General features: G+C 37.4%; 8 protein-coding genes and 1 pseudogene across 17 annotated transcripts in view; 6 read left to right on the top strand and 3 right to left on the bottom strand.

Moving 5' to 3' along the window:
• Positions 1-2,052: 2,052 nt before the first annotated feature.
• LOC122024551 (soluble inorganic pyrophosphatase 4-like) lies at positions 2,053-6,397 on the top strand. Of its 3 annotated transcripts, none has more exons than XM_042583207.1 (9): positions 2,053-2,211; positions 3,947-4,088; positions 4,176-4,204; positions 4,543-4,608; positions 4,682-4,789; positions 5,241-5,306; positions 5,425-5,545; positions 5,631-5,712; positions 6,108-6,397. In XM_042583207.1, exons 1-9 carry the CDS (start codon positions 2,188-2,190, stop codon positions 6,148-6,150), a joined length of 681 nt encoding a protein of 226 aa, XP_042439141.1. In that variant the 5' UTR covers positions 2,053-2,187; the 3' UTR covers positions 6,151-6,397. The 3 variants fall into 3 exon arrangements, with proteins under 3 accessions (XP_042439141.1, XP_042439142.1, XP_042439143.1); XM_042583208.1 differs by having other exon boundaries at positions 2,056-2,211; positions 3,930-4,088; XM_042583209.1 differs by having other exon boundaries at positions 2,064-2,211; positions 3,901-4,088.
• Positions 6,398-27,848: 21,451 nt separating this feature from the next.
• LOC122023210 (heat shock 70 kDa protein 5-like) lies at positions 27,849-28,213 on the bottom strand. The gene is made up of 2 exons (XM_042581288.1): positions 28,025-28,213; positions 27,849-27,980 (listed from the first exon to the last, which is right to left on the bottom strand). Exons 1-2 carry the CDS (start codon positions 28,211-28,213, stop codon positions 27,849-27,851), a joined length of 321 nt encoding a protein of 106 aa, XP_042437222.1.
• Positions 28,214-28,726: 513 nt separating this feature from the next.
• On the top strand, positions 28,727-29,910 carry LOC122023209 (annotated as a pseudogene).
• A 5,102-nt stretch (positions 29,911-35,012) lies between these two features.
• LOC122023421 (E3 ubiquitin-protein ligase PRT6-like) lies at positions 35,013-68,408 on the bottom strand. 2 transcript variants are annotated; one of them, XM_042581518.1, is made up of 18 exons: positions 67,971-68,408; positions 65,908-67,053; positions 64,339-65,516; positions 64,117-64,257; positions 60,407-60,650; positions 59,565-60,332; positions 58,372-58,554; positions 57,505-58,166; positions 51,607-51,658; positions 50,888-51,530; positions 50,577-50,782; positions 49,910-50,439; positions 49,721-49,828; positions 49,543-49,609; positions 49,388-49,465; positions 44,086-44,154; positions 43,788-43,891; positions 35,013-35,313 (listed from the first exon to the last, which is right to left on the bottom strand). In XM_042581518.1, the coding sequence occupies exons 1-17, from the start codon at positions 68,040-68,042 to the stop codon at positions 43,817-43,819; spliced, it is 6,222 nt and encodes a 2,073-aa protein (XP_042437452.1). In that variant the 5' UTR covers positions 68,043-68,408; the 3' UTR covers positions 35,013-35,313; positions 43,788-43,816. The 2 variants fall into 2 exon arrangements, with proteins under 2 accessions (XP_042437452.1, XP_042437453.1); XM_042581519.1 differs by having other exon boundaries at positions 35,013-35,310.
• A 3,179-nt stretch (positions 68,409-71,587) lies between these two features.
• LOC122023208 (protein ALP1-like) lies at positions 71,588-72,939 on the top strand. The gene is made up of 3 exons (XM_042581286.1): positions 71,588-72,088; positions 72,173-72,398; positions 72,485-72,939. The coding sequence occupies exons 1-3, from the start codon at positions 71,588-71,590 to the stop codon at positions 72,937-72,939; spliced, it is 1,182 nt and encodes a 393-aa protein (XP_042437220.1).
• Positions 72,940-73,104: 165 nt separating this feature from the next.
• Positions 73,105-74,126, top strand: LOC122023207 (uncharacterized protein At2g29880-like). The gene is made up of 2 exons (XM_042581285.1): positions 73,105-73,449; positions 73,551-74,126. The coding sequence occupies exons 1-2, from the start codon at positions 73,105-73,107 to the stop codon at positions 74,124-74,126; spliced, it is 921 nt and encodes a 306-aa protein (XP_042437219.1).
• A 3,122-nt stretch (positions 74,127-77,248) lies between these two features.
• Positions 77,249-82,400, bottom strand: LOC122025023 (RHOMBOID-like protein 2). The gene is made up of 6 exons (XM_042583779.1): positions 81,620-82,400; positions 80,011-80,174; positions 78,858-79,021; positions 78,508-78,764; positions 78,239-78,365; positions 77,249-77,637 (listed from the first exon to the last, which is right to left on the bottom strand). The coding sequence occupies exons 1-6, from the start codon at positions 81,952-81,954 to the stop codon at positions 77,524-77,526; spliced, it is 1,161 nt and encodes a 386-aa protein (XP_042439713.1). The 5' UTR covers positions 81,955-82,400; the 3' UTR covers positions 77,249-77,523.
• Positions 82,401-139,620: 57,220 nt separating this feature from the next.
• On the top strand, positions 139,621-140,092 carry LOC122024635 (small polypeptide DEVIL 11-like). The gene has a single exon (XM_042583290.1). It carries the CDS (start codon positions 139,711-139,713, stop codon positions 139,969-139,971), a length of 261 nt encoding a protein of 86 aa, XP_042439224.1. The 5' UTR covers positions 139,621-139,710; the 3' UTR covers positions 139,972-140,092.
• Positions 140,093-143,118: 3,026 nt separating this feature from the next.
• The window catches only part of LOC122024971, a 2,672-nt gene continuing 1,611 nt past the window's right edge, over positions 143,119-144,179 (top strand). For 2 of the 7 annotated variants that reach the window (XM_042583717.1, XM_042583718.1), the window contains exons 1-2: positions 143,119-143,572; positions 143,977-144,066. In XM_042583717.1, coding sequence (XP_042439651.1) covers positions 143,138-143,572; positions 143,977-144,066 — 525 coding nt within the window. In that variant the 5' untranslated portion in view covers positions 143,119-143,137. Of the gene's footprint in view, positions 143,594-143,976; positions 144,119-144,179 lie in introns of all 7 variants that reach the window. The other 5 variants (XM_042583714.1, XM_042583715.1, XM_042583713.1 and 2 more) reach the window with 3 other exon arrangements.

Here is a 144,179-nt window from a genome sequence, read left to right as displayed (position 1 = left end):
TCAGTGCAACCTACACCAACACAGACATTCTTTGACGCCTGATTATTGCAAAGATTATGAGAGTCAGAATAAAAAAGGAGGTACTCTTCATTGGTTAGGTATGCTCATGCATACACGCTCACTTACACTTTACTATACGCACACTCATGCACACGCATTTATTGTTCTACTGTTTATCTTCTTCCTCACTTTTTGTCATCGTTCTGACTTGAGCGTCGGAATATTTGCGCTAGGCACCCCCTCCTGCTCTAACATTTCCAACAGAGCCATCTATCCAGCGTGTCATCCCCCCCTCCCCGGTCCCTATTTCAAACATGATCATTAGACATCTAAAGATCGAGTCTAAATTTTAGCGAATTAACGAATGAATTTCCTGTAATGGATGGTTGACCTAAAAATGTGGACTAATGGACCACTCGTTGTTAGCGCTTCTCGATTTACTCTGCTAGCTGGTAGAAACCTCCATAAGACAGAGTCAATCACCCTCAAAATTAGTTAGTGTAAGATTACATTTGAAATTAATTGGTATAAGCTGAATAGGCGCCTCTCCGCGTGAGAGATGTCCATGTGCGTCGTCCACACGCGTTGTGCATTGTAAAAATCCCATGTGTGTGTGTGTGTGTATATATATATATATATACACCTGCACAACCGTAGGTAACATCCCATGTGGATCATTTGACACGGGCAAAATTGATTCTTTTATTCGCCTCTGTTGTCTGCATGTAATTCTCTTCTTTCTCCTATATGCAAGTCTCTCTCCTTGCATGTAAAATAGTGTTATTTTTTTCAAAACAACACCAACGTGAAAAACAGTATCACAAGGTGTTGTTTTGAAAAAATAGCACCGCGGGATACTGTTTAAAAAAAACATCGCACGAGGTAAACCAAAATCGTACCATGCTTTTTTTAAAAAAAAAAAACCACACAATACTGTTTTTTTAAACCAGCACTATGCGGTACTATTTTTTTTTCAAAACAAGACCACATTTTTTTCAAAATAGCATCACATTTTTTTCAAACCAGTACCGCACGGTGCTATTTTCACCACGTTTGTGTTGTTTTTTTTAAAATAACATCAACATGATGCTGATTTGAAAAATATAATACCACATTAAAAAAAAAAAGAAGCACCAACATATATTATCTTTAAAAGAACAACATCAATACTATTTTTTTTCAAAATATTACCATAGCAAAATAGCATCGAGTTATTTTTTTTCAAAATAGTACTAGAAAATAACATCGTGTGATGCTCTTTTGAAATTTGCATCAACGTTGTACTATTTTTGTGCTGTTTAAAAAAAACAATATCAACATAGTACTTTTTAAAAAAATAATAATAATAATTTAATGTTTTTTTAAAAAAATGTGGTGTTTTTTTTTTCAAAATAGCATCAAGCAGTACTAGGTTTTAAAAAAAAAATAGCACCATATTAGTACTGTTGTTTGAAAAAATAGCACCAAACAATATGATGTTAGTGCTATTTTTTTTAAAATAGTATCGTGTGGTGCTTATATTTTTAAAACAGTACCATTTTATATATAGGAGAGAGATTTATATCCAAGGAAAAAAAATTACATGCAACTGAGGGAAGAAAATAAAAAAAAAACTAATTTTAATCGCGTCACCAAGAGGAACAAAGCTCACGTGCCGGACTTGCGGCATCAACCCCCGCAGAGCACTTTGCTGCATGAGCAAGCAGAGTACCATAGCGTCTGACCAGCTTTTTATTATTGGCACACTTGCATCGACCACTCACTGCTTACTTTTGGGGGCGGCGAGCCTGGCGTCCCCGCAAGCGAAGGGAACGATCTCAAGCATCAACTGGGACCCTCGCACGGATATAGAAGCCGTCGGACGAGATCGAACGGCCTTCCGCTACTCTGCTCGGCGTTTATGGGTCCTCACTCTTCACCTTAACACAATCGGTGGGCCCCACACGGATGCCACCTAGTGAAAACGATCCACGTGGTCTGTTAAAGGTGGGTATTAACGGGATCAATTGTTTAGACGATTGCAATTATGCCTCACACTATAAGTAGGAGATGGAGGAAGGCAAACTCAAGCTCCCTTTCTTCTCGTAAGCGGTTTCTCTTACCCTGGTGCAGATTACATTTCTAATGTAGGGTTTTCTTGGTTTTGCCTACGGGTTGCGGAGATCTGGGGGGCTGGGAGGGTAGCTGATGCTTCTCTGTTTGCGTCACCAGGTATCATTTCTTGTACTCCTTTCTGGGGAGATCATTTTTTTTTTTGTTGTCATTTTCATTGTTTGGGGTCGGATCTTTATTGGTCGTTTCATAATCTGTCTTGGCGGCAGAGTTCTTCGCTGCGTCAATTTTTTTCTTTTTAGTCTCATTTAAATCTATGTACATCCATTCATTTTCCCCAAAATTTTCTCAAGTTATCTGAGAGAGCATTATTTTGTTTTATAGATGGATTGTCGGCAGTAGACTAGGTTTTACTGTTAGCAAAACCCGATTTAGGTTTTTTTTTTTCCTTTCATTTTTCTTTCTTTCTTTCTTTCTTTTTTATTTTTGAAAAGATAGCTATGAAAAATTTAAGCGCATTCGTGGGTTAGGGGTGTTGATCTTTTCATGTTCGGATTCATTTTCTCTGGAAGAGGGTTTCCAATTCGTTTCTTTTATCTTCATCCGACTTGATCTGCGAGAAGTTGACAGTGATACCAGTACTATAAATTAAGATTTATGACTAGTTTTTATGTTTTTAAATACTATTATTATCAGCGTAGTTTGTTCCCTTTTTACAATGACACGGTATGTTATATATAATATCGAGTTGTTGGCTTATCATATTGTTTGTGTCGTCACCATGGTAAGGGAACTTAACGGGTCAAAATGGCTGCAAAGTTGATGTTTAAATTCTCTGATTTTGTTTCATATCTGTGCAAATAGGATAAGAATTGGAATCTAAGCAAATGCTCATCTACTAAATGTTTTCATGCAATATATCATGTACTAAATCTTATCGATGTGATAACACAAATTTCTCTACGAATCTTTGGGAATGATAAACACAGCTACCCATTTTCCTTATTTTCCTTCAAGCACTGTTCTCTTCTCCATTGACCCTTGGCATTAAGGTTTCATGATGATTGAAATGGGGCTCTTGTGAACCTGAACACCATTGCATTAACGCTGCCCATCCTAATTAAAAAAACACCTGTACTTATCTGGAAATATTTTGTTTATGGATAGTACTTATTTAAAGATGGTTTGGCATTGAACCGTTTTTTATGACCCTCATAATCTTATAACTGAATGTATGAAATCATAACTTATGATGAATTTGGTTCAACATGAAAAATTAGGTGCCAACTAATTAGCCCGTTTGTTACATTTGCTCAATTTCTATCTTCAAATTACTAAATTGTGAATCAAAATAGTTTTAATCATGAAGGTGGCCTCTGCTCTTGGTGTGGTGAAATCACTCTTCTCATGATCTTGCCTATGGGCTGTAATGGAACAGGGTCTCGAAAATAAATAATTGAAATAGCATGGTCACTCACTATAAGGAAATCGTGGGTTCTATATGAAGATCAAGTTGCTGGTGTATGTGGAGTGCCTAGGAAGTCATCCTCCACTGGCATGTGATTATCCCTGTTTAATTTTAACAGATAGCTCTACAATAATTACCTTTTATCTGATCTGAGAAATATAAATGAAAATAGAAATAATTGTTGTGCTGAACTAATACATATAAGCTCAAGCTGCATAAATTCTGCCTTTTTGACAATTATTGTGTTCCTTGTGTTATGCCCTTTTGACAATTATTGTGTTCCTTGTTTTTCTTTGATTTGCATATTTAATCCTTATTTTTATTGGATAAGTTTCTTACATGTTGCTCATATGGTTTTGATTGTTTTTGCTACATGTTAGGATGAGAATGTAACCATTATTGTTGCTAGTCCATTGCATATTTCAGTTTCTCATAATGACTCCAACTCTGGAAGTTAAGACTAAGCCTGCTGACTCGAAACTTTCTCATCCACCTCTCAATGAAAGAATACTTTCATCAATGACTAGAAGATTTATTGCTGCGCATCCTTGGCATGATCTTGAAATTGGTATTGCACATTTCCCTTAGTAGTTTCATAGACTAGCTTATTTCATGTCTATCGATTCTTTCTAATTCCCATGTTTACCGGATGCAGGTCCGGGTGCCCCTACAGTTTTCAACTGTGTAAGAATCTATTCTTCTCACAAAGAATTCTGGATTGTCATTGAAATGTTAAAAAAAAAAAAGGCATAGCAACTTCTATTTGTTGGGAATGAAAGATTGCATATGAAAGATTGCATATGACCTAGCTAACATGTCAACTTCTGTTCCTTTTTTTGACCAATTTGTAATTGCTAATTACTATTTCCATTTTTCTTAGACAATTTATAATACCTGAATACTACTTGACCATATAGAATATGTAATTTTCAAGATTATTATGATGTGGACAGAAACATACTTGTATATGTATTTAACTAGAGCCATAAAAAAAAACTTGAAGATGGAAAAACTCTTTGCAGGTGGTGGAAATAGGAAAGGGAAGCAAAGTGAAATATGAATTAGACAAGAAAACTGGGCTGATAAAGGTACCCTACGGCCACTTAATTCTCTCCTAATTTCTATGGTCGGCATAAGTTCATAAATGTTTCATTGCTATAGGTGGACCGTGTGCTTTATTCTTCGGTGGTGTATCCTCACAATTATGGGTTCATCCCACGCACTCTTTGTGAAGATAGTGATCCTATGGATGTCTTGGTCATCATGCAGGTTTACTACTAAAAAGATTCCTATAATGCATTTATATACATCTGCCTTTATGTATTCAAGGTGCATATTAATAAATGCCATATGAGTGATCCTTAAGATTTAATACTTAAAAGCGTGAAATCAATCCTTGATATAACTCAACTCAGTTTGCAGATTCTAGCACTTTTGTTCAATTACTTTGCTTTGCACTATTTCCTGATTTTTATTCTGTATAGTTATTTTAGTTGTAGCAAAAGGTGATTATGCTCACCCCAAGTGCCCCTCACTTATGTGAAGAGAGGTAAATCACAGGGTTAGCTTATAGCCGACTGCCAAGTTTGTTAGGGGGTAAGAGGGGTTTTTTTTCCGAGGGCATGCGTTCGTCAGGAACTGATCCCATGCCCCATTGTATCAAGTCTGTGTATGGTTATTTTAGTGAAACCATGTAAAGTTGCTTACACTGTTTAAGCAGGAACCAGTACTCCCAGGGTGTTTTCTTCGAGCTAAGGCAATAGGTCTGATGCCCATGATCGATCAGGTTTATGCCTAAAAAGTTGGATTCTTTTATTTTATAATTTCAAAGAGTTTCTTGTAGCTGGATAGCCTGCAATGTTTGTTTAACAATTGATGATTGTGTTTTATGTTGTCCGGAAAAGGGTGAGAAAGATGACAAGATTATTGCTGTCTGTGCTGATGATCCTGAGTATAAACATTACAATGATATCAAGGAGCTTCCACCTCATCGTTTAGCTGAGATTAGACGTTTCTTCGAAGATTGTATCCTCTTATGTTTGCCTAATCAATAGGAGTTGATGAAAACACACCTAATCAAGGTTGGGTCTCTTTAACAATAGGATATCAGATAAGAAAAACGAAAACAAGGAAGTAGCTGTGAATGACTTCCTAGATGCGTCTGCAGCGAGCAAGGCAATACAACGTTCCATGTAAGAATTATCCAGTTTGTCAAACTTTGTTTCCTTTGGTTTTTTCTAAACATTTGTCAAAAAAGAAGGTATTTTTATTTCAAAATGTAGAGAAAGTAGGATTTGTTTCTTAAATCAAACTACATACACCAGAAGACAACTTATATTAACCGGATTAGGCGCTGCATATGTCACTGTAAATCTGCTAAAAAAATCACTGCACTGTCAAAGTCACTACTGAAAATAAAACCTTTGAAACAAATTTCAGCTTTGAAATTCGTTGAATTTTGCAAGCCAGTTTTCAGAATAGTACTTCATTTTTCTTAAAAACTTATTTGAGCACGAATGGATTTGATGTATTTTGTCATCTGCAAAGACAGATTGATCTCCTCTACAATTGTCCTTTGTGCTTGCAGGGATCTCTATGCTACATACATTGTGGAAAGCCTGAGGAGGTAAGGCTCATCCTGATGAATACTGATACTGAGTAATTGTTCATTTTAGCCGAACTACACAACATATCTTGCTGCTGCTGCTTTTACATGGTGATCATATTTTATATGTATAAGCATACAGTTCGTTTAGGTGTTGAATGGTTTTCTTAAGAGTAAGCAGTCTTCCTTAAATGAATATTATATTTGTTGTCGTACGGTTGTATGAACGGTATTTACTAGATTTCAAGCATATTGAATTGCTCTTCGATTCAGTGTTGGATACTTGCACTTTTTAGTACACTTGTAATTGCACTTGTTATGATTATTCTGATCCAGCTAAATGGCTCGGTTCAAGTTTTTGGACTGAATATAATCTAGTTGTGAATTAAGATTCAGTACTTTCGAGTTGATAGGTTGTCCAATATAATCTAATACTGAATTAAAATTCTCCGAACGACACCCATTACTGGTTATTTCCTTCTTTGATCGGTGATGAGAATGGTGAACGGGTCTGGTTATCGGCATTAATTCCGGTGGCATGACCGGGTGGAGATCATCGCCAACGACCAGGGCAATTGTAAGTCTGCAACACCCTGTTTTGCTTTGCCTTCACTGACACTGAGGGCCTCATCGGAGACGTTGCAAAGAACCAAGTCGCCATGCGAGTGTTTTTTTTTTCTTTATTAGTTCTTCGAACGGATGTGGAAGTTGTCCTTTATCAACTAGGCTTTACGCATAGGCTATTAAGGCTTATGCTTAGGTCCTAATTTGGGGTTTATTATTTTTAATATATAAAATATATTTTTATGTATATTTTCTTAAGAAAATGGAAAAGAATAGGGCATACAATTTTTGCATGATTTCATTCTAGTCAAATTTTGGATTTTACAAAGAACTCGTAGTTTCAACGGACAGAGCTGTAAATGGGCTCGTTTTATAACATTTTAAATTTATTTTTAATTATATATGTTAATGTATAAGATCTAATTTATTATTCTTTAATATCTCTAACCATAGCTGTCTCGTGTTATGTTTCTCTTTCATTGGTATGTTTTCTTCTCTAAACAGTAAAAACATGAATAAAATTTTTTTTTTGCTTGATACAATATAAAATAAAAACGCTATTTTTCTTTTTAAAATTGTCTTTTGTTATTATTTTTTTTTTAACTCTCCCTTTTGTGTTTATTTTGCTAGTTGAGATTAGGAAAAAAAATTATACCTAAAGTTAGTTTAGTTTGTGTTACTATACTTCTTGCTTGATTAAGTTTAAATATTGATGCATTCGTTCGTATGATCAAAATAGAATATTTTATTATTTTTAGTAATAGTGAGTTAGATATCTTTACCATTTCACTTCATTAAATTTAGTTTTTATTTAAATATATTTACAATCATAAATTTTTTATTTTTTTTTTATCATTTACATTTGTTTTAATTTAGATGACGGAAAATATGATTTATTTATTTTTTATCTTGGGCTTACAAAGGAAATCATTTAGTTTTTAATAAATAATAATGATATAATTTTTTTTATTGAGTTTTGTCATTTTGTGTGTATATTTTTTATATTTTTCATGATGAATTGAGGACGAGAGTATAGTTCATTTTATTATTGTCCCATTTTATTATTTTTATTTTCTCATTTTTTTATTTTTTTAATAGTTCTTCCCACCTTTGATGTGAATAATTAAACATATTTTTATTATTTTATTCTAATAATTTTACAATTTTATCAATTGAAAAATATTTATTATTAAAATTTAAATATAAAAATTTAATTGATAATTTTATTTCTTAAAAATCATAAAATTAAATTTTATATAAAACTTTATTTTTTAAATTAATATTTTTTTAATCTAGCGTTGTTGTCCGTCAGATTTTCCGTCAAAAACCTGAATAAAAAAATAGTGAGGATTTTTTTTTAAATAATGTTAAAAGCCAGTAAATTATCTAACTATGTAAAAAAAAATTTGAAATACCTAAATCATGTACTCTAGTTTTAAAATTATCAAACCACGTACTCAATACCCATTTTGTCTCTCCGCTCATTCGTCGAATCAATCGCTATAGTATAGCGATCAATTTAGAAAAAAGTTTTAAAAACATTAAAAAAAATCCTATGATAAAAAATTTTTTACTTTCAATATACTGCATCGAATTGATGTTTGAGGATATGGATATAATCAGGAGAATTAGACGAACACATATTACTTGGTTCCATATTATTCTGAACTCTCTGGGTCCATTAGTTGGTTTCGATCAAAATTGATTAATGGACCTAGAGAATTCGGAATGACATAAAATCAAATTCTATGTGTTTATCTTGTTTTCCTAATTATATCTATGTTTTCAAATATTAATTTGACATATATTTTTAATGCTACATTGTAGCAATCAATTAAAATATTTTTTAATAATTAAAAATTTTGATTCATTTTTAAAAAATTACTACTTTCAATTTAGTGTATTAAATTGATATTTGAAGACATAAATATAATTAGAAGAACTAGATGAACACATATAATTTAGTTGCATATCATTCCGAGTTCTTTTGGTTCATCGATCGATTTTGACTAAAATCGACTGATGGACCTAGAGAGTGGAATAATATGGAACCAAATCCAATGTGTTTGTCAATTTTTCCTGATTATATCAATGTATTCAAACATCAATTTGACTCACAATATCGAGACAATGATTTTTAAATTATAAAATATTTTTTAACCATTTTAAAAAAATTATATTAAATCAATTGCTACACGATAGTAATCAATTTGACAAATAAGCTAGGAGGTAAAATATGTGAACAAAGTAAAAAATACAAATAGAGTGTAAAAGACAACACAAAATGAAGGAGAAAGAGGTAGCCGCAAAAGAGGCTAGCAAATTATATTACCAAGAAACTTAGGTTTACAAAAAAAAAAGAAAATATAAATAGATAATAAAATAATAATAAAAGACTAATCTACCTTTATATAATAATAATTTATCATATACTAATATCTCCCTCAAACTCACGATGTACTAATAGAAAGTATTGAGAGTTTGTTAACCAGAAATTGAAACTGTGCAGTAGAATGTCCCTTAGTGAGTAAGTCTGGAATTTCCATGGAAGATGAGACAAATGGCAAAGTGATGGTATCATTCTGATAGTGATGGCGAGTGAAATGAAAATCAATCTCGATATGTTTGGTGCGCTCATGAAAGACAGAATTACGAGTAATTTGAATGACACTGGAGTTGTCACAATGCATAGGGGTAGGGTTCAAGAGAAAAACACTCATATCAGTAAGTAGCCAATGTAACCAAACGATTTCAGCAGTAGTAGAGGTCACAACACGATATTCTACTTCGGTAGAAGAACGAGAGACAACATTGTTGGAGCAATCCCGATGGCCCGTGCGACCATGTGTTTTGGTATTTGGGCAAAGGGTTTAAGCTAGGTTCACCCTTGTATTTGATATGTATATGTGAGTGTGCAAGTTTGCAGGATACACATATGACTCAGCTAGATGGCTTCGGGTTCGGTGAAGGATCGAGCATTCGAGGGGTTGTGGACAAGGCAACAAGGACAAGGGTCGAGGGAAGCAATTTTGAGGCATGTGCGAAGGATGACATTGGAGACGAGTCGTGGGCTTGATTATTTTTGAGGGACGAGAGCCAAAGGAAGTAAGCTTGAAGGCAAGAGGTCAAGGCTGCAACGAAGAGTCAAGTGAGTCGTAAGGGTGAGGGTCCAAGTGTTGAGAGACTGTATTCGGGGTACCAGTCGACTGATGGAAATGGAAGTCGACTGGTACAGTCGACTGGGAGTGAACAGAATACTTTTGTTCATTCGGCCAGTGTGGAGCAATCGACTAGTACTTTCACCAATCAACTGATATCGAGCCGTTGGGATATAACGGTCAAATCTCCAAGAAGACAGTCGACTGCACTTTCACCAGTCAACTGTTAGGCGGGGTTTTCCAACTCGTGACCTATATAACCAAGGCTTAGGAGTTTGGTTAAGATTGACGAAATAGAGGTGATTAACCCCTATTAGTAGTCTACCTTGAAGTTGTGATTGGTGTGTAGCGTATTGATCAAGGTTGTGCGAGGTTTACTCCATCAAGAAGGAATTCGTGCTAGCCGAAGTTCCAAGGCTTGATCCACCAAAGGATCATAGGGATCACCCACCTTACGGACAACCGTGGAGTAAGAGCAAGTTATCTTCGAACCACGTAAATGGGCGTGTTAGCGGTTTGCTTGTTTTTACCTTTCTTATTTATATTTCTTTGTATTTCAGTTGCGCAAGCTAACCATTATAAAAAGCAATCAATTTGGGGGCACTGACTATTCAGCCCCCCCTTCTAGCTGGCTATACAAGATTACCTACAAGTGGTATCAGAGTAAGGACGCTCTCCTTCGAATTAATCACCAAGGAAGCAAGAAGATGGCTGACTTGATAGCACTTCCAAAGTTTGAAGGAGGAGACTTATGGGGCATCACGTATTGGATGATGAAGATAGAAGTCTTCTTCAATACAGATTGGGACACCATGATGGTGGTCAAGGAGCCATTGGAAGTCCAAGAGACAAGAAAGAAAAGAGACTCCGACCACGTTATTGGACGGAGGAGCAAACCTCATGATCAAAGGTAAATGATAAGATAATATCTATTTTGATTGATATTTTTCCTAATGTTGTGATGAGCCATGTAGGTGAATACGAGAATACCCCCGATTTATGGAGCAAGATAAAGAAGGTTCCTTGGGAAGAACCTATGCCTACATAAGAATAAGAGGAAGAAAAATTCAAAGAAAGGGATGAGGTGGCTCAAGTAGAGGAGGAACAACCGGAAGGTGACGAGCGTTGAACTTCCGAGGAGGAGAAGGAGGATGAGGAAGCATCATCAACATCCTCAAGGGTTGAAGAAGAATCCAAGACCGATGAAGAAGAGGTCTTGGAGGTCAAACTAGTGAGCACCTCCACTGAAGCAAAGCCAAAGGACCACATTGTGTGCTTCATGTGCAATGAGAAGGGACACTACAAGAGTAGATGTTCATTGGGTAAGAAGAAGGTAAATCCTAAACTCATTCAAGTTAATTTAAACACTAACAAGGGTTGTAGGAATAAAGAAACCCAAGGAAGGAGATTGTGCATCATATGCTTCACGTGTGGAGAGAAGGATCACTACCACACCAAATGCCCCAAGAAGCAAGAGATCAAGAAGCTTGTGCATCTAAATATATGGGAGAAGCAGAGGAGTTCAAGTCGAGAGTGAGCTTCAAAGGTAAGAGAGGTATATCCTAACTTGAATTATAATTTAAATGTTTATTCTCCCATGCATGCTAGAAATAATTTTCAGTATTTACTCATGTAAAATTTCGGATTTAAATATCATGATAGAAATAAGGTAAATGTAGATCATAACCCTAGGAGATCTATGCATGATAAACCTAGAAACGGTAGACCTAAGGAAAATCAATGCATTAATCTCAAGAAGGGGAGACACATGCCTAGAATGGGTAAATCTAGGAATGCCCAAAGTGGACATGTTGATTCTAGGGTTAGGAACCTAGAAAGGGAGAATCAAACTTTAAAGGAAAAGTTTGATCAATTGAAGAAAACCCTAGATAGATTCAATATTGGATCTAGAGGGTTAAGTATGGTGTTGGGTAGTCAAAGACCCAACAATGATAGATCGAGTTTGGGATATCGATCTAGTGTCTCCAAGACTAAGAGAAAGTCTTATGCCAGGTTTGCATATGATTATAACAAGGAGAAGTCAATAAATGGAAAGGGAAAGTCATTTAAAGGTAAGGAGAAGTCAACCAAGGACAAGGTGCCCAAGGTTAAGAATGTGAGGTTTGTAGGCCAAGTGTCACCGGAGGTGCACCGATGTGGCCTAGCAATTGTAGATGAGTCACCTAGGGAGGTGGCTAAGGTTAAAAGTTCTAGGGGGAGCTCTAAGAGTTAATTTGAGACCCATGGCAAATGGATCTAAAGTGGATTTTACTTGGGAGTCTAGAAGAGCCATGGAATGTGCTAAAGAGTTTTGGAGACGAACTTGAGTCTCAACCTTAAGGAATTGTCACAATTGGGTTGTGTTTTATGCAAGAAAATATGAGATTGGGATTATATTGCATGATAATTAGTTTTGAATGTATAGATGTCATATAAACCAATGCTAGGGATGCATTATAGTTTAGTATGAACAAATACATCAAGAGGAAGCCAAAATTAGAACTTTAGGTCAAGGTTCAATTGAACCATTTAGCTAGTTTTGGATTTTGTGTTAATCTTGGGATTGGTGATAGATATATTTTTAAATATATTTTTCCTAAGTAGACATGGCAGACCTCTCCATAAAATTTGGAGATTTTTGGATGTCTGTGAAATTTCTGATGTATTTTTGAAACTCGATTCAAAATGTTGAAATAGGGTTGACTGGTGCAGTTACCAGTTGATTGGTAACAGTGAATATTGAACACAGAATGCTTTTGTGTGTTGATTTCGATAAGGACAATCGACTGGTACTTCTGATAGTCGATTGATACCAGCCTGAAACTATTTTCAACGTTGAATTTGACCCAGTCAACTCATTTATGTGTATGAGATCCATGGAGAATGAATACATGAGTTTAGGGTCAATTTGGATGACAAGTTTCAACAATTGGGATATTGTTGGAGCTTTTTGAGATTAGACAAAGAGGGAGAAGTAAGGTTTAAGTGGGAATATCTTAAATGCCTTTACATTTGGTAAAAATTCCTAGCTCAATGGAGAGCATAGGTGTACGGGGAGCCTTATGATAGGTTTTTAAATAGCCCTGTGGTAAAATTCTTAGTTCAATGGGATCATAGGTGTAAGGGGAGCCTTGTGATAGGTTCTTAAATAGCCCTGTGGTAAAGTTCCTAGCTCAATGGGAAACATAGGTGTAGGGGGAGCGGATAGATTCCAATGCATGTTTGCATTTTTGATTTGGTGGTGTAAGTTCAAGTGTGTAACCTTGGCAATGTAAGTCCATTCGGTCATGTAAGTCCAAATGTGTAGCCTTGGCAACGTAAGTCTATTCGGCGGTGTAAGTCTAAGTGTGTATCCTTGATAACGTAAGTCCATTGTTTTTAGCATATTATTTTGCTATTATATTTTTCCTAACTTAAACGTATTGTCAAACATCAAAAAATGGGAGATTGTTGGAGCAATCCTAATGGTCCATGCGACATGTGTTTTGGTATTTGGGCAAAGGGTTTAAGTTAGGTTCACCCTTGTATTTGATATGTGTATGTAAGTGTGCAGATTTGCAGGATACACAAATGACTCAACTTGATGACTTCAGGTCCGGTGAAGGATGGAGCATCCGAGGAACCGTGGACAAGGCAGCAAGGATAAGAGCCGAGAGAAGCGACTTCGAGGCATACACAAAGGATGACATTGGAGAAGATCCGCGAGCTTGAATGCATTCGAGGGATGAGAGCCAAAGGAAGTAGGCTTGAAGGCAAGAGGTCAAGGCTGCAACGAAGAGTCAAGTGAGTCATAAGGGTGAGGGTCTGAGTGTTGAGAGACTGTATTCGGGGTACTAGTCGACTGGGAGAGAACATAATGCTTCTGTTCGCTCGACCAGTGTAGAGCAGTCGACTGATACTTTCACAAGTCGACTGATATCGAGCCGTTGGATTGTAATGATCGAATCTCCACAGAGGGCAGTCGATTGGCACTTTCACTAATCGACTGGTAGACGGGGTTTTTCAACCCGTGACCTATAGAGCCAAGGCTTGGAAGCTTGGTTAAGGTTGACGAAATAGAGGTGGTTAACCCCTATTAGTAGTCTACCTTGAAGCTATGATTGGTGTGCGGTGTATTAATCAAGGTTGTCCGAGGTTTACTCCACCAAGAAGGAGTTCGTGCTAGTCGGAGTTCCGGGGCTTGATCCACCAAAGGATCACAGTGTTTGTCCACCTTACGGACAGCCGTGGAGTAGGAGCAAGTTATCTCCGAACCACATAAATGAAAGCGTTAGCGGCTTGCTTGTCTTTACCTTTCTTGTTTATATTTCTTTGTATTTCCACTGCACAAGCTAACCATTGTAGGAAGCAATCGATTTGGGGGCACCAACTATTCAACCCCCCTTCTAGCCGATCATACAAGATCACCTACAAACATCTTTGTTTTTTACTCTTCCAAGAGATAAGGGAATCTCCTAAGAAAATACAATATCCTATGGTAGACTTACGATCTATAGAATCACCACCCCAATTTGCATTTGAATATGGACGCAACTCAAAGGTAGAAGTAGAATGATAAAAAAGACTATGAAACTAGGTACCTCGAAGATATGAAAGGATGCGAAGCACAGCTCCCCAATACACTGAAGTGGGAGAAGTAACAAACTGGCTGACAATATGTAAAGTATAAGCAATACCAGGTCTAATAATGGTGAGATATACTAGACTACCAACTAGAATGTGATATAAAGATGGATCTGGCAAGGGAACACCGTTAGTAGAAGAGTACCGAACATTAACCTCAAACGTAGTATCAACAGTGCAAGTGTCAGTTAGATGAGCTTGCTCTAGAATGTCATCAATATATTTGGATTGCGAGAGAAGATACTCATGAGGAGAATAAGCTACTTCAAGTCCCAAAAAATAACACAGAGGACCCAAATTTTTCATATCAAACTCACGAGTAAAATGTAATTTTAACTCTTTCATTCCACTTAAATAATCCTCTGTAATAATTCTATCATTAACATAAAGATAGAGTAATGTGCGACCTAACGAAGTACAACGAACAAAGAGAGTAAAGTCATGCTTGCTAGGAAGAAAGATAAGAGATTCAATCACAATGGAGAACTTGTCAAATCAAGCTCGTGGAGCTTGTTTAAGGCCATAAAGAGTCTTCTTTAATATGCAAACTTCACCAAGGTTGTGAGTGACACCTGGTGGAGGCACCATGTCGACTTCTTCTTAAAGATTTTCATTTAAAAAAATATTTTTAACATCCATCTAAAAAATAGACCATTGACAAACTGATGCAACTGCAATGAGAGTACAAATAGTAACAAGCTTGAAAATTGGAGCAAAGGTTTCCTCATAATCCATATCATATTGTTAAGAAAATATTTTAGCAACTAAATGAGTTTTATGCCGCTCAACTGACTCATTAGATTTAGTTTTAATCTTATACATCCATCGAGAATCAATCGCATGCTTTCCCAAAGGAAGAGGAACAAAATCCTAGGTACCTATTTGATACAAAGAAGAAAGTTCTTCCACCATAGCCTGCTACCAAAGAGGATCAAAAATAGCTTCTCTATAAGAGGAGAGCTCAGAAAATTGGTGAATAGAAGCCAAAAAAGAAGAAAAAGAACCTGAATAAGTAGAATATACAAAATCAGGTAATTAAGTAGACTTTTGAGATCATTAAGGGTAACGAGAAGGAGGATCCGCTATTATAGGAGCATCATGGGAAGTAGTAGGAGCAAAGGAATCGTCAGGGAGCTGATGATTAGAAGTGTCAATCCTGCAAGTAGCATCATTAGAAGAAGAAGTGCTAGGGTGGTCTAATTGTGGGGAAACATGAGATGACATATCTGTTGGTGCAGTTAGCACTAACGATTTAACCCAGGTTTTGATGAATGACAAATAGGTTAAGTTAGGTTTATTGTTGATCTAACACTCTGATCGAGTGTGCAGGATAAGTCCAGACAGGTCGACGGGCTGACCGGATGTCTGGCACGAAGCCCAGCTAAGTCGACGGGCTGACCGGATAGCTGGCACGAAGTCCAAGCGGGTCGACGGGCTGACCGAACGCTTAGGCATGAAGCCCAGCTAGGTCGACGGGCTGACCGGATAGCTGGTACGAAGTCCAGACGGGGTCGACGGGCTGACCAGACGTCTGGCAGGTAATTGAGGTAAGTCACTGGAGGGGAGTGACTGCGAGGACGTGTTCCCAGGAAGGGAACATTAGGCGTCGATCCGGCTTAGATCCATTTTGGATATCTAAGTCGAGATCGTGACTAGATTCCGGTCTCGGAAAGACGGAATCTAAGTCATACTCTTTTCTTGTTAAATCATATTATTTTAGTTGTGCTAACAATCTGTTTTGCAGAATATATATTTACCTCGGACTAACTCTGTTTTGCAGGAAAGGAAGTTTCTGGAAATAGGAGGTCCGGGCGCCCGGAAGGGATCCGGGCCCCCGGAGGTGAATTTTATCCAAGCCGAGTCGTCGCCACGTGGAGTTCGCTGATTAAACCTGCCACGTCGCACCAGGGCGCCCGGAAGGGATCCAGGCGCCCGGAGCAGCATATAAAAGAAGCCCCAGGGGTGGAGCTTCAACAACAACTGAGAACTCTTCGACTGCTTGCTCTGCTGCTCTACGCTCCTGCGACGCTAATAAAGCACCGACAAAGTGCTCCTTCTTCTTTGGTTAACTTTCTTGTCGGTATCTCTTTATTTCCATTAGCATTTCTATACCTTAATTTGTAATAGTATTTCGAATTGCTAGTGAATTGCCCAACGAAAGTACTCAAGGAGTACGGGCCTTCGAGTAGGAGTCGTCACAGGCTCCGAACGAAGTAAAAAACACCTTGTTTAGTTTGCCTAAGTTTTTTTTATTATTCCGCTGCGCTTAACTCTTATTAACACGATTTTTTCGAATCGATATTCACCCCCCCTCTATCGACGTTTCACGATCCAACAAGTGGTATTAGAGCAGGTACCGCTCTGATTTGGTGCAACCACCAATCAGACAGGGGGTGAAAAATTAATCCTTTTTTTCGGTTTTCAGTTTTACGTTTAATTTCAAACTGGTATTATTACCTGTTTTAAATTTTTTTTCCGTTGCAATTAAAGCTAAATTGGTGCAACACCAATTTAGATACTTCTATTATTTTTTTTCTTCTTCCGCACTACTAATCCAAGACCAAGTCTTGGGATTTTTTGTTTTCTTTCTTCTGTGCGCAAGACTAAAATGTCTCAGACAGAAGGATTCAGCACAGTACGACCTCCACTCTTCAACGGGGACGATTTTCCATACTGGAAGAAGCGCATGGAGGTTTACCTCAAAACAGACTTCGACCAGTGGATGAGCGTTACGAGACCCTAGAAAATTCCAGCGGACAACTCCGGGAATATACTGGATCCTGAAGACTGGACAGCAGATTTGAAGAAAAAGGCGTCAATAGAAAATAAAGCGATCAACACTCTACAGTGCGGATTAACAAGAGAAGAACTGAACAGAGTCAGTCCACACAAAAACGCTATAGAGCTGTGGGACAAATTGATCGAGCTGCACGAGGGAACGAGCGACGCCAAGGTAACAAAACAAGACCTGCTTTTAAATAAAATTCTTAATATAAAAATGCAGGAAGGTGAAACGGCGAATCAACTCCACGCGAGGATCAAGGACATCCTCAACGGGCTTCATGCGATAGGCCACCAGATGGAAAATAGAGACTTAATAAGGTACGCGTTAAATGATTTTCCACGTAATAGTTTGTGGGCATCAATCGTAGATGCCTACAAAATTTCAAAAAATCTTTCTAAGTTAAAATTAGACGAGCTTTTCTGTGAATTAGAATTACATGAACAAACTAATGCTGGAGCCGAGAAAGGTATAGCTTTATTTGCAGGTTCCTCTAAAGAAAAGAAGAGCAAGCCTGAATATGAAGAAGATTCCGACCAAGACTCAGCGAAGAACACCCGTGAACTTGGTAAGAAAAATGTTCACCATGAGAAAAAGGAGCTTCAGCAAAAGGACCTTCAAAAGATCGGTTCCCTCGGAACAAAAGAAGGTGACTTGCTTCAACAAAAAGGGACACTACAAGAACGAATGGCCAAAACTGAAGTTCGACAAACCAGCCAACCCAAAAGAAGGCCCTCAAAGCAATGTGGGACGACTCCTCGGACGAATCGGAGGAAGAAGAGCAGAACATCGAGCCACCTCGCACTGATGGCCCATGAAGATGAAGACGGGTTTGAACCCGAAACAAGCCACAAGTCTGTACTCGTTTCCGAAGGCCCGAATGAGGTATATTTTAATTTAAACAAAAATTTTTTTAGAATTATTTCCTGTTTAAATAGTAAATTAATTAAAATAGAAAATGAAAACAAATCACTTCTTGAGGAAAATCAAAACCTCAAGGAACAAATCAAAAATTCAAATCCAACTCAAGATCTAACACTTGAGGAGGAGAATTTATCATTAAAAAATGATATTAACAATTTAAAAGAAATGCTAGAAAAATTTACAACAAGATCAAAAAATCTTGACTTAATCCTGAACAATCAAAAAGCATGTTATAATAAAACCGGACTCGGATACAAGTCGAACTCAAATAAAACTTTTAAGTCATTAATAACTCAATACAAATCAACTAATCAAGCTTGGGTTCCAAAAGCGTGTCTGACCATGCAAGTAGGACTTAATCAATATTATATACCTAAAGAAAAAGTATATTATATAAACTCGATTAAACCAAATAAAAAACCAAAATACAAACCTAAATCAAAAAATTCAAAATTTAAAACTCAACAAAATATAAACTATCACCAAGTTAATTATAACTATAAAAGAAACAGACACAAACCTAAAATGAAAATTTAAATTAAAGGTCAATAATTCAGGGGGAGGCTCCAGAATAGCTGGCACCTCCAAAATTAACTAACCCGGCAGGGTAATTAGGATTAGTTAAAAAGAGACCAAGTTTAACTTGAATCATGGTACTGGTGAAGTTTTTGGATGATAGTACGTTAGGGAAGCTTGGGCATCGCATGTCTAGAAAGATATGGTTTCGATCTGGTGCATTTGGCCAAGTGGAACTGACCGAAGCTACCCTTAAATGAATCCTAACCAGTTAGACCAAGATTTAGTACTAAGCTCCGTGGATAGGACTATTCGGAAAACCTAGAAAGGTTGGTTACTACTAATGATGTCCATGTGACTCACCAAGCTTAGAAGTTTATCCGAAGATTGCCTATTTGTGGAGACCAAAGCTAAATCTGAATCTAACACAAGTTAAACCAAAACTCCATAATTAAAAATCCAATTTCATCTCACAAAATCACAGGATTCCCTGATTGATAATATAGATCGGATGAGATGAATAAGGCTCAAATTTGTTTAATTAAAATTTTAATTTTAAACTTAAAAATTAATTTCAAAATTTTAATTTCAAACTTAAAAATTTTAATTTTAAACTTAAAAATTAATTTCAAAATTTTAATTTTAAACTTAAAAATTAATTTCAAAATTTTAATTTTAAACTTAAAAATTAATTTCAAAATTTTAATTTTAAACTTAAAAATTAATCTCAAAATTTTAATTTTAAACTTAAAAATTAATTTCAAAATTTTAATTTCAAACTTAAAAATTTATTTTCAAAATTTTAATTTTAAACTTAAAAATTAATTTTTAAAATTTTAATTTTAAACTTAAAAATTAATTTCAAACTTAAAAATTAATTTCAAAATTTTAATTTTAAACTTAAAAATTAAGTTCAAAATTTTAATTTTAAACTTAAAAATTAATTTTCAAAATTTTAAACTTAAAAATTAATTTCAAAATTTTAATTTTAAACTTAAAAATTAAGTTCAAAATTTTAATTTTAAATTAAGTTCAAAATTTTAATTTTTAAAAAAAAACTTAAAAATTAATTTTAAACCTAATCTCTAAATCTTAATGTAAAAAAAAAAAAAGGCGGGCGCCCTTGGTATTCACTTCCGGGGCGCCCGGGAGGGAATCCGGGCGCCCCGCCTAAAATCAACTCCGGGCGCCCGGAATGGCTCCAGGCGCCCGGAGCTCCCTATAAATAAGGGGCAGCGGGCGCCCCCAACCCTTGCCCCACAAAATCTTCACTTTTGCCAAGGTTCACTCCGAACCTCAGTGCGAGAGTATTTTAAATCAAATTTTTCTTGCGGTGAAGTCGCTGCTGCGATTCAACCGAGGTCGTCAGATCTATATTTGTCGATGACTCCTCGGTAAATCTTCTTCCCCTATCTGAAAATTTATTAGAATTTGTCTTCTCATTTTTTTCTTAGAATATTTTTTATATACAGTAGGAAACGAACAAATACTGGTGTTGGACCCTCTACTGCTAGCACTGACCCTAGGTTTCCCACAGATGAACTAAGGACTAAGTTTGAGTCAACCATTTATAAGGCCATTAGGACTAAATGTATAGATAGATCGTTCTTTCTAGGTTCGTGTGCCTCAGTTATAGAGGTTATAAACCACTATAACTTAACGAACCTTGTCGAATGTACCAGTCCAGTAAACATAAGTCTGTGTGCTGAATTTTGCAATAACCTAGTGAAAGTAGACGATCTCACCTATACCACTAGGGCAGCGGGTACTGATATCACATTTTCCCCTACGACTATCCGAGAGTTTTTAGAGTTACGTCCATCTACTTATCCTTTCCTGTGCTATCCTCCCAGGGATCTACCATTCGGAGATCCCTACTCACATATTACTATCGATACGATTTATTCGTATTTTTTTGGGGGAGAGCGAGATCCCACTGTGACCCAGTTTAGGTCGGTAGAACTTCGAGTCCAGGACTACGCTCTTTATAGGGTCTTAGTCTGTTGCATTTTACCACTGACTACTCGGGACATCGCTGTGATGCGCCCATTCCATTCATTTTTACTCTATGCCCTGAGTCATAGGTTAGATATTGACATCAGCCTACATATCTTCTCCACCATTATCTACTCAGCTGGATACGTGACTGATAGACGAGTCCACATGCCGTTCTGTCACATTCTGGCAGCATATATGTCCTCGTTGCACATTGATGTCACTAGAGGAGACATTGCCTATATGACCGAGTTCGATGTTATAGCAGCTAGGAACTTCTCCCTAGCCGGTATCCACGTAGATAGGGATGACGGGACTATGTCTTGGCAGAGGGGGGTACAGCACCAGCCCGATCCAGACGCACAGGGGGACGAGTTCATGCTTGCACTGTTTCTAGAGGAAGCCGCACCGGCTCCACCACCGCCCCCAGCTCGAGCACCATGTCACGCTCCCCGCACTCTAGCCGACCGTATGACCGGACTAGAGAGAGCTATGGCGAGTCTCCAGCAGGAGAACTCTGATTTTCATCGGGACATACGGCGAGAGGTTGCCGAGTTACGATCTGCCGGGGAGACCCGACACACTGAGCTGATGGCGCTTCTCCGATCCTTGGGATCTGGACCACCCCCTTCATCATCTCAGTAGCTCTAGTTATGACTCACTTCTGTAGCTACACTACTTGTAAAATACTTTGGATCTATCTAGTGATATTTCAGACTTGCATTGATTATGTTCTATCTTGATAGCCTAGGAATTTTGAATTTCAGAAATATTTTCAAAGATGATTGTTTTTAACTCATAGGTTCAAACATGTGTCAGTTTTTAAACCTTCCTATTTTTAGATTTTTAAATAAACTTTTAGCCTTAGACTAGTTCAAAATCCTTAGAGAACATGCACCCATAGGACTAGTTTTGAGCATCTCACCAAAACCCTAGGCTTACCTTGCTTGTGTTTGTCGAACAATAGAAAGGGGTGAGATGCATAGGCCACTTGCCTAAGACTTAAGATGCTTATTTCAGTGCATCGACATAAGTCTGGGCGTTAAAAACAAAATATATATTAATCAAGTTAAGATTGACCTTAACTTGACTAACCAAGTGAAAGCTGCTATCTTTTGATAAGTCAGTCAGTAACTAACTGGTTAGACATTTGATTTGATGTCAGGTCCGGGAGAGGAATCAATTAAAATTTTTCGATTTTTCACAACATTTTTATTAAAAATTTCTTAAACCTATTTTTGAAAACTAAGTTATTGAATTTCAAAATTAGATTTAACGTAGTTTTGAAAATTGAATTTAAAAATCTAGTTCTGAGAATTTGACTTTACTTAATTCTACAAAAATTAATTTTTGTAAACTAAGCGTAAGTTTATAAACTAAGTTTTTTTTAAATTTTTTATCTTTTACAAACTTAGTGTTGAAAATTAAACTTCAATCAATCTTGAAATATATTTTAAAACTTAGTTTTGAAATTTTGCTTATGTTTGAAAAGAGTTGAAACCTGTTTTAAAAAAAATTTCTTAAAATTTAGAACTTATTCTTAAACCTTAACCTTAGAAGCTATACTTGAAAAATTAGCTATTTTTCACAAAACTTAGCCTTTAAATCTGAATTTTTTTTATATACATCTATTTTTGAAATCTAGCTTTAAAACAAATCAAGTCTTTTATGTACTTAAGTCTTTTTGAGAACTAGTTTTACCAACTCAGTTTTAAAAAATCAATTTTACCTAGTTTTGAAAAATAGATCTTTTAAACTTATCTCAAAACTTAGCTCTTTTACAAAAGATAAATTCCTAAGTTTAACTCTCCCAGATTAACTTGACATGATTCCTTACTTTGTCTGAAGTCTGTATTTTTAATTACCTTAAGCATGCTTATTTTTGATGAATGCCAAAGGGGGAGGGTTAGGTGGGTTAAGTTAGCCAAACCAATTGAAAATACAAACTAACTTAAAAACCTCCACATAATGATGTTATCTGTTTTTTTTTTTTTTTGCAAATGTCTTCACTAACTTAACCAGGTTGTCATTCCATCAAAAAGGGGGAGATTGTTGGTGCAGTTAGCACTAACGATTTAACCCAGGTTTTGATGAATGACAAATAGGTTAAGTTAGGTTTATTGTTGATCTAACACTCTGATCGAGTGTGCAGGATAAGTCCAGACAAGTCGACGGGCTGACCGGATGTCTGACACGAAGCCCAGCTAGGTCGACGGGCTGACCAGATAGCTGGCACGAAGTCCAAGCGGGTCGACGGGCTGACCGGACGCTTAGGCACGAAGCCCAGCTAGGTCGACGGGCTAACCGGATAGCTGGCACGAAGTCCAGACGGGCTGACCGGACGTCTGGCAGGTAAGTGAGGTAAGTCACTGGAGGGGAGTGACTGCGAGGACGCGTTCCCAGGAAGGGAACATTAGGCGTCGATCCGGCTTAGATCCATTTCGGATATCTAAGTCGAGATCGTGACTAGATTCCGGTCTCGGAAAGACGGAATCTAAGTCATACTCTTTTCTTGTTAAATCATATTACTTTAGTTGTGCTAACAATCTGTTTTGCAGAATATATATTTGCCTCGGACTAACTCTGTTTTGCAGGAAAGGAAGTTTCTGGAAATAGGAGGTCCGGGCGCCCGGAAGGGATCCGGGCGCCCGGAGGTGAATTTTATCCAGGCCGAGTCGTCGCCACGTGGAGTTCGCTGATTAGACCTGCCACGTCGCACCAGGGCGCCCGGAGCAGCATATAAAAGAAGCCACAGGGGTGGAGCTTCAACAACAACTGAGAACTCTTCGACTGCTTGCTCTGCTGCTCTACGCTCCTGCGACGCTAACAAAGCTCCGACAAAGTGCTCCTTCTTCTTTGGTTAACTTTCTTGTCGGTATCTCTTTATTTCCATTAGCATTTCTGTACCTTAATTTGTAATAGTATTTCGAATTGCTAGTGAATTGCCCAACGAAAGTACTCAAGGAGTACGGGCCTTCGAGTAGGAGTCGTCACAGGCTCCGAACGAAGTAAAAAACACCTTGTTCAGTTTACCTAAGTTTTTTTTATTATTCCGCTGCGCTTAACTCTTATTAACGCGATTTTTTCGAATCGATATTCACCCCCCCCCCCTCTATCGACGTTTCACGATCCAACAATATCATTAGGGTCAGTGTAAAAATGATCAATATGAGTGAGATCAAATTTTTGAAGATTAGGAGTCTCAGAGGGAATGAAATAGAATGGATGTGTTCAAGAAAAATAACATGATATGAGACATACAGTTTTTGACTAACTAGATCATAACATCTATCCCTTTTGACCCTCGCCGTAGCTAAGAAAAACATAAAGAGCGGACCGAGAACTAAGCTTACTACATTCAACATGAGGGCGGAAGATAAAATATGTGGATCCAAAAACTCTTAAGACAGAATAATCAAGAACAAAACTATATAGTTTTTCAAAAAGAGACTAGTCGGATGTAATAAAAGATGGAATTCTATTGATAGAATGGACTACAGTAAAAATAGCTTCGTCCCAACTCGCTAGGAACATAAGCAGATCACATGAGAAAGCGTGCAGTTTCAACAATATATCTATGTTTTCTTTTAGCAATATTATTTTGTTCAAGAGTATCAGTACAAGAACTTTGATGAAGTGTACCATCTAAGGCAAGTTGTTCAGAAAAAAGTTTGGATGTATATTCTCCACCCAAATCACATTGAAAACATTTAATAACAACATTATGTTGAGTTTTTACCATGACACAAAATATTTGATAGATATCAAGGAAATCAGAACGATGTTTCATAAGATAAATCCAAGTGTAACGAGTACAATCATCAATAAAAAAAACATAGTAACGGGATCCACCAACTGTATGAATAGGAGATGGACCCCATATATCAGAATGAACTAACTTAAATGGTGCAAGAGAAACAGGGAGACTTCTATAGAAAGGTAAAATAGAGAATTTTACCAATTTGCAGCCACAATAATATGAAATATCATGAGTTTGTAATTTTTCTAAATGTCCTTTAGAAGCTAAGTATTTCATACCAGAAGAAGAAACATGTCCAAGACGAGAATGCCACAAATAAAAAACAAAAGAAATAGAGCTTAACCGAAAGGATGACAAATCAATACTAGAAGCAGCAACATCTGGAACTTTCAACTCTTCTAATACATATAGTCCCCCCTGCCTACGACCTATCCCAATTAGCTTCTGGATCGTGAATCCTATACATAACAAGAAGATGAAGTAAAATAAACTAAGAAACCAGAATCATATAATTGATTAACTGAGACAAGATTAAAAGTAAGATTAGAAATATGATATACATTAGACAGAGATAAATTAGACATGCAAATAGAGCCAACATCAGCTAATGACATGAGAGAACTATCAGTGGTCATGACCAACACAAATGATGTGAAGCTCCAGAATTAAGGATCCAGATAGGGAAATGTATACTTGAGGTACCACTAGAGGGCAAACCTATGTGAGAAGAGGCAAACATGACATGTGGCTGAGATGCAAGGAACTTCTGAAACTGTTCGATAAGAGCAGCAATTATGGCATTGGATGATTGAGTTACTCTAGAGTCTGTATGAGGAACTGCTGCTGCCATGTTGGGTGCTCTAGGTTTAAGGAATCGTTGTTGTGATTAACTACTGAATTTCCATGGAGATGACAAAATCAATAGTCACATTTTTTGGTTGTCAGATGAACTTAAAGAACTCAAAATCCGATCTCCACCGTTCAAAATGTAGTCCTGGATGTAAGGAACGCCCTCTCAAAGTTTCAAGGTAATCCAATGATTGAAACTCAAGAAAATACAATTCTTCTACAGCCACCTCAAAAAATTCCAAAAATAAAACTATTTCACAGTTCATCAAGAGAGGAGATGAATTGGCTCTTATATCATATGAACAAAGCAAAGAATACAAATATAGTGTAAAAGACAATATACAATGAAGGAGAGAAAGAGGTAGCCGCAAAAGAAGCTATCAAATTATATCACTAAGAAATATAGATTTATAAAAGAACAAAATATAAATAGATAATAAAATAACAATAATAAAAAACTAATCTACTCTTATATAATAATAATTTATCATATATTAACAAAATAGATATTAATAATTTTAAAATTCGAATATGTAATATTAAAAGAGTTTTCTAGACGAATAATTTATTAATTTTTTTTAGCGCCTTGAGTAGCCCTGCCCTTATCAAAATTCGAAGAGTAGGGACAGGACAGAGCAACCTTAATTTATTCTCCAATCAAGCGGATTGATTACCAAAAAACAAAGGTTTTGATTTTGGTAATAATTTGGTAGTGCATATGCGAGCGATTGATCGGTGCAGAGCGATAGGAAGCGGTGACCCTTCAAGGTGGTCGTCGGCCCTGGCGATAAGCCCACGATTGTGGTCGAGTAGGCGGGGAAAGCATTTCGCTCCTGAGGAGATATCGTCGATGGTCCTCACCAAGATGAAGGAGAACACCTCAGCTTACGCTCGGCACCTCGGTCAAGAATGTGGTGGTCACCGACTAATTACCATCCCTGCTTACTTCAATGACTCAAAGCACCAGATGTAAAGATTAGACAAGAGACAAGAGATAATAAAGCAAACTTTTTAATTAATTTGTCCATGAGATATACAATATACATAGTAGACATTCCATACTTGGTTAATTAATAAAGTAATAAAAGGAAACTAGTTAATTAATTTATTCTAATCATTATTACATCAACAGGAGATTTTTTACGTTGAGTTTGGTTGCTAGCAATTTGATCCTCCGTAGAAATATAAGAAACTGATAATTATTGAGTCGTCACACGCTCTCGAACAAAATGAAAATCAATTTCCATATAATTTTGTACGAGCATGAAAAATTGAATATGTTGTGAGATATGTTGCTCAAATATTATCACACCAAATTTTTAGTGCAATATTTAATGTAAGATAAAGTTCAGAGAGAAATGATTGAAGTCAAATAGTTTTAGACGTATTTGCTATAGCTTTATATTTTTCCTAAGTGATTGAACGAGATACCATATGTTGCTTTTTTGAACTCCATGAGATAAGATTTCATCCCAGAAATATTACATATATATTAGTAGAGCGTCTATCTTCAGGAGAACTTGCCCAATCCGCATTACTATAGGCATGTAAATTTCAAGACGACTGACAATATAAAAGAAAATCATGTAGAATAGTACCTTTAAGATAGGGAAGTATGTTCTCAGGGCGTAGCACAGCTGGGAGCGCATGGTTTCGTAGCCGAAAGGTCCAGGGTTCGATCCTCGGGGTGTTATTGTCTAGGGTTAGCATCCCGACTATGCGCTTTCAGCTGTGTACCTACATTTACCTCCCTCCATATCCGTGGGACCGGCTCTAGGGGGGTCGCTGATGTGACGGTTCCATATTTTTTTTAAGATAGGGAAGTATTCTTTTTACATTATCTTAATTAATTTTGTTCAATTGAAGCATGCATAAATTGACAAGCCGATTTACTGTAAAGGTAATATCAGGACGTGTGATGGTGAAATATTGTAAGGCTCCAATAATGTTTCGATAAATTTGTGGATCAGACAAGTATGAGAGGATGAAGTTGTAAAGTTATTTATAGCAATTAGTGTAGAGACTAGATGTGCTCCATCCATTTTGGCACTTTAGAGAAGCTCAGTAGTAAGAAAAATCTATTGGTGGAAAGATGTAAAGAAGATTGAGAGGGAGAATAATTTAAAAAAGAGAAGAAATTTGGTGCATGAGAGGGACTTCTTGGTGGCGATGGCAGCGGTGTTGGAGGCGAAGGCGGTTGCAGGCGGTGACTTCGTTGGCAGATTGGAGCATAGATTCCAATAGCAAGAAGTTGAAGGAGGCTGCCTGTTTGGAATGGCTGGTGGTACACGAGGAAAGAAAGAGGATGTTGAAGAAGAAGAGGCGATGATGTTGGCATGGTGAAGAAGAAGAGAAAAGACTGTGGTACCATATACAGATAACTCTAGAGGTCACATATTAGAATCTCAATAATAACCTCTTATAAAATAGGATAAGATTACATACATAGATCATTCCTTGGGACTTCATATTAATAGAAATTTCATGCTTCCCCTTTTGTTTTATTAATTATATTATTGCCTATATACTGAATCAAAATCCTAACTCTGCCCCTATGAGTCGATCTTGATGGTGGTATGCACGGTGAATGAGGGCGTGCACTTTGCGCACTCGTAGGCCGTGCGCAACCGCCGGAGAGCTCGCAGGCTCCCGCTGATGTCCTTCTTGTGCTTCCACTTAAACTCCTACACGAAATGGTTCACCATTCTATTATCAAAGTCCTCGGCACCAAGGTGGCGCGGGTGTCGCCGGCGGTGGCTGTGACCTCAAAGACGCCCACCTCAATGGTGAGGAGGGACACATCAAAGGTGCCTCCGCCGAAGTCAAAGATGAGCACATTCTTTTCGCCGGAGCCATTGCCCTTCTTGTCAAGGCCATAAGCGATGGCAACGGGGGTAGGCTCATTAATAATGTGCATGACGTTGAGGCCGACGGTATATAATTATTAGAATAAATCAATTAATTAATTTTCTTTTATTACTTTGTTAATTGATGAAGTATGTAATGTATATTGTATATCTCATGAATAAATTAATCAAGAAATTTGTATTATCTCATGTTCAATTTGATAGAAAATATATTGGAATCTAATTTAAAATGTCGAATTTAAGAGGAATTATACTTATTTTTAGATTTTTTGTACCTAAAAAATCTAAAGAGCAATTAGGTAATGATATTTGAATGAGGGAGTTGAAACAAATGAAACTTTGGAGTGAAAACAAAGTTTTTTAAACATAATAATCTAAATGACTTGATTAAATAAAAATAAAAGCAGTTGGGAAAAGAAAGTTATTACAAAGATTTTTGAATTGAAAGCTTGTCTTCATCATAAAAATAATCGCTAGCAAAATAATACAACCGCAAGATCAGTCTACTACTAATTTTTCTATTCCATATCTTCTATTCTATGTGGGATCCACTGTTAACAAAGATGAGTATCTTGCTAGATTGTCATTGGCCCAGTGCGGGCAGATCCGCCCATGACTCGTTGTACGAAAGAATTGACTTCTACGCCACCAATTCCATCACACGCGCCCGGTTCGAAGAGCATCAACCCTGACGATCAATATCATCTCCTCGGATGGGTCTAATCGCTAGCACATGAGGTGTTGTTACAATGAGGTCTGGAGTTCGAATCTCGGCAAAGCCGAGGTAAATACCTCTCTTATGTGCTAGTCACTATTCCAAAGACTAGTAGTCGCCCCTGATTTACCTCCTCGGTGTTGACCTTGGGACGGATTAGCGGAGACGCTGGGGCGAGCATATTCACCTTTTTTTTTTGCCACAATCAACCCCGACGAGGCCGTGGTGTAACTCGTCAAGCGCGGCAGTACAAGTGCAGGACCTGTTGCTGCTCGACATTACGCCGCTTTCTCTGGGGATCGCGACCGCCGGCGGGGTGAAGACCGTGCTCATTCCGGGTAACACCGCCATCCCGGCGAAGAAAGAACAGATCTTTCCACTTACGCCGACAACCAGCCGGTCGTCCTCATCCAGGTGTACGAGGGGGAGCGGGCACGCACGAAAGACAACAACTTGCTCGGCAAATTCGAGCTCTTCGGCATTCCGCCGGCGCAGAGAGGCGTGCCGCAGATCAACGTGTGCTTTGACCTCGACGCGAACGGGATCCTGAACGTGTCGGCGGAGGACAAAACGACGGGGAAGTGTGGCAAGATCACGATCACCAACGACAAGGGACTGGTGAGCAAGGAAGAGATCGAGAAGATGGTGCGGGAGGCGGAGAAGTACAAGGTGAAAGACGAGGAGCACAAGAAGAAGGTGGATTCGAAGAACGCGCTGGAGAACTACGCGTACAGCATGAGTAACACGGTAAGGGACGAGAAGGTCGGTGGGAGGATGGCGCCCGCAGACAAGAGGAGGATCGAGGGGGCAGTAGAGTAGGCGACCGAGTGGCTCGACGGGAACCAGCTCGCCGAGGCGGATGAGTTCGAGGACGAGTTGAGGGAGCGTGAGAGCATCTGCAATCCGATCATCACCAAGATGTGCCAAGGAGGGCAGGGGCACTGCACACGGCGGTGCAATGAGGAAGACGGGCAGCGCGGCGGCGGCGGCGGCGGTGATGACGCAGGACCCAAAATTGAGAACGTTGATTAGACAAGACAATAAAGTCGGACATGGACCAGAGTGCGATTTTGAGGTCTCTGAGTCTTGATTTGTCTGGATCCTGAGCAGGATCATATGACCCGTTTTTAACGAATCAAATCTTGATTCACTATACTATATTAATCAGAGGGATTCAATGATCCCATCTAATAAATAAATAGGAATTATTAAATCTCTTCGACCACTGCGATGAATCAGGACAGGCGATCCCGCCTGCTGGATCCCATACAACAGACAATGGCAAAGTTTTTATTCATGCCTAGTAGAGAAGAATGACTACGCTGATAATTTAACCTAGTTCGATTATATCAAATCACCAACTAACAAATCAAAATAACGATTACCAAGGGTCAACATCGAACCTGGCCCTCACGAACTAACAAAGTTAGTACTAACTAATACTAGTTAGTATTTACATACAATGTTACTATAATATATCGTAGGTCACCTGATAAAGAATCACTGTTAGAGGAAGTCTCCTATAATTTACTTCACTTCTAAATTACATGTGACAGTCCCAAAAGATTTCCCGAAGTGAAAATTATCACTTTCGACTGTAGAAAACAAAAAAAAAAAATGTTATGTTAGCACCTCCACACTTTCTGAAAGAGAAGAGATGATAAAAAAACTTCATCCAATAATAATAGCACCTACGTTAGATATTTCACGTATGATGTGAATACCGCGACTTATTAGTGACAACACTGCTGTATGAACCTGCGCTGAGGGACCGTTGATGCTGCGACATTATTTTTTGGTAAATTTTATTTAATTTTTTTTAATCAATTTTATTTATTATTTTTTCGTTGATTTTTTTTATTTTATATAATTTTTAACATATATCAAAATCTCTCCTTCTTTAAAATTACCTTTTTAATTCAACACTTAAATTACCTTCATCCAACTTTTAACATACGTTAAAATGTCCCTTTCCCTTTAAATTATTTCCTCCAACCTTTGACACATGTCAGAACATCTCTTCCCTTTAAATTATCTCATTCCAACCTTTGACATATGTTAGAACCTCTCCTCCTTTTAAATTTTCCTTCTAATCCTTGATACATGTCAGAATATCTCACTCTCTTTAAATTACCCACCCTCTAATCCTTGACATATGTCAAACCACCCTCATCCCTTTAAATTACCCCTCTAATCTTTGACACATGTCAGAACCTCTCCCTTAAATTATTCACCCTTCAACTCTTGACACATGTCAAAACCTCTCCATTTAAATCCTCCTTTCACACTTCATTTTCAATCACTCTTTAGTCACACCTCCCCCCACTGCTATCTCCCTCTCAGCCTCTTCTTCTCTCTTTCTAGAACATAATTATCTTCTTACCTATTACTTTTCATAATTTATAAAAGAAAATTATGGATGACTATTTGAATTTATTTTCAGATAGTTGGTCAATTGAGAATGATGTTCTTAGTGGAGAGAGTATTTCCAACAATAGTCACGATTATACAGCCGAATTTACTACAAATCAGGTTAGTTATTATCGTCATTTTGTACATATTCGTTATTTATTTTATAAGTAGAGAAATTATGTTAAGATTGGATAATGTTATACTTATACATCTTTGTTATATTTTTTTATATAGATATTTAAAAGTGGAGAAGATATGATAAATTGGACGAAGACAGTTGGTCTGAAGAATTATATTATAGTGATTATTAAAAATTCTACTAATTTAAAAGGTGGCAAGTTGTCAAAATGTCATCTTACGTGTGAAAGAGGTAGAAAGTACAAACCGCCACGATATCTAATTGATGGGCAATCCTTAAAAAAATACTGGGATTAAAAAATGTGAATGTCTATTTGAGGTGTGAGGTATACCAATACCTCCAGATGGTGTGATGTGGTATTTAAGAGTTTTCTATAGTTTTCATAATTATCAATCAGCAAAATATATTGATGGTTATGAGTACCCGTGTAGGTTAAAACCAATAGAGAAAGAATTTGTGCTTGACATGACCAACAACACCACACCTCGTGAAATTCTTAGTACATTGAAGGAAAGAGATCAGTCAAACACTACGGAGATCAAAAGCATTTACAATATCATTTTTACAAACAAATCTGTTAAACGGGACGACCTAAATTCTATTCAGTATGTCTTGGAGCAATTAATCAATAAAGAATATCTCCATAATTATCGTACAATCCAGACACCAACAAAAATCACAGATATTCTTTAGGTTCATCCAAAAAGTCTAGAGCTGTCTGTTAACTTTTCGTCTGTATTGATCATTGATATCACATACAAGACCAATGACTATCGGATATCACTATTAGAAGTTGTGGGTATCACATCCACAATACGAACTTATTTATATTCACATATCTTAGTAATGAAAGGACAGAGCAACTGACATGGGCATTAAAAAAATGATTAACCAGATTGGGTAACGTCGAGCCTAGGGTGACCGGCCCGGCCCCACGAAAGTTTCCCACCGACCACCAGGATAAATCGAGAAGCGCTCGCAGTGAGCAGCCCAGGAGCCCAGCATCCTTTAGTTGCGTGCCCCATTTAGAGGAAAAATTCCTACAAATTCACCATAGCTGGGGCTCGCACCGCGGGTACCTGGGTGACAACCTGGATGCCCTATCACTACACCATAGCCCCGGGGACAACTGACATGGGCATTAAGTACCTTAAAGAAATGGAGGGTTGAAAAGAAGACATCGTTGCCATTGGTGTTTGTTTCAAATAGGAATTTGGCACTTATTAATGTCATTGAAACATGTTTTCCCAAGACACATCACATCCTTTGTATTTGGTACATAAACCAGTGTGTAATGAAGAAATGTGCCCCTATGCTTGGTCTAGAGTGGTAACGTTTTTATGTATCATGACACTCACTCATTAATTCATCGACACAGTGATTTTACCAACGGAAGTGGGATGTTATGTGAGAGGAGTATCAACGATTCAAGGGTGTTCTAAATTACCTTTGGGAGACATGGTTATACCCTTACAAAGAGCGATTTGTTTCAGCATGGGTTGATACATGTATGCACCTCGGGAGCAATTCAAATAAAAGGTATAGTCACTTTACAACTTTATTGTTTTAATTTTGTTCATTATTGTAGTATTTTAATTCTTTTCATTATTAAAATATAATGTATTTTTTTTATTGCAGGCAGAGTCTGCACATGCGAGACTGAAATTATATTTGGGAGATATCATGTCATCCCTACAAATATCTTTTGAAAAAATACATAAGATGTTGAGAATTCAGTTTGGAGATATTAAGAAGTTATTCGAGAGATCTCTCAACATTCTAGACCATCAACATTTACATGATGACATTTTTAGTCAAATAAGTTGTTGGATTTCATTAGAGGTAATGGAGTTGATTTCTGGTTAGCTAAAATGCGTTGAGGAAGCATCTCACCAGCTAGCTGGCAGATGCAACTGTTCTATCAAAATTATATATGGATTGTCATACGAGCACGATCTTGCATATTACCGTTACTTTTACATTCCAATTCCACTACAGAGTATCAACCCTCATTAGAGGAGATTGTCTATGCATGTACATCGGTTTAATGACAAGGGAGCACGACCCAACAGGACATCTCACGTTGTTGAGATATTAGATGGGATGAATCCACATATGTGAGAACATATGATAGACAAGTTTTTTTGATATGATAGATCATCTTAAAGTACAGTTTAAGCCCCTTCGTACAACACAGAACATAAAGGTAGACCTACAGGTAAAGATGAGCAAAGTAGATGTCGCATACCGTCTTTGCAGATGCATCCACTTCAGGATGTAGGGTCTGTCAACCGACTGCAACATCTCGTGGGAGAGAAAAACGCAGAAGGGGGTCGAAGGTTCGCAATACTCAAATGACTCATGATCACTTTCCAGTTCCACCCATCCATGATACTTATATTGAGAAATTATCTATGCCTTTGTAGCGTTATATTTCTCGCACTGTTGACGTTCAACCTAACGGTCATTGTGGATTCAGGGCAATAGCTGCACTAATTGGATATAGTGAAGAAGATTGGTTTCAAATACGATTCGAGCTTGTAGAAGAGATTCAACATAATAAAGATCTATATAATCAATTTTATCCAAATCAAAATTTGATAGCCAATTTATTGTTCTCATTGAATTAGTTCGAGCCGTGAGTACCAAAGATGTATTGGATAGACTTTTGCCTTTGGGAATTGTCATCGTATCAAGGTATAATCTTGTACTGCATATATTTAATGAGAATGTTGGGAGTTATTTTACTCACTTGCCATTAAGAACTCCAATTCCAAACCAAGAGTGTCGAAAAATAGCAATTACCCATATTGATAATCACTTTGTACAAATTTTCTTACACTCATTATCATAGACCACTCATTCCAACGTGGTGGTGGCAATATTCATCGTATGAAACTAAAAGATGAGTCACTCGTTATATAATACGTGTTCATTTATGTTACGAAGTAATAGGTACACTACCAAATACGTCAAAAGCAAAATTTAGAGACAACATTGATTAAAAATTTTATTTTTATATATTTTTATGTATTATTATATGTACTTTTATTTGAAAAAAAAATATTTATTCATAAGATATAAATGTGTTTACTATTAATTGTTAATATTACACACAATTTTTATTTTGATCCATATTTTTATTATTTTTAAAATTTTTACAAATAATAACTCCTAAAATCTACAACTACAAAAATAAATAAATAATTACAAACATATAATAAAAAAAAATTTATTCAAAAAGAAAAATAAAACTGATAAAAAAAATAAAATTGTTAAAAAAAAAAAAACTGGTTAAGAAAAACAAAACCAATAAAAAAAAATAAAATAAAATAAAAGGAAACGGGTAAAGGTATAAGTGTAAACAATTTAAATTTTAATGGGGGTGGCGGGCTGCGGAAAGCACCTCTCCTAGGTGACCTTCAACTCAATTGCTTGCACATCAAGAACAATTTGACGATGATCCGACATCAAAGATCTTAAATTAACACAAATTGCTAACTGAGATGCAAATGCGAAGCAGTTCATTTCATCAGAATTCCTTCTGAAAAGCTAAAATAATTCAGTTGAACCAATCAAGAGGAATAGGAAGCCGAAACTTTATCAACATGACATTACTCAAGCAAACATTCTTTTTATCATTATTTTTTTCTTACGGATCAATGGTCTATATACAATGACAGACAATGTGACTTAATTTACAAGGCAAAAGAGCTGCTTAGGATAATACCATATACACAGGATCCTCGATACGTGCCTGCTTGAACTGCAGACCAAACATTTGGGAATGGTGGAACACAGCAAACTGACCTTGTCACCAAACTTTCAGCAGGGCAACTAGTCTGATGGTCCAAATACATGAAAGGCAAAGAATGTACCACCTGCTGGATCCAACAAACAATATCAAACATGACAGACTTTTTATGTTCTACTTTCATTCAAAGTACTTTAACCTTGGAGAATGCAACAAACAATTGGCAAATTTCATTAAGGGAATCCAACATCTCTGCTATAATGTTTTTTTTTTCTCTCCACAGCTTTCATTTTATTTGTTTCTGTTATGACATTATCCCAATCATTGAAAAGTCCCCCTCCCTAGTTACTAGAAATATCGAACTCAATATCTTGGAGGTATGGTAGGTCAACCTGTTTGGAATTGTGCCTGTGACATCAAGTTGGGTGGCCTTCCAAGATCTAACTGACCCCAGTGAGTTTACTGGAGCTATGTTTGAAATGCATAGATGGTCTACAGAAGAAGACCCTCAAAACTTTAGCCATCCATAAAAGAAAGTAGCTAGAGCAAGGTGTAAACTTTGAATTTCAGTCTCTGACCCAAACTACATGATTTTGATATTATTGTATAAAAGTTTATATCAATTAACAAATATCATTTCCTTTGAAGAAAGTAGGAATTCACCAGCTAACTATCTGAAGAAAAAGATCCGTGGTGCATTCGTGCATAAGATGGGTATTCTACATAAAAAAAATGTAGACCTGTGTCAAATTTGTGTTTGTCTAAAGTAATAACTACTTTAGCAGCAACATTATTTTTATAGACTAAGAATTGTCAAAATGAGGAAACAATTTTGTCATCAAAAAGTGAAAAACCAAAATCTTAATTTTTCCCTATTCAAGATTCATGTTAAAATTATATTATCAATTCCTCCAAAGAGCATTGCTTCCTACTCGTCTAGCCATTGTTATCATTTGACAAGATAAGAAAATAATATTTATTTGGCTTTTATGCAGCATTTTTCTCAATCTTTATTACAGATACCTTCATCAAGCTAAAGTGGCTAAATGAAGCATTTGTTAATGTATTTGCATTTTGTTTCTTCCGAAGTAAAAATCCTTACTAAGCCATTAATTGAACTCGTTAGAATAATTATAGGGGTATTTTTGTCTTTTGGTGTATATTTTCTTTCCTATATAAAGGCCTAACTCGTGGTTCCAATACACGAGAATTTAGGATTTTACTTTGAACATGGTATCAGAGCCAAGTTAAAACCCTAATTTCTTTCCTCCTTGTGCCGCCGTAGTTTTGCCTCTTCCCCATCAGTTCCCCTTGTGTCGCCGCTCCCTCTGTCTCCACCTCCCGAGCGTCTTCCCAGTCCCCGATCCCACCCACAGAAAGGATCCTCGCGCCAACATCCAGCGACGCGGTCTCGAGTGCGGCAGCCAGCGACGCGGTCTCTCCGATCGAGCCTTCACCATCGACTTCGTCTGGGCCCTCTTCGAATCCAACCTCACGAATCTTCTCCACATCCTCCGCCGCCACATTCTCGTTCCTCTACGGCGCGTCTCTCACCTCGCTCAAGCCGTGGCGTTGCTTTCGTCTCTAGGCCAGGCTTCTCACCCTAGTCGTCTTCTGCCCTAGCTTCGGTTCGAAGCCAACAAGCCCTGTCACCAACAGCCCCTCACCACCAGTTGTGCTGCCCGAACAGATCCACTCCGCCAGTAGAGAACCCTAATACGAGGTCCCCAGCCTCAGGCAAACTCCCTGTCGACATGGTAGCGAACGTAAGGAGTTTCTAATAGAGGAGGGAACAGCCAGCCATTTTATCTTCTTCTCTGGTGAGCCTGTTCTTCTTCCATCACTGAGCGTTGCGGTGGACTTCCCACGGACGTGGTTGCAAAGGTGGGCATAACTCCAACAATCTCGGTGTGGGCATCTATCTCCGAACAGAAGCTACATCATCTTCACTGCTCAACTCCCGTGTATGCGGTTGCGTAAACAGGAATATCAAATGAATTCAGTGTGTATTTGACTCCGGCAGCACATCACTGTTCTTTCTTCTTGATTCCGGTAGCACCAGCACATCACTGTCCTTCATCTTTCTTCCAAAATAAGCAAGCTCACTTCGTATATTCCAGTAGTCTGGTTCACAATTCTATTCATGGCTACATCTGGCGCCCCAAAGCCAAATACCTCAATCTTTACCAACCATATCACTGCACCTCTTTCTTCCGAGTAGTTGGATGGTAAAAATTATATCTCTTGGGCATCTCATATTGAGCTTTGGCTTGTTGGACGGGGTTATGAGACACATCTCACTCAAACTGAAGAAGATGTTCAAGTCGTCGATCGTCCTCTATGGAAGAAGGTTGATGCTCAGTTGTGTTGTATTATCCGAGCCACCATCTATCCATCTCTTAGGAGTGTCTTCCGTACTCACAAAACCTGTAAAGCTGTTTGGACACAAGCTCAACAACTCTTTACAAACACCTCTCGGCGACTCTATCAAGTTTGTGAAGATCTCATGACCATCCTCAGCACCCATCAGATTAAGGATTCAATGTCAACTTATATGGGTTCAGTCTCTAGCCTTCTTTGTGACTTCAATGAACTGCTCCCACCTGCGGCCGATCCTGTTTAAGAGCTTGAAAATCGGAAGAAATTTTTTGTCTCTGGCTTTATATGATCTGCCCACATATTATTCTCATGTCCGTGACCAGATCCTGGGCAGCTCTACATAAGCTACTATGGAGAATACCTGGGCGACTCTTCTCCGTGTCCCGGCCAAAGTCTTGACGTTGCCTTCTTCTGTTCCTGTCGACTTGTCAGCTTTGGTCTCTCGACACAAAGGACCTCCACCTCGCAAGGGTGGCAAAGGTCGTCCATGGTGTAATCACTGCCACCGACTGGGACACACGATTGATAAGTGCTGGAGTCTACATGGTCGTCCTCCTCGTGCTGCCCAGGTCGTTCAGAGTTTTGTTGCTTCTTCAACTTCCACTTCACAGTTGACACCGGATTCAACTCCAACACCTTCCTATACTGCCTTTCTGAAATGCTTTGAGGATCGTCAGGCTTCGGGTTCCATTGCTACCATTGCACACCCTGGTACTCCCTTTGCTGACATATCTCGTTCTTCGGGTCCTTGGATTCTTAATTCTGAGGCCACCGATCATATCACTGGTAATAAATCCCTATTTTCCTCCCTCAATACTTCTGGTAATTTGCTAATGGTCACCATGGCCAATGGTTCCCAAACTCAATCCCAGGGTATTGGCATTGTCCATCCTTCTTCTCTGTCCATTCATAATGTTCTTTATGTTCCCAGCGCTCCCTTTAATTTATTATCGATAAGTCAACTTACTCAATCTCTTGATTGTATCATTTCTTTTACTAATACATCTGTTTCTTTACAGGACCGGAGTACGGGGAGGATGATTGGCTTCAGATGTGAATCTCATGGCCTATATCGGCTTCAACCACCCTCTTTTGTTGGTTCGGCGGCGGCATCTCCACTACTTATTCATGCTCAGTTGGGACATCCAGGTCTTAATAAGTTAAAACAGTTACATCCTAGTCTTTCTCACTTAGAGTCTTTATCTTGTGAGTCATGTCAATTAGGTAAGCATGTTCGTAGTTCTTTTTCTCCTCGTATTGAGAGTCGGGCTGTCTCCTTTTGCTTTGGTTCATTCTGATGTTTGGGGTCCGAGTCGTATTTCTTCTACAATGGGGTCAAGGTATTTTGTTACTTTTATAGACGATTTTTCCCGTTATATATGGTTATATCTGATGAAGGATCGTTCAGAATTGTATTCTATTTTTGAATCCTTTTTTCTTGAAATAAAAACTCAATTTGGTACTTCCCTTCGAACTTTGCAAAGTGATAATGCACGCGAGTATTTATCTACTCAATTTCGTACCTTCTTGACATCTCATGGTGTGTTGCATCGCACGTCTTGCCCTCATACCCCTCAACAGAATGAGATTACAGAACGCAGGAATCGTCATCTCCTTGAAACCACTCGGACTCTTCTTCTCCATTCTAATGTCCCTCATCAGTTTTGGGGTGATGTCGTACTTACTGCATGTTATCTCATCAATCGCATGCCTTCATCCACTCTCCAGGGTAAAATACCCCATCAGATACTTTATCCGCATCAGCCTCTTCATCCTCTACCACCTCGGGTCTTTGGTTCTATATGTTTTGCTCATGCTCTTGATCCTGGCATTGACAAACTTTCTCCCCGGTCTCATAAGTGTGTCTTCCTTGGGTACACACGGTCTCAAAAAGGGTACAAGTGTTATTCCCCTACTCTTCGTCGGTACTTCATCTCTGTTGATGTCACATTCTTTGAGCCAGTTTCTTTTTTTGGCCCTTCCGCTTCACAGGCCGAGGTTTCTCCCTTTCCACCTGCACCAGTAACTATCTTTTATCCTCCGGAGGCCTCTATCATCTCTGGCCTCGTCTCCTCCTTTGGAAGTTTATCAGCGTCGTCCTCGTTCTGCTTTGCCGCCGACCAACACTGACACTGCTGTGGGCACATCTTTGGAGCCAAGTCCTTCGCCGTTTCCTCCGATCCCATCTTCTGCCTCTGATGTTCCTATTGCACTTCGAAAGGGTATGCGTTCCACTCGTAATCCTTCTCCTCACTATGTTTCTTTGAGCTATCATCGTCTTTCCCCATCCTATTATTATTGTCTGTCTTCCTTGTCGTCTGTTTCTCTTCCAAAGACTGCAGGTGATGTTTTTGCCCATCCAGGATGGAAACATGCTATGCTTGATGAAACGAGTGTCTTATAGAGCAGTGGGACTTGGGACCTAGTTCTTCTACCTCCTGGGAAGTCAGTGGTTGGTTGTCGATGGGTGTTTACAGTGAAAGTTGGTGTAGACGGCACGGTTGATCGGCTTAAGGCTCGTCTTGTCACTAAAGGCTATACTCAGGTATTTGGATTGGATTATGGAGACACCTTTTCTCCTATTGCCAAGATGTCTTCTATGCATCTTTTCCTATCTATTGCTGCAATTCGCCATTGGCACCCTTCATCAATTGGACATCAAAAATGCATTCTTACATGGTGACCTGCTTGAAGAAGTTTACATGGAGCAACTTCCGTGTTTTGTTGCTCAGGGGGAGTCTCCTGGTCTTGTATGTCGCTTGCGAAAATCTTTATATGGTCTCAAGCAGTTACTCGGAGCATGGTTCAGTAGATTTAGTACCGTAATTCAACAGTTTGGCATGACTCGAAGCGAGGCTGATCATTCTGTCTTTTATCGTCACTCATCTACTGGTTGTATCTATGTAGTGGTTTATGTTGATGATATTGTCAGCACAGGTAATGATCATCTTGGGATTTCACAAAACATCTTTTCAAACATCTCCAGACAAAGGATCTCGGTAAACTCAAATATTTTCTAGGGATAGAAGTGGCAAAGGAAGTATGCAATGGATATTCTAGAAGAAACAGGAATGTTAAACTCAAAGACAGTCGACAATCCCATGGATCCTAATGTCAAGCTCCTGCCAAATCAGGGGGAGCCTCTTTCAGATCCTGAAGGAGCCTCTTTCAGATCCTGAACAGTACAGGCGATTGGTAGGAAAACTAAGCTAACTTACTGTCACTCGTCCGAATATCTCATTTGCAGTAAATGTAATAAGTCAGTTTCTTAGCTTTCCGTGCAAAGAACATTGGGATGCCGTAACTCGCATTATTTGATATATCAGGGGTGCACCAGGAAAGGGTCTTCTATATGAAGACAAAGGACATACTCAAGTCGTGGGGTATTCTGATGCAGATTGGGCAAGATCTCCCTCTGATAGAAGATCCACTTCTGGATTTTGTATATTTATCGGAGGTAACCTTGTTTCTTGGAAAAGCAAAAAGTAGAATATTGTGGCAAGATCCAGTACAGAGGCAGAATATCAAGCTATGACTATTGCTAGTCAAGAACTTATATGGTTAAAACAGTTACTTCAGGAACTAAGGTTTGGAGAGGTTATACAAATGTCACTCATATGTGACAACCAGACCGCTATGCATATTGCCTCAAATCCAGTCTTCCATGAGAGGACAAAGCATATTGAAGTTGACTGTCACTTTGTCAGAGAAAAAGTCATATCTGGAGAAATATCTACTAGTTTTGTCAACTCAAATGATCAGCTAGCAAATATATTCACTAAGTCACTTAGAGGCCCTCGAATTGACTACATATATAACAAGCTTGGTGTATATGATCTATATTCTCAAGCTTGAGGGGGAGTGTTAGAATAATTATAGGGGTATTTTTTGTCTTTTGGTGTATATCTTCTTTCCTATATAAAGGCCTAACTCGTGGTTCCAATACACGAGAATTTAGGGTTTTACTTTGAACAGAACTAAACTTTTTCTTTAATGTAGATAATTTCAACTTTTATTATATATTATATTTTACTTTTGATTAAAGTTTTTGATAACATTTAATTTTGAATTTGATTAGTTATTTAATTTGAACCAATCTGAATAGGGGAATCGATTGGAGTGTAATTAGGGTGTGGTTGAGTCTTTGGGTAGATTTTTGTCATCTAGGTTGAATGAGATCAAATTGGATCTATTTAGGGTCAACCCAAATTTATCCTGGTTCAGATTGGGTTTAATTGGGTTTTCAGATTTAGTAGGAGTTTTACGATGAGACTCTTATTTGTTGTTTTTCTTCCTCTCTTCAAAGTACTTTTGTCTCCTCTTGCATGATTCCTCTCTCGCACCCGATCCCTATCATGAGATTCTCTCACAGATCTCAATTGATATTGCTACTGGGCAGTAGTGGGTAAGTCCCTCTTCTTTTCTTGATCACTCTCCCTTTGCTTCTCCTGACTGGCTTCCATAGCAGCGGAAGCAATTCATGGCGATAGATCTTGGTGGTAGGAGGAAAAGGAGACAAAAGAAGAGTTGGACACTCTATATATGCCAATATTGACATTTGTGGTTAGTATCTTATATGAGAGAGCAGAACAAAAAATTTAAATCAGGCTATCCGACACAGCTTGAGATTTGCATTTGTGGTTAGTATCTTTATATGATTACTACTATTGTTTTATAATTATATCTTATACTTGCAAGATAAGTTATATAAATATATAATTATAAGTTATATAAAATTATAACTTACCTAAATTGATTATATCTTGTAATTATACAAGTTACATGAATTATAACAAATTATATTAGAATTGTATAACCTATAATTTATAGAACTCATATAATCGTGTTATATCAACTAGGATCCCTAATTGTCGACAACAAAATCTCGCACGAACAACGAATTATATGAACTCCCACCCTCAAGACTCTTGAACTCCTACATTTGACTTCTCTTGAATGTTGTCCAACCATAGTAGAGCTATAGAGGAGAATTGAAGGAGGAAGAGTTGTAGGAGCTTCACATTGTCATGATCTTCACATGCTTCAATTTTTAGAGAACTTTAGGGGTGTGTTTGGTTCAAGTTATTATGCATAACCTTGGTTATGTGATTACCAGATAATCAAATAATTAAGGTTATAGGGAATAAAGCATAACCTAATATTATTTGGTTCAATCTTAGGTAATGCAACAAAAACTTATTTGTTTAGAGGTTTTAGTGTATAACCTAATTTAAAATTTTACTGTATTGCCATTGAACCAGGAGCTAGAGTAGACAGTGCCGCATCGACGATGAGGCAAGAGATACTGTCAGCGTGCTCAATCCAGAGCTTGCGGTGATGCCGCCAAGTCTGCACATAGCTTCGTTGCATCATGATTTTTCTAAATTTATCCTTGGCCGTGGGAAGTGTCATGGCGAGCTGGAAGGCATTCTTGGAGCCACCGATGTCGCAGGGGCAGACCTGTCACACACGGATGACACAGATGTGACTGCCCTAGTGGGCGGAGAAAACACGACCTCCAACGACTGCTAGGGCCCTGACGCTGCCTCTGCCTCCATGGTTGAATCGGACGAAACGACAGAGGTCGGGCTATCGGTTAGGGTTTTGGTTATATCTCGAGAGGATTGAGATTTGATAAAACATTAGGGGTATTTTTGTCCAAAAAGGCAAAAATCGAAGGATAATTTTGGGAAAAAAAAATTGTTAACCCAGGAATCACGTAAAATCTTCACACTTCTGAGGTAATCACATTCTGGGTTATATGGCCCCCATTTGCTGATGTGGCAAGCATGCTCCATTACCTGAGCATCACTCGTTAATTGAACCAAACAAGATTAAATAACATAACCTTAGATAGATAACCAAGGTTATCAACAATAACCTTCAACCAAACATGCCCTAGGTATATTGTCGTCCTCTTCCACAAGTCGTGCATCATCGCGAGTCACAATGGATGTTTCATCTCTATCAATGAGTTCCACATGCTAATCGTTGGACAAAACAAAATATTTCACCTATGCCGATCAGCACTGAACAAAACTTTTTAATCTATGAGCCAACGTGCCTATAACAAAAAGGTAAATGGAAGTCTGTTGAAGCAAACAAAGGGGCAAATGAATGCCTTGTTTTATTTATATTTAAAGACCAAATGTTTGCCACTTCACATATGAAAATCTATGCAAGGAAAAAGAACTACATTAAAAAGAAAAAGAAGGGGGAAAGAACCTGCAATCATGTAAACTCCCCAGAAAATCCTATTCGAGGCCATTTAAGTTGATGCTTGTTTGTCTGAGCACTTCAGAACTCCTATCCAGCCCATGAGATGCTACCTTTAATCATGAGAGGAGAAGAATTAGTTGCTGTACATGACCATGCTAACCAATTTAATTATCCAAAAAAAAAAAAGAAACAAACAGCAGCAATCTGAAAAACCAAGTCCATTTAAAGTTATTTAAACATATCTAAGATTGATTTAAGAAAATATATCAGTGAAGAACAGAGCATATATCTACCGAGTACTAACCAAATATGTAAGAGCTGCATAGCGCTCCTTGCTAAGGTACAAAGGCTTTCCTCTGGACATGTCATGATCCTGCAATCAATACATTGCAAAATATGCCATCAAAGATCAGAGAACAGCTGGAAATAGAAATGATGGTAAAAGTACAGAAAGGGCTGGGTCCATGTATAATAGGTCCAAACTCCAAATGACTACATTATTATATGTTGGGCAGTATGCATTCCTCATTATAACAAAAGGTAAGTATGTTCATATTTCATGGAATTCCCGTGCCACAATGTCAGTAACACAATCACCAATGCCAAGTTAAGGTTCAACATGCATTAGCAAAAGAGTTGTTTGTTTTTACATAATTGTTGGACGATATTGCAAAATACATGACTACAAGAGAAGTATCAAACAAATCATCAACACTATGCGGAGAGTCCACTACAAAGATTGAAATACAACTTGTGAAATTGAGGTTGCGTCAAGGAAGAAGCAAATTTAATTTGAGCTGAGAGTAGACAGCATATAATTGTTGGAACCAGAATTTCAAATTTCACCTCTCATAACCTCACTTGAACTTTCATCTTCCTATATAAATATGAACACAGTCCTGCTCATGTTTTTTCTAAGTCTTGACTCAATGGGGATAGAAGTTGATAGGTTGGAGGGGGTATAACAAATTGATAGAGACCATCCCATCAGAAAGCTTATAATATATAGTCTCCAGACCACTATTGAGATAAATTTAGAAAAAGGTGATTCCTAATGATTACATTGATGTGCTACAAGCTATGATGACAATATTGTTACCCATGTTAGAACTACAAATGATTTTCCAATAGTTGTAGAGTAGATTAGTCCAAATTGCTAGCTTTATACAATTTAATTTAGTAGATTAACTAATAAAATCACATTCAAGATAATGTTTTAGGTGTATGTTAATTGCAAATGATATTATCTTAATTGATGATAGTGTAATTAGATTAAATTCAAAGTTTAAATTGTGAAAAAATAGAAACTAGAAGATTAAGAAACATACGACAAAAATCAGCTATATATGAAATGTTATTTTAGTCATAAGAATCAATTAAGAAAGATGGATATGAAATTCCTTTTAAGAGTTGAAATTTAATAGTCTTTGATCTAAATATTAATGAAGAGATAATAAAATAAAGAATGTGTTGTGGTTGAAATAGAGAGGAGGTATGAAGCCTTGTGTAATTATTGTATATCCATTAAAAAAAGAAGAAAGTTTTATGAAACTGAAGCACAACCCAGCATACTTTATGAAACAAAGTTTTAGATTGATACAAAACAACATAAAAATTAATTTAGTGGAGATGAGAATGCTAATATGGAAGTAGGTGTTACTAGAAAGGATAAAGAAAACAATTCTAATATTAGAGATCAAATTAGGTGTAAAATGAAGATGTAAAATGAAAGAAAATAAATTTCATTCACATACAGATGTAACAAAGATGATGATGCAGAAGCATCTAGGGACACAATCATCTCATATCATCCAATGCGGCCATGTTCCCTTCCGAGTTGACGAGAAGAAAACAAGGCTACTAAACTCCCTTTTAGGCCTTGAAGAAGGACGACAAGGAAGATGACTTGCCCGTGGTCTCTTGATGTGGTTGTGCTCTATTTGGAGTCCGGATGAGGCGGAATCGGCTTTCTAGTGGCTTACATGGCCAAGTCATGCCCAAAGGAACGACCGTGTTGCGGCGTCATGGTTCACGTGAACCAACTCTCCAAAACTCTAGATTTGGTCTTTTACCTTTTCTTTTATTTGTTTCAAATTTTTAGAATTAATTTTGTTTTCTAAAAATTAATTTAAATTTTATCCTTTTTTTAAGGATTAATTTACTTTTCTAAAAGTTAGTTTAGATTTTTTTTTTTTAAATTAGTTCTTTTTTACTTTTTCTTTTTTGTTGTGATTTTTTTGTTGCAACTTTTTCTTATTTCTTAGGCTATTTAAATAAAGGTTAGGACTCTTGTAAAAACATATTGATGTTAATGAATGTTGAGTTCGGTTTTGATTTGAATAAAAAATTATTTCATTTAAACCTAGCTCCTCTTTGTTGGTGAATTCCCCTTCCTCCACTTTCTCTGCAACCTCTATTCGAACGTCGCACCAGGAGTTTCTTTTCCGCATCAGATGACCAATAAACTTGATGATAATGATGTTGTTGATGATTGTCCACTCTCATCTCACATGAAGATTACTCTACAGCGAGTGATTAATGATTTTATTGCTAAATTAGTGTTCCCTTTCTCTATCCCATATTTTGAATAAAAGGGATTCAAATTACATGAATTCTTAATCAAGATATTAGTTGCCTTTGTGTATTCAGCATTTATATAATGCACACTTTTAATTCATGCCAGAATCAAAAAGAAAAAAAAAACTATTTAATGACAATCACATGCATCTTTTGCATAACCGCCATCAGATTTTTAAACTAAAGATGACACAGATCATTGGATAATTCATAATTGTTACTCGTTGTCAGTTCACTATATAGTCAATTCTTATAAATTACTGAGGATGTGTAGTACTATGTACTACTATCATCTCGTAATCCAATTATCATCCATCTGAACTGAGATACAAATTAGATATGGTCAAATGAAACCAAAGTAGAATTTTGAAACTACAGAAGAAGATATTAATAAAGGAAATTCTGTGGCTATGCAACAAGGGATTTACCCAACTTATCAACTACATGGGGCGGAGTTGGTTGCATGGCTTGAAATCTCAAGTCATATTGGAGGTTTAATTTTTTTTCTGAAATAATACAGTTTGGATGTTAAGAATTCTAAATTTTAATCAACTTAAAATCAGTTAACTGATTAAATCAATCAAACTAACTGACATTTTAAAATCAATTAATTTAATTAATTAAAAAATTATACTGTATATAATTAATTATAGAGTGTTAATTAACGAGTTAACTAATTACATATAATTTATATTAGCAGCATAATATTAATTATTATTCAGTATTTATCATAGCAAACATATAATTATACATTGTATTGAAATTATCAACTAATTATATATATAATTAATACACGATGCCGTGAAGACTCCCAATGATGCTAGACTTAATACATATAATTTATTTCTTCCTACCAAAGTAAGAATTCACTTTCCATATAAATAATATTTGCTGATAATAGGCCCCTACGGGTTGGCACAGTTGGTGACTATATGGGGGGTTGCTTCAATAGATCTTGGGGTCAATTCTCAATGGGTGCAAAATGCCTTGTTGGGTGCCTGACCTCCCTCATGCAAAGGGCCGCTGTGCTAGGGCAAATTTGCCCTTGTGACTTACCTGCTTGTATATAGGGGTCGGCGATACTGGACCGCCTCGAGGAGCGTTATCAACTTTTGCTCCAATATTTGCTAATAATAGGCTACAATGGGGTAGAGATCAATTCCCGACGCATGCATGCCCTCGCGGAAAACTCCTTCCATCACCTAGCCACTTAGTGATCGACTATAAACTGACCCCATGATTTACCTCCCTTCACATAATTTGAGGATGGGCCATGAGGGGTGTTTAGGATGAGCATAATCACCTTTTGCTATAATATTTGTTGATAATAGTAAAAGAATTGTACTTAATAATGTAATGATTATAAGTATATATGGTTTTTTTTGTGTTTCATTCATGAATTTAAAATTTTCCCATAGCATTTGGCATAACAGTAAAGTTGTGTGACTTGGAGATCACGGGTTCAAGTCTCGGCCTCTTGCAAAGCAGAGTAAGCAATAATAGACTTTTTTCCGGAACCTCGCATTAACGGAAACTTTGTGTACTGGGCTATCCTTTATATCATTTTTTTTATTATATTGCGAGGAAAATTGTTTACGATTCTTATTTATTTCACTTGTCATATTATTTAACCATTAGTTTAATTTTCAAATTGGAGGATATACTAATTTGATATGAGAAATTGAGGCATTTGTCTCTATATACTTTCATGTGTACTTTGTCACAGATTGAAATAAGAATATTAAAGAGAAAATTGGAATTGCACCTATTGAGGGAAAACTCAAGGAAACATGTTTAAGATGCTACAAATATTTAAGCGATATAAAATTATGATAAATATGTACATTAAACGCGGAAGACCAAAGAAGACTTGGTTAGCAATAATAAAATATGATAAAATTAATTTAAATATAGATGATGATATAGTAAGGGATAGAGCTTAATGACATAAAAGGATTGATATAACTGATCCCACCTAGTAGTATAATACTATTGTATTTTGCCACAAGCCACAAGTTCGAAATGTGCGAATTCATATTCACTATTACCTCTTTCATGCCTTATAAGTATTAGGCTAGCATGGGCATCCTCATCACCCTATGACAAATTGAGATGTTTCTTTGTAGGGAGGGTGATTAAAAGGGAGAAACAAAGTAAAAGCAAGAAGGAAGAATAAACTAGACCTATTTCTTTATTTCTAACCCATTGATAAAGACATTCAAAGAACAAAATGATAAATATTTTATCCTACGTGAAGACTAAGACTCAAACAATGCTATTATTGTTCCCTTCACATTGAAAAAGATGACCTAATTGAGGATGCTCACAACTTGCAGAAGTCAAATTCTGCTCAATGGGAAAAATGATGAAAAATAGTGAATTAATTTATTTTTTAATTCATAAATTATAATAAATGTTGATAATTATCCTATTTTATGTGTCAAAAGTTTTGTATCTTTTAATTTGATAAGAGTTTTGGGTATTTAGGTTGTTTTTCTAGTTTGGTGAGATTTTATATTTTTCAAGTTGTAGTCAATTTATTTTTAAATTGTTTAAGTCATTATCCATTTATCTAACTTGTTTTCCAATTTTGTTGGGTTGGAGCTTCAAAAATTCTCAAATTACCCGTTGTAATTTTCAATAATTAATATTATTTTATAATAAAAAATTTCAATGTAGAAGTCTGATGCTTCGTGTTCATTTCTTTCTGCAACCTGGTGTTGCGTCATAATGTTAATATACACATCTGCTAACTTCAACTATCGTGTTCGGTCCATTGCCAAAGGTAACTCATAAGCAACTTGTGTGCTACACAAATACCTTTAATTTGACTGAAGAATTTGATCATTTCTGAACACAAACAGATATTATATAGACAATTCTAATCTGAATATTATGTCACCCGGAGCAACTCTATAAATGGAAACAATATTATTAAATTTGAAGCTGATAGAAAACAATAGAAAGATAGCAAACCAGAGCAGCACGACAAATATCTAATAGCAGAGCTGTCACAAAAACACAATTACCTCTTCCCCAAATGCATCCAGATAAGGAGATGGCCAAAAGGCTTGACGTGTTGACCTTTGTAGAAAGATTATTGTACGCTAAAAAATCAGGTAATGAAGCTCAATAAGGAACGAAGTCAAACCAACTAGCAAGTACAATACAAAGACGTGCATACCCGCACCAACAAGAATACACCGATACCGGCTCCACAAATCATTGCATGATTTGAACAATTACCCAGCCTACAGAATGATACCAAATAACTCAGCTGATCATCTTTCAGAGATAGGGAAAATATCATAGCTGTAACTAGCAAAAAGTGATCACTAGGTAATTCAAGGTATAATAAAAACCTGCAGCGGCAAGATTTCTTGCTTAGAGAACATAATGTACCACAAAGCAAGCACAATGCTGGCTCCTCTGGGACAAACTTGCAACTAGAGCATGGCACTTTTATGTACCTAGAAAAACATGACAATAGTCTCAAACCAACTTGACTTTCATCAATATACAAAACTTAGCGTATTGTAAAGAACTAGAACCTTTGTAGTAGATCCTGATAAATGAATGGAAGCTCCATCAGTTTAAAGGGGACAGCAGGAGTGACAGCTAAAATGCCTCTGTACTTACGAACTCTAAACTCCTTCTGGAAGTGTTCACACCATTTCAAAGCTAATGCATGGACAACTTCATCCTTGAGAACTGATTCCAATGAGCAAATCTTGAACATGTCTTCCAATTCCCCTATCCTGCTCAGCTCTACTTTAAGTTGGTCATCAATATCTAAATCGGCATCTTTTAAACAAAGGTATGATCTTTCTCTTATGTGACTGTCAAATGATGGAGCTAATGTAGAAGAGTCTAGTAGATTCCAAAGTAATGCACATCTACGGAGATAAGGAAATGTAAGTCTCCGTATCATATTCTTTGGATCACAAAGTTCATCGACATAGTTGGAAACAAAAAATTGTCTGACAGACTGAGATTCAGTCATCATCTTGCAGATATTACCAAAATGGCCACCAAAACTTGATATATCAAAACCTTGTTTGCCATAGCATGCAATAGTAGACTGCAGAAAATAAAACCAAATGCATTACATGCAAAAAGCACGATGTACCTGGTTGGTATTAATTATTACTTGTACAAGTAAAAAATAGATTAAAAAAATGATACAGTTTCATGGTTCCATGATGAAGTACTTTGTACCTGAACAACGCAAATAACATAAAATAGATGCACAAGAGCAATGAAATATTCTCTTGAGCATATAAATGGCATTGGGAGGCAGAAAAGAACCCACATGAGTGAAGAAAATGGATCATGAGCGAGTATAGGATCAGCAGCACGTTTCCAGAATTGGACGTCAGGAAAAGTGTCTCCATTGTGAGAACATTCAAACAGAGAAGGTTTGTCTGCAAAAACATGTATCACAGTTCATAACTCACCATGTGGAACAAAATTAGAGTTCATACTCCTTTTATAGCACAAAATCATTTACCAGATCCCAGTTAAAATACCTTTTGATCTCTCTCCATTAGACAAGTAATTGTCGCCTGACAAACCAGAACAAATAGACCCTGCTAAAAGTTGAAGACTGCTAAACCGCAGAAGAACATCAAAAGAATTATAGCTGCGAATGGACTGGGCAATGTGAAGCAAAATAGACATCACATAGTGACTAGAAGAATGAAGTTCTTCATTCAAAGATTCCAAAGAAGGTGGAACTGAATATGCATTCAACTTTGCACGAGCAGCAATTTCTGTGGACGTAATAGAGTACCTAAGTGTGTCCCAAAGAATCAACAAATGACTATACCTACCAGCTTCTGACAAACTATCATAGCCAAGTGGATAGTAAAGCATAAACAATTTTTTAAGGGCAGGATCCAAAGCTGAATTTATTGGTTGAATTTGAGTTCCAGATAGAACTTTCAAAACTCTGCTCTCTCCAACCATCTTTGCTGCATTTTGAAGAAGAGATAGTGCAAGAAGAATGTGTAGATTGGAACAGTTGGTATCCAATGACACTGAAGGAAAGTCATTTGATGTTGAATTGCTGAATATAGATGTTCTCCTTGTAGAAAATATCTTAGATATGCCAGTGGATGCTGGGAGGATGGAGTTAGCAAAACTCCGGCACACTGGACAAAGTAACTCACCCTGAATTTTGACAAATGAAACAATTACTAAACCATTTAAATGGAGTCAAAGATAATATGATCACTGGAATACTTACCACGTCAGGTTTCACGATGTGAATTCCTTCAAAGCCAAGTCGCCTATTATATCTGAAAGTGCAACAGGTAAAGAAACCAATTATTCTCATCGAAAGAAAATAGAGGGAAAATGCTGAATTGTAAAGGCTTCATCAGGAAAGATAAATTGCAACTTGGGCTACATCTTGAAATGGAGAACATATGTTATTCACATAAAAATCAATCCAAATTAGCAAAAAATACAGTTTAAAATTCATTTATACTTGATCCCAGGAATTTCTTTCATGAAATTGTCAATTTTGTTTACAAGGTCTAAAATTTCAAGTTGTGTCGGAGTGTTGTTTGACTGAAACAATACGTTTTTTTTCAATCAATACAATTCCAATGCTTATTTAATTGAATTATTAGTAATACTATTATTAACTTTACTTACTATAACTTGTATCTTTTAAATATTTTTTATTAAAATTAATTATTTGGTTAATAATTAATTTGATTGATAATGCTTGTTTATTCTTTTTCTACATTTGTTGATTAATTTGAAATGAATGTATATTTTTATAGCTTTATGTGATTATGACTACAACTATTAGAGTGGATGAAAAATAAAAAGATATAAGATTTTTATAATTTTCAGATGTGAATTATTACATTGTTAGATCAAGATTAGATTTTAAATTTTATAATTAAAATTTGACTTGGATTTGCCTCAATTAAATTTGAAATTGAAAATCTTTATACTTTTAAATTGAAATAGTTAAATTTTAAAAAATAATATTCATAGCACATATTGCAATCATTATGTATTTAAATAATATTCCAATGAAATAAATTAATTAAAGTGTTGGGTCAACTAGTTGTTTCTCGATGCTCGAGTTACAACTGAGAGAAGATACAAAGAATGACAAAAACTTCAACACACTCACTGTGAACCCTAGTTTTCCAATTGCACAATCTTTCGATGTCATAAAAGTCACAATACAAACAAAAAAATATATTGATGTTTATACCAAATTTATCCTATTTAAATTTTTTACATTTTAAATTAGTTTTTTAAAAGTTTTTAGAAACTAATTATACTAAGTTGAAATAATATTTTAAATTTGATCAAATGGAAGTCAAATTCCATAAAGTAGACATGGTCATTGGGATCAAGTGGATTCAAATTGAGCTCAATTTGAATTTATTTAGACCAATTTAAAGCTAAACTAAATTTATATATAGCATAGTTTGGTTCAACCATATTTAATTAAATTAGTGGAACTTTAAAAAGATCAGGAATTATTATTTAATTCCTTATTTTCTCTCTCCATTCCATGTTATTTTTTCTAATCCCTCTTATAGCTCTCTCGAATGCAATGCCCACCCACTGCCCACTCATCGTCATTGCCTCCAATCCGGCACTCATTCGTTGCCCCTCCCTCTAGTAATCCTCCTCTCCTTCTCTCTCTTCCCTTTTCTCCCTCAATCTATGTTTTTCATATTAACAGCACAACACCAGTTTGTTGCCTGCCGCCCACCGCCCACCCGTTGCAACTCGCCTTGTTCATTTATTGAACCCAACTACCGAAAGCCCCTCTAGTAATCCTCTTCTTTTCTCCCTTCTCTCCAACTCAACGCTACTCGCCTTGCTAATCTATCGGAATTCAATCGCCAAAAACCCCTCTAATAATCCTCTTCTCTCCTCCCTTCTCTCCCTATTTCATCTACCATGGTTTACACACATGTCCACGCAGCTAGATGCATACGAGACTAGGCTATGAACCCGATCCCATTGATCAAGTTTAAATTAGCATAACATGAAACTTATTAATCCCAAAGGACATGAAGAGCAACAAAAATCCATAAACCACCTAAATGACACCAATGAGTCAAATCTCCTTGTGCTTAAGGGCCCCATAATAAAAATAACTAATGTTCTAAACTAGCTCTGTTGCAATGCTAAAATGTGGAAGGAGCTTTTTTCTGAATGTTAATCAATTCTAAAAGAGAATACTAGTGCTTGTTGTGAAGACTTTCTATACAGACTACATTGCATTGTTTTGTCCACCTTTTTACCTGGATTGCATGTTTAGCTGCCCTCCTACTAAGCCGGTGGCAAATTGAGGTGCTAAAAGAACTTAGGGGACGTTTGGTTCTTTCCTAGGAATAGGAATCGGAATGGGAATCATAGTATTGTGGAATGAGAATGGGTATGAGCATGGATATCACTCTTAAAAGCAATGTTTGTTAGTTGAATATTTTCTATCAGAATAAATTAAAATTTCCTTTTTTACCCTTAAAGGAAAATAAGAGAAAAAAATAGATGTGAAAGAAAGTTGAATGTGAGAGAAAATATGATGAGAGAGAATGTGTGATGAGAGAGAATGAAGAGAGAGAAAGTATGATGAGAGAAAATGAGAAAAGAGAGTGTGATAGGAGAGAGCATGATGATAGAAGATGAGAGAGAAAATATGATGAGAAAAAATATGATGAGAGAGGATGAAGAGAGAGAAAGTGTAATGAGAAAAAATGAGGAGAGAGTGTGATTGGAGAGATTGAGGAGAGAGAAAGTATGATGAGAGAGAAAGTATGATAGAAAAAATAGGAAAGCAAATGTGATGAGAGAGATTGAGGGCCGAGAAAGTGTGATGAGAGAGAAAGTATGATGAGAAAAAAGGGAGAGAGTGATGGGAGAGATTGAGGAGAGAGAAAGTATGATGAGAGAGAAAGTGTGATGAGAAGAAAGAGAAGAGAGTGTGATGTGAGAGATTGAGGAAAGAGAAAGTATGATGAGAGAAAAAGTGTGATGAGAAAAAAGAGGGAAGAGAGTGTGATGGAAGATATTAAGGAAAGAGAAAGTGTGATGAGAGAGAAAGTGTAATGAGAAAAAAGAGGAAAGAAAATGTGATGAGAGAGATTAAGGAGAGAGAAAGTGGGTGATAAAATGAGAAGAGAGAAAATATGATGAGAGAGAACAAGGAGAGAGAAAGTGATATGAAAGAAAAATTAAATAAATATATTTTGATATTTGATATTAAGGAGGAAAATTTTAGTTTTGGGTCAAGGATATTTTTGGAATAGAGGAATATTTTGATTGTTGAAAATAAAGTAATGATTCATTGAAGGGGGGAGACATGGGAATGAGTTATTACCCAATTATAAGGATTCATTCCTTTATTTGTATTTCCATTCCTATAATCCAAACATCAATAATGACAATCAATGATTGTTATTCACATTCCTCACTCTTATTCCCCACCAAACGCCCCCTTAGTCATAACTTGAAAGGATAAATAACACTCAGGAAATGGCAGGGGGACAGGGAGCATCTGCCCATGTCCAAAAGCTAGGTCCTCACTAAATCAAAAATTATTATTTTTTGAATAAAGAATTTGTAATGGAAAAAAAGTGTTATAGGGATAAAAAAGGTACAAGGTCTTCTACAAGTAAAAATACCAGTTAGAAACATCATCAATCTAAGAGAAGGAATAGTCTTGAATAGGTAAATAGAACCAACTCAGTAAAAAGGCTAGAAAACTGATTGTTGTTGCATGTTATCGCTAGCTGATATTTTCAACTAGTGCGCTAATATGCATGCCTTCTAGGTGTCATACCTAAAATGCATAGTAACTAGTCCTACAAAATTTTACCAAGACACAAGGAAGACATTAAGAATTTTCACTGTGCAATACAAGGCCCAGGGCACAGCAAAAGGGTGCCTACTATTAAGTATGCATGTTTTTTATCCTCCCCATCTGTCATCATAGCTTTTGCGTGCATGTGTTTTTGTACACAGCTGTACCCCCAATGCAAAGACAAAACAAGACTGAAAAACAGCTGAAATGGAAAAAATGGCGAAGGCAAAAGATGAAGGAATTGAAGGAGAATTGAAGGTAGATTATGCTTATATGCAAATCTAAAATGGTAAATGTTCAAACTTGCAAGAGATAAGGCAGCTTTGTAACTATAATTGCAAGTTCCTAGTCGTCTGTTCATTTTCCCTTTCTTTCTATAATCACTCCTATTAGCAATGCACGATAAATTTACATTTCCCTATCCTCGAGTCTTTCCTTGCCATGCCAGCTAATGGAGTTCACAATTTCTTGTAGTTGTTGTTGGGGACTTTATTTAAAAGGTCCATGACTTTCAAAATTGATGTCAGAATGTTTCATTTCCTGCACAAAACTTGAAGGCGCTTTTGGCACCAAGATCTGCTTGAGATCATGGTTTGAAATCCATATGTTGTGTTGAATGGCTCAGTCATTATCAAAATCTGACATCAATTGACACAGGTTATATTTTTGTGTCATCCATATCGATAATGCAAATGAGTATTATACCACAATTTTACACACACCGGCATGCATAGTAATGTTTATTATTTTTTTATAACTTGTTTCGCCAAAATTTGAATAATTGATTATCTATATGTTGGTCTTATTTTTAAAAGTAAAGAGGTTAAATTGTTATAAATTACAGGATTCAAATTTATAAAAATTCATCTAAATACGCTTTGAAGTAAAAAAATTAATAAAAAATATTGAAAATCTAAATGAAATGATTAAATTAGTAAAACTCATCTTGGGACACTTTAATGCATGTTGAGAAATGTCGTATAATAAAATTTTAATTCAAATAACTATCTAATTTTTATAGTTACATTTTTACATGTAAATAAATTAAGTTATAGGGCATTAAAAAGTATCAAGCTATGTTAAGTGTTGGCACAATACAATGGTTCATGATTCACTTAGATGAGAGAACTAGCAAATTAACTTATCAAGCCCAACCACTGGTCCAAATGCTTAAGCCCAAGTTAATAGTAGCTAACTCATCTAAACTCCTTAACTAGCTAAGGAGTGATTGTGTAGGATTAAATTGAGTTATTACAATCTCCCTAACTCAAGGCTTGATTCAAATTCTCAACTCATATCCCAGAATCCTCCTTAATTGACGACATGTGGCCTAATAGCAGCAACACTGCCGCATACAACTCTTTTCAATGCCTCACCATACCTAGAATTAGGTCCTCTGGTTCCAATTTGCTAGACTCGTTAGATGAGTGAACTTGTTAAGTTATTAGGTCTAACCACTAGCCCAAGATTCTTATACTCAAACTAATAATAATTAACTCATCTAAGCTTACAAAGGTTCTCTATGACTGTACAATCATCATGAGAGATTAAATTTGGGTGTTAAACTATGCCAACAAATACTATATAGACAACATAATACCTCTCCTTTACTCTCTTCCAATCGATGATACTCAATTTGATATTAGCAAAGTGTAATTAAAAATTGAAATGTTTTTATTAGTTTGAAAGTAATTTCTTTATAGTTTTAATTTAGATGACCGTTTAATTGCACAATAGACTTACATATGAAGGTAACGTACAGGCTGAGGATTACATATTAAAAGTTATTTGAATTCATTGTATCACACTTGGGAGCATCCCAAAGTGTGTCACTCAACCCAATTAAGATCTGTGGAATATATGGAGTAGGGATGGGAATAAAAAAATACACCCAGTCCCATTCTCATCCCTAGTACTCATTCAGTTCATAGACCAAAACTCCAAGAAAGAGATTTTAAACCATATTCAAACTCTAAACGCCATTAACATTTTAATGCATCTGAATGTGAATAATAACTGTATCTTGTATTAATATGGCTTGGTAACGTAAAGCAAGCTCAACAAATAGTTTCAAACTTTTGGGTGTCAAATTTTGGCAAAATTGCCTATTCATGAAAAATTAGAAAAGAGTTATTTCACAAAATAGACATTATATTAATCTGATTCTTGGATTTGAAGTTTTGAACTGTGATGAAAAGAAATAGAAGTCTAGAAAATGCAGAGTCTATTAGCATCTCATTTTGAACAATGATGAAAAGAAATAAAAGTCTAGAAAATGCAGAGTCCGTTAGCATCTCTTACCTTTGTTTCAAAGATGATAGATACCTATCATGACATTCATGATGCACAGCATGCCCACAAGAAGAAATATGAATTCCATCACAATCACATGGACCAAATCCATTAATTGGAATACTTGGAGCAATTGACCTTGATGATAAATTTGCAATGCGTTGGAGACCATAGATGGAGGAGTGGTTCTGCTTTGACTCTCTCAAAAGTCGTACAACACACTCCCCAAGCAAAAAAAACTCTGACATTCTATCTTTTTTTGAATTGACTGCAGTATCCTTGTTTAAATATGTCTGTTCCCTAACAAGATCAGCTGGATTAGATTTAGAATTGAGGATGTTCTGTATAACAGAAAGGTAGATATCATCCTCCAATTTCTCAAGTGGTACGGAATCTTCTCTACCAGTACCAGGGAACATATTAAGTGTGTGGATTTTTCTCATATCAGGAAGTTGTTCTTCTAGAGAGCCAAGTAATGTAACAACTTCTACAGGTTCCAGGTCAAAGGGAGATTGAACAATAAAATTCTCATTTAACTGTACCATACTATTTGAATCAGAACCAGAAGAATCATCAGAATGTTCTCTGTCACCTGACTGAATTTTATTTTCCCAACAAACATCTTCCCAAGAAGGCGGACCTTTCTCGATAAAAGTTGTAAGACGAGATCTCTGTTGATGTTTAAAAATGTACAGACAAAAACCATAATATCAACTATAAAAGGCAAAATCATTAAACTATCAGCAAGTTAGTAACAAGAAAAAATAAATAAACTATAACAACAGTTCTATACAAATGCTAAACCATTTTTTTTTTGTAAATTTGAAATCCATGGAAACTGCATTGCAAGCAAAATACGATGAAGTGAATCTTAACCTGGAGAAGGATCAGAAAACATAAAGGACTCTGGGAATGTGGATCCCGACAAAGGGAGCAAACAATTTCTGATTCTACATCAGCAATATCCTCTAGATTGAGCTTTTCCTCTTTAGATGTATCTCCTTCATTGTGAGACTCCAGATTGGCAATAAATCTTGATTGTTCGGCTCTCATTTTTTCCTGTTATGTATCATTAGAAATAGAAATTTCCTGAATGTATTTAGCAGAAGTTGTATCAAATATTAATAACTTGGAAGGAAAATTCTAGATACATCATTGATATAATAATGACCTAGTCCAGAGATATGAAGGATCATAAATGTTATATAGTAGTGCTTTGAAAAAAATGAAAAGAGAATAGCCAAGGTAGTTCTAAAGTCTAATGAGTTGCAATTACTGCATGACATTGTCACAAAGATACCAAGAATAAGGCCAACTATAAATTCTAAATGTGTTTCAAGACTGCAATTTCAAGAGATTCAGCCACCACTAGAACCATTACTGGCTTGTTAATGCCACCCAAGCAGGACAAATGCCTACAATCATGATTTCTATTATTTGACAAGTTGATTCAAGTGGCTTAGTGTGAAGTACTTGGCATAACATGACCATTGGATGAGGTATCAGTATTATCTTTGCCATTCCGTATTGTACCAGGTGGCACAAACAAAATTTGTCTTTCCACCCACTGCTTGACATGGGTACCAACACTGGTACCGTTGACCACCGCAATCCTGTGGCAACCTCCATAGGGGTTGGGGGCAGTGATGACTTCCGTGGGGTTGCAAGGCTGCCGTGATATGGAAATTTTTATCTTTTTTTAAAAAAAAAATATTTTATTTGTTATTGTTTTTCTATTTTTTTTATATATTTAGGTTTAAATTTGTAGCCGACCCCATCTAGTGGAATAAAACTTAGTTGTTGTTTAGGTTAAAATTTATTTTAAAAAATATTTTTAATTAATATATTTTATATTTAAAAAATACCGAAATCATATCGGTATGGCATGATACGGTACCAAAACCGTATCATTCTGATTATGATCTGTAACTCTGATACGATTCAAAATTTTAAACCATTATCTTTGCATTGAAAATCACATATCATTTGTTGTATGCCACATATTCATACTACCTAATGAAAAGGGGCAATTGGTCATTGGTCACAAACAGAAGGTAAGACAATCATACCATTATAGCAGCTTGTCGCTCTCGAGCTTTTGCACGTCTCTCTACAACATCAGAAGATGATGTCAAAATCTCAGGAGGGACTTGTGCAGGTTGCTTCAGTGTCTGGCAGACCACTTCAGGTGCTAACTTTTGGAGAAAAATCAAGCAATCACTGCTTAGCTCAGCAAATTTCTTTAATAAAGTCTCAATAAGTGACGAAATGTTACAATGTCTCATTTCAGAGTAATCCTTATCACCTTCATCCTTATATTTCCTCATCAATAAAACTAGCAAGGATAGCATGTTTTGGTTCTTCCATAATTCCGACTCGGGTAGAGAAGTGATATCAAGTACATCAGTAGCATGAGTCAACAAGGGAGGCAAATCTTCCTGATTATGTGAAACTTCCATGAACGAACCATCATCAGAAAAGAAATTAGAAGTAGATGCATTACCAAGTGAGCAGCAAATATCTAATGCCAAAGAAAGTAAGTGAAGTGCTGTTATAAGAACCCCGTCAGGAGCACGAGACATCAGTGAAACATCTGTAAAGGCAGCATAAAAAAAGACTGCACGGACAATTTCAAGGACTGTTTTTGATGTGGCTATTCCAGAAATAGTTGCTAAGGGAGGATAAGTATTTGTCCATCGAGGTAGCTGGACATTCCGAGCAGAAACTTTGCAGAATCGAAAATATCTCTCCTCTGCTATTTGCAGGTCCCTATAATTCCAGCGAGGATGATAAAGATCTAGCTCATTCCAATAAGCACGCCGAAGAGAATATTTGCCCTGAAATTTATTAACACAATTTCCTGAGCTAAATATGAAGAAGGTAATCAAGCACAGAGATCATTGGTTATAACCTGTTTCATGCCAGATGGATTTGAATAAGTGGCAAGTGTATCCAAAATGTTCTGAACTTGATCGCTTTTTGAAAGATCACGAGGAAGAGCTTTCTGCACCTGGCTATGAGTAGCATCACCAACAGCAAGTTTATAAATTACCTCTCTTTTCAAGTGGTCAACAGTAGAAAGACCAGAGAAACAGCGCTCTTTAACAATTTGGAGAATAAGAGTAAGCATTTCATTCACCAGGGCTGGTTCATACCTGTGAAAGATTTTTTATCTTCATTGTTGGACGCGAAGACTCAGCAAACACAAGAACAAATTCAAATACAGTCATGTCCACTCAAATTCCAGAACATAGACGACCATAAATAAAGTTGAAGCTTTCACTATACTGATATAGTTTGTAATAGATGATGGCCTCACTAGCATGGTTAGCTGTCTTCCATAACCAAGAACAAATTTAATTAAATTGTGAACAAACAAGCATAACCAACCCCACCTAGTAGGATAATGCTTGGTTGTTGTTGTGGTGAACAACCAAGCATCTATTTTTCCAAAAGATTGTGAAAAGGAAACAGAAGCAAATTACAGCTATCAGAAATGGAAAGGAAAGACTTCAAAAGAAGCAAAAACAGAAGTTTTAGGTCCTCAAGAATCACCTACATTGAAATAATATCTTACCAGATACACTAAGTATTTGTATCAAAATAAAGGGAAAAAAATTTCAAACTAAAAAAGGACCCATGGTTTAGGATGTCAACTACTGTTCATTGATTGTGCATGAAAACTGAAACAAATGTGTGTAAATTTTAAGATGTTCATGACCATATGCATGTTACAAGCTCCACCCAATGCATAACAGGAATAGAAGAAGAAATTGAAGCAGCAGAGAATGAAGAAACAAGCCAAGAGGAAGGTGTTCAAGTCACTGACAAAGCACTTGTAGTGGTTGAAAATATATAAGAAACATTTCAATTTTCTACAAGGTGGATGAAAATGATGTATTGTAATACGTTGAAAAGATCAAATCAGGTCCATCTTTTAGTATTTGTAGTGTGTTATAATGGTGGTGAAAGTTGGCTTCAGTTACAATTCAAAATCACTATGCAACTTAGAGTGTAACTTCTATATGAAACTTAGAATGCAACTTCTGTATTTCATAAATAAATCAATGAAAAAGGATAGTTATAAAATTTCTGCTACAACAAGATCTTGTTTTTTTCTCCAACCAGCATACACTACTAGGCCAGCATCATAGGTTAAGTGAGTCTTTTGGCTCTCCAATAATGTGAGGCAGATCTGATTATAAAAGGCTATTTGATTGTAATTCATGGATAAAATCTCTTTCACAGGATTCTACCAACTTGAAATTCGAACTTCAAATGAGTGATTATATACAACAGTTCAAGATCTTGCAGAGGTATGCAGAAGCTCACAAACACAATGACTGCACAAAGTTTGCAAACTCGACAGGAAGGAGCTTGTGGATGCCCATGAGGCTGACAGAAAGGAATGTGGTAAGTTGTCTCACATCAGGGAGTTGACAGGGCCAATTGGCACACCTCTCGCTTCACTTCTAATTCTCCAAATAACACAATGTGTAGGCTCACTTACCCCACATTATGATGGTTCCAAAGGATCCGTTGGTGTGCTTGCAATGTTGCAACCAGTATTTTTGCCAACAACTTATCTCAGCTGACAATCACATTGTTGTAAAAAGTCTCTACCTAGGTTATTTATGTGGCTGCATGAGATAATGCAGTGAGGCACTACAAAAAATTCGTTAATGGACACTAAATCCAAGCAATATTCAAGTTAAATATTAAGTCGAATCAAAACCAATTTTCCCAAATAGAGGGAGGATGTTCAAATGAATTGAAAATGTTTTCCGTAATATCAATCTTCTAAACAAGTTTATAGAAAAAAGCCTCCAAATTATGTTTCTAAGAGAACTAAAATATATGAACTAATATATATATATATATATATATATATATATATATATATATATATATATATTGTCTTAGAGAAAGTACTTGGATGTTCTTTAAAAAGTTTTGCCAGGTGATCTCAAACACAACAAAAATATATAATGAATTTTTGTTTTTGATATAGTAATACCAAGATGATAATTTTGGTAGTGGATGTTAATTGTATTCTTTTAATCAGAAAATGATATGCAAAAAGTATCAGAGATTCAAAGATATAAATTTATTATTAAAGCTTTAAAAGAAAGCTACATCATTTCCATAGAGTATAAGTTGCTTATAGCTCTTAATTTTATACAGCATATCTTCTGCAAAGAAATAAATCTAATTATAACCTCAAATCATAACCTATGGTCAAAAAAATGATGTTGATGTTACAGATAGTTCTTGTTACCAAATATCTGTGAGAAAACAGTCTTTCATGTGCACTAATTGTCAATCGTGTTTAGAAGAGTCAAACTTTCTGTTGTTAATAACAATGACTGGATCAACACACATGCGGTTTTGGATGGGTCACATACATCAGAAAGAATTTATAATCAATACGATAGGCATGTCACCAGTTGACGATTCAAAGGAGTTAAAGGAAGTCATGTGCTAATGTTTCCTAATTTTCCCTTGACAAAAAGCATTTCTTCGAGGGGAAGGGTGAAGTTATTAGCTCCATTCCAATGCAAGAGGCAAGGAAGAAAAAAACTGAAGCAGTGAAGACTGAAGCAACAAACAAGAGAGATTCTCCACAAGACATAGTCATGCTGCATCAAAATAAATTAGAAAAAAAATATTCCAGATATCCATGGGACCTTGTATGCATGATGTATATTTCCAATGGGTGAAATCAGATCCATGTAGTATGTGTGACGTTGGTGCACTACTGTATTGGTGCTTGAAATTAGACTTCAGTTATAATTTGAAAACAGAATGTAGCTTACATGTAAATATTGTATTTTATATACATCATAAATGGAAAGTAACTGATAGTGACAATCCTCAAACAAGCCTACACTACATTCTCCAGTATCAAAGATCCAAAGGGTATTGTCCTTTCAAGAATCTCTTTGATGATTTAAGTGAATTTAATAGAAATGATGCTAATCACCAACCTGAGAACATGGTTTCTTGCTCAGGATTTTAGCAATGCGTCATTATTAAACTTTTCACTCGGAAGGGAAAGAAGATAAATATTCAACTCCTCGAATCAAGTAGGTCACCTTGAGTTTAAGATTGAAAATCCTGGAAAGCTAATAAATATGTCCTAGCAAATGACAGGATGACTACCTTGCGGACTATTAGCTCCTATATGTTCCTTAGCAGCAAGGTAACTGATCTGCTAAAAGTCTCTGAATTGAAGACCAATTAGTTTCTTATTAGTTTCATCTATCCCTTAGTATTCACTCTAGAACCAATCTGTTTGCTCCATATATCTGAACTATACTAAAAACAATTCACAAGTTTGAGAATAAATATCACCTCTTAGCTATTAAATTGTAACAACTCAACTTATTCAATAACCATTCTCAAACAACCACATTAAACATAAACATACACAACAAAAAAACCTTCATGCAATTCATGACAATGAAAAAGGCCAATGAATAGTCTACTATACCCATAACATTTTGGTTCACAGCTGCATTGTGTTTCTTTCATGTATCCAAAATTTTGAAGGACAGTGGATTTCAATGAGGAAAGTTTACCATCATATTCATTTTTGGGTATAAATAACATGATACTTACTCATTGTATTCTGAAATATTCAAAGATGTATAATTTGACAGTCCAAATCTCTCTTGGATTCTCCTGACAAACAGTTCTGGAGGAGCTAATGCAGCACAGCATTGCAGCAAAAAAAGATCACACTCTAAACCTTGATTAATCCTGTGAATAAAACAAATTAGAGAACTGAAATCATGCAAATGAATAAACACTCTTATCCACCCCTTTGGATTTCAGACTAACCACTGGCCAGCACGATAAAACTCAGACAACCATATGGCTGTATCTGCACTCCTGCGCCACATTCCAGCACGAACTTGAGCACAAAATACGCGTAATCGAAGTGGATGTTCCATCAAAAAAGCAGAAAACCCACAAGGTTGAGACCCACCCAAAAACTGTCCAAAAAAATCATGACTGCAAACTGATGAAGGAAGTAAAAAGCCACTGCTTGTCTTCACTGGCTTCTGGGTCTCACCATAGGAATCCTCCATTGCTTTGCGCAATATCAATGAAAGCAAGCAATGCAAAGGAATGTGAAATGATATACCCTGTGAACTAACATCATACATTATGTCAGGCCAATCTATCACATTCAACATGCCAAATGCTTCAGCATCTGGAATTGCATCTCCCTCTGTAATGTTATCTGAAAGTCTACTTGAAGAGGTGTCATCTGCAGACATGTCAGTATCCATTGAATCAAACCTCTCCGAATGCTCAAGAGAGAGCTGTTGATGCACATGAATTCCTTGCCTGGTCACAGAAGTCCTGCAAACCTTGTAATTATTTGCACCCTTCTTTAACCTGAATACCTTTTTTCTTAAACTATTAAAACAACTGCAACTAGAATCATCATTATTATGTGAAATGTTCCTTGCAAGACACAACCAACCATCAATTGACTTAAGGCATTCGGAAATCAATTGAATAGCAGGTGGCGGAATAGATTGGTGACCAATACCATCCATCTTTGCATAGCTATATTTGGATAAGCAATCCAGTTGACCACTCCTATTTGTTCTGAAAACAGAGCTCTCTCGTGAAGTTCTTCCTATTTTTGAATGACGATAACCTTCATTATCATCTAACCCTTGAGAACCAGAGCAATTAAGAGAAGTATCCTTGCCTTGTTTGGCTTTGGAAGTAGAAAATGCTCCTTGGACTAAAAGATTACTAACATTACCAATAAGATGGCCCAGCAAAAAGGCTGTAGAAATATTTTCATATTCATCATCTGTAGAAGTACTTGTGACTCGTTTATGAGGATTCATGCCTTGTACCAGAGTCAAAAGTTTCAACCAAGCCCTTGAAATATCAGGCTGCTCATAAGTTACATGTACGAGAACCTCTTCATGGCTGAGGACAAAACGCATGTCTTCAACCAAACGAATCATTAAGTCCATTACCCCCTTGTTTGCCTGCATAAAATCATTAACACCTTCTCTTAGATTGTGGTGCCAAAAAATTGCTCATGTAAAAAGTAAAAATAGGACATCATAAACAGCTTCAAATATTTTTAAAAATAAGATAAATTATATGCACACCCCTTGCGTAGTTACTGGGAATCAATGCAAAGTAGGTTAATTGTACCATATGATGGACACAAATGGAGATTTTTTGAAGAGAAAATGAAAGAGTATATGAAGTACACAATAAACTACACGGGGTGTGCATATAATTTACCCCCAAAAAATAATCTATTCTTCTCTAACATGGAATGCACTCAAAGTTAGGTGCTGAAAGTTCAAAGGCACATAAGGAAATCACTATGTATTACAATATCAGTTCAGAGAACAAATAGTTTCATACCTGCACATGACCATCATCGCCAACACAGAAGAACAACAGGTCCCTCAAACATTCCAAAAGTACACCTAGCAAGTTTACCTCTTGTACAAGTCGTGTCATCAATGTGGGCACTGTGAATATTTGCACAGAGAAAGTTGATAGCAATGGATATTTCTCAGACATGGTGTCATTACTCATGTCAGTACCCCCTATTGTCATTTCATTTACAGCAACAGGATAATATTTCATGAAAACTTTAGCAAATTCATACTTGAAAATGGGTTCCCCAAGCAATTTTAGAAGCAATTCATGGAGCCTTTTCACAACACTCTTATGCAAGAGCCTTTCAGCTCTCACAAGAATATCAAGTAAACCAGTGCACTGAAACATTCTAATGGATGTGAAGCTAAGAAGGCTTTCACTACATTCACAAAAGTGTAGCAACATTTTAACAACTGCTGAAGACAGACTATTCCCCATTGCTGGAGAGATATCAGACTTGTTATATTCATTTGGCCTCGACTTCTCTGCAAGGGTTAACTTACTCTTCCATAAGAAAAAAAGAGAATCCAGAACAGGCCTGATTGAATTTGCCAGCTCCTCTGGAAGAGGTTGAAACTGTCTAATTCCTCTATGCTCCGAACAAAAACCTTCACTTTTCCAGGCTGTCTCATCTCCACAGTCACAACACCCCCCGCCAGTATAAATAATTGAATAATCATGATCTTTGTGATTGCCATTCAGAAAACATGGAACACAAATGGCACAGGTTGGATCATTCTCGCAAGTGCGGCAGCGATATGCTAAGTCATTATGACCCCAAACAGCTCCACACACAGCCCGCTGGCCACCAGCTTTCTTTGCCAATTTCTCAAGATATGACTCTGGTTCATCCCCAAACATGAGCCAGCCCAACCACAGCATGCTCTCAGTAAAGAAATCAGTGACATTACTTTCATCAGTAAATAAATCAGTAATATCAGTTTCATTAGATGGTCCTCCAGGAAGCATCTTTGACAACTTTTGCAGCTCAAATACATCAGCCTCTGTTGGTAATATGGCAGAAACCAGTTCGGGAACCATAGCTGGATTATCATTGATAAACAATCTAAGCCCCATTTCAAACTGTTCGAGAACCTCATGCGGAACACCTTTGGCGGAAAGCCTCTGAAAAAAAAAAAAAAGTAAGCCAAACGAGACATAAACACATATCCTGAAATTTGATTCGGTAACAAGAACCAGTTTTGCATTATTAGGACTAAAGCAATATGTAGGGGTGTCAATTCGGGTGGGTCGGGTCGGGTTGGGTCGGGTTGAGTTTTTTTTTTTTTTTTTTAACCCAACCCGAACCCGACCCGAACCCGAGTTCAACCCAAAACACCTCAACCCGAACCCGAACCCGACCAACCCGATCAACCCGAACCCGACCCATATAACCCGAAAATCCGATTCAAAACGACTTTTTTGGGCTATTTTCCCTATAATTCTTCACTTTTATCTCAATATTCCATCATTATCATACAAACATGATATTAATATACATAAAAACATCTAAATTTTTAAAATAAAATTTGATTTAACTCTAAAAAAACCCACAAAACCCTATATTTAAGCCAACCCGGGTCAACCCGGGTCAACCCGAACCCAACCCGACCCAACCCGAAATTTTTTTACTCTCCAACCCTCCAACCCGAACCCGACCCGAACCCGAAAATGCCCAACCCGAACCCGATTTTTTTCGGGTCGACTCGGGTTGGGTCGTCGGGTCGGGTTCATTTTTGACACCCCTAGCAATATGCGCCGAATGGTCTCATCATGACAGTAGACAACGATGCAATGGAGTTTTTTGCCCTGTTAAAGTATACTGCAGACAAACGAACCGATGGAAGAACACAGCGAGGAGAATGCAGAAAAATCCTTGATCAAAAGACATACTATTTCTTTTAAAAGCAGAAAGAAAGTTGAGACCCATCCAGATCTTTGACAGGAAGCAAATTTGAGGCAACACGAATCGTCAAAATAATCAATGCAACGACGACACGAAGGAACGAAGGAAATCATAGAAAAAATGGAGAGAACCGTGCCTGTACGATGCGATCCCTAGGGGACAGACGGGGCGACCTGCCCGGTTGAGCATCAAGTTCCATGCCGGCCATGAGCCGAAGCCAATCGGCGCAACTCCAGGGGCTCGACGGCGAGCTCCCTCTCCCCAGGGTTGCTTACGTCGGAGGGAGCTCGGAAATAGGGTGTTGAAGATACCTAATCGAGATCAAACGGGCCCGGCGACGGCGAGATCACGAGAAGCCCCAATGTTTCCGCCTTGTCTTACTTGCTCGACTCCGAAGGCGATCATCTGTGGCCAATCGAGGACGGAGAACCTCAACCAAGCCCCCTCGCGGCAGACTCTGCAGGCGTCGTGGAATCCGATTGTCGACCAACAGAGAGACGAGAAAGAGAGAGAGGCGGTGAGGGTGGGAGCGAGGTTAACAGAGTACGGCCGGACCGGTTGTCTCTGAGCCGCCTCTCGGACCGCTTGCAATTTATGGAATCCTGATGTGATGGATGCGCTCGCGCTTATGCTCCTCTTGAGATAACGGTAATTAGTCCCCATTCATTATCTTCAGGTTAATGTTAGTTTAGTTTAACTCATGTTAGAAAATTAAATAATTTTTATTATATTATTTGTTGATTTTTTTTATTTTTTTTTTAGATTTTGCGGAGGTTCTTAGCGTGAAGACCGCTACGACAAACGGAGCTATTGGTCCTTTAAAGCCTAGAAAATGCAGTGAGCTAGGTGTGGAAGTCGGGCGCAGTTTTGGGGTTAAAGATGAGGTTTTAAAAATCCTAATGAATTGTAAAATTGAATCGAATTTAGAAAATAAATTCGGACAATGAAGATTGAATAGTTTACTAATTGTAACATTTCGATAACAAAATGGATTCAGAATATGTTATTTAAATTATTATTTTAGGAAAAAAGTAATTAAAAAAATTGGAGTCTATATAAGTATTTTTGGGTAATTGGGTTCCAGCGATATTATTGCCTCACTAAAGTTATAAATGTAATTTTTAATGCGAATAAATTCCTTGTGATAAAAAAAGAGAAAAAAATTATTGGGAATATATGATTTTTTTTAATTCAGATATTTAATTTTTCTGAACCGATATCCTAAAAGTGACCGATTCATTCAATAAAATCTTTCATAAAAAAATAATGAACGAAAAAAATAATGTAAAGGTAATAATTTAAGTTTGAAATTAATTAATTAATTATTAGCCTCCAAGCGTTAAATGAACGAAATTTCATTTTTCAGTTTGCTCAATCACATCATAAAATTACACTCGATAATAATTTTTAAAAAAATTCTAGACGAAATTAAAGGTTGTGAAACAAGCTTAAGAAAGAAACATTTTATCTTGTCCCTCGATGCTCATTTATGTCCTGAAAACATATAAAAAATATTCTATACTACAACATGGTAAATCAATGCTAATTCACGTCCTAGAAAACTATACGAAATTACCATTTGATGCCTTTGGAAGCTTACCAATTAATCCTGGTTAACCGAAGAAGCCAGGAAAAACTATATAAAAGTGAACAAAAGAAAATTTGAACCTTTTTAGTTGTGATATGAAATATTAAAGGCAGATCTAGGTATGATATAGTAATCAAAGTTAATATGACGTAATTATTAGGGTCAAGGAGAGGTGGCAACTAGAGTATTACTCTCCATGAGACTTATTTGTCCAACGCTAAGGCTTTCATAATGAGGATGACTGGCCTAAAAATTGGTCGGACTTAGGGAACCTAGCGCCTCATTCTTATATTGAGTCATCTATCATATATCCGAGTAGTCTATATTTGACAGAGTTGAAGGGGCATCTAACTTATCATAGACCCGACTGGTCATAAGTCCGGCCAGAATAAAGGACCCCATCTTCCCACTTTGTACAAGCCTTTCAGCATATGATCGGTTGACCGCATTATCGGTCATCCTTATGGGATCTCTCACAGACCAGGCATCCTTCATATATACGGTCAATAACAACTCTAGTTAAATTTATACAGTTCAGTATGCTGATCTATTGTATATACAAAAAAGCAATTTCCCTTACACCCTGTTTGGAAAGGCTAAGAATTGAATTCTTAGTGGAATTGGAATTCAATTCCATTGTTTGGTATAAAATTTTGATATGGAATCACTCAAGAATTGAATTCTAATTCCATGAAATAGTGCAAAAGTAAATCAGACCAAAACCCATCTGATTTGGTGAGGAATTTACCCTGAAAAACTATAATTACTTAAATGCCCTTTTTAAACCCTCTTTTTTTTTTATCATCTGCCGACTGCTTCTATCGGCCTAACCCTTTTTTTTTTCTATCGGCTTCTTCCTCTTCTTCTTCGCCCCTGTCGCTCCCTCTTCTCCGTCCCTGTTGCTCGCAGTGTCGATTCTTCCATTTGTTCAGCCTTCGCCGCCTCAACTCTTCGGTACTCATCTCTTTTCTTTAGCTTAGTTTTCAAAATATCTCTTTTCTTCGCCGCCTCAGCATGTTACTGTGTTCGATACCTTTTTTTAGGTTTTACTGATTAATTCGTTCTAAATGCTCATTCTCTGGTCCTAAATTCTTGAAAGATCCTTTTTTTGGTCGCATTATACCAGTTTTCTCGTTGAGAGATGCTCATTTTATGATTATGATCCATTTACTACAAGAACCTGAAGCTTACATTCTAAGTTATTCTATGCTTGGAATGGTTGATGACAATTGTGGCAAGTGATCTCCAAGCAAGTAGAGCTGACCCTTCTGGTTGCTATCTCCTTTAGCCTCTCTGCTTTCTCCACCTCTTCTCTTGCTTGCTCCCATACTACCTTGGCTCGTGCAAACTCTTTCTTTGCTAAGTCCAGCTCCCTCCTTATTAGCTCCCTTGTTCTCTCAATATAAGCTTTCTCAACAGCTGCAAGTCGGATCTGCTCAGCAATATGCTGCCTTAATAATTGTAGTTTTTTGGCATAGCTGTTTGGTTCCTCTTTCACAGATGTCCATGGTGTCCTAACACTCATCGATAGATTAAGGTCAGGCAGAGAATGGGTAGTAAGATCACATCCTACCATGGAGGTTGGCGATTCAGAAGGAAGAGAGGCTGAGGATTGCACTAGTAGTTGCAGCTCTCTTGGACGATTATCTTCCATGGAAACCTAGAAAGGCAATTCAAGAGAGTTCTGAATTATGGCTAGTCACTAGTTGAACTCTTTATATACTAACTTCCCTACGCCCAACCTTTGTCAGCGTCCACCACTCTTGTTAAGGTGTAAATTTTGAATTTGTAAAAATTAGGTGTATTCTTGTCAGTTGCTTTCCCCCCCTGTTTTTACAGCTCAGCAACTATCCTGATGGTTTGCTGTTTGTTAACTACGAAAGTGACTTTGGTGTTTTTTCCTGTTTTTTTCTTATGCTAGCAAGTAAAAGGTCATATTTTTTTGCTATTGATAAATTACTGCTTTGCTAGATTGACCTCTCCTTTTTCGAATATACTAATAAAGAAATGTCATTGGCATTTTTTGCTTCGAACTAACAGTAGGAAGATCCTCATTTCAATAATTTTAATTTTGTCACCATTGTTACTAGTCTTAGCCACAGTTTTGTGCCTTGTTTACAACTTTATTATCTTGAAAATTGAAAGACACTTACATTGTAGGTAATATGAGGCAATTTGATATAAATGCAATCTTAGCCATAGTTGCTTATGCTGGTTATTTAGCTTGCATGCAATATATGACTCGACATGTGTCTCGTATTGAAAGACCAACTACCCAATCACAACGATGTAATGGAAATCAAGTGCGCCGAGAATTGATGGCTCAATTAGAAGCCCATTATAACGCACGCTCTGTAATACGCATGAGTTATGATGCTTTCACTCGATTAGTTGCAATACTTCGTGGAAGAGGACTTCTGAGGGATAATCAATACAGTTTTGTTGAGGAACAAGTTGCTAAGTTTCTACATATTTTAAGTGGTCAAGGACGTGTTCGATCAGAAAGTTTTTTCTTTCGTCGATCTACTGAGACCATTAGTCGTCATTTCCACAAAGTTCTTAGAGCTTTAATAACACTTCAAGATCAATTTTTAGTCCAACCAAATGGTTCTACTGTCTCACCACAAATACTCAATAGTGGAGGAAGATTCTATCCATACTTTAAGGTATTTTTAAATATAAATATTGTTTTAAATTTTTTTTTGTAATGTCACATGATAATGATTACTGGTTTATGTTGAAACTTTTAGAATTGTATCGGTGCAATAGATGGAACACATATCCGAGTGAAGGTTTCAAAAGAAGATGTGTCAAGGTATAGAGGAAGGAAAAACTATCCTACAATGAATGTCTTGGCAGCTTGTACTTTTGACTTGAAATTCACGTACATATTACCTGGGTGGGAGGGCTCCGCTTCAGATTCAAGAATTTTAGATAATGCGTTAAGTAGAGAAGATAATCTAAATGCCCCTCAAGGTATTAAGTTTTTCCATAAATGTGTTTCATGTCTATTTAAGACTCCTGAATTTTTTTATATAAATATTTTAAATTCTATTTTTTAGGTAAGTTCTACTTGGCCGATGCTGGATATATGTTGAGGTCAACATTTCTCACTCCATATCGAAGCACTCGATATCATTTGAAAGAATATTCTCGACATCCGCCTGAAAACCCAAAAGAGTTATTCAACTTAAGACATTCCTCATTACGCAATGCAATTGAAAGAGCTTTTGGTGTTTTGAAGAATAGATTTCCAATATTAGCAGAAATGTCTAGATATGATGTAGAGACAGTGAGTGAAATTGTTTTAGGATGCTGCATCTTGCACAACTTCTTAGTGGATTTTGATCCAGATGAAGAAATTATTGCACAAGTTGATAGGGATCTCATGAATAATGAGCCTGATCATGGACTTGCTAATGGAGCAATTGCTAGAGGAGAAGATGGACGAAGGGGGGAAATCTTAAGAGACTCTATTGCCGCACAAATGTGGAATGATTATATAACTAGACATTGATTTTTTTTTTTGTGTATTATTGTTGCTCTCAAACATGAACTAGAGTTGATGTATGGTTTGATTTATTAGTTGTTATTGGATGTGACATTATAATGGATGATTAACTTTCATGTTTTATAATTTATTATTGTGTTATTTTAATTTCAGTACATTATAGGTGGTGATATGGATGCTGAAAAAGTTTTTGAAGTGGGAGGAAATGATTGTAATGCATACTTTAAGTGGACCACAGAAATGGATGGTGTGATGCTTGAAGTTCTTAAGAAGCAAAAGAGTAAGGGTCAAAAGGAAGATAGAGCTTTTTCTGCTGAAGCATATAGGAAGGTGGTAGAGGAAATTAATGATAAATTTTCTTTGAACATCAACAAAACCAAAGTGATGAATCGTCTCAAAACTCTTAAAGAACAAATGGTGCTATCAAAAGAAATTGAGTTGAAAAGTGGAATAGGATGGAATGATTCTTTTAAAACATTTGAGGCTCCTCTAGAGGTGTGGAAATCTCTGATAAAGGTATGAGTATTTTATTTCATTTCCTATAATATAGTTGGTAGCATCTTCCTTGCACATGCTTGTTTACGAACTTTCTTATTGTGATTTCCTTTTGTTACTAGGCCAATCCAAGGTACAAAAATATCAAAGGAAAATCCCTTCATCACTTGGAGATTCTCAGAGAGATATATGAGAAAGATGTAGCAACTGGAGCTCAAGATGAGAGTGCTAGAGAAAAAGTACAAAGGTGGGAAAGGGAGGAGACTCATATTACTATTGACGAAATTGATGAGATGCAAGCAAACAATCATGTTTATTTGGATAAGTTTTCTACCTTTGATTTTGAAAGTGTGCCATCAACACCGGGATCACAATTTGGAATATCAAATCCTTTTGTACCTAATGCTTCAGTTGCGAAAGGTAAAAAAAGAAAAGCACCAATGACAAATGAGTACTCATCCCAATTAAATGAGGTGTCTTCGGCAATGAAAGATATTGCACAAGCTATTTTAAATACAAACACTCAAGTTTGGAAGCCTGCAGAAATATATGAAGCAGTAGCTAAATTGGGTTTGGAGGTTGACAAACTTTTTGAAGCTGTTGAATTGCTAAATGAACATCCTAATCTTATTGGAGTTTTTTTTTGTTTCCCAGAAGAGCTACGCTTGCAATGGTTAGCTAAAAAGTTAAGTTGGTGATTTTACGTATGTATTTTTTGGGTGGGAAAGTTGTTGTGTTCATACAACAACTTAACTTGGTACTTTGGTATATTTTTGGGGGGAGAAGTTAGGTTTGCTACGGTTTGGTGAATTATTCTTTGGAAGACTAATTAGAGAAATTTTGTTTATATAATCCTTTTCATTTCTCTTTTAGTTTCTGTAATCGAATTGATTTGTCACTGTTCTTGTTCCTAATTTGCTCTACAATATGAAGTATGAATTCCCAAAATATTGAAGACAATATTACACTTGGAAGGATTGGATGGTGACCTCAAGAGGACCCGAAGACTCAAATTCTGGCCGCCACTAGACGAGCTACTAGTTGAGAAATACAAGTTTCCTAAGGCTGATGCCTGCAAGTTTACCGAGTTCCTGTGCCCCCTACTTGACATTGCTTCAGAAAATCAGCCAACCGCAGCATAGTGTCTGCAGCATCCATGCCTTAGGATCAAAGATGCAAAGCCCCGTGGCGAACAAAATGAAGTCATTGTTGGAAAGCTGGAGGTTGGCATGACTAAGCTTAAAGTTCAGGTGAACTAAGAGCCTTTTTCTTCGTACTCGGCACACACATCAAGCATTCTCTTTGCGATGTTTATTCCTCCACACATTACTATGATGCGGTCGACATTGGATCGCTACGACATTATAGAAAGCAGTTTCAACACTGCAGCATGGTGGTGATGACAACATCAGCCTACCATAATTTTGTGTAAAATATATCTTTTTTATTGTACAATCTATTGTCTTTATTTTATATATTTTATTTAAGAAATAAATTTCCTTCTCTAAATTTAAAAAAGTATTATTTATAAAATTTAAATTCCGTGAATGATAGAGTAGCAGGTAAAAATTTATTAAATAGAGAATGATAGAGTAGCAGGTAAAAAATTATTTTATACCAAATATAAAATTTAAAATAAATTTTATATTTAAGGGAGTTGACGTGCATGCTCTTGCTGAGCTTTGCCTTTCAATAAGCTCATTGACGGATTAACCTATTTGTTGAGAATGCTTTGTTTGACCTTGTACTCTGCTGTATTAGAAATTATGCAAGTCAACTTCTTGATGGTGTTCTGGGTTTCTAACAAGCTACTGTACGAAGTCAAATTATAGTTTGAAGCTTTGCTATGGTGTAATCGAATGGAAGAATAAGAGTATAAGTATCTTACAGAGTTTGAAGCTTTGCTCGAGTCATTTATGCTGACAATTTAAAACTGATATGCTGCTTTCTGCTCTGGAACAATGAAAACTGGCGAATCTTACAGACATGATCTTAAAGCTGGTAAATCTTAGACTCAGCGATCGGAGGAGGCAGGGAGGCATGCTGCCATCTGCTCTGGAACAAGAGTGGTATGCTAACATTTTTTATGGAGTTTTTGTTATTAAATGGTTAGTTATGAGGATAAAATGGTAAATGTATAAGAATGGAATTCAATTCAAATAGATTCCAAATTAAGGAATTCAATTCAATTCTGTTATTCACTAATCCATTCCAAACATAGGAATTGAATTGAATTTCTGCTAGAATTCAATTCTTAATGGAATTCAATTCAATTCCTTCACTTAAGTTGTTTCCAAACAGGGTGTTATAAACTCAGCTGGATTTCCAGATCTTAGGTTCTCACTTCAAAGGTGAATCTTCTCTTATATAGACGATCAACTTAAAGTACTGATTGAACATCTAAGGACTTAGTTCTCCATTCCTTAAAGGCAAGATCCCGATATATAATCGATTAACCAAGAAACTGACCGAGCCTAGAGAACTTAGCTTCATATTACTTCCAGATCAGATATCAAACGTCATCTAGTATATAACAGAGCAGCTTAAAGAAAGAACGAATATATAGTCAGTTGATTTAAAGACTCGGTCGAAATACACTCAACAGACAACATGATCAGAAAATCATAACAATATATCATAATAACAATCATTTGTCAGAGAATGTTCTTCTATTATAATATGAGCATTCATCAGAACCTTCTTCGAAGGTGATTACACTACCCATCAGTCGATAACTTATGATAGCATATTCCTTCAATCGTCTCATTAATAGTGTAAGTTACAAAAGACAAAAGAGGTACACATATGGATAACGAAAGATTCCTCGGACGGTTACTGTACATCGTCCAAGATTGTATGTCTTCCCTTACTCAACAATCTCTGATATTCTCTGTTACCTAGATTGTATGTCTTCCATTACTCAACAATCTCTGATATTCTCTGTTACCTCATGATTGCGGAAGTTATAAAAGGTGATATATAAAGGGGTCCTCTCCATTGACAAGGTACGTATATTTTACAGCAGTCTCATTTACACGCACGCATCCTACTGTTCTTCTCTCCATTTTGCCTACTCGAATATTCCACTGACTTGAACATCAAAGAGCCTTCGCTAGAGACTCCTTCCCTGGTTTTTAGACACTAACATTATGTTTGCTCTCTTGAATGTGTACAGAGAAGAAAAAGGCGCTCAGAGTTCTCTTCCTGTTCAGGTTCATCATCTTTCTTGGGCATTAACATTCTGTTTGCTCTCTTGAGTGAGTGCAAAGAAGAAATAGGCGCTCAGGGTTCTCTTCCTGTTCAAGTTCATCATCTTTCTCCCCATCGCAAAGTCTTCTGCTAGTCAATCACACTGTCACCTACCCAACATATCATCTCTCCAATTTTCAGACAGAGATCAAGTCAAAAACAAATCTGAATTTTTTAAAAGAAACTAAACCATGCCATCAAACAATCCAGCAAACCAAATCCATAGAGTCAAATATCGGAGCTTCTAGCATATAACATGGACAAAAGATCAATACAAACAACGAAAAGAGGTAGAACAAACAGTGACATCTTAGTTACTAGAGAGATTTCTTCTTGGCTCTCTCAAGTTTAAGCAAACAGACAGAATCTGAATCGAGAGGAAGAATAAAAGAAACAATAACAACGATCTAGTTCTAATTGATGTCCAGTTTTGTATTCTATAAATCCATTTGTTTTCATCCCATTTCATTCTTTCAATATAAACTTTTTAACGCAATCCCAACAATCCCTGTGATCTATAACTGTAACGAGAGATAAGGTAGTTAATCTCAAATACTAGCTGAAGCATACATGATTTAATTATGATGAGTTATTTAGCTGGCGAACTCTTGTATGTCGAGCATCAAAATGTTTATACTAATACGACAAGTGTAGTTTTAGTTTGGAGATTTGCTCTGTGAATTATGAACATGCATTAGTTTGTCATAATCAGGAAGGTTTACACAGAAGAAATGGACTCTTGTGGACCTAAGCGCATATGTATAGTCAACTCGGACACTGACCCAGCTATGTAGAAATGAATGCACCAATTGAAGGATATGGTAGAATAAAATTAGAGTTTCCTCTTCAACTGCAGAGTTGGTTACACAAGTCAGTAGTCGATTGGGTTGTATTGTACACACGGTTTCTCCCACTACCCTGGCAAGTAATGTTGTACATGCTGCTCCCAAGCTGTGAAACCTGCCACAAGATCATTCATTAGTCAAAATTCGTCTTAAAAATTCACCCTAAAAAACCCGCACAAATTCAAGCTATTCAAGCATATAACACACACATAAATACGGCACAAATTTCAAATTTCCAAGACTCTTGAGTTCATTTCCATCACAAGGTTTGAGAGGAAAAGGAGTTAAACAAACAGCACCGTTTACAAAATTTAAAATATCAGCAATGTTAATTCTATAAATTCCAATTCCTTTCAATACAGTAATGGTGAGGTGGTGTTAGTTAAAGCAAATTCATGTATATATGTGTGTGAGTGTGTGTGGGGTATTCTTCCTAAACCCATATTTGGTATCACGAGATCACAAGATTTCTTAAAAAAAGAGAAAATACAGGTTTATTCTCGCATACTGGGTTGAGGATTTGACGCTGTAAATTAACCTGAAGGCAACACTCATTCATTGCCAATGTGAGTAAATCATGTAGCAAAGTAGCAAAATGTTCAATCAAAATCTATCAGATATTATCGCTCTGTGGAGGGTAAATCATGCAGGAGACTAGCATAATCTTGCAAGAAGATATCATCAACCAAAAACTAGAGCATGATTTGGACATTCACCTCGCATGTTTCAGTTCCCTGTCTGCAGTTCCACCTGGAGGTAGGGACGCAGCTTAAATAATGGCACCAGGAGCAGTGATCATTCCCATTGAATCCTCTGAACAACAATATCAGGCCTACAGTGAACCTGAAAATGCAGATTTGTGGATCATTCTACATTATTCTGTTTTGTCAAATGATTCATTCAATACCAATGGTTAAGCTGAAGAATTCATGTATAAAAACAACAAGAAATTCAGAACCAGGGATAAAAAATGTCAGACACCTACCCAACAATTAGCAAGATGGCACCAATAACCCATAACACATATTGATAGATCATATGCTTGTTCTTTACAGGGCCATTGTATCCAACAGGAGTGTACTTCTGACTTAGATAACCATATTGTGGACGGATTAGAAGGACAAATCCTAGAAGGAATCCAGTAACAAATCCTCCAATGTGAGCAAAGTTGTCAACATGGGGGAGGATTCCAAGAGCCAAGTTAATTGCTACTATCACAATAAGCGCTGTCATTGCTGAACACTGTTATAAATTAAGGAAGAATTAGATGATAAGGATTAAGAGGCAGACAACCAGAATCCACTTAAGCTTGTAAATAGTCATATAATATGATACCTTATTTGCATATATTGTCCAATTTGTTATGAGTTCTGAAAGCATCGCTCCAAGCAACCCTAAAAGAGCACCAGAAGCACCAACAGAGATATTTGATTGGACAAATAGAGCAGATAAAACACTCCCACCAATTCCAGAAATGACATAGAGTGGTCCAATTCTCACTGTTAGAAGAAACCAAAACAGTTTGGGTTGAAACAGGTCCTTAAGCAATCAAAACACAGTGCACTAGAAGAGCCAAAAAAGGCTTATGGATATTAGTTAAAACTCAGTGCTTTATATGGTGAAAAGTTGAAAATAAAATGTTATAACCACGGCAGCATAATGGTAATGGTGCAAGTCTGCAAGAAGCCTAGAACATGAATTGAATAAGCCATAAACACATTTGTAAGCTAGACCTCAGCAAAGGCAAACATTATAACGGTTAGGCATACTAAGGCGCTGGAAACATCTAAAAGTTGGCAATAAGATGTTGTTGCTAAAAAAGATTACATATTATGTGCTAATAATTGCATGACTATTTTGCCACACCTCAACCATGACAAACAGTCAGCACATGACCCTTATTGGAAGAATACCTAAAATCACATTATGTAATCATTTCTGTGGAAGGTGAAACTTACTCGGGACTAGGGGGAAAAGAAAAATCATTATATATAGCACTTTTTGCACTGAAAAACACACATGATTAAATGTCAGATTAATCACATAAAAAACATCCTAAGTGGTAGGATGACGAGACAAGATTAATAGGTTCTCTATGAAGAAAGGGATTTGTACTCTTCCTCAAATCTGAAGGAGCAACAAAACATCCTAAGTGGTAGAATCAGGAGCCAACATATTAGAAGTTCTCTATGAAGAAAGGGATTGGTATTCTTCCTCAAATCTGAAGAAGCAAGAACCAAAGATGTTTATTTTAATCCAACCTTCCACTTGGTATTGAAATTCCTTTTCCTGCTTGGTGGACATGGAAGTATAACATATTAATGTGTACATGTGATATTATATATACACATCCAATAAAATTTAGAATCTCAATAAAAACAATAACAGATGAGCAGATAAATAAGCAGAGGGAAACATTTTTTAAGGTGGAGAATGCTTGTGAGCTGTGATCTGAACTAGAAGTTTCCATATAGGAATTTGTGTTTACCAAATCCAAATTCTTGTTCGAGTCTAATTCCAATCAATAGAAGGCCCAACATATTGGCAAGTAGATGGACAACCCCAGCATGTAGCCAAATACAAGTAATGAGTCGCCATCCTTGATGTCCATGAACGACTTTATCAACTACTAGAGCACCCATCTTCTGGAGCCTGCAATATTAAGAGACAGATGGTATCAATTGTGGTTAGCTAACATGAAATTTGATGCAGTCTACTTGGACATATCTTGCATAACACCAGAGAAGTTTCTTAAAGCAATATACTATTTGGAATATTATTACTTGAACTTTGTGCCAAGTTAATGACAAATATATCATAAGCATTTTGGCCTTTTCCTTGTCAACACATTCAAAATAGCATATAAAAACATGGCTTAAGTGCATTCCACAAAAATTGAAATGAAATTAGCATTAGGAAATTTTATCATCAAATGCTATTGACATATAAAACTCATAGTTGACTCCACCATCGCTTTCAACTCAGCCCTTCAATCGCATCAACACAATCGAAGAGAGAAAGAGGTTAGTAATGAGCATGCACATGAAAAGAGGAACAAAAGACAACTTTGGCATGACACGATTTCTGATTCATTATTGATTTTGCCTTCATTGTCATTTTGTGTATCAAAATGACAAGATTTATTCTTATAGATCATTTTTAGTTGACGTGACCACTTTGACTATCTTCAATATTGTGTTTCATATGGTCCCCACGGGATGTCCAGTTAGCTAGAGGGTAGCAGACTTGTTATAATGGAATAAGAGATCAATTCCTGGGTGCATACCCTCAAGAAAAAAAACCCTCCCACCCCCAGCCAACTTAGCGGTCGACTATAAATTGACCACGATTTATCTCCCTTCACATAACTCGAGGATGGACTGTGAAAGGCACCTAGGATGAGCATAATCATCTTTACTACAATATTATGTTGAAACAATATTTATCTTACCTCGTTCAATTTGAGATTCGACTCTCTTCGAACTTTATTCTTTTATTATATAAAGAAGAATTGACTTTTCTTTCTTCTTTTATAAAGATTTTGATTTGACTGCTAACATATTTTAATTAATGCCAGATAATGTAACACTCTTTCAGGCATATGCATGGTAGTGGAATAAGCCAATACATAAGAATGCAAAGAGATTCGTTAAGGTTGAAAACATGGAAGATGTCACAGCCCATATAAACTGATTGGTTAGGGAGACCATGCATGATCAGATCGGTCCCAGGCAAATAGATGTTTTAATTCCAAGAACAATAATCACGACTGATGCATTGATGAACTGAGGCACTTTTACATTATAACAATTGGTAGGCATGTTATGCAAGATCAGATTCATCGAAGCCAAATAGCAGGTTTTCAATTGCAAGACCAATAACCATAACTGATGAATTGAAGTTGGGTGAAAATTATTTGAAGATTTTGGTATACTAGACAAAATAATAATAATATTATTATTAAATAATTAAAATGTTTCTAGATCAAAATCATTGCAAAGAGAAAACTAGAACAATGTTCAAAAGCCTAAGGGAATAAAAAAGAGAGGCATTTTATGTTATAGCAATTGATAACAGACGGAGAGATTAGGGCTCACGTTTGAGTGGAAGGTCCGAGGAGCGGGTTCTGCCTGAGGGGCTGGAATGAGAACCGGCCGAGGCGGCGCAGGACGCAGGAGCTAAGGGGGCTGTTCCTGGGGCAATTGTTGACGTACATGGTGATGACGAACATGATCACGTTGGCCACGAAGATGACGGGCACCAGCAACGGCCACCACTTCTTGTCCCGCTGCCGCTGGGGCGGGCCCGGGATCTGCGCCGGCGCAGGCGCCGGCGGAGGGGCGACCGCGGGGCCGACATCGACAGAGTGGTGGCCGTCGGAGCCGTCGCTCCCCCTCCACGACCGCAACTTCGCCTCGGCCTCAGGAGCCATGCCCGAGGTCTCGTCCTTCGCCAATCCACCGAGTATTCCGAATAAAGAATGGCTGATTTAGGGTCGCTAGGTTTTATGAGGGAAGGTCACAATGGCGATTGCGCTCTTCGAAGTCAAAGGTCGTTGTCGATGGATCGGTACTCCCCTTCTCTGCAAGCTACCAATTCGGACTCCAAACCTGCTCACCAGCTACTCACCAACTCCCCTAAAAGTCAGACACAAAACGTTGAACTCATCATCCCCGAAACCAATCGCCGTTTAAAGAGTTGCGATTGTCGATCGACCTGCCGTCATCACTGTGCGTTCATAAAATATAAAAATCCAACCGATTGGAATCGCAGCTACGGAGCACTCTGTTTGTTTCGACATGTAATACAGGAAACGGAAAATTACCATCTTCCGAAACTTTTGTTGATTTTTTTCCCGTACAATGCATCGTATGATATTGCAGGCTCGTGGTCAAGAAAAAAAAAAACTAATTTGGCGGTAGGTAGGGTTATTTAGCCACAAGGGGGAAATCATATTCGTACGTGTCGAATTTCGACCGATGATCTCATGTGATAATATACTATATCTCTAATTATATTTATCTGCAATGAACTTTGAGATGTGGAGCGTAATTATGTGTTTACAATTATAATCTTCATTTATTTAATTAAATACGAATCTTTTATTAGAAAATTATAATAAAATCAAAGAAAATAACTCATCATAAATAAACGAAAGAAGCTATGGTGTAAGCACGTTGAGGCTCCTTATCCATCCGGGATTTAAAATCATAAGAAGTTCGCCTCCCACGTCTGTGTCCAGGGTCGTTGGGTTTGGGTCCTAATATAGACGGTCACTTGCACTTTAGAATTGACATTAATGATAGTTGAAAAATATTTATAGAATCAGACTGATTATTTCATGAATTAATCAGATTTTAAGAAATGGATACATAAATTATATATATAAAAAATTATATGAAAGAGATTGTCATTTGTGTTTTTAAATTTATCTATTGATGAAAAACTTTCATAAAATCGGATCAGACACTTTAAAATTAGTCAGATTATAAAATCGGGATACTTTGATGATGTAGGGTAGATATAGAGCCACGTAGAGGGGGAATTTCCCCCCTTTTTCCCTTTAGGGCTCCCCTTCGTCAAAGTAAAGGAGGGAGGTCCTCCTGTCTTTCTCGGATGCACACCGCGACCTCCTCCCTCATCGTCTCCCTCGCCGCAACATCCTCCCATCGCTGTCGCCAACGCCTCCACCTCCCCATCCTGACAGTGTAGGGATATATTGCAAAAAATAACATATATACGCAGCGAAAAAAAAAGATCCCTCTAGAAATCCAAGCAAATATAGAATACACGTTTTGATCGAATTGTTATCTTTGTTGCATGAACGGAATAATCCTGGCAACATTGATGCTTCACAGAACTCAGTACGATCAGAATGCCCCATATCTACGATATCCTCATGAGCAAGCCCCTCGGTTATTCTCCAAGAACTTCGATAATTAGATAGCTCTCTCTGTAAGATCGAAAGCGCTAGAGGGAGTGAATAGCGCTCGTAACTTTTTCACATTTTTCGGAAACATGAATAAAGAGAAAGCACAACGGAAATAAGAATAAAGAATAACACAACCAAGTTTTTTACTTGGTTCAAAGCATGTGGTAACTCATACTTCAAGACCTACACTTGAGAGTACTTTCGTTGAGTAATTCACTATTAATTTGAATAAGTACAAGTAAAGAATTACAATATTTAAAGAACTGTAAATTAAAGTATACTGACAACTACAAATTTGAAGGTTCGTACTTTCGTTCGTCGGAGCAGCATTTTAACATTGTAGAGTTGTTTCCGGAGCAATGTGCAACAGAGAAAGTCATTCTAATTGATGTTCTTAAGGTGTTGGTCGAACCTTTCTTTTCTAGTTTCGTCCAGACGCGCCCCCATAGTGCTGATGAGACATGCTCTCGTCGAAACTCTATCTGGTGAATTTTATCCATCTCTAGGCACCCAGACTTGTTCGGGTGCCTGGACTATGACGTAGGCCAGCAAATTGGCGTGCGCCACCTCAGCCCATCTCCCAAGTGCCTTATCCACCTGTCTGAGCACCAAGAGCAACTCTAGGCGCCCGGACCTCCGAGCACCTAGAATCCTCCAAGGCGCCTGTGTTGGTGCGAGAAGCACCAGACGATCAAACCTGTGCTTTGATTTTGTCAAAGGGTCCAAAGTTAAATTGTCTTGTGATCTAACAAGGTTGATTGAGCTTGCAGGAAAAGTCCTAAGAGTGCTTAGGCAAAAGTCCTAGTAGATTCTAGGTAGGTGGAAAACCCTAGGGGGTGGTAACTTTAGGTCCTAAGGGGTGGTAACCCTAGGTGATGAAAAGTCCTAGCTCTGGTTAGGCAGGTGGAAAATCCTAGGGGGCGGTAACTCAAGGTCCTAGGGGGTGGTAACCCTAGGTGGAAAGTCTTGACGGGTCGAGCGCTTCGAGCAAAATCCTAGAGTCGGGAACTCTAGGTTGAAATCCTGGTGGTCACGAACCAGGTGGAAGTCTGGATGGGTCATGGAGCGAACGTCCAGCATAAAGACCGGAAGCCTCGAGCGTTGAGTAAAAGTCCAGTCAGTTTGGAGGACCAATCTGGTAACAGGTAACTTCTCCTGAGAGGAGTAGGTGACGATGTGTTCCCCGAAAAGGGAACAGTAGGCGTCGATTCGACCTAGAGTTTCGATAAAACTCAAAGTCAGAACCGGACAGTCAAAGACTGTCAAATTTTATATTATATATATATATATATATAATTTTTACCTGGACTAACTTTATTTTGTAGAAAATAAGGGGCTGGAAAAAAGCTGGTCCGAGCACCCCGAGCTGGTCCAGGCGCCCGGAGTCGGTCCAGGCGCTCGGAACTCAAAAGTTATCGCCAAGCTGATGTGGAGCTCGCTGGGTGGCCGAGCCACGTGGTCTAGGTGCCCGGAGGAGCTCCGAGCGCCCGAAACATCCTATAAAAGCAGCTTCAAGCAAGAGCTTGAGTACGACACAACGAACGATTTCCGCTTCTTCTAGCTGCTCAGAAAACACTTCTACGACGGCCAAAAGCTCCGACGACGATTCTACTAAAGATTTTCTTATACAAGGATGTTGGTATTCTTTAATTTCTAATTACTTGTAAAACTCTATTTGTAATCTTTCCGATTGATTAGTAATTATTCATCGAAAGCACTCTCACGTATGGGCCTTGGAATAGGGGTCGCCACAAGCTCCGAACCAAGTAAATTCTTGGTGTTTACGTTGTCTATCTTTGTTTTCCATTGCGTATTTACTCAAAACGAACGAATTAGCCACAAGCGCTATTCACCCCCCCCTCTAGGGCTTTACGATCCTACAATTAATATCAGAGCAAGACCGCTTTAAATTGATGAAACCACCAATCGAGTAAGTGAGGTTCCTTTTTTGAAAGAAAAATAGATATCGCACTTTACGATCCTTACGTCTTTCATTTTTTTCCCTCCAAAATTATTTTTGAAAAATTTATTTTCATCTTTTCACCATTGGTCAGTATTGACAAAATATCGCACTTAACAAAATTTGAAATAATTTTTTTATTAATATTTATTATTATTTTATTATTTTTTCTCGGAATTAGTGAATTGCTATTTTTATTTTTCTTCCGCACTATTAATCCAAAATCAAGTCTTGGAACATTTGTTATTTTTTTTTGTTTGAGATTCCTCTTTAATGGCCCACCAAGAAAGGTATAGCACCGCATGCCTACCACTCTTGTCCAGAGAATTTCGGATATTGGAAAGATCAGGTGGAGCACCAACTAAAGACCCAAGTGAATATGGATCATAGTCCAGATCGGATTTATACTCCCCACCGAAGAAGGTGTGCCAATCGCTTGTGATAAGTGGGATGCACAAACAAGAAGAAAAATTGAGGCAAATGCAAAAGCAATATGTACTCTCCTATGCGGACTAACAAATTCAGAGCTTGATCGAATTGGAAAGTTCAACAATGCTAAGGAACTTTGGGAGAAATTAATCAAGTTTCATGAGATTCCTTCAGAGCTAGAAGACCAAGTCGAACCTGAGTTCGAATCTGAGTACGAATCTCCAGAGTCAACCTCTGAACCAGACTTAGAAGAATCGAATCAGACTGATTTCATAGCACTGATGGTCAAAGAAGAGATAGTTGAATCTGAGTCCGAATTTGAGATGACAACAGTCAAGGGCGAGAATCCTATCATGGATCTAAAAGGTAAAATTGTAAATTCAAATTGTAAATTTCACATAACTTGTTTTAAGTGTAGGGAGAGAGGACACTATAGAACCATTGACTTTTATGGATCGCTACAAAAGATTCGACTGGCACAACCAAAGGAAAAGGAGAAATCGATTCGGAAAGGGAAGAAGCACACTGAATGCTCCAAGTGCAAACGAATGGGTCGCTACAAAAGTCAATGTCCATAAAGAAGCTCTAAGAATCTAGGGGGAGAAATCAAGGTAAGTAAATTTACATTACATGAAAATTCAATTTTTGTAACACATGTATGTACCCTAGCTAATCATGCTTGCTCTAGTATAGATTTCTCTTCAAAATTAGATATGCATGCTAATAATGCAATGAATAAAGTTGATTCAAATAAGAATAACTCAAAATTGTTTAATAAAAATAAGAAATTAACTCTTAGAAAATTAGAAATACAAAATAATATTTTAAAAGATAAAATTGATAAATTAGAAAAGATTGTTAATAATTTAACCAAATTACAAAATCTAGATTTGGATTACAAGTTTAAGGTAAAACTTAAACTCTACAAACCAAGTTATAATCAAGTACCTTTTAATTATGAAACTAATCAATAAACCATAAATTAATAACTTTCAACTTAAAACACAACTTGAAAACTATTTAAAGTTATAACTTAAAATTAACTAATAATTGCTTAATCAAGATTATGGTAGATAAGAACTTAGGCTTGATTAACACTTAACTAGTTAGACCTAGGATTTTCAGAAAGGAAATTAAATATTTAATTTCTTTAAAAGACTTTGTCTAGAAGTGGTGGATGATCCCATACCCAAGAAGGCCTAGTGTCTCGCTACAGCATGAAAGTCAATTATTAAAATAGATATTTAATTAACTGACTGTTAAACCTTAGTCTAACTCAAATGTTGATCAATCCTTATATTGGAATTTAAATTGAAGATTAAATTAACTATCTCACAAAACTACTAAGGTTCTTTGATTGAAAATCTAGAAAAGGGTGAGATGGACCTAGGTTTAAAATATAAAGTTAGTTAACCAAATCCAAATTAATTAAACTCAATTAAGTTAACTAAAAATTAATTCAATTAAACTAAGTCAGTTTAATTAATAATTAATTTCGAAATCTTAATTTCAAATTCTAATTAATTTAAAAATCTTAATTAATCTTAATTTCAAAATATTATTTACAAAATCATAATTAATTTCAAAATCATCTTACTTAATTTCAAAATCATACTTATTTACAAAATCATAATTAATTTTAAAATTATAATTAATTACAAAATCATAATTAATTTCAAAATTATAATTATTTACAAAATCATTTACAAAATTGTAATTATTTTTAAATGATAATTAATTTTTAAAATCATAATTGTAAGTTTATAATTTCAAACTTAATTAATTTTCAATATATTTTTAAAATATTCAAAATTTTAATTATTATCAAATGTTTAAATCTAATTAAACTTATATTTTAAAAATTGAAATTCAAACTTAAATATTCTGAAATTCAAAATTCAATTGAAATCCAAATTTAACTTAAATTATTTTTTTTTAAAAAAAATAGTCTTCAATATCATCATAGATAAACTCAACTTCAAGATTAACTTAACTCCATCTCACACAAACTCATAAGTTTTATATGTTTGATAACTTAGAAAGGGTGAGATGAAAAATCAGGAAAATAAAAAACTACCTTGGAAAATTAGAAAAATAGATAATTTCTTTTATATTATACATGCTTGGACTCTAAGATCCTCAAAATATTTTAAGGCATTAATCAAGGGGGAGTGAAGGGAGTCAAGTTAAGTTAATTTTTTATTTGAAAAGTTAAAGTATTCTTTTTCAAAATTTCAAAGTTAAACTTTTCCTTTTGCTCTTTGAAAAGTTAAAGTTTTTTTAAAGGAAATTTAGTTTTCCTATTTAACTATTTTTAAAATAATCTTAAATATTTTATTTGAAAAAGTAAGTTTAAATATTTTTATATCTAGAAAAACAAGTTTTTTTTTTTAAAAAATGTACTTAACTAAGCTTCTTATCAAAATCATTTTTAAGCTAAGTACTTAACTAAGTTTTTTTTATCATTTTTTAAAACTAAATACTTAACTAAGCTTTTTATTAAAATCCTTTTTAATCTAAGTGCTTAACTGAGCTTTTATCAACATCTTTTTAAAGCTAAGTCTTAACTATGTTTTGATTAAATTTTTTGAAACTAAGCTTTTATCAAAATCTTTTTTTAAGCTAAGTACTTAATTAAGCTTTTTATCAAAAATTTTTTTTTTTACGACAATCGTGCGCTTGCGGTTAACACATCACCTACTATCTCCAAAGAATATGTGCAAGTATAAAAAAAAATACCAATAACACTAATAAGAGTTTGAGCATAGTTGTTGGAGAGCTTCTCGGAGCAGAAGTGTTGACATTTGCATGAATAATCATAACAGAAGCAGAATGAATCACAGGTGAAGGTTGCATTCAGCTTGAATCTCGAGACCTTCTTTTATAAGCACCATTCAATCAACTAAAAACTATTTGATCTACTAATATATTCGGTTTACCAATCTCTCTATCTGTCAATTGAACCCCGTGCCTTTCCCTGTTTGCTATAATCTGAATCAGCCTACCTGTCTTTCCTTGTTTTTATCGGTCAATTGATCTTATTGATCAGTTAGCGGAACCTAAATTCCTTTCTTGTCTTCTATAGTTACAAAATATAGATCGATCAACTGATAAAATATATCAGTTGACGAATAACACTTGTATTTCCAACTTTAATTAGTACTGTGCCATGTTGGTCGGATTAGTCGACTGATCTCATTTATCAGTCAATCGAACCCACGGTTAACCCGACTTTCGCTTATCTGTAACATAGAGTTAACACATGCAATAATAATAAATCTGCAAGACAACATTAGTACAAATATATATAGTATGCATGATTATGACAACATGGATTATCTAGATCTCAACTTAGAAACCTCCATTGGTTTATTCAGTTGGATCAACACCCAGGGTTTGTCACGACCGGGACATGACCTCTCTACACTCCCTTCAGGAGCTTACCTGCCAAACTAGGGTCATCTAGAGTTGTTTGGATTTTACTGCTCAGTATCAGATCGGCTTGTCAGGACTTCCTCTTGATTCAATATCGGGTCCTCCAAACCGATCAAATCCATCTACTAGATGTTAAGTCCACTTGACCCATCTAGACTTCTTGCATGGTTTCCATGATCTACTAAGATTTTTCTTGCCTAGTATCAGGTCCAACTGACCTACTAGGAATTTTCATGTTGAGCATCCTGCATACTTGATCAATTCATCAAATAACAACAAGATTTAACTTAAACCTTTGACAATATCAAAACATATGTTTGATTATGGTGCTCTCTACACCAACACTAACCTTCTCTTAATTTTTTCGAGCGAGGGGAATTTGATGGTATCCTTGCAGCTCACTCCTAGAGATGGAATCAACCATCTGGTCAATGCATGGGAGTGGGTAGCAATCTTTGGGGTAGACCTTGTTGAGATTCTGGAAATTAATACAAACTCACCATTTATCATCAGGTTTGGCCACCAGTACTTCGTTGGTGAGCCAAGCTGGAAATTGTATTTCTTGAATGTACCTAGCTTCTAGAAACTTGTTAACTTTCATTTAGATGATCTTATTTTGATATATCCCAAGGTCTCATTTTTTCTACTTGACCGATTAGACATTTGGAGGAATGTGGAGCTTGTGTTCCATTATGGATAGAGCAACACTAGTAAATTCCTATGACGACCAAGTAAAAACATCCCTGTTATGGAATAGACATGCCACCAATTCTTCCTTTATTTCTGAGGATAGATATGCTACAATCCACGTGACTCCTTCTAATGAATCAATGTGGATTTTCACTTCTTCTTGCCCCTTAGTTTGCTGGAATAGGGCTTTTGTTGTATGATATCTACCCCTGCTACTTGAGTTTTTTGGGCTTTGAATGCCTCCATTTTGACCATGTCCATGTAGCACTCCATGCTACCAGCTGGTCTCCATTTACCTCGCCTACTTGACCATTAATAGGAAACTTTATCTTCTGGTAGAAGATGGACACTGGCACTTGGAATTCATATAAGGTGTGTCTTCCCAGGATGATGTTGCAAGTGGATGGGGCATCTAGTACTATGAAGGTGCTCCTTCGAGTCCTCATTAGGAGTTTGACTCCCAAAGAGATGGCCAATCTGACCTAACCGAGTGGATGCACTTTGTTGCTGATAAATCCATATAGAGCAATAGCCATAAGTTGAAGCTTACCTTTATCTATTTGCATCTTATCGAAGGTTGCTTTAAAAAGGATGTTGACAGAGATTTTTGTGTCCACAGAAACTCTAGACACATCGGAGTTGGCAATAATAACCTTAATGATTAAGGCATCATCATGGGGGAGGTTTATCCTTTCAAGATCTTGGGGTCTAAAGCTAAACTGGAGACCTTCCTCTTGCTTTCGGTTGGAACCCACTACATGGATTTCAAGTTTGTGGTCATCGATTTTTCGTGCTCGATTGGAATCTTCAACAGTAGGTCCTCCAAAAATTATGTCTACCCTTCTTACCACAACATTACTCTAATTTTCTTCCTATCTAGTTTGTGGAGGTTCCTCATCATCATGAGAGGCAGAGAGGTAGCTTCGTAGCGATTGCATATTGGCTGGCTAACCGGCTATGCCCGAGCTCGACGTTGGAGGTTTGATCAGCTGCGAAGCAATTTGGGGAGGTGGTAGTCCTTGCTCAACTACTCAGCGGCTGCCCCAGGCATACTGATGGCAATCTTGGGTGTTGTGCGTCTTGCTTCTGTGATAAGTGCTGAATCTGGGTATCCAGTGGCAAGGCTTAGTAAAAGAGGTTCAGCCATTTCCATATGTTGTACTATCCTTCCTTCCTGAGACACAGGAGGAGGGTTCGACTGAGGTTCTTTATGTTGCAAGAGAGGAGGAGGGGCTTTCCGCTCGTCCTGGAAGGAGGGGTTAGAGTAGGTACTTCTTTCATATGACCGGCTTGAACTTCTTCCACATTGGTGTATTTGATAGTTTGCCCCAACATACTATCAAATTCCTTGGGGGGCTTCCTTGCCAAGGAATTAAAAAAAAAATTCTCTATCAATGAGTCCCTTATTGGTACTGGAAGTAGTAGCTAATCTAACTTGAGTTTTGATATTGGCAAAAATTCAAAGTTAAGCTTGTGGGAACCCCAAGGTTATTTTGATGTGATCAAACAAGTTAAGTTAGGTTCTGTGGTATTTTAACCTTGTGTCTAAATGTGCAGGAGCTTAGGAGCACAAGAAGTCGAGCAAAAGACGCAGCTAGCGAGAAGGACGACATGGGACAGAGTCGACGGGCTTGGTGCATCTGAGGGACGAAGTGTTGCGGAAGAGTACACAGGCGGACGAGAAGGAGGCACGCGATATTTCCGAGGGATGAGAAGCTGAAGCGGAAGGTTGCTCGAGAAGGCTGAAAATTGGGTTCGGATGAGCCCTATTCCGGATGGCCCAGATCACCCAAGCGAGCAGAGCCGGAGTGGAAGATCTGGACCGAGGCAAGCAGAACCAGAGAAGAGGGCTCGGACCATAAAAAGTCAACCATGTTGACTTTAAGGCTCCGGGCGCCCAGAACCCGATTCTATCCAGATCGTGTTTGACCGTGATCCTTTGCGCGAGGGGGGGGGATAAAGTTTTATCCCCCTCCAGACGCCTGGAACCCTTCCAGACATCCCGACCAAGGCTATAAATATAGCCTTGGTCCAAGAAGCTACAATCAACAAATAATTTTATTTACAACACTTGTGCGCTTCCCTTTATTAGTTTAGCTTCATCTTTCTGTACTTTCACTACTATAAGAGGCTTCTCCGCCTGAAAGAGTATTTAGTGCGCTTCACTTCCTTGGATTATCAACCTCCCCGGTTGTAACCAAGTAAATCCTTTGAGCTTTTTTTTTTGTTTATTCTAATTTTATTTATACAAGTGTTCATTTAAGTCTGAGAAGGGTATGTTCTATTTTATTTTGAGCAGGACTATTCAACCCCCCTTTTAGCCGTCCCAACGGTCCCAACAAGTGTATCAGAGCCAAGATGCTTCAGGAGGACTAATCGCCGATCGAAGTAAATGTAGGAGGATCGGTGACCGACTTGAAGGGGGGTTGGATAACTAGGTCACCCCCAAATTGATTTCTTCTCTACAAAAGGTTAGTGCGTAGTGAAAATGCCAAAACTAAAGCAATTAGAAACAAATAAGAATACAAACGCTAACACGCTCGATGTAACATGGTTCGGAGATGATGCTCCTACTCCACGACGTGTCCTTGAGGTGGACGAGCCCTTGATCCTTCGGTGGATTAATCCCCGGCAATCTCTGGCAATCTCCGGCTAGAGCTTCTCCTTCTCGGTGGAGCAAACCTCTCACAAGATAATCTCTTCCTCTTTACAAGATGGAGTTTAGATTGGGAGGAAGAGAATTGAACTTGGAAGCTTTGGGCAAGACTAAGAAGGTTTACAATTAGCACCAGTGACCCTCTTCAAGCCCCAAAGCATTCCTTAAATAAGAGGAGAGAGTTGATCACAAATCAACTCAAACCCCGACACCAGTCGACTTGTCCAAGCACCAGTCGACTGGTGTGCCGTTAGAGCCAGCCAACGGCTCTCTGCAAAAACCCAATTTCCGCCAACGGCTATATACCAGTCGACTGGTCCCATGACCAGTCGACTAGTCCCCGTAGTCGACAAGCACAGAATGCTTCTGTGCATTCTGTGAAGCTGGATCAGTCGACTAGTCTCATGACCAGTCGACTGGTCCCAGTACATTCACTCCTCTCATCCTTTCCAGAGTTGCCTTTGAAGCCCTCTTCCTCGGCCTTCGTCCCTCAGATGCACTCGAGCTCACGGCTCCTCTCCGTGCCATCCTTCACGTTGTCTTGAAGTCCGCTTTCCTCGGCTCCACTCCATTGCTCCTCGTCCGACGGTCCCTCGGATGTCTTCCACACCATCCTTCACCGACTCAAGGATCCGAGCCCTTGGATGAGTTTCCCACACTTGGCTGCACCAAGTTCTCATGTATTCCACCAAGTCCTGCAAGACTCAAACACATATCAAATATATATGAAAGCCTAACTTAAACTCTTTGACACACACATCAAAACCTAGGTCGATTGCTCCAACAATCTCCCCCTTTTTGATATGTGGCAATATGTTTAAGTTAGGCACAAATAATAACTTTGAAAATTACAAGCAATATGTAAATATGAAGCATAAAACCCAAGCTCCCCCTTAACACATGCTCTCAACCTTAATTTTTAAAGATTTGCACACAAGTAAACCAAGTAGGTTACTAACTTAACCTTCCCTTTTCTCCCCCTTTGACACCATCAAAAATATTGTACCAGACACGTACACATACTATGGTATCAATTCCAACTAATTTTGGACCAAAAACTTGATTTCAGAAACCCTCAGAGTGCTGGAAGGTTGGTACCAGTCGACTGGTACCTGTCATAGTTGACTGGTACATGCTGAACTCAAATTACAAACTTTTGAGGCCAACTTCAGAAATGCATAAAAAATTTCAGAAAATTCGAAAAATCATGAAATTTTGAACACATATTTCTTGAAATGTCCTTTAACTAGGAAAATATGTTTTCATGAAAAGTCAACCTATTTTTGAAAATTTGACCAAGTCTCAAGAATTCCAAAAGATGTAAGTTTGTATCAATTTAAAACCCAGTTTTGCACTCATATGTTTCAATGTAGTTATACCATAGTAAATAAAACATAGAATTATTTTCAAAATATTTAAAATATCCAACTATGATCTATGGGCAAGATGTCCATTAATTAAACATTTGCTTTCCCAATAGTTGGTCTATGATCACTAAAAATTGATACATCACATAACTCATCAAAATGCCATAAGCATATGTGAATTATTTGTATCATCCTAATATCTCACATTTATGGTTAGAAAAGAAGACAAGTCATTGTGAGATAAAGGTAACTTCTATTTAGCCCTCTTAATCATGAATTTCTAGCAATGCTAAGTGCTCCCCCTTAAGGTCTCAAGTCTACCATATAGGAAAAATTGGAATTATGACTTCCATAGTTGACTTGACCTAAAATCTTCTAACCCTTGAGGATTGATTTTGTCACCCAATAGAAATTATTTCTAATTGGGTTAACCAAATATTCCTTGGGGATCCATTTTCTATCTATGGTCTTTATTTTTGATTGCCCCCTAACAAGTAAACAATCTAGGTCTTTTCATTATTTGGTTCATTGTATCCTATCCCATTTTTCTTATAACTTGCCCTTTGACTCCCAATGATCATGTTTAGGGTTTTAGAGCCAATTTCAAATTTCCTAAGGGCATTGGTAAGGTATTCTAACTTTTCCCTTAATTTCCTATTTTCTTCTTCTAAACATGAATCATTTGAAGAATTAAAAGAACCATGCATATTGTTGTCCTTAGAACACATGGATTCTAATTTTTCTTCAAGCATGCTAATATCATGTTTCAAAGACTTGTTTTTCCTTTTTGCCTTAAACAAGTCATCATTTGTGCTTGAAATAATTTTAATTAAAATATGAGGAGGAAGATTATGTACCTCACTTACCGAGAAGTCTGAATCCAAAGTTTGACCTCCCCCTTCACTTGAGCTCCCTTCTTCGTCTTCACTTGAGCTCCTTCCTTCTTCTTGTTCGGATGAGGTGGAAGCTACATCATCAATTCCCATTAGAGCAAAATTTACTACATGGTGCTCTTCTTCCTCCGATGATGATGATGGATCATCCCATGTCGCCTTTAGATTTTTGACTTTCTTCCCCTTTTCTTTTGTCTTTTTCTTTTCTTCCTTCTTCTTCAATAGGGGGCATTCATCTCTTATGTGTCCCTATCCTTGGCAATTGTAGCAAATGATCTTCCTTGTCCTACTTTTGCTTCTTGAGCTTTTCTTAGCATGAGATTTGTTAGATGAAAATTTTTTAAAAGCTCTTCTTATTTTTCTTACCATATACGCCTCTTGGTCGCTATCCATTGAGGCGCTTGATTCTTCGGAGTCGGAGGATGGTGGGGATGAAGACTTCTTCTTCTTACCCTTTCCCTTGTTTGCCACAAGGGCTACTCCTCTTGATCTATTTGTTTCTCCTTCTAATCCTTCAACCCTTCTTTCGTGAAGCTCCATTGTTGAGAAGAATTCATCTAGAGAGCTCTTCTCTATATCCTTTGAAATGTAAAATGAATCTACAATGAGCTCCATGTTGAGTTTCTTGGGAAAGCATTGATGACTTTCATTATGATGTCTCGGTTAGAGAGTTTCTCACCTACACTTGTTAGTCCACTTAAAATTTCTTTAATTTTAGCATGAAGTGTAGATACCTTATCTCCCTTCTCAAGCTTTACATTGTTGAGTTGAGTTCGGAGAAGATCTCTTATTGCCAATTTAGCCTCCGATGTGCCTTCATGAAGCTCCACTAGCTTTTCCCATAACTCCTTGGTGCTTGAGTAGGTTCCCACCCTTGTTACTTCTTGTTGGGGAAGAACATTTAGTAGATGATGGATGACTTTCGAATTCGCTAAATGTTCTTCTCTTTGCTTCTTGCTCCACCTTGTTTTCTCAAGTATCTTATTGTCTTGATCCCTAGGCACTTCGAAACCATTTTCCATGATTAGCATAATATCAAAATCGGTTTCGAAGAATACCTCCATTCTCTTCTTCCACCAAGAGAAGTCCTCTTCGAATTTGGGTGGATGAATGTTTGAGCCGACCATTTGATGGCGTTGTTCTTCTTGGCGATTAGTCCGTTGAAGAGCGTCCTTGCTCTGATACCAAGTGTAGGAGGATCGGTGGCCGACTTGAAGGGGGGTTGGATAGCTAGGCCACCCCCAAATCGATTTCTTCTCTACAAAAGGTTAGTGCGCAACGAAAATACCAAAACTAAAGCAATTAGAAACAAATAAGAATACAAACGCTAACACGCTCGATGTAACGTGGTTCAGAGATGATGCTCCTACTCCACGACATGTCCTTGAGGTGGACGAGCCCTTGATACTTCGGTGGATCAGTCCCCGGCAATCTCCGGCTAGAGCTTCTCCTTCTCAGTGGAGCAAACCTCTCACAAGTAGGGGTGGGCATCGGCTGGTTTGGTCCGGTTTTACCCTACTACGGTTTTATTTTTTCAGGTTCGGTTTTAAAAATTTTTTATCCAAAACCAAACCATTTTATTACGGTTCGATCCAGTTTTTATTGTAATACGGTCCGGTTTATACGGTCGGTTATATACGATTTATACAATGAATTAAATTGATTTTGTGCTACTACAAATATTAGTTTAGAGACAAAGAAAAAGTATCAATTTATTAAAATAATTATGAATTTTAAGTAATACTAAAATTTTGTTATTCGGTAACAATAAATAAATATAAATATATAATTTGATTATGCTATTATATTATAAATGATTAGAAACTAATCCACTTGTATGATCTAATATCCATAAAAATAATGTTTTGAGTATAATACGGTCGGTTCGGTTTTTTCGATTTTTTGGGAGTCAAAACCGTAAACTGAACCGAATAACGGAAATTTAAAAAACTTAAACCGAAACCAGCCGAAACACCGAAAAACCCGAACAAAAAAAACCGAAATTTTTCAGTTCGGTCGGTTTTTTCGGTTTGAACCGAATTATGCCCACCCCTACTCACAAGATGATCTCTTCCTCTTTACAAGATAGAGTTTAGATTGGGAGGAAGAGAATTGAACTTGGAAGCTTTGGACAAGACTAAGAAGGTTTATAATTAGCACCAGTGACCCTCTTCAAGCCCCAAAGCATTCCTTAAATAAGAGGAGAGAGTTGATCACAAATCAACTCAAACCCCGACACCAGTCGACTGGTCTAAGCACCAGTTGACTGGTGTGCCGTTAGAGCCAGCCAACGGCTCTCTGTAGAAACCCAATTTCCGTCAACGGCTATATACCAGTCGACTGGTTCCATGACCAGTCGACTGGCCCCGTAGTCGACAAGCACAGAATGCTTCTGTGCATTCTGTGAAGCTGGATCAGTCGACTAGTCCCATGACCAGTCGACTGGTCCCAGTACATTCACTCCTCTCATCCTTTCCAGAGTTGCCTTTGAAGCCCTCTTCCTCGGCCTTCGTCTCTCAGATGCACCCGAACTCACGGCTCCTCTCCGTGCCATCCTTCACGTTGGCTTGAAGTCCGCTTTCCTCGGCTCCACTCCATTGCTCCTTGTCCGGCGGTCCCTCGGATGTCTTCCACACCATCCTTCACCGACTCAAGGATCTGAGCCCTTGGATGAGTTTCCCACACTTGGCCGCACCAAGTTCTCATGTGTTCCACCAAGTCCTGCAAGACTCAAACACATATCAAATATATATGAAAGTCTAACTTAAACTCTTTGACACACATATCAAAACCTAGGTCGATTGCTCCAATAGCAAAGACGATGGTCAGATCGAGCAAGTACTCGTCGAAGTTCAAGGGGGAGTTCGATAGCTGGAAAAAGTGAATGCAGATATTCTTTAAAATCGACATTGAATTACTTTTAATAATGAAGTTTGGTTTTGTAGCAACCGAAGGTAAGGAAGAATACTAGTGGATGAAGAAAAAATAGGTCGACTACGTGGCAAATGACAAAGCAGAATTCCATCTACTGAGTGTCCTTCCGCCACAAGAAGTCAACCGGATCGACACCTACAACTCAGCAAAAGAGCTTTGGGAGAAGTTCCTTGAGCTACACTTGTTGGGATCGAAATGTAGCTAGAGGGAGGGGGGGGTGAATAGCTCATCGCGTGCTCGTGGTCGGCGTTGCTTGTTTCTTCAAAGATGTGCAGCGGAAATATACAAGAAACAACACACACAACGCTAACAAGTAGATTTACTTGGTATCCACCTCACAAGAGGTGACTAGTCCAAGGATCCACGCACACACACACACCTCCACTAATAAATACTCCTTTTCGGTAACTACCGAAGGCGGAGAATCCCTACAAGACTCTCAATACAAAAAGAAAGGAAAGGGAACAAAAGTATAAGCAAAGCTTACAATGAATACAAGAAACCCTAACCCTAGCTTTTTTCTTCTTGCTTTTGATCCGCCTCTTGACTTGGAAGAGCCTCCAAGAACCTTCAAGAACTGGCGATCTGGAGCTTAGAGAGAGCTGTGGAGTTGCTATCGAGGATTTGAGATGAATCGATGAAGTTCTCCCGAAGAAGACGCACGCCAACGACCTTTATCTGCGTCAACGGTCAGATCCCGATCGATTAGATTGCTCACAATCGATCGGGGAGGCTTTAGATCTATCCACTGATCGATCCAGAGCGCCTCTGTGCTCTCAGGAATAGCCTGGATCGATCGGCTGATCGATCTAGCCTTTATCGTGCGAAATTGCAGCTCCCCAATCGATCCACTGATCGATTGAGGGCTCTGGATCGATCAACGGATCAATTCAGCGCTGTTTTGTGCGATCGCGCACTTGTCCCAATCGATCCACTGATAGATTGGGAGGAGGCTTGTCGCGAAGACTCTCCCAATCAATCGGCCGATCGATTTGGCATGAGCCAATCGATCGGCTGATTGATCCAGCTCATGATTTCCCCCAAAATCAAGTCTAAAGCCTCCTAAACCAACATCTAGTCAACCATGACTTGTTGGTACATAAAACCTAGCATCCGGTCACTCTTGACCAACTAGGATTCTCTCACCAAGTGTCTGGTCAATTTCTTTGAACCACTTGGACTTTTCTCCTCTTGCCAAGTATCCGGTTAATCCCTTTGACCTACTTGGACTTTTCTCCCTCGTGCCAAGTATCCGGTCAATCCCTTTGACCTACTTGGACTTTCACCAGATGTCTGGTCAACCTTGACCCATCTGTATTTCCCCGTGTCTGGCTTCACTCACCAGGACTTCCCTTCTGCCTAGCTTCACTTACTAGGACTTCCCTTCTGACTGGCTTCACTTACTAGGACTTCCCTTCTGCCTGGCTTCACTCACCAGGTCTTTCACCTAGCTTCACTCACTAGGATTTTCACCTGGCTTCACTCACCAGGATTTTCCTCTGCCTGGATTCACTCACCAGGACTTTCACCTAGCTTCACTCACTAAGATTTCCTCACTGCCTAGCTTCACTCACTAGGTCTTTTACCTGGCTTCACTCACCAGGACTTTCTTCTGCCTGACTTCACTCACCAGGACTTTCTTCTGCCTGACTTCACTCACCAGGACTTTCTTTGCCTAACCTCCAAGTTAGGACTTTCACCTGGCTTCACTCACCAGGATTTTCCAGTCAAGTATCCGGTCAACCTTGACCTACTTGACTCTCCATCACAATCTCCATACTTGAACAATCGCACCTGCAATCTTCAAGTGTTGTCTACATGTATTGTCAAACATGTATTGTCAACATGTATTGTCAAACCATCAAAACATAAACATTAAGACTCGAGCTTGACCCAATTCAAGCTCAGTCAAACTAGGTCAACCTTGACCTGGGGAATGTTGCACCAACAATCTCTCAACAATCTCCCTCTTTTTGATGTTTGATAATACCTTCTTTAAGTTAGGCTAATCCCATAGCCTAAACCTCCTTCATGCCCCTAGGTAATGAAAGCATAAGTTAAACCCTTCATTCTCCTCCTAAGAGGGCAAACTCCCTCTTAGATAATGAAGTCCGAACTTAAACCCTACATTCTCCCCCTATTGGCACACATCAAAACAAACTCTCCCCCTGAAGAGTTACTTAACGTTGTTCACAACTTCACTCGTTGTGATCAACCCGATAATGAAAGTCTCATACCTTTCATTATCCTTAACCCTACATTCTCCCCCAATGTAGACAAATGCCCATCCTTGAGCATTTACAACTTAAACAATGAAGATATCCACTCTCCATTGTAATCCAATGCTCAACCTTGAGCATCTTTCACTAAGGAAGGTTAACCACCTTCCACGGTGTATGAAAATTTAGTTTTCATGTCCTTAAAGAGTAACTCCCCCTAAAGACATGGTCGTGACTTCTGTTATTGCACCAACAATGACTTGGAATCCCTAAATCTTTAGGAAACCCAATTTAGAAGTTTTAAGATTCAAAAATTCAATATTGAAACCAAACCTCAACCTAAACTTCAATTTAGTCTTCCTCAACCAATCCATCCTTGTTTTCAACATGAAAATACCCTTTTTATGTATACAAATATATTTTGAGGGGTTAGGAATTGTTTCCTAGACTAAACTTGGTTTAGAATGCTGAAATCAGGCTTTTCCAGCCAAAATCAGCTTCCTCAATCGATTGGAGTTGGGTCACAATCGATTGAACCAGCTTGAATCGATCCACTGATCGATTCAGCCAGTCTGGATCGATCGACTGATCGATCCAGCGAGCTTCTGCTCGTGAGAATGGCCTTCTCAATCGATCACCCGATCGATTGAGGTACTCCAATCGATCGGGTGATCGATTGGAGTTCTGATAGTTGCTGAATTCCATTTCAGTCAACTTCAGAAACCCCTAGAAAATTCTACAAAAATTAAAAATTATGAAAATTTGTGTAGACATTATTTAGGGCATATATTATCATGGAAAAATAGTTTTATAAGAAAATACTTCATATTTTCCAAGATTGACATAAACTTGAAAACTTACAAAAATCTTAGTGTTTTCTTCCAAGTTTGTGCCTAACTTTTCAATGGTGATTACTATCAAAAGATAGCCTTCACCAAGGTTTTCCAAAAGCATTTTAAAATGATTTTCAAAACCAATATCCTACCATGTTCCTTGGGCTTAATGCACATGACTTTTACATTAGCCTTCCCAATGATGGGAAAACACATAACTATGTGTTTTGATGAACTTAAAAACTCAAAAGAATGCACTAAATCAACATCTTGAGTTTTGTTCATCATCCTAACATCTCACTTGTATCTAATGTGCACTAAAACATATACAAGTCACCTTATGGGTATTTTTGAGATGTAAAGTTTGGTTTTGCCCTAATCTAGGAATCATGCATATCTATCTAGGCATTTTTGAATTATAGACATCCACAAGGATGTTACTTGTTAATTAATACCATTAGTCCTTAAAAAAAAACAAGGAATTGAAATGATGCATGATAATGTTATGGCATACATTAAAAAAAATAATTTTCAAAAGAAAATTTCCTATAACTATATGATGTATGGATGACATGACATGGTATTTTTGTGTTTTTCATAATAAGCCATGAGTGCAAAAATAATAATGATGTCATGACATATAATGGGCAAACAATCATGGTATGTTTAGCATAAATAAAATATACCTAGATTATCTATCTAAGTATCATTAAGTACATAGCTAATCCTAAAACTTAAACCCTAGATTGTCCAATTTCCTCAAGAAAATGCCAAAACCCAACTTGACATTTCTTTAATCTCTTGAATTAATTATGCCAATTAAAAATTTTAAAACATTTCTCAAATGTTAGCATATTTCATTTTTCCACAAGAGTGATCATAAGAAAATACCAAAATCCCACCTAGGTATTTCTTAAGCTTGCCCCCAACTTGTGCCAATTTAAATGATATCAATATCTTCAATTTTGGTATATTTTACTCTTTCCAAGAGTAACAAATAAATCTATTTTATTTTCAAAGGTTAATAATAACCTTGAAAATGCTCCTTGAGTGTCAATTTCTTCAAAGTTGGGTTAACTACCCTTCTTCTTAGAGTTGCCACTCTCTAACCCATTTATGGGGTAGAGAAAATGCTCCTAGGAACCCAACACCTATTGGTGCTCCTTGGATGCTCTAGGTATTCACTAGAGATAACTTTCCTAGATACCTTCCTAGTGACCTTGTTTGGCTTCTTAGAAGCCTTGGTCACATTTTCTAGGTTAACCTTAGGGATTGCTTCCCTTGTGACCTTTTTAGTGACTTTCTTAGACTTCTTAGAAGTCTTAGTCACATTTGTTGTAAAAATACTCTTAGGGATGATCTCCCTAGTATTTTTGGCTTGCCCACTAGGCCTAGGGTTGGTTCCATAGCTATATGGAACCCTATGGTAAGAAATTACATCCTTCTTGGTTTTAGGTTTGTATCCCAAACCCTTATGATCATTGGATGACTTTGATACTTCTAGACCTAGGTTTTGACTCTTGGACCCTTGTGTCATATTTGTGATTTTTCTAAGAGTTCTCTCTAATTTGTCAAATCTTGACCTCAAGACTTGATTTTCCTTCCATAATTCTTCAACCTTAGGTTTTTCACTAAAATCTTGATTTTTCTTCTTCTTAGGCAAATACCTAGAATCCTTAGGGTTCTTGCCTAAATTCCTATCTACCTTTCTAAACCTAGGTTGAGAGGTTTTAGCATGATAAGCTACATGATTTTCCTTAACTTTATCATGCCTCCTATTTTCATGATAAATAGCATTGAAATGATATAAATTAGAACTAACATGCTTTTTACCATGATTTAAAGGAGTAGACTCAATAAATGTTACCTTCCTTTTTACCTTGGAGGCTTCCCCTTGAGGTGTGCTTCCTCCTTGAGCCTTGACCGTCTTCTTTCCCTTAGGACATTGACTCCGGTAATGTCCCTTTTGATTGCACAAAAAGCACACAATGTGCTCCTTGCTCCTTTTTGTTCTGGGAGCGGTCTCCTTGGGCTTCTCCTTGCCCTTTGGTGCCGCTTGGCCCTTCTTCTTGGCTAATTTAGGACACTTGCTCTTGTAGTGCCCATTCTCCCTACACTCAAAACATATAATATGATTTTTATTATTAATTGAGATATTTTTACCTTAACATGTAGGGATGGCACTTGGTCCTCCATGTGATGTGGATGTAGAGGCTTCCTCTAAATCCGATAGTGATGCTCCTCCATTAGATTTGACTTGACTTGTGGAGGTGGAAGCTACTTCATCCTCTTCTTCTCTTTTTGACCCGGATGTAGAAGCTTCTTCTTGCTCCGGGATCAATGATCTACACTCCCCCTCAATCCTAGAGGTGGAGGCTTCATCATCTTGTACATGGAACAAGGAGTATGCTCCCTCCTTGTTCCCTTCATTGCATTCCCTCGAAGATGAAGCTTCTTCTTAGACTTCTTCTTTGGAAGTTGAGCATCTCTCAACTTCGGAGTCCTCCTCTTGGTCTTGCTCCAATGAGTCGCCCTCTTTGGATTCCTCTTGATTCGGTACAGCGGAGGGTTCTTCATGGAGCTTAGCCAACTTGCTCCAAAGCTCTTTGGCATCTTCATATTGTCCAATTTTGCATAGAATTGTGCTAGGCAATAAATTAAACCAATAATTTGGTTACCTTGTCATTTGCTTCGCACCTTTGGACTTGCTCTGGGCTCCATTTGCTCCTTTTGAGAACTTTGCCCTTTGAATTCGTTGGAGCTTCGAAGCCTTCCATAAGAGCAAACCATTGCTCTATCTCCACCATTAAGAAGTTTTCGATCCTTGATTTCCAAAGATCGAAGCTTGTAGATGTGTACGGTGGAGCCACCCTTGTGTCAAATCCAAGTCCATCTTGGAATTGCATCTTGAAGTTGAGCTTCTTGAATTCTTTAACTTTGATAATTTTGCTCCAACTTCTTCACCCTCTAGCTCTTCTTGTTATGTTTGCCCCTTCCGGCGATGACTCCGGTGAAGAGCGACCTCGCTCTGATACCACTTGTTGGGACCGAAATGTAGCTAGAGGGGGGTGAATAGCTCGTCGCGTGCTCGTGGTCGGCGTTGCTTGTTTCTTCAAAGATGTGCAGCGGAAATATACAAGAAACAACACACACAACGCTAACAAGTAGATTTACTTGGTATCCACCTCACAAGAGGTGACTAGTACAAGGATCCACGCACACACACACACCTCCACTAATAAACACTCTTTTTCGGTAACTACCGAAGGCGGAGAAGCCCTACAAGACTCTCAATACAGAAAGAAAGGAAAGGGAACAAAAGTATAAGCAAAGCTTACAATGAATACAAGAAACCCTAACCCTAGCTTTCTTCTTCTTGCTTTTGATCCGCCTCTTGACTTGGAAGAGCCTCCAAGAACCTTCAAGAACTGGCAATCTGGAGCTTAGAGAGAGTTGTGGAGTTGCTGTCGAGGATTTGAGATGAATCGGTGAAGTTCTCCCGAAGAAGACGCACGCCAACGACCTTTATCTGCGTCAACGGTCGGATCCCGATCGATTGGATTGCTCCCAATCGATCGGGGAGGCTTTGGATCGATCCACTGATCGATCCAGAGCGCCTCTGTGCTCTCAAGAATAGCCTGGATCGATCGACTGATCGATCCAGCCTTTATCGCGCGAAATCGCAGCTCCCCAATTGATCCACTGATCGATTGGGGGCTCTGGATCGATCAACGGATCGATCCAGCGCTGTTCTGTGCAATCGCGCACTTGTCCCAATCGATCCACTGATCGATTGGGAGGAGGCTTGTCGTGAAGACTCGCCCAATCGATTGGCCGATCAATTTGGCATGAGCCAATCGATCAGCTGATCGATCCAACTCATGATTTCTCCCAAAATCAAGTCCAAAGCCTCCTAAACCAACATCTAGTCAACCATGACTTGTTGGTACATAAAACCTAGCATCCGGTCACTCTTGACCAGCTAGGATTCTCTCACCAAGTATCCGGTCAATCCCTTTGACCTACTTAGACTTTTCTCCCTCGTGCCAAGTATCCGGTCAATCCCTTTGACCTACTTGGACTTTCACCAGATGTCTGGTCAACTTTGAAAAATAAGTAACTTGAAAAATAATGCATGCTTATATAACATAAGTTTTAGAAAATTCAATAACATAAATTGGTATTTTAGATATCACAAAGGATAAATTAGAAATATTTCAAAGAAATATGCCCCTAAGAAATTTCTAATTAGTCCAGTTGGATGGAACCTATATTGGGTTCCAAAGTCTTGTCTAAATTAAAGGTAGGGCTTTCAGAGAGTACATTGAATTCTTAATTTCCTTATGAGATTTTGTCTAGAAGTGGTTGATGATCCAATAACCAAGAAGGCATAGTGCCTCACCACAGTCTGGAAGTTAAATATTAAATAAAATGTTTAATTGATTAACTGATAAAGCGTTAAATTGAAATTATATAATGCTTTAAAAAAATTTCAAACATTTTTTCCTACTTGGAGATTTCTTAAAAAATAGTTACTCAAATTATTTTTCTTGGAAAATCCTCAATTGTTTTACAAATTTGTTTAACTTAAATTTTTTTTTACAAATTTGTTTGACTTAGGATTTTTTAAATTGGTAAACTTAAGAACTTTTTTTTATTTATTCTATAAACTTTGCCTTACCAAACATTATTTTTATGGTGCACATTTTTTAAAAAAATTTTCTGCTTGAAATTTTCTTACTTAGAAATTTTTTTTGCAACACTTAAAATATTCTAAAAATTAGTGCTAAAACTTTTTTATATATATATCAAAATAATTTTCAAAAATTTATCTAAAGTTTTCCAAAATTATTACCATAGATTTTTCTTTGTACCCCATTTTTATGTGATCAAAGGGAGAGGATGAAAAGATTAAGTCTAGGGGGTGGTAGATTTTCAAATTAAATATTTTTTTTAATTTTTGTACTTTATTATAGAATTTATTGTTTTAACTTTATGTCTGTTTACCCTAGCTTAACTTGGGTTGTTCACATCAAAAAGGGAGAGATTATTGGAAGTGTGAAGGAGCTTAGAAGCACAAGAAGTCGAGGAAAAGACGCAGCTAGCGAGAAGGACGACACGAGAGAGAGCTGACAGGCTCGGTGCGTCTGAGGGACGAGGTGCTACAGAAGAGTATGTAGGCGGATAAGGAGACGCACAACATTTTCGAGGGACGAGATGCCGGAGCGGAAGGTTGCTCAAGAAGGTCAGAAATTGAGTTCGGGTGAGCCCTATTCCAGATGGCTGAGATTACCTAAGCGAGCGGAGCCAGAGTGGAAGATCTGGACCAAGGCGAGCAAAATCAAAGCAGAGGGCCCGGACCGAAAAAAGTCAACCATGTTGACTTTAAGACTCCGGGCGCCCAGAGCGATTCCGGGCGCCCAGAGCGATTCCGAGCGTCTGGAACCCGATTCTATCCGGATTGCGTTTGACCACGATCCGTTGTAGAGGAGATAAAGTTTTATCCCCCTCTAGGTGCTTAGAACCCTTCTAGGCGCCCGACCAAGGCTATAAATATAGCCTTGGTCCAAGAAGCTACAATCAACAAGCAATTTCATTTACAACACTTGTGCGCTTCCCTTTGTTAGTTTAGCTTCATCTTTCTGTGCTTTCACTGGTGTATGAGGCTTCTCCGCCTGAAGGAGTATTTAGTGCGCTTCACTTCCTTGGATTAACAACCTCTACGGTTATAACCAAGTAAATCCCTTGAGCCTCTATTTTTTTGTTTATTCTAATTTTATTTATACAAGTGTTCATTTAAGTCCGAGAAGGGTATTTTCAATTTTATTTTGTGCATGGTTATTCAACCCCCCTTCTAGCCGGTTCAACGGTCCCAACAAAGTTGTGTCATTATTCTAACAAGTCTAATTAAGTATGTAGAAAAGTCCTAATTGATCTTAGGCAAAAGAAAAGTCCTAGTTGAGGCTAGGCAAAGAAGTCCTAGGGGGCATTAGGCATGTAGAAAGTCTTAGTTGCGACTAAGCAATGAATTTATTGTCTATGGGAATGGGTGAAGTCTTGGTAGGTCAAGGACGTTGGACAAAAGTCCTAGAGTTGAGGACACTAGGTGAAAGTCCTGGAGGTTAGGATATCGGATGAAAAATCCTAAGGTTGAGAACACTAGGTGAAAGTCCTTAAGTCTAGGATACTGAGCAAAAGTCCAAACTGGTCCTCTTGAGAGGACCAGTTTCAGCAAAACTCAAAGTCAGGATTGGACAGTTTGGAGATTGTCAAAATATGCATTACTTTATATATTATTTGTTCTTATACTAATATTATGTTGTAGAAGCTGATGGCTGGAAAAAGAGAAGTCCAAGCGCCCAGAGCATGTCCAGGCCACCGGACGTCGAGGTGCCTGGAGTTGCTCTAGGTGCCTGGGTCAACAGTGAAGAGGGAGCGCCCAGATGGCTGCTGAGGGCACCTGGATGGTCTAAGCGCTTGTCAGTAAAAGTTCTGTTGTGCATGAAGCATCAGACGATCAAACCTATGTTTTGATAATGGCAAAGGGTTCAAAGTTAAGGTTACTTATTATCTAACAAGTTTGAATGGGGTTGCAGGAAAGTCCTAAGTATTCTTAGGCAAAATTCCTAGCTACAGTTAGTTAGGTGAAAATTCTATGGGGTGGTAACTCTAGGCGGAAAATCTTGGTGGGTCGAGTACTTTGGAGGGGACTCTAGGTGAAAATCTTGTTGGTCGCGAACAAGGTGGAAGACTAGACGGGTCGGGGATCGGACGTCTAGCGAAAAAGTCCTGAAGACTCGAATGCTGAGAAAAAGTCCAGTTGGTCTGGAGGACCGGTCTGGAAATAGGTAAACTCTCTTGAGAGGAGTAGGTGAGGACGTGTTTCTCGAAAAGGGAACAGTAGGCGTTGGTTCGACTTAGAGTTTCAGCGAAACTCAAAGTCAGAACCGGACAGTCTGGAGATTGTCAAAATAATTTATTATTTTATATTTTATTATGCTAACTCTATTTTATAGGGTATATTTGGTATTTGGAACTAACATATCTTGTAGGGAGCAAAAAAGACTTAAAAGGCTCGGATGAACAGTGTCCAAAGCACCTCTGGGGTGTTGGAGGCACCTCGGGTGCTTTAGGCGAAGGCTCCGCTCAGCAAGGCGCGAAGGTGCCTTCAAGGAGCTTGAAGGCACCTTGGATGCTGGGTGGAAGGCGCCTTCGGAGAAATAGAGTTTGCAGAAAGCGAACCTTATCAACGACTGAAGCTACAAGGATAAAGTCTTAGCTGGAGGCGCTTTCCATGGAGGTTTAAGGCACCTTCAACAACCTATTTAAGACAAGTTTGAGTAGAGCCTTAACACAACTCACTCTTGCGATAATTCTACGGTGCGCTTCTAAAAAAACAATACTACAACTCTGTGACTCGACTCTGGCAACCGAGCGACGCGACTCCGACAACCGAAAGTATTATCTAACAGATCCTCAAAAGTCGTTGGTATACTTAATTGTTGCACTTAGTTTAATACTTTCATTGTAATACATCCTTGTACTTATCTTCGAATTTATAGTGATTGCCCAATGAAAGCGATCGACGATCATGGACATTGGAGTAGGAGTCGTCACAGGCTCCGAACCAAGTAAAAGAAAGGTGTTAGCGATTGGTTTGTTTTATTTCTTATTTCCGTTGCGTTTCACTCAAACGATTTTTAACGAACGTGAATAAGCCACGAGCGTTATTCACCCCCTCTAGCGTATCTTGATCCTACAATTGGTATCAAAGTGATGCCGCTCTGAATTGGTAAAACCATCAATCAAGCAAGGGGGTTCCTTTTGAAAGAAAAATAGATATCGTTTGTGTTAAAAAATTATCCTTATGCCTTTTGTTTTTTTCCAACAAATTTTTTTTTTGATTTTTTTTTCAATTTTTTACCATAAGTTAGGATTGGTCTAATAACCTCTCCTAATAAATTTGTCAATTTATCTATTTTTTCTCGAAATTAGTGCAACACCATCGAGCTGGTTTTTTTCTCTATTCTTCTACCACACTACTAATCCAAGCCTAAGTCTTGGAGCAAGGTTTATTATTTTTGTTTGTGTGAGATTCTTTAATGGCCCACCAAGAAGGTTATAGCACAGCACGCCCGCCTCTTTTCTCCAACGAGAATTTCGATTACTGGAAAGGGCGAATGGAATACCACCTCAAGACACAAGTCGAGATGTGGATGATCATTCAAACTAGTCTCGTACTCCCACACGACTGCATTGGAAAACCAATATTATACGAGAACTGGGACGCAAGTCTGATGAAGAAGATCAAAGTTGATGCCAAAGCAACATGCACTCTTCAATGCAGCTTAACCATTGAAGAATTGAACCGGGTCAACCCCTTTAACAGCGCTAAGGAGCTATGAGAGAAGCTGATCGAACTGCATGAGAGAACCTCCAACACCAAGGTAAGTAAGTGTGATTTGATCTTAAATAAGTTATATAATATTAAAATGCAGGATGGTGAGTCAGCAAGTCAACTTCACGCGCGGATTCAAGACCTGCTAATCGGTCAAAAGGTAGAGAATCACGATGTCATCAGGTATGCATTAAATGCATTCCCTAGGAATACTTTGTGGGTATCAATGGTAGATGCTTACAAGATATCTAAGGACCTTTCCTCAATTAGACTAGACGAATTGTTCTCTGAATTTGAATTACATGAACAGACTAATACGCCTTTGGTTGAGAAAAGTATTGCTCTTATTGTAGGTACAAACAAGACAAAGGAACCAAAAGTCAAGAGCCGAACTGAACCTGAGCCCGAAGATGAATCAGACTCACAGGACAACGATGAGATCACCGCTGAACTCATCAACCTTGTATGAAAGCTATGTATTAAAAAGAAGGGTTTCACAAAACGGGAGATCAAAAAGGTGATCTAATCAAAGATGACGCAACCAAGCCCAAGCTCCAAAGTAAAGTTTGAAGTCACCTACTATGGCTGCAGCAAGAAGGGACACATCAAGGAGAATTGTCCAAATCATAAGGAAGTGAAGAAGCAATGAAGAAAGAAGGCGCTACAAGCAACATGGGATGAATCATCATCAGAAGACTCTGATGAAGATGTCGAAAAAATAAGTTTTCTCACACTTCCGGCCCGAGAGCAAGTCGTCGAATCTGAGTCTGAGACAGAATCGGAAGCTGAGTCCAAGCGAGGCCACAGATCCGTATCCAATTTAGAAGGTTCACAAACTAATGTAAGTATTTCTTTAATTAGATCACACAATTTGATTTCTTACTTGTCAAGAAAATTAACCAAGTCCAGCCTCCGGGTGAAGTCACTCCAAGAGGAGGTCAAAGCCCTCAAGGAAGTGACTATCCTTGATAGAATCGGTTCAGATTGGAACTTCAACTCAAGTCCAAAAACTTGAGGAAGAAAATTCCAATCTGAAAAGTCAAGTCAAGGAACTGAAGATCCATTAGAACGGTTCACTTTGGGTTTCAAGAATCTTGATTTGATTCTTGGAAAGTAAAGAGCCGTATACAATTGATTCGGACTTGGATACAAGGCTAAGCATAAGTTTAAATCCTATTTATCACTCGTGAATCGAACAAATAGGAGAATAGTCCAAGAATGGGCCCCCAAGTCTAACTTGATTAATCAAGTTGGACTTGGACAATATTGGATCCTCAAGGATCAAATCCATTACCGTGATAGGCCTTATAGAGGCTATGATCCAGGGGGAGCCAATAGAAAGACCATATTCATTAGATAAACTTGCTTGATATATGTTTTTTATGCTTTCTATTATTCATGTTTAGATTAGAGTAGATAAGGACTTAGGCTTGATTCACACTTGAGTAGTTAGACTTAGGATTTTTAGAAAGAAAATTAAATATTTAATTTTTTTAAAAGGCTTTGTCTAGAAGTGGTGAATCATCTCATACCCAAGAAGCTCTAGTGTCTCGCCACAGCTTGGAATCCAATTATTGAAATGGATATTTAATTAACTAACTATTAAACCTTAGTCTAACTCAAATGTGAATAAATCCTTAGATTTTAATCTAAAGTAAAGATAAAATTAACCATCTCACAAAACATATAAGGTTCCCTAATTGATAATATAGAAAAAGGGTGAGATGGATCTATGTTTAAATTAGTTAACAACTTAATTAAAATTAAAACTAATCAAAATTCAATTTAATTAAAATTCAACTTAATTAAAAATTCAACTTAACTTAAAATTAAAACTAATCAAAATTCAACTTAATTAAAATTCAAACTTAATCAAAATTTAACTTAATTAAATTCAAACTTAATCAAAACTTAATTTAATTAAAATTTAACTTAAATTAAAATTTGAATTAATCAAATTCAACTTAATCAAAATTCAACCAAATTAAATCTGACTTAATTACTGTTATTAAATTAAATTTACCTTAACATAAACTAAATTAAACTTACTTAAACTCAATTTAAAATTAAGCTTAAATTCAAATGAAATCAACTTAAGATAAAAAATTAACCATCTCATAATCACCCATAGGTATAACATGATTGACAATCTAGACTGGATGAGATGAAAATTTAAGGAGCTGAATTCAACCAAACTATCTTTTAATCCATCAAAATTGGATCCAAATCAAATATTTTATGTGTAGGAACATAATGATTTGGACCAATGGATGTTGGATAGTAGATACTCCAGACACATGACTGGAGACAGATTGAAGTTCACTAAACTAAAACTCAAAAACTTAGGGTCAGTTGCATTCGGCAACAATGAAAAACTTAAGGTAATCAGAATAGGTAATATCGAACTGAGTTCCGATTTTATCATTCGAAAAGTACTATTAATTGATAAATTCAACTTTAACTTACTTAGCATAAGTCAACTGTGTGACTTTGGTTATTTAGTTACTTTTTCCAACTCTGAGTGTATAATTAGAAATGTTGAAAATCCTGAAATTACACTTAAGGGAATTAGGAAAAATAATGTTTACATTATTGATCTACCAACCTCCTCACTAAAGTATTTACTGACACAACAAGAGGAAACAAAGTTGTGGCACAGAAGATTGGGTCACACTCATATCAGAATCATTTCAAAAATAAGTCAAAATGGCTTAGTTAGAGGTTTACCCAAATTAAAAAACTTAGAAAATTCAATTTGTAATGTTTGTCAATAAGGTAAACAAACTAAGTCAACCCACAAACCAACAAACTTAAATCGAACTAACTCAATACTTAAGCTCCTACATTTAGACCTATTTGATTCACACAAAGCCAAATCACTAAGAAGAAACTAATACTGCTTAGTTATAATTGATGATTACTCAAGATTTACTTGGGTAAAATTTCTAAAATCCAAAAATTAAACTTTTGAAATCTTTAAGAATTTTTGTAAATTAATAGAAAATAAAAAAGATACTTTAATTAAAAGAATTAGAAGTGATCATGGAGGAGAATTTGAAAATCATAAATTTACTAAATATTGTAAAATTAATGGATATAATCATGAATTTTCATGACCTAGAACTCCCCAACAAAATAGTCTAGTAGAACGAAAGAATAGAACATTATAAGAAGCTGCGAGAACTATGTTAAACGAATATAATCTTAGTAACCAATTTTGGATTGAAACAATAAATACAACAAGTTATATTCAAAATAGAATATTGATAAATAAATTTTGCAACAAAACCCCTTATGAAATGTATTACAATAAAATACCCAATATAAATTACCTAAAAGTTTTTGGATGCAAAGCACACGTATTAAACACTAAAAACTATTTAGGAAAATTTACATCAAAATCTACAACTGACATATTTTTAGGGTATTCCACGACTAGGAGGTCTTATAGAGTTTTTAATAAAAATACTCAAAAAAAAATGAAGAGATAACTAATATAATTTTTGATGAAAAAATAGTGAAAATAATATTCAAATTACCAGAAAAATAGATGATGAAGAAGATAATCAATTTAGACCTAAACATAGTGAATCAGAAGAACCAAGTGTTGACCCTAACACAAGACCATCTAGGATAAGATCTAATCACCCAACTGATCAAATTTTGGGTGACTCAACCCTAGGAGTACGTACTAGATCATTATATAGAAACCTAAGCCAAATAACCCTTATTTCTAAAATTGAACCCAAAACTATAGAAGAAGTCCTATCTAACCCTAACTGGATAATTGCAATGCAAGAGGAATTAGCCCAATTTGAAAGAAACCATGTCTGAGAGCTTGTACTAAACCCACAAATAAATCTATAATTGAAACTAAGTGGATATTCAGAAATAAACTAGACGATAAAGGTGAAATAGTAAGAAATAAGGCTAGACTAATAGCTAAGGGGTTCAAGCAAGTAGAAGAATTAGATTATTATGAAACCTATGCACCTGTGACTAGATTTGAATCCATCAGGATACTGCTAGCCTATGCAACACATAAAGGATTCAAGTTATACCAAATGAATGTAAAATCTATATTCTTAAATAGATTTATCAAAGAAGAAGTTTATGTAAATCAACCCCCAGGATTTGAATACTTAGACCACCCAAACCATGTGTTTAGGTTAAAGAAAGCTTTATATGGACTAAAACAAGCACCTAGAGCTTGGTATGAACGTCTATCAAGATACCTAATATCTAAGGGATTTAACCAGAGCCAAATAGACCAAACCCTTTTTGTTAAAACCTTAAAAGTAAAAGATATCTTTATAGCTCAAATTTATGTAGATGACATCATCTTTGCCTCAACAAATACTAAATTCCTAAAAGAATTTACTAAAGTAATGAAAAATGAATTTGAAATGAGCCTACTAGGAGAACTTAATTTTTTTCTTAGGTTTACAGATAAAACAAACTAAAGAAGGAATTTATATTTTTCAAACCAAATATGCGAAGGAGTTAATTAAGAAATTTAGAATGGAAAATTCTAAAAATATAAATACCCCAATGACAACTAATACTAAAATTGACTCTAACTTAGAAGGAAAACCTGTAGATTTGAAATATTATTGGAGTGCAATAGGATGTCTATTATACATAACTGCAAGTTGACCTGATATTTTATTTGCAGTAGGCATATGTGATAGGTACCAATCGTGTGTAAAAGAATCACACTTAACCAATATAAAAAGAATACTAAGATACATTAAGGGACTCTAAATGTAGGACTCTGATATCCTAGGATTAGCACATTTAACCTAGTTGGGTATTTGACTCAGGCTATGCTAGGTGTAAACTAGATAGAAAAAGTACAAGTGGTAGCTACCAACTTCTAGGTCAGTGCTTAGTAAGTTGGTCCAGCAGAAAGCAACACTGTGTTGCCTTATCCACTACTGAAGTAGAATACATAACAATGAGGGAATGTGCATCTCAACTATTATGGATGATGCATGTCTTAAAAGATTATCAACTAGAATATAAAAATACAAAAATCTCAATTGACTACATAAGATCCAATACACCACTCAAGGACTAAACACATAGAAGTTAAACATCACTTTGTAAGGGATCATGTAGCTAGGGGTGATATTGTACTTGACTATGTTGAGTCCAAATCAAACCTAGCAGATATTTTCATAAAACCCTTACCTAAACTTGAATTCAGCACACTTAGAAGATAATTAGGCATGTGCACAGTAGAATAGATCTTAAAGTTTTTTCAAAATTACTCCTTTTATTAAGTTTTTTCAAAATCATGTTTTAAAATTTTAGGAAAATTATTTTCAAAACTCTCAGTTTTACTAGTATTTTCAAAGTTTGGAAATATTTTAGGTCTTCCCCCCTAGAAAATATGTACCCCCCATATTTCAGCTAGAGCATCTCACAAGCACACTAGGATTACCTTGCTTATGTATGAAAAATACTTAGAATGGTATGAGATGCATAAGATACTACTTGGACTTCAGAATGTTTATGTCTGTGCATTGACATAAGTCTGGGCAATAAATATCAAAATCAAATTAAGTTATCCATGCTTAGTCAAACTAACTAGAATACCTACTTAATTTAACTAACCAAGTGAAAGATTCTACCTCATGGTAAAACAGCTAGTAGCTAATGGTTAAACATTTTGTTAGGAAAGGAAGATGTTTATATTGAATTTTTTTTTAAAACACTCATGCTTGGACTTTAGGACACTAAATTTATTTTGACATTAATACAGGGGGAGTGAAAATTAAAAATTTTTTAAAACAAAAAAATTCTTTTCTTTAAAAAATTAAAGTTTTTTAAAGTTAAATTATTTTCTTTGAAAAGTTAAAGTTTTTTTAATTAAACTCTTTTCTATGAAATGTTAGAGTTTTTTGTAAATTAAACTCTTTTCTCTGAAAAGTTAAAGTTTTTTTAAATTAAACTCTTTTCTATGAAAAGTTAAATTTTTTAAATTTTCACAGTTAAAACTCCTTTTTGAAAAGTTAAATTTTTTTTTAAACTCTTTTCTCTAAAACGTTAATTTTTTTTAAAAGTTAAACTCTTTTATTTGAAAAGTTAAAGTTTTTTAATTTTCACAGTTAAAACTCTTCTTTGAAAAGTTAAAGTTTTTTAAAACTTTTTTCTCTGAAACATTAATTTTTTAAAAAAAGTTAAACTCTTTTCTTTGAAAAGTTTAAGTTTTTTAATTTTCAAAGTTAAAACTCTTTTTTTGAAAAGTTAAAGTTTTTTTATTTCAAAATTATTTCTCTCTTCTTTGAAAAAGTTCAAACTAAGCTTCTCCATCTTTTTAAAGCAAAGTCCTTAACAAGCTTTTATCAAAAAATTTTTTAAGCTAAATGTTAATATAGACTAAGTGTTTTATTCTTCAAAACTTAGTGTTTTTCAAAACTTTCAAAATCTTAGTCTATTTAAAAGTATTTTAAACTCTCTCGAAAGTGTTTTTGATATATGTCAAAGGGGGAGAGAAGCTAAAGTTAAGAAAAAGAGAAAATTAAAGGGGAGCTAAGAGCAAATTAAGGAGAAACTTATGGGGGAGCTAACAAATCAAATTAAATTGTTTGTAACTTGTTCTATATTCTACATGTCTTAATTATTGCATTTTCTTTCATACTTATTGCTATATGTTTTACTTAAGTTTGAATTATGTTGCCATAATAAAAAAGGAAGAGATTGTTGATGCAGGAAGCATCAGACAATCAAACCTATGTTTTGATAATGACAGGGTTCAAAATTAAGGTTACGTGTTGTCTAACAAGTTTGAATGAGCTTGCAAGAAAATCTTAAGTGTTCTTAGGTAAAAATTCTAGCTACGGTTAGGCAGGTGAAAATTCTAGGGGGTAGTAACCCTAGGCGAAAAATCTTGGCAGGTCGAGTACTTTGGGCGAAACCCTAGAGTTAGGGACTCTAGGTGAAAATCCTAGTGGCTGCAAACCAGGTAGAAGATTGGATGGGTCGGGAATTGGGCGTCCAATGGAAAAGTCCTAAAGACTTGGACGTCGAGTAAAAGTTCAGCCGGTTTGGAGGATCGGTCTGGCAACAGGTAAACTCTTCTGAGAAGAGTAGGTGAGGACGCATTCCCCGAAGAGGGAACAGTAGGCATCGGTTTGACCTAGAGTTTCAGCAAAAATTAAAGTCAGAATCAAACAGTTCAGAGACTATTAAAATAATTTATTATTTTATATTTTATTATGCTAACACTAATTTGCAGGGTATATTTGCTATTTTAAACTAATGTATCTTACAGGGAGCAAAAAAGACTTAAAAGGCTCGGATGAACAGTGTTCGAGGTGCCTCCGGGGTTGTTGGAGGCGCCTCGGGTGCTTTAGGCGAAGTCTCCGCTCAGCAAGGCGTGAAGGCGCCTTGGATGTTGGGTGGAAGGCACCTTCCATGGAGGTTGAAGGGGCCTTCAGAGAGAGAGAGTTCGCAGAAAGTAGACCTTATCGACGACCGAAGCTACGAGGATAAAGTCTTAGCTGGAGGCGCCTTCCATGGAGGTTCAAGGCGCCTTCAACAACCTATTTAAGGCAGGTTCGAGTAGAGCCTTAAAACAACTCACTCTTGCGATCATTCTATGGCGCGCTGCTCAAAAAAATAATACTACGATTCTATGACTCAACTCCGGCAACTGAGCGACGCAACTCCGATGACCGAAAGTACTATCTTCCAGATCCTCAAAAGTCGTTGGTATACTTAATTGTTGCACTTAGTTTAATACTTTCATTGTAATACATCCTTGTACTTATCTCCAAATTTATAGTGATTGCCCAAAGAAAGCGATCAACGATCGCAGGCCTTAGAGTAGGAGTCATCATAGGCTTCGAACCAAGTAAAAGAAAGGTGTTAGCGATTGCTTTGTTTTATTTCTTATTTCCGTTGCGTTTCACTCAAACAATTTTTAACGAACGTGAATATGCCATGAGCACTATTCATCCCCCCTCTCTAGTGCATCTCGATCCTACAAGTTCATCTTCATTCTACGATGGCACACTTCAGTTGACCGACCCACGTCAGCAGTCCAGTTACCCGGAGGTGGTCCGAGCACCTGGACATGGATAAGCTTCCAGGATGATGTTTCGATGAGGTGCAGTAACGTCAATCTAGTTGGGGCGTCGGGACGTGGATCTAGGCTCCCAGAGTAAGCTATAAAAGAAGGGTTCGACTAGCACCTTTAACACAACAATCCAAACAACTTTCACTCTTGCGTGCTACTCTGGAAATGACTCAACGATGCCCAAACACTGCTCCGACAATCAAAGTCAAGAATCTTCAGATATGTAGTTGTCGGTAACTTTTAAATATTTACATCTATTTTGCAATCGATATATACTTTATAATAATTTGAATTGATAGTGGATTGTCCAATGAAATCATTCTCAAGTGTAGATCTTGGAGTAGGAATCATCACAGGATTCAAATCAAGTGAAACTTGGCTTTGTTAGCATTGCTTGTTTTCCTTTGTTTTTAATTCAGCTACGTTTTCTCTATCGAGTGTTTCATGAAAATGAGAAAAATCATGAGCGCTATTCACCCCTTCTCTAGTGCATCGATCCTATATCCCCGAGAAAAGACACTCACAATATTTCAGAGGTGGCCGAGGGAACATTCAAGGTCACCTGATTAAACCATTTTATGTAAGCCTTTAAGGATTCCTTTGATCCCTGCTTGAGGGTAAAGAGGCTCAAGTTGGTTTTATTGTACCTTTGGCTACTGTAGAATGATGCAGGAAGGTTCTATTGAAATCTTTAAAGCACATAATAGAACCGTCACAGAGCCAGTTGAACTACCTTTATGTCAAACTAGTCAGAGTGGTTAAAAATACTTGACACTTGATTCTATCTGTGTACTGGTGCAGTAGAGCAATGTTTTCTAATCGCCAAAGATGGTCTTCAAGATCGATGGTGTAACGACCACCCTTCTTACTATTACTACTCTCTAAGGATGACCGTTACTTAACTACTAACTCTACCTAACCGGTATGATCGAAACCACGAGGAGTCTCTACTGAAAAATTTTGGCAGCATCTTCCCTGTACCGGTGACCATAAACTGAGGTACATATATAGTCTACATCAGCCACAGGCGGCTGGAACATATATCAACACTCACACAATTAAATAAGTGTCAAAACTCATCTCAGCATACAAACTAAAACAAAATAATCTCCAATGACAAGAGATGTAAGATACAATCTTAAATATTTATTAATCACTAAAATGCGGAAACTTAAAAATGCCCAAGTCTCTCCCATAGTCCTGGCATCACACACCATCCGCGCCACCTTGTCGCATTCCTTTGCTAAAACTTTTCCTTTCCTGTATATGCAGTAAGAGGAAATGCAAACTATAAGCGAATGTTTAGTAAGCGCTGTCTAACTCACAAAAACTCGAATATGCATGTAAATATACTGAAATCCAAGAACTGAAAGGTCTAAAGAAAATACTACACAAGCTCATCTAATAGCAAAAGAACAATGCATACTGGAATGCTAAACATGTAAAGCTAATCAGAATAACATGCTAGCATAAGAAAAACTAAAACTTGATGAATTTTAAACACCTTCTGAATCTTATTTCACTTGCTTAAAAACTTATTCTTTTTATTTCACTTGTTTAAAACTTATACTTTAATACTTCAAAATAATAATAAACTTTCTTCTTGGGCTCAGGCATAGTACCATCTTATGCGCGTTCCCTAATAGGTTGGGGTAGCGAGCCACCAATCCTAAAAGAGCAGACCTCGGTCTACCAGGGCCAAGACCTCCGAATTGGACACTTGGATTTGTTTAACGACAACCTCGGAAGTCAGGTACTAGCCTCTTAAATAAAGTAAAATACTTGTTATCTTTTATTACTTCTAATATATAATGCCTTGGCATTTTCTTTAGCACCTTGTGTGTCAAAATCCCTAAAGTTTTGACTTTGAGATCTACTTAAGGCCTTGGCCTTTTTCTTTCTTTTCTTTATCTTTCTTATACTTGTTAATACCTCTAATAGGAGGATGTCTCATACAAAACTGCACTAAAATGCTTATTAACAGTGCACTAAAATGCTTAACAGAATTGCATAGAAATACTTAATAAAGCTGTACTGAAATGCTTAACAGAATTGCATGAAAATACTTAATAAAACTGTACTGAAATGCTCAATAAAACTGCATATTATGCTAATCAAAATTCTGCATATTTAGCTAACAGAAATCTGCATACTGTGCTAACAAAACTGCACTATAAGCTTAATGAAACTGCACTTGAATGTTAACTAAATTCTGCACTTGAAACGTTAACTAAAATCTGCACTTGAAACTCTAAAGAAAACTGCACTATAAGCTCTCAAAATCTGCACTATATGCTTACGAAATCTGCACTATAAACTTACAAAATCTGCACTTGCTAAACAAATCAAAATCTTCATACAAGCCTAGTAAAAATCTGTATTCAAACTTAGCAAAATCTGCATACCTACTTAACCAAAATTCTGCACAAAACTTAACAAAACTTTATAACCAATCCACTAACATGAACTCCAAAGCTATGTAAACCTACCAACGCTAGAAATCAATAGTACTTAAAGCTCCTAACATCTCAAGATCAACCTCCAAAACAGTTTCCAAAAGTTAATAAAACTCCTTTACAAACTCTATTCCATATGGACAACTGGAAGCAAAATACTGAAAACAATTTAACAAGTTCATCTAAACTTCAAAAACATCATCAAGAAATAGTTATAACCTTGTAACTGATCCATAATCTGTTCACAGCTGATGTCTTAATAGAGCAACAAAATTCAAAAACTTTAAAACTCCACATTGATCCGAGCATGCTTATCAAGGTCACACGGAACAATTCAACTCAAAAGCTACAATACTAATTTCCAAGCTTGAAGGAATCAACCCACATACTTAACCTCTACCGTTCATCCTCTTTCTTCCCTTGGGTTTACGGCAGCAACCTAAATATAAACTTCCTCCAAAACATGCTTCGAAATCAACTTTAAACTTGCTAGAATTTAGAACCTCTATAAGGCTTATTTCATCTCAAATGCTTAGCACAATCTTGCTACAACAGAGATAAAAAGAAAGAGAGCAAAGAACACATGCTACTCATAAACCTCTAGCTATCCCAATACTGTACGGCATAATCCGGAAGCAAGGAAAAACAAAATTCTAGCATTCTCAATTCTGTTCAGCATTTCAAAGCAAGAAAGCAAAACCCGAAACCTCAATCCGCGGCAGAAAACTTCAAAGCTCTGTTCCTTACAACATAGTTCGGAAAAACAAGAAACTAACAAGAAGAACAACTCCATAGCTACTCTTACCGCAGGCGAGGAGCAACTTACAATGGTTTCTTGGACTCACAGCCGAAGAGAGGCAGCTAGGGCTTTGGGAAAAACTCGAGCTCTTGACCTCTCCTTGCGCCCACTTGCTCTTCTTGACGAGGGGATCACGAAGGTGCAGATGGCTCTCGGAGAACCCCCTCGACCGGCCGCCGGAGTGATGCCCTAAATCCCCTTCGTTTCCGCCCGAGAGGAAAAAAACGCCGTCGCACGCGTGAGGAGGAAGATGAGAAGGATTTCGGGTTCGCGGAAATTATCAAGCCCTAAGTTCTTTTATAACTCCGGTATTTCTGTTAACTTGTTAAATAATTTTGCTATCTATTCTAAACAAAACCGCCCACTTGCACACTTGGCTAGCTGCGTTTTGACCGGGTCAAAGGTTGCGGGTTCGATTCCTCAACCGAACCTTTTATTCTCCTTTCATTTTCTATTTCCTAACTACTGCTTAATTATATTTCTTTCCCTATTTGATAAGCATGCCCGCTTGGGTTTCTTGGTCAGCCGGATTCGCTTAAGGCTTGTCTCGGCCGGAGGTCTCAGGTTCGAATCTTGGCTTGAACGTTTTTTTGTCGAAACTTCTTTCGTTTAGTAAAAATATCAAACGACCTCCAAAAATTACATAAAAATACTCTAAAAATTTATAAAAATCTCTAAAATATTTCTATAGCATTTTTAAATATTTTTAACCACTATTAGAACTCGTAATGAGGAATTTTGGGTCGTTACAGATGGAGTCTCCATATTCTCCAACCGGCAGAGGCTGGAAATGCTTGGGAAACTTGTCTTCTAGAACGTCTTAACTGAAGGGAATACTTAGCTGCTCAAGGGAATCGTTAATGGAAGGGGCCTTTACTTGCCTAGGATTGCAGGGAGGTGAATCCATAATAGAAGAGGCTTGGGATTGCTTGACTTTAGCTAAGTCATCTATGGGCATTCAGAACTAGGCCTTGGGGAATTCCACCTGCTGCCTTGATCTGGATTTTCTATCGGTGGTTTGCGGCCCTTCAGACGATGTTGCTGGTGCCTTTGAGAGGGACGACTCAACCACTTGTTACTTTTGTTCCAACGCTTATGCTTTGGTCATGATTAGCAAATCTAAATCTTATTGTGACAAAGTAATAGTTATAAACTTACTATCGTAGTCCATCTTCACGTTCCAGATCAAGCAGAGAGGTTCCCACAAACGACGCCAAATTTGATTCCGTCTGGAAACAATGATCCGTGGAGCGCTGGTGATCTAGCTTGGAAGTTGACTCAGAAAAAACTTTCACTAAAGAACTCTGGGAATCACTTGAAAATGTTGACACAAGGAGAGGAACATCGTCAGTAATGTAACGACCCGCCTTCTACTGACTAGGCTGTAAGGTCGATCGTTACATTATGCTGTGCTAAGCTATATCCATGACCACTACTAAGTCTAAGTGCGGAAAACTGTACCAATTTAAAATTTTGCTAAACTATTATCATTTCTTGGTTCTACATGTGTTAAGGGGTGTAATCTAAACTATTCATGACATATATTACATCCCCCAATGATCAAGGAACTTAACTAAGAGTTTCTTGTTGACATCAGGCCTCCCAATCGATCCACGGATCGATTGGAATGGCCGGATCGATCTGTGGATCGATCCAGGTGACTACTGTATGTGGGGCTTAGGTTGGATCGATCTAGTGATCGATCCAGCACGCTACTGTGCTCAGGCAATATTCTGGATCGATCGGCTGATCGATCCAGATTGGCCATTCGATCCAGTGATCGATCCCAGAGCCTTCTGTTCGCGACAGATTTTGCTGGATCGATCGGCAGATCGATCCAGAGGCCTACTGTTCGCGGTACAAACTTCTCAATCGATCGGCTGATCGATTGAGAAGCCTCCAATCGATCAACCGATCAATTGGGGTTTCTGATTTCGTACCAGAAGTCTGATTTCAGCACTGTTTCGTGCCTCAATCACACATACAAGTTCTAAAATGACTGGGAAACATTCTAACATCACATAGCTAATGTTCTAAACATGATAGAGTGCATAATTTACTAGTTCATGGCATTTAAACATACTAAAGTGCAAAACATGATAAAATGCTAAAAAAGGTTCTAATGCTTAAAGCAAGCTTGCTGAAATTCCCTAAGATCTCTATTCCAAGTTCCATCCACACACATCTTCATCACTGCATTGACCTCCAGCCTCCACTAGTCCATCTTCCCTTTACCTTTATCTGCAGTATAAGGAAAATAGTATCTGTAAGCTTGAGAGCTTAGTAAGAAACCATCTACCTCACAAAAACATGCATACGATGCTATTTATGCTTTGAAAACATGCTATTTGAAAAAAAAACATACTGAATATGCTAAGCATGGCATGGCATACAACGTATAGAAGCAAAACTAATCATGGCAATAAAGCTAATAACAAACTATCATGTTGTATTAACAGAAAGCTACACTGATATAAAACTGAGCTAAGCTAATACTAATCTGATTGCTAAAGCTGAACTGAATTCACATAACTATTTTGTGATGTTTGAAAAACTATATTCATAATAGATTAAAATACATAATTATGTTGCTGTTTTGGCCCGGCAACTGTACTTGCTGTGCGCGCATCCCTAACTAAACCCGGGGTTGCAAATTCCGAATCTAGTAAGGTTACTAGGTTAGTTGAACCTAGGGACAACTATGGGAGCCCAACCCAATGGATATCTAATCCAGTACAGTGCCACTAAGAAAATAAAATACTGAACATAAGCTAATAACTCTTGTATTGCTTTTACTAGGTTGTCTAAACCCAGAACTAGGTTATCTAAACCTAGAGGCGACTGTGGGAGCCCACCCATTGGACGTCTAGTCCTGTAAAAGTTGAAGCAAGACTAAATAAGCTGTAAAAAATGCTTCTATTGCATTTATCTAGGCTATTAAAATGTCTAAAATGGCATTTAACTAAGCTAAGCATTTAATCAAATGCTTGGTGTGCGTTAATTCACACCCTATTGCTAAAAATCTGCATACGACTAAAACAATGCATACAATCATACAAAAACTACTTATACTGCAGGTGAGGGGTTTCTTACCTCTTGCTCGAAGTTTCTTACGATTCTAATCACTAGATTTCCGATGGAGAAGATCCCTTCGACGATCTCCTTGCATCTATGCGTTCCTCTCGCGGAGAGGAGCGTCCTCGTGCCCTTGACGTTGCCGGAAACCACTCCTATGGCCCTAGAGATGGAACCCTAGGTCTTCCTTGTGGTTGGCGCCAAAGGAAGAAGAAAAGGAGGAGGGGGCAGCGTGACTGGGGCGAGGGAAAGGTTTTTCTCCTTTTAGAAAAAATAACAATTCTTCACTTAAATCTTTATTTATATTAAGTGGGTAATTCGGCCCAACTCAAATATAAATATAATTGATTCCCTTTCTTTTCAGCACGGCCCTGCTGGGTTCACTTGGTTACTATAACTATCTATAAGTCGTAGGACCCAATAGGCCTCGGGTTCAATTCCCGCGTAGGCTATTTTCGTTTTCTATTTATTTTTGCTACTTCCGCTAATCTAAAAATTTCATAAAAATATCCTAAAATTCCAGAAAAATACTAGGATATTTCTAATAATTATTTTGAGAATTTTTCGGACGTTACAATCCCCCATACCTTATAAAAAGTTCGTCCTCGAACTTAGAATAACTCTGGGTACTTCTGTCTCATACTGGCTTCTGTCTCCCAAGTTGCCTCTTCTGCTGTGTGATTTTGCCAAATGACCTTTATTAATGGTACTTCCTTATTTCGTAATTTCTTAACTGCTCGATCTACTATTTGAGTAGGCCGACTGTCATAGCTGAGGTCTTCGCGGACTTGTACCAGCTGGGGCTCAATTACCTGGGTGGCATCTGGGGTATGCTTCTTCAGCATAGAGACATGAAATACATTATGAACAGCTGACATTTCCTGAGGTAGCTCTAGCTCATATGCTACTTTGCCCACTCTTCTAGTGATGAGGTATGGTCCTACATATTTGGGACTTAATTTGCCCTTTTTCCCAAAACGCATTACTCCCTTCATGGGAGCCACTCTGAGGAATACTGTATCCCCAACTGAGAACTCTAGAGGCCTGCGCCGTGTATCAGCATAGCTTTTCTGGCGGCTCTGAGCTGTCTCTATCCTCTGGCGGATCTGCTGTATAGCTGCAGTAGTATCTGCTACTAGATCTGTCTGAAGTTCTAGTTCCTTCTGTTCACCACTCTCATACCAGCAGATTGGAGATCTACACCTCCACCCGTAGAGAGCCTCGTAAGGTGCCATACCGATAGTGGCCTGATAGCTGTTGTTGTATGCAAATTCTGCTAAACTCAGATATTTGCACCAACTTCCTTTGAAGTCTAGGGCACATGCTCGGAGCATATCTTCGAGTACCTGATTTACTCGCTCCGTCTGACCATCTGTCTGAGGATGGAAAGCTGTGCTGAACTTTAACTTCGTGCCCAACGCTGACTGTACACACTCCCAGAAGTGTGATGTGAACCTACTGTCCCTGTCTGAAATAATGGTTCGTGGGACTCCATGTAGTCTAACGATCTCCCTGAGATACAACTGAGCTAACTGTTCCATGGAATAAGATATCCTGATAGCTAAGAAGTGGGCTGATTTTGTCAACCTGTCGACTATTACCCAGATGGTATCAAAACCATTCGTGGTTTTGGGTAATCCCACTATGAAATCCATGGAAATATCCTCCCACTTCTATTCTGGGATCTGGATAGGCTGCAGAACTCCTCCTGGTTTCTGATGTTCTGCCTTAACCCTCTGACAGGTTAGGCAGGTGCTGACATATCGAGCGATGTCTCTCTTCATCCTGGGCCACCAAAAACGTTTCTTCAAGTCCTAGTACATTTTAGTGGAGCCTGGATGCATCGCATAGGGAGTCTTGTGAGCCTCATCTAAAATCTTCCTTCTGAGTTCCTCCTGATCTGGAACGCATAATCTGTCACCAAAGTATAATACCCCGCTATCTGATATTCTGAACTCTCCACCTTCTGATTCTGCTATCCCTTGCTTGATTTTTTTGAATTTCAGGATCCTGTTCCTGAGCTGTCTGAATGTCACCAAGCAGGGTAGACTCTAATGTCATAGTAGAGAGCTGTCCTACTATAAGTTCGAGACCAAAATCTGTGATCTCTTTCTGTAGGGGCGGTGACACGGCTGCTAGTGATAATAAGGTAGCATTGGACTTCCTGCTAAGTGCGTCTGCTACCCTATTGGCTTTCCCTGGGTGGTAGAGGATGTCTATATCGTAGTCCTTGACCAGCTCTAGCCATCTGCGCTGTCGCATATTCAGATCCTTTTGAGTGAAGAAGTACTTCAGACTCTGATGATCTGTATACACTCTGCACTGAGCTCCATACAAGTAATGTCTCCAAATTTTGAGAGCGAATACCACTGCTGCAAGCTCAAGGTCATGAGTAGGATAGTTCTTCTCATAATCCTTGAGTTGTCTGGAGGCGTAGGCGATTACCTTGCCGTCTTGCATCAGCACTGCTCCTAGTCCCAACTTAGGCATCACTATAAATATCGAAACTGTCTGTGTCCTCGGGTAGAGCTAGAATAGGTGCACTGGTCAATCTTCTTTTTAACTCGCTGAAGCTGTTCTCGCAGTCCTCTGCCCACTGATATTTCCTGTTTTTCCTGGTGAGAGCTGTCAGTGGGGAGGCTATCCTGGAGAAGTCCTCTACGAATTTTCTGTAATAACCTACTAATCCCAGAAAGCTTCTGATCTCACTAGCGTTCTTGGGTCTTTTCCAGTTACAGTTTCTATCTTACTGGGGTCTACCATGATACCATCCTTTGAGATGATGTGGCCCAGGAAGGACACCTGATCTAACCAAAATTCACATTTTGTGAACTTGGCGTACAGCTGGTTCTGCTGAAGGGTCTGCAATACTGCTCTCAGGTGCTCTGCGTGTTCTTCCTGAGTTCTTGAATAGATAAGAATGTCATCGATGAACACGATAACGAACTTATCTAAATATCCTCTGAATACTCTGTTCATGAGGTCCATGAAAGTAGCTGGAGCATTTGTCACGCCAAAGGGCATGACTACGAACTCGTAATGTCCGTATCTAGTCCTGAATGCTGTCTTGGGTATATCCCCTTCCTTGACTTTCACCTGATGATAACCTGATCTGAAGTCTATCTTAGAGAACACTGCTGCTCCCTTTAGCTGATCGAACAGGTCATTTATTCTGGGAAGAGGATACCTGTTCTTGATCGTGACTTGGTTCAGTGCTCTGTAATCTATGCACAGGCGCATGCTCCCATCCTTCTTCTTCACGAACAATACAGGCGCTCCCCATGGTGAGTGACTCGGACGTATGAAGCCCTTGTCAAGCAGCTCCTGTAATTGCTCATGAAGTTCTTTCAATTCTGCTGGAGCCATGCGGTAAGGCGCTTTGGAGATAGGATTCGTACCGGGAATGAGTTTTATCTAGAATTCAATCTCCCTGTCTGGTGCTAAGCCTGGTAACTCTTCAGGGAAGACTGTTGGGTAGTCACATATGACTTGGACCTCTGCTAGCTGTTGGTCCCTGTCCTGACTGATACTGACTACCTGTGCTAAAAATCCCGTACATCCTGAATCCATTAATCTCTGTGCTTTCATAGCGGAGAGAAACTTTTTGGCCTTTCTCTTAGGTTCTCCGATGAACTCGAACTGTGCTTCAGCTTCAGGTTAGAATACCACTTTCTGTTTACGGCACTCGATGGAAGCACCGTATCTGGTCAAGAAGTCCATTCCAAGGATGACATCGTAGTCAGTCATATTTAGCACTATCAGCTCACAAAAGAGCTCTCTGTTTGCTATAATGACTGGCACTGCTCTGAGCCAGTGCGTGGATGCCATAATTTCTCCTGAAGGTAAGGTCGTCAGAAACTGACTACTGAGTACCTCTGGAGGTCTTGCTAACTTCTCAGCAAATGCCCTGGATATATAAGAATGGGTTGCCCCAGTATCGAATAATACAGTCGTACTTTGCTGTAAAATGCTAATCTGACCTGTAACAACTATCGAGGCATTTGCTACGTCTTCTCTGGTTAAGGAGTAGATCCTTGCATTCGTCATAGCTGGAGGGGCTTCTAGTCTGCCCTGGCTGATGTGTGGACCATCTAGAGCGGCCTGCATCTGATGTAACTGAGCCGGCTGACCTCCATACTGAATCGGCTGTGGTGGAGGAAGACTAGTCTTGTTCGGGCACTGCTTAGCCATATGTCCTTCCTGTCCACACTCAAAGCATCCTCGTGTGCCTTTACGACAAACTCCAGGGTGGAATTTCCTACAAGTAGCACACTTTGGATAACTTGGCTATTTGCTAGCTGGCCCTCCTTTTGGGTAACTCCCTGGTTTGCGCTTATTGCTGGAGTTCCCTTTCCAGTTGAAGCTGTGGCCCTGTTGTTTCTGAGTGCCTGAGCCTCCTTGCCCTTTTGACTCTGAGAGGACTTGCTTCTGCTGTTTGATACTGTTTTGGTAGTACTCGGTGGTTAGAGCACTGCTGACTAGTTCTTCGGTGGTTTGCGGCCTATGAATGCCGCTAGCCACGTTCATCGCTATTTCCGGCCTCAGCATCTTGAGCATCAACCGAACTCGTTCTTTTTTTGTGCTGACTAGTTCGGGGCATAGACGAGCCAACCTATTGAATTTCTTCACGGCTTCCTCAACTGATAGGCTGCCTTGACGAAACTCAGTGAACTCGTCGTAGTGGCGGTTTATAAACCGCATGTGAAAGAACTCCTCGAAGAATTCTTTCTCGAAGTCAGCCCATGTCATCTGATTTACTGGGTGCTTCGCTCTAATTCTCTCCCACCACATGCGTGCATCCCCTGTCAAGCAGAAGGAAGCACACTTCACCTTCTCATGTTCTGGCCAGTCTAGAAGCTCCATCGTACTCTCCAGTGTTTTGAACCAGGCTTGTGCATCCCATGGTTCACTGGTGCCTGAGAAGTTCTCGGGCTTGACTCTCTGCCACTGGATCAGATAGGCTTCTCTCTTTGCCTCTACTGCTACTGAGGCTACTGGTGCTGTAGGTTGGACTGGTGGAACCTCTAAGACTACTGGCGTTGCTACGTTTGGTTCCGGGGTGACTGTGGGAGTATTCTACTAATTAGCCTTTAAGGTGGCTATCTCCTGTTGCTGTTCAGCTAGCTGCTGCTGTAACTGAGCCACCAATGCTGTCAGGTCTGGGGGAGGCATTGAACTGCCTGCCTCGTGTCGGGGCTCAGTGGCTGGTGCCCTCCTAGCTGGGCGTCCTCGTGCCATTTCTAAAGGAACAAAGGACATACATAACTAAAGCATCATGTGTATATAACTACTATCACTATCATGTTAGTTACTATCACAACTAAGCATACTTTAGTTATCTACAAATATGAAAGCAATAGACATAGCAAAGTGAGAGGTATTCTTACTTGGAAGCTGCAGGTTCAATGCTGATGTGTGTGTAGGAAGTATGGAAGCTGCTCTGATACCACTCTGTAACGACCCGCCTTCCACTGACTAGGCTGTGAGGCCGATCGTTACATTATGCTGTGCTAAGCTATATCCATGACCACTACTAAGTCTAAGTGCGGAAAACTGTACCAATTTAAAATTTTGCTAAACTATTATCATTTCTTGGTTATACATGTGCTAAGGGGTGTAATCTAAACTATTCATGACATATATTACATCCCCCAATGGTCAAGGAACTTAACTAAGAGTTTCTTGTTGACATCAGGCCTCCCAATCGATCCACGGATCGATTGGAATGGCCGGATCGATCCGTGGATCGATCCAGGTGACTATTGTATGTGGGGCTTAGGTTGGATCGATCCAGTGATCGATCCAGCACGCTACTGTGCTCGGGCAATATTCTGGATCGATCGGCTGATCGATCCAGACTGGCCAATCGATCCAGTGATCGATCCCAGAGCCTTCTGTTCGCCACAGAATTTGCTGGATCGATCGGCAGATCGATCCAGAGGCCTACTGTTCGCGGTACGAACTTCTCAATCGATCGGCTGATCGATTGAGAAGCCTCCAATCGATCAACCGATCAATTGGGATTTCTGATTTCGTACCAGAAGTCTGATTTCAGCACTGTTTCGTGCCTCAATCACACATACAAGTTCTAAAATGACTGGGAAACATTCTAACATCATATAGCTAATGTTCTAAACATGATAGAGTGCATAATTTACTAGTTCATGGCATTTAAACATACTAAAGTGCGAAACATGGTAAAATGCTAAAAAAGGTTCTAATGCTTAAAGCAAGCTTGCTGAAATTCCCTAAGATCTCTATTCCAAGTTCCATCCACACATATCTTCATCACTGCATTGACCTCCAGCCTCCACTAGTCCATCTTCCCTTTACCTTTATCTGCAGTATAAGGAAAATAGTATCTGTAAGCTTGAGAGCTTAGTAAGAAACCATCTACCTCACAAAAACATGCATACGATGCTATTTATGCTTTGAAAACATGCTATTTGAAAAAAAAACATACTGAATATGCTAAGCATGGCATGGCATACAACGTATAGAAGCAAAACTGATCATGGCAATAAAGCTAATAACAAACTATCATGTTGTATTAACAGAGAGCTACACTGATATAAAACTGAGCTAAGCTAATACTAATCTGATTGCTAAAGCTGAACTGAATTCACATAACTATTTTGTGATGTTTGAAAAACTATATTCATAATAGATTAAAATACATAATCATGTTGCTGTACTTGCTGTGCGCGCATCCCTAACTAAACCCGGGGTTGCAAATTCCGAATCTAGTAAGGTTACTAGGTTAGTTGAACCTAGGGACGACTATGGGAGCCCAACCCAATGGATATCTAATCCAGTACAGTGCCACTAAGAAAATAAAATACTGAACATAAGCTAATAACTCTTGTATTGCTTTTACTAGGTTGTCTAAACCCAGAACTAGGTTATCTAAACCTAGAGGCGACTGTGGGAGCCCACCCATTGGACGTCTAGTCCTGTAAAAGTTGAAGCAAGACTAAATAAGCTGTAAAAAATGCTTCTATTGCATTTATCTAGGCTATTAAAATGTCTAAAATGGCATTTAACTAAGCTAAGCATTTAATCAAACGCTTGGTGTGCGTTAATTCACACCCTATTGCTAAAAATCTGCATACGACTAAAACAATGCATACAATCATACAAAAACTACTTATACTGCAGGTGAGGGGTTTCTTACCTCTTGCTCGAAGTTTCTTACGATTCTAATCACTAGATTTCCGGTGGAGAAGATCCCTTCGACGATCTCCTTGCATCTATGCGTTCCTCTCGCGGAGAGGAGCGTCCTCGTGCCCTTGACGTTGCCGGAAACCACTCCTATGGCCCTAGAGATGGAACCCTAGGTCTTCCTTGTGGTTGGCGCCAAAGGAAGAAGAAAAGGAGGAGGGGGCGGCGTGACTGGGGTGAGGGAAAGGTTTTTCTCCTTTTAGAAAAAATAACAATTCCTCACTTAAATCTTTATTTATATTAAGTGGGTAATTCGGCCCAACTCAAATATAAATATAATTGATTCCCTTTCTTTTCAGCACGGCCCTGCTGGGTTCACTTGGTTATTATAACTATCTATAAGTCGTAGGATCCAATAGGTCTCGGGTTCAATTCCCGCGTAGGCTATTTTCGTTTTCTATTTATTTTTGCTACTTCCGCTAATCTAAAAATTTCATAAAAACATCCTAAAATTCCAGAAAAATACTAGGATATTTCTAATAATTATTTTGAGAATTTTTCGAGCATTACAAGTAAGCGGGTCATGGGGTCTCTAGCACAGCTACTTTGACAATCAAGTTAAAAATAAAAGGATCAAAGAAATTGCGTAAGTGGAAGAAAATATGAGATTAGACGTGTGTGTACCAATACTAGCGGAGAAGGTCCTCATTTTATAATGCCTTACTATACCCGCATTTAATGAGGCATCATCTCATTGTCAGATAACCTGTCTCATTGTCATGCTTCCACTGTATCTAGTAGTCACATCATATGGGAGGGTGTATTGTGTATTTATATATAGATACGATCCTCTGACTCTCTGAGAAATCCACATGCTGTATTAATGGTGAAATAACCTCATGGATCAGGAGGCCTATTAGGCAACCAGTTTAGAAAATGGGCCAGATATAGGGAGCTCACTTTCTCATGAGGTCTAAATGGGTTGTGATAGTATCTCAAGAGGGTGTGGAGCTTTATAGGCCACTGGTAAAGTACAATGCTAGCCCCTTAAGAATCTGCCCAATCGTAGACCCAACCCTAGGCTGGGTCTGGCCCGACCCTCGCCCGGTTCCTGCCCGGACCCAGCTTGAGCCCTTAACCAAGTCAACGGGATGGTTACTCATTGACCCGGTTTGCCGGGTTAAATAGGAACTGGCCCAGTAGGATGCCGAGCCGGTTGTTCCATAAGTCAAAAATTAGCGAACCGTCGATTAACCTCCAGTTCACCCAATTTTTTTTTTTTTCCATTAGAACCATCGGTTTCCTAGTCATTGGAACCGCTGATTAACCATCAATTCCTAGCCATTGAGGGAGGGGTGGAGATTTTTTTGGGTATTTTTTTCAACAATTAAGATCATTTAACCATTTTTTGATCAATGACTATGATTTAGTGTATGTTACTATCCAAACTCTATAAATAGAGAGTTTATTTCATCATTTTCACGCACATCTTATCTACTCTTAATCTTAATTTCATATTCTCTATACATTTTTATCTTCATTTCTAGGTACTTTCGTTTTCAATTTTTAATTACAATGGAAGGAGGTCGTGGAGGTGTTTCATCTTGAGCTTGGAAGGGAAATGAAATAGTGAATCCGCACGAGGACCCCAACTTTCAATCCACCGATGATGAGATTGAGCACCTTCCAAATCTGACACACGAAACACAAGGAAGTTTCGATGTAATTACTTCTAAGATTTAGAAAATTCCTCCTCTAAAGTCTTCTATTTTCACTAAATATTTTGAGAAGATCACTCTTCTGTCAGGAGAATTGCGTGCAAAATGTAAGCATTGCAATGCTTCATACAAATTCCAAGTTGGCGGCAGTTATGGGTCATTGAAATGACATATAGAAATGAAGCACCCAACAAAATATGGACTCGACCATTCTCAAACACAATTATCTAGATTTTCTTCAACTAGTGGTAGTAGTGATTCAGGTTTATTTTTATATTCATATAATAAATTAAGAGAATTATTAGCTAAATTTATTTTCCTAGAACATCTTTGTTTTAGTTTTAGATCTAAATGTGCACATTTGAAGATTTTTATAAAGAATCTCTTAATACATGTGCTAAACGTGTTCTTAGAACTACACTTACTCGTACAATTAAAAAATTAGTGAAACAAGGAAAAAAGAATTTAATTGATGAATTTAGTAAATTAGATAATAAAGTTTCTTTATGTTCCGATATTTAGAATGATCATTGGCAAACACATTCGTATACAAGTGTAACTTGTCATTGGATCGATAACTCATGGAACCTCCAAAAAAGATTGTTAGCTTATAGAATTTTTGACGAATCACATAATGCTCATAACATCGCATAATTATTATATTTAATTTTAGAAGAATATGGATTAACTCATAAAATATTTTCAATATCATTAGATAATACTAGTTCTAATACCACTTGTATAGATGATTTAAAATTTATTTGTTAACCTATTATTGGTGGTTTATTTTTTCATATTCATTGTGTATGCCATGCTTTAAATTTATATGTTCAAGATGGATTAAAATTTTTATAAAATTATATTAAACTAATTATAATTATAATTTCTTATTTATAGTTGCATCCATCTATAATGAAATAATGAGGTAGGTTTTGTAAAACTATTGGAATGTGACCTAAAAAATTTTCACGTGATGTACCAATATATTAGAATTCAATATACCAATTATTACAAGATTTATTTCAATATAAAGAATTATTATATTTATTTTCTTTTGCATAAAACACTAATACTAATATATATTTATTTTCACAATACTGGAATATTTGTAATAGTATTTGTAAAATTTTAAAAATATTTAATAATGCAACCGAATAACTTTCCAGTATTTATTATCCTACTTCTTAATTAGATTTAGAAAATTTTTCTAATATAGTATTAGTTTTAAATGAATATATTAATAATGAATCTTTATCTTCTTGCATATTAACTGATATGGGTTATAATAAGTCGACTCCTCGAAATAGAGGTCAAGGATGAGACGAAGAAGGAGGTACTCATAGCTGGTCGAAAATATGTAGGACAGGTCGACCGAATAAAGGGATCTTTGAATGCGCTTGACTAAGCAAAGCTCGATCGAGCTTAAAGACACTTAGCCTTATACAACTTTTAATGTATCCCCAGTTGAGTGAAGGCCGAGCAAACACTAGTGTGCTTATATGCACTCGATCGGGTAAAACCCAACCGATCTTAAAGGAACTTAGGCTTATATAGCTTAAAGTATATTATCGGGCGAGTGAAGGCTGAGTGAGCGCAAGTGTGCTTATATGCGCTCAGCCGGGCAAAGCCCGACTAAGCTTACAGGCACTTAGCCTTACATAGATTTTAGTGTACTACTGGCTGAGTGAAGGCCGAGTGAACACCAATGTGCTTATATACTCTTGGCCGGGGAAAGCCCGACCGAGCTTACAGGCACTTAGCCTTATATAGATTTTAGTGTACTACCAGCCAATTGAAGGCTGAGCAAGCACAAGTGTGCTTATATGCGCTCGGCTGTGCAAAGCCCAACCGAGCTTAAAGGCACTTAACCTTATATATCTTTCAGTATAATTATCGGTCGAGTGAAGGCTAAGCGAGAACAAGTATACCCATATGCGCTCGGATGGGCAAATCCCGGTCAAAGCTTAAAGGCACTCAGCCTAATAAAGCTTATAGTATATTATCGACCGAAACATGCTCAATAGAAGGTATTCTTAATATATACACGATCAACTTGAATGACCGGTCGAGACATATTCTCTAGAAGCTTCTTTAGTTACGGGGATATATTCCTATTCATATTCCATCAGGAATATGAGTCATAAATGACAAAAGAGATACATCTGACATATAAAAAAGATTCCTTGAAGGATTATTGCATGAACCCTAAAGTGGAACTTCATCTTCTAACAAACTCTAACAAATCGGGGACCACCTTATGAGTGCGGAGATTATGTGAGGTAGTATAAAAAGGAGAATCCTCTCCGCTGGCAAGATATGCTGACGTTCAAACACTCTAGCATCCACAACTCTACTTCTTCGTACTTTCGTTATCGTACTTCTTTTGCTAGCTTCTTCTTTCACCTTCAAGAGAGATAACTGACTTGAGCGTCGGAGGGCCTAGCTAGGGATTCCCACCCCGGTCTTAGGTCACTAAAGCTTTGTTGGCTCATCTCGCGGTGCGCAAGATCATTGAGAAACTCTTCCGGATCTCTAGGAGTTCATCTTCCTCGAAACCACCGTTCATCAGAACCAGCACACCTTCTTACAAAATTCAGATAGGATCACTAGCTATGAAAACTAAATGGAAAAATATTTTTATTTTATTTCTAAAATTTATTTAATTGTATTTTCTTTAGATCCTAGATTTATATTAGAAGTTTTACTTGAAATGTTAATTTTTTATTATGATATTTTAATTCTAATTAAATATTTTTCTTCTCCTGATCTAGTTAATATTATATATAATATTAGAATTTATTTATATGATATTTATAATCAATATTATACAAAATATAGAACACAAACTAATATTTCTGGAATACAACAAACTATTAGTAATAATTTAAAATTTACAAAAATATAACTTTTATTAAAAGAACGAATACAACATCCATGAGGATCCTCAAGTTTCACACAGGAACTTGAAAATTATTTTACAACTTCTTTTGATTTTAATGAAGTAGATAGCAAAAATTTTGATATCTTAAAGTGGTGGTCACAGAAGGCTTAAAACTTTCCTGTCCTCTCCGTGATCACCAAAAAAATTTTAGCTTATCTAGTGTCAACTGTTGCTGTGGAGCGGACTTTCAGTACCGATGACAACATATTAGATGAACGACTATCAACTTTATCTCTCGACTCATTGAAAGCCCAAGCATTACTCGACATTGGACCAAAATCGAGAAAAGAATCCAAGGAATACAACTTTCAGATGACAAAGTTGAAGATTTTGATACTGAAGGAACGAATACAATAGGAACGGGAAATGGAAGTGGATGACAACGCCACTTTCAAATATAAAAGGGTAAAATGTAAAATAACTATGTGGGCTTTAATTCCCCTATACCCTAAGGGGATACGTGCATAACTTAAATGAGTGCAAGTCCTTTTTTAAATAAATTTTTAATTTTTAATATAATAATCTTGAATCATGGTGAATCGTGAACCGAATCATGAATCGGCGGTTCTGAACCGTGAACAGTAACCGTCTTAGGCGATTAAGGTTAAGGGTCGACCTACCAAGAACTGTCGAACTGATGGTTCTGAACCGTTGAACCATTTGTTCCGAATCGTGGTCAAGTCTACCCGATCGGTGTTAGTCAATCGGGAGAGAACGGGGAGTAGGACCTCATGAGTGTTTGGCATAGCCGAGGAGTGGGGCCCCTTGAGGGTCTATTCGATCGGTGGTAGTTGATCGGGAGAGAATGGGGAGCAAAGTCGAGTAAGTGTCGGACAGAGTCAAAGAGTGAGTCCTTTGAGGTCCTATTCAATCTGCGGTAGCTAATTGGAAGAGAATGAGAAGCAGACCACCGTGAGTGTCAAACAGAGTCATGGAGTGGGGGCCCTTAAAAGCATGTTCGATCAGCGTTAGCTAATCAATAGAGAGAACAGGGAGCAGAGCCCTATGAGTGTTCGGCAAAGTCAAGGAGTGGGGCCCCTTGAGAGCATGTCCGATCGACATTAGCTGATTGGGAGAGAAAGAGGAGCAGAGCCCCGTGAGTGTATGACAGTGGGGGAGTGGGGCCCCTTGAGGGCCTGTCCGATCGACGATAGTCGATCAAGAGAAACGGGGAGCAGAGCTTCATGAGTGTTTAACAAAGCTAGAGAGTGGGACCCCTTAAGGTCCTATCCGATCGGCGGTAGCCGATCGAGAGATGATGATCCTGCTAGACCAACTACTCGGCCTTTGACTATCACCTATTCTGGCTTGTTGCTATTGAAGGGCCCTCCCCTATTTATCGTATCAGCGACTTTGTCAATATTTCAAAGAGTTTACCGGTGGCTCATTCGTCAAAGATCTTAGAACAGGATCGCCTGAATTATTTTATATTTATATATATATATATATATACTAATCACTTGCACTTTCAAATTTATTTTAGTTATCTATGACAAACTTCTACATAGAATAAGATCAATTACTTTCCGATTAATGTTAGGTGGCGTTTGGTTTAGGGATTTAGGAATGAGGGAATAGATTCATTCCCAAATCTTGTGTTTTTTTGATGGGAATTGAATCAAGATTTTGGAATGAAGCCCAAAAACTTAGGTATGGATGAAACTCACCCTCTCCCTTGTGTTTTGATGGAATAGGAATGTGAATTAAGTTTTGGATAAAAATACCCTCAGTATATTTGTTCAATTTTTCTTTCATTTCATACTCTCTCTCTCCTTGTTCTCTCTCATCGTATTTTCTCTCCCCTCATTTTATCATCATACTTTCTCTCTCCTCATTCTCTCTCATCACACATTCTCTACCATTTTCTTTCTATATTTTCTCCTATCACACACTCTCTCTCCTTATTTTTTTCTCTCTTCATTCTTTTTCATTACACTTTCTCTCTCATTACACACTATCTCCTCGTTTTTCATCATACTTTCTCTCTCCTCAATTTCTCTTACTATTCTCTCCTCATTTTCTCCAATCACACTTTCTCTCTCTTCATTATCTCCCATCACACTCACTCTCCTCATTTTTTCTCTATTCATTCTTTTCCATTACACTTTCTCTCTCATTACACACTCTATCCTCATTTTTTCATCATACTTTCTCTCTCCTCAATCTCTCTTACCATTCTCTCCTCATTTTCTCTAATCACACTTTCTCTCTCTTCATTCTCTCACATTACACTCTCTCTTCTCATTTTCTCTAATCATACTTTCTCTCTCAACATATTTTCTCTCTCCTCAATCTTTCATTTTCTCTCATCACACTTTCTCTCTCTTCATTTTTCTCAGTACTCTTTCTCTCTCAACCCACTTTCTCTCTCATCATACTTTCTCTTTCCTCAATCTTTCATTTTCTCTCATCATACTTTCTCTCTCTTAATTTTTCCCCATCACTCTTTCTCTCTCATCATATTTTTTTTCTTCTTAATCTCTCCTATCATGCACTCTCTCCTCATTTTCTCATCATACTTTCTCTCTCTCCATTTTTTTCATCACACTTTCTCTCTCTCCATTTTTTTCATCACACTTTCTCTCTCATCATATGTTTCTCTCATATTCAACTTTCTCTCTCATCTAATTTTTCTCTTATTTTTCTCTAAGGGTAAAAAAGAAAATTTAAATTCATTCCGATTGAAAATATTCAACTAACGAAACATGATTTTTAAGAATGTTATCCAGCTCATACTCATTCCCATTCTATAATACTATGATATCCATACTCATTTTCATTTCTATTCCCATTTCAATTCTTCTATTCCCATTTTAATTCTTAGGAAAGAATCAAACGATACCTTAGTATTTTTTGAGCTCTTACAAGGATTTACGAAGCACTTGTGTCTTTAAAATTAATTTGTGGTGTTGATATGTGAGCTTTAGTTGATTGACCTTGCCAACTTGCAGGTAATTTTGAGGCATCAGTTTTTTATCCTTCTGTTTTTGTCTTTCTATATTTACCCGCAGCCCGTCCAAGGGGATAAAGGTTTAACTTAAAGAAATCAGTTTTACATTTACATCTTTACATTTTGTATAGTTATAACTAGATCCATCATTGAATCCTACAAACAAATTGACCAATTCAGAGTCTGTTTTCTTTCTAATACTATAATAGCATCCCTATCAACTTTTTTTATCACTAAATTTAAAATTAAAATAAATAATTTATTTTATTAAATTTAGATAATTAATTTTTATTACATACTATATTAATCATTCTAAAATTTTTATTATCTTTAATTTTTTATTATTATATTTATAAAATAAATCGAATGAGAAAAATTTTAAAAAAATATTATTTTATTTTTAAATAAAAATTTTAAGAATTTTTATTTATCAAATTTAAATTTTAAAAATAAATAAAATAATTAATATATATATATTTTTTAATTATCTTATTTAAAATTTAAGATAAAATTTTTAAATAAGAATCATCTGTTTTCCTTTAAAAAAATGAAATACTAAATTGCTGGATGAATTAATTTTACCCCGGCGCAAATGAAACTACAGAAAATATAAATATTTGACTAAAAAGAACTTCCACGGAGAAAAGTTTAAAGGCGATAAGGATCATCCCGAGTCGATAGAGATGTTCTGATTATCTTATTAACAATATTATTTGACATTTTCAATGGAAAATTTGTGACGTGGAGATTTTCTTGTCTAACGTGTGTGAGATGATGCTTTCCAACAGTGGAGACGGAGGATGGATATACGTGTATATGCCTGGATTTTGTGCATGAAGGAAGAAGAAGAGAATAAAGAGTTCGCCTGTACTGTTCTTAATTACCTAGGAAGATGCTGATGGATCTTGTCCTCATTTGTTATTTTCTTTCTTCTTCTTTGTTCATATTTTGCCGCTGGCTTTGTCGTAAGATGAAAACTACATGCAGTTGTGCACAGCGACCATGAATTATTGGATAATTGCTTGGCTGAATTAATCTCTTTTAATTCACGCCATCTAATTATGAGTCCGAATGCAAACAGTGAAGTTTAATTGCAGTGTGACCCCAGGTGTTACCCATTATGCACTACCAGGCCCTCCCTCCATCCCTTTCACTCCCCTTCCTCTCCCCCCCGCCCGCTATAAAGTCCGCGCCCCCTTCACTTCACTCTCTCCCATTCACTTTCCTTACTGGCGGCGGATCGTCGTGTGCATGCCATGGAGATGTTGATGGAGGAGAAGTACTGGAAGTTGTCGTCGTCGAAGAAGGGGAGCAGGAGCTGCCGGCCGCGGGCGGCGGAGCCCGGCGGCCCGTTTTGGGGCAAGACGCCGGAGGGAAGGCGGCCGGCGGCCGGTTCCGCGCCGCCGACGTCGAACTCGTTCGCGAGCCGGGTGACGAGCCTGGTAAAGGAGCAGCGTGCTCGTTTCTACATCATGCGCCGCTGCGTCACCATGCTCGTCTGTTGGCATGATTACTGAACGAGATGAATTATAAACATAAAAGAAAAGTATTGATCAAAGATTAGAGTTCCCTTTTTTTTTTTTTCTTCCCTTTTTTTGTGTGAATAGGTTGCGATTATATTATATCACTTTTGGCGTTGATTCTGTGTTGCTTTCGATTTCTTGGGTTTCACTTCTCCCCTGCAAGGTGAATTGGACTGATTGATGGGTACGAGAGAAAAGAGGGACAATTAAAGAGGATTGTCGATCGGACGTCACACGCAAGTTATCTCCCCGCAATCGACGGCCGATAAGAAGAGGCAGGTCGTAATCCTGCGAGAGTTTCATTTTAAAAAATGGAAAAAAAAAAAGAAAAAGAAAAGTAATAATATAAAAAAATTAGATCTGATTCAGGTTCGAGTCCTGAACAGTGGTCATGGTGGCGACAATAATTAATTAAATAGCGAAGGGTGAGGACTGGGGTCGAGAGCCTAATAATTGAGGAGGGAGAGGTGCACGTGGGAAGCACGTGTGGGACCGTGCCCACCCAACGACCCAACCTGGCGCCCATCATTGCGATTTGACCTGCCGATGGGTCCGCTCGGCGAGTATGCGTGGCAGAGCAAGTCAACGGTCACGTCGGAGGGCAGTGTCACGTGGGGTGGGGCCAGACGCGTGGTCAGATTGGGACGGCCCCTCGGCCTTTTGTTTTTTAACGGATATCCCATTTAAGATTTTACTTAGATTATAGTATTAAAAAAAAAAAACAGGTGCTAATGAGATCCCATGGTCGGGATAAAAAATACGACGACTACGTCGTTCCAGTAATCTAACACTTAAATTCAAAATAAAAGTCTAAATATTATATCCATAAATAATATATATATTATCCCGGGCCGACCGCGTCTAATAAGTTAAAATCTTAAATTTATTGTGAAAAAAATAAAAAATATGAGAAAAAAAAATTAACCCGGGACGACCATGTCAAGCCAACAACTATTGCTCACAATCTGAAATAAACCCGAGTGCATCATCTGAACTGACTTTGTTATCATGCTCTGTACACCCATACGGTGTATATTTTTAGATGACCTTCATATGTACGAATGTCTGAAGCCCCTCTCGAATCTTTCGATTTACTTTTAGAATCTGACTACCTGGAAAAGACTCTCGGTATCCAAACATATAGGTGAAGATAAACAACTATATGCTTCGCTTCACTTCACTTCATCATTTTTTATACTCTGTCTATAATTAATTAGTATGCAATAGAAATACATTATTATTAATATTAATATTAATATTAATAACTAAATCTTTTCTGTTAAATAGAATCATGAAAATAAATGTAAAAAATTAAAAAACTAAACACAAGAGACATGAAATTTTTGAAACTCTCAATTCCTATTCAACGGTTTAGTCCTGATGTTACTCCACTAACTTTTTCTTCATCAGATGTTTCCAGAGATATTTTATGGAAAAAATCTCTTATAATCAGTTCTTTACAAATAAATACAAAACAAAGACAAATATACAAATGGTATAAAAAAATTTGAATGTAACACTCTCTTCATAACTGTCGAGGATCGACGGTGACGACCTCCATAAAATTACCTTCCCTTTATGGCTTTTAAGTTTATTTTCACCTATTAATTTATTGTTCATCGCAATCAGTGAATTAATCTATGGAAATCGGTTGTTATATTTATAGAACGGCTTTTGTCAACTCTGATTTCATTAACAGTCAATTGTTATTGTTCATGAATCGATTAATTGAATATCATAATTAAATCATCACTACAAGAAAACAAGGCTTCAGAAATAGATTTCTAAAACAGAATTAAAATTCATTTCAAAGTTTTGTAAATCAGAAACAGATTTTCTACAAAATTACTAATCCGTTTTAGTTAAATAAAATAAAATATACAAAAATAAATTTGAAACAGAATTTAAAATGAATTTGAGATGAAATTGTCAATAAATTTTTATAAACAAAAATAAATACAGGTTATAAATGAATATTTGAAACAGAAATAAAATCTGTTTCAAGTTTTTATAAATCAAAGAATGATTTTCTACTAAATCACTAATTTGTTTTACTTTAATAAAATATAATATAAAAAACTAAACTAGAATTTAAAACCAATTGAATACAAAATAAAATATAAATTTTTATTAGGAAAATAAAGATGGATTATAAATAGAATTTGAAACCATATTTCTATTAAAATTATTTAAAATTTAACGAAGATGAATTTATTTTATTTTTAAAAATATAATGTATAAAATGAAATTTGAGATGAAATATGAAATAGATTTGAAATAAAATTTTATATAATTTTTTTTTAAAAAAAATATTAAGTATAAATAGATTTTTAAAAAAATATTAAAAATATCATTTAAAATATAAACAATTGAGATAAAAAATTAGTTTCTAAATTAATAAAATTTGTGATGAAATAAACTTGGATTTATAAATTTATGTCATTATTCTCAAATATTATGGACTATTTTTTCCCTAAAATTTATTAGCCTGTATTATTTTTTTCTTAATATATTTTTTTTTTGCTTGAGCCCTCTTTGTAACCTAAATCAACCCTTCCCTTTCTTTCTCTCGTCGTAGCAATTTCGTGGGATTTCCTCGCTCAATTGCTGATAACTAATATTTTGATGCATTATTTTTGTCCTTAATTTTCATGTTTTAAGCCTTTCATATGATTAATTGTTGGTTCTTCTCATGTTTATTGAGTTGAATTCATATTATGAGTTTTGTTATAATTTTTTCTATTTTTATGGATTTCTACATATAATTGTGTACTTTTGTTTTTTATGAATTGAGCTCAAGTTGAACCAAATTAAACATAAAGACTTGAGTTAATGAGAAGTCCAATCTGAAGAAATCTGAGTCATTGGATTATATCTAAAGCAAATTAAATGAAAGATTTAGATCTGATTAATTCTAGTCGTTCATCAAGATCTGGTTGATTCTGTCCAATCTGTGTAGATCTAGCATGATCTGAGCCGCTCATCTTGATCTAGCCGTCCTGACCATTCAATGGGTTCTAGTGGATCTCGACCATTCACTCAGATTTGATCTCAACCGCTCCATCAGATCTGGATTGATCAGGACCGTCGGATCAGATCTGGGGAAATAAAATCCACAAGCACGCATCTTCTTCTCCTTCGCTCGGTTTCTCACGCTGCGATGGTCGGTACGCCACTTCTCCCTCCTTCGCCATCACTCCACCAAAGGGGCCGGCGGTACGCCACCACTCCACCGCCGCCGGCCAGCCATCTCCTCTCCATCTTCCCACCGTCATTTTCTACCCGCGATTCCAGCCAACGCCATCATTTCCTCCAGTGGCTCTTCGTGATTGTCTGCCCCGACGTGCCGACACCAGCATCCAGGCCACGACGGAGTTTCTCTACTTCAGATCCAAACCGCAACCCTCTTCTCTTCGGGCTAGAAGATAAGGGGTCCTTCATAGTCAACATCCGGCCACAACATCTCCAAGATCTGGCCGCCCTAAGCAAGCAGCGGTCCTCTTTCGGAGAGCTCTTCACTTTATGCTCAGCACCGGCTTCCCACAGACATCTCCGGCCTTCATCAGATTCTGAACAGCAAGCTTCTTCTTCAATGGTCGATATGTTGATTTGCATGGTTGATTGTTTGATGTTTTTGTACTTAAGATGTTCTCCCATGTTTTAGGTTTGCATGTACCCATGTCATTTTGATTCATGCTCTTAAGGTGTTTGACAAAATGTTTCTTCCAATAGTTAGGTTTAAATTCGTGCATTTTATTTTACTTAATTTCTACTGGTCTTGTCTCTTTCAATTGCTATAAGTTCTGTTCTTCGTTTGGATGCAATTAGGATTAGATTTCTTTAATGCTCTAGATTTCATTCAATGCTTAATTTCCACATAGGCCTGCAAGTCATTTGAGGAATCACAAGTCGATAATTAATTCCAACAATATTTTTTTTCTTCTTAATTCTTCTTCTTCTTTAATTTGCTTATATATATAATCTATCTTGATGTTGCAGGAGGAGATCACCAAGGAGTTTGAGGAGAGGAAGATTGAACTCGAAGCTAAGGCTCTAGAGATCTATCAGGCCTCAGACGCTGATATCAAGGTCTGCATTACTTGTCAAAGTTAAATTTGATCGAAATTCCATAAAGAACAAGGTATGTGGCTTCTTGGTGTACCCTAGTATGCTGTATTGCCTCAACACATATCTTGCTCTGT

This window comes from Zingiber officinale, chromosome 9B, assembly GCF_018446385.1.
Source record: "Zingiber officinale cultivar Zhangliang chromosome 9B, Zo_v1.1, whole genome shotgun sequence".
Taxonomy (NCBI): Eukaryota; Viridiplantae; Streptophyta; class Magnoliopsida; order Zingiberales; family Zingiberaceae; genus Zingiber; species Zingiber officinale.
Note: the sequence above shows the minus strand (reverse complement) of the source record. Positions and strands in the feature narration are given on the sequence as shown.

Excerpts from the sequence above, each read along its gene's own strand:
- LOC122024635 (XM_042583290.1), top strand. The coding sequence starts at position 139,711 with ATGGAGATGTTGATGGAGGAGAAGTACTGGAAGTTGTCGTCGTCGAAG.
- LOC122023210 (XM_042581288.1), bottom strand. The coding sequence starts at position 28,213 with ATGCACATTATTAATGAGCCTACCCCCGTTGCCATCGCTTATGGCCTT. Across the intron at positions 27,981-28,024 it reads GCGACACCCGCGCCACCTTG|GAGTTTAAGTGGAAGCACAA; the intron begins GTGCCGAGGACT and ends CATTTCGTGTAG.
- LOC122023421 (XM_042581518.1), bottom strand. The coding sequence starts at position 68,042 with ATGGCCGGCATGGAACTTGATGCTCAACCGGGCAGGTCGCCCCGTCTG. Across the intron at positions 60,651-64,116 it reads AATATTTCAGAATACAATGA|GTATGAACCAGCCCTGGTGA; the intron begins GTAAGTATCATG and ends AATCTTTCACAG. Across the intron at positions 51,659-57,504 it reads CTATCATCTTTGAAACAAAG|ATATAATAGGCGACTTGGCT; the intron begins GTAAGAGATGCT and ends TTGCACTTTCAG.
- LOC122023207 (XM_042581285.1), top strand. The coding sequence starts at position 73,105 with ATGGATGCTGAAAAAGTTTTTGAAGTGGGAGGAAATGATTGTAATGCA. Across the intron at positions 73,450-73,550 it reads TGTGGAAATCTCTGATAAAG|GCCAATCCAAGGTACAAAAA; the intron begins GTATGAGTATTT and ends TTTTGTTACTAG.
- LOC122023208 (XM_042581286.1), top strand. The coding sequence starts at position 71,588 with ATGAGGCAATTTGATATAAATGCAATCTTAGCCATAGTTGCTTATGCT. Across the intron at positions 72,089-72,172 it reads GATTCTATCCATACTTTAAG|AATTGTATCGGTGCAATAGA; the intron begins GTATTTTTAAAT and ends TGAAACTTTTAG. Across the intron at positions 72,399-72,484 it reads TAATCTAAATGCCCCTCAAG|GTAAGTTCTACTTGGCCGAT; the intron begins GTATTAAGTTTT and ends TCTATTTTTTAG.
- LOC122024551 (XM_042583207.1), top strand. The coding sequence starts at position 2,188 with ATGCTTCTCTGTTTGCGTCACCAG. Across the intron at positions 4,089-4,175 it reads TTGGCATGATCTTGAAATTG|GTCCGGGTGCCCCTACAGTT; the intron begins GTATTGCACATT and ends TACCGGATGCAG. Across the intron at positions 5,307-5,424 it reads TGATGCCCATGATCGATCAG|GGTGAGAAAGATGACAAGAT; the intron begins GTTTATGCCTAA and ends TGTCCGGAAAAG.
- LOC122025023 (XM_042583779.1), bottom strand. The coding sequence starts at position 81,954 with ATGGCTCCTGAGGCCGAGGCGAAGTTGCGGTCGTGGAGGGGGAGCGAC. Across the intron at positions 78,765-78,857 it reads GGACAATATATGCAAATAAG|TGTTCAGCAATGACAGCGCT; the intron begins GTATCATATTAT and ends AATTTATAACAG. Across the intron at positions 78,366-78,507 it reads GCCATCTTGCTAATTGTTGG|GTTCACTGTAGGCCTGATAT; the intron begins GTAGGTGTCTGA and ends CTGCATTTTCAG.